This window comes from Asterias rubens, chromosome 21 (assembly GCF_902459465.1).
Source record: "Asterias rubens chromosome 21, eAstRub1.3, whole genome shotgun sequence".
In the NCBI taxonomy this organism is placed as follows: Eukaryota; Metazoa; Echinodermata; class Asteroidea; order Forcipulatida; family Asteriidae; genus Asterias; species Asterias rubens.
In genome coordinates, this window is record NC_047082.1 from 1,280,011 (window position 1) to 1,401,906 (window position 121,896).

A 121,896-nucleotide genomic window follows, 5' to 3' on the forward strand; every position below is an offset into this window, starting at 1 on the left:
AATATATTTTCTATTTACAGTGAGCTTCTTTTTAATTATTATTGTAAAATAGTCACACAAAATTAGCCCCTTTTCAACTATAAGTTGTCATTTGATTTCCTAAGCCTTGCCCCATTAGGGCGTATCAGCTGTGTTCTCTTTGACGCCATATCCACTGACATCCATGAGTTTTTCCCTTGTTCGTAAACCATGCTTAACATTGCGAGCAAACAACTACACATACCTTTTTACTTTAATTTTATTGCTCATTAATGAAACCTAGTGTATTATGCCCAAACCCAAAAGGCCCAAATTCTACAGCTCAATATTTGAAGGCTTATTGCTATGTTTCCTTCAACAAATGCCTCTATTGGCCTTAGATTGTACCACAGAGCATCTGGAAGACACAGTTTTCTGGGGCCCGCTCAAGGGCCCCTCACCTCACCTCGTTAAGGCTTTGTGTTCAACAACACATACCTTTTCATTTCAATTTTGAAATGTTCAAACAAAGCACTATAACTTTTAATGAAACTCAAAGTGTTGCCCAAATTAAAAAAGCTCAAACATGAAAGCTTTTTGTTATGTTTCCTTAACTTTTCATGAAAATAAAAGTTTTGCCAAAATCCCCCAAAAATCTCAAATTTTGAAAGCTTGTTGAAATGTATCCTTTATCAATGCTTCTAATTGGCCTTAGATTGTACCACAGAGCAAACATAATGCACAAATTGTATCATGTATCAAACATTCTAGTGTCCATGCATTAATTCTGCGCCACTTAAAACCTCGGTTGTTTTACATACACTCAATGTGTTTGATCACAAGTCAGACCAATGGGCTCGCTCCATTATTTATAAAGACAGACGACATGAGTAAAAACAGAGGCACACGCCTAGCTCACACAACCCTATAGACTCTATCTCTTAAAACAGCTCGGTTTCCATCTCACTAATGATTTAGATTCATTATTTAACTAACATCACACGACATTTGAGCGATTGGATCATTAAAACTCATACCCGGCCCACCCTTCTTGTGTGTAATACCAAGCCAGCCATCCTCAGTTCTTACCCGTTTAAACCCACAGGCGAGCACCCCCGGGCACACCGGTACAGATGCATTAGGTGGAGAGTGCCACATCTCTACAATTGTGACGTCAGTGCAACAGGAGTTCCACTCTTCAAATAACCGCGGGGGAAAGATGCGGAAATGAACTAGAGAGAGACACTTTTCTACTCTAGACTTTGTCTTTCTGCTTTTCTGACTGAAAAAAAAACACCTAAATTTGTATTTGGTTTTGGGTTGACCACGGAGGAAGTCTTGAGAAAGATCGAACGAGTTTTCATAGGAGTGTATTCCAGCGGTAACCTTATCAGATGTTGTCCGCTCGCACACATATCAATCCAACTTTAGGCCAGCTATTACAAAATAACATGTTTAGCGTCCTGCCTTTTTGAAAAGGGGAAGGAGGAGGTGTTTTTTTTAAATGGCCGCCCGAATCCTTTTTAAAGATAACTGATTGCGCTTTATCCTTCTTCATGGAAGAAGAAGAAGACACAACAAATCCATTAAAAAAAAAATAAACAAGGAGACGTTCGCTATAAAGAAAGCAGGCGGGGACGCTAAACATGTTTTTTTTTCTTGTTTGGCCTTACTTCTCATGAACACGATCAGTTACAGAATCAACTTTACCTTCTGACATGTGAATCTTTAAAACCATTAACAATATACATATAGAGAGAAAAGGTATTCCATATAGATCTTTATTACAGTGCAGCCATCTTGAATTTCTACTATTGATATCAATGTTACCAAACCGAGGTTGGAAGAACAGAATAGTCTGGTTCCTATTTTCAAAATTATTATTAGCATTCATTATTGTTATTCGATACGAGGAACATGACTAAGATGGAGGCAGTGTTAAAGGTCTATAGGTCTTCTCAGTCGAACCTCAAGACTGCACCCAAAACCCAAGACAATTTCTAGTGACAATTTCATTATAAGCAGACACTCAATTTGTGTTATACATGGATGAAAACAAAAACCATCTTAGCTTGCGTCTTCATTGAATCTTACCTAGCAAAGCAGTGATTTAAGATTAGGTTTTCAAAGAACCTTCTGCTCAAAGACGTCTGATGGACTTATCTCTCCAGGAGCTAATTCCATTCGGAAAAGAAACGCGAAATGTATTAAATTCTCATGTTGTTCGTTCAAGCTCAACCGAAAATTGATCCTACTGGCATAATGCATATTCCCAGACCTGACTCTCTCCTTAGATTATAGAGTTTTGTTAGTATACGCTGTAGTATTATTATTATACTATTATATTTCTGGTATATGAAACCAAGGATGTCTCTTAAGTGAACTTAATCACTATAGCTCGCAAGCCTGAGGAAATACAGTGATTGCTCTGTGAACTAGAAACTTAACCGCTACGCTTTTACGATAAGTGTTCAGGGTTCTGTGCACTAACCAATCCTAGTACACGGGACCTACGGGTTAATGTCCCATTCGAAGGACAAGGAAATGTTATTTAGAGCTATTTAGAATAAAGTTATCACAATGTGTGACTGGTGCCCTGCTTATTTTTGCTGAGCAAAAACTTTTTAATTATTAAAGCAATATGTTTTGCTAAGGTAACTCTGAAATTCGTCCCTGGGCTATCTGATCGAAAATCCAAAACTGAGTTCAGACTGGGGTTTCAAAAACTCTTGTTCAGGTTCAGGGCACTAGATACAGTCAGCATCAATGTGTCCGTGTGTGCATTAATATGATTATCACTTAATAATGAACAGAAACCCAGACCTTGGTTTGTCAGCCATTCTTTTGTTGCGTTGATTCTTAATGGAGGCTGGAACAGCTAGTGGCTGAACAGTGTTTTGTACTTGTCTTGGAAAGCATAGCCCCTTTACTAATATAAGCCCATGCAAGATGCATCCGATTGCCTTATCCCCACGTAGTATAGAACCCTTCTCACTAATCGTGTTTTGCGACTCGGTAGTCTATGGATGAGCCTTTTGCAATCAGTGTGTTTTTTTCGATGTTGTTCGCAACCGATCACATGATCACAAGGCCCTATCGCATAAAGCTGTTAAGCAGAAAAAACTGCTTGACAAATTTCTATGCCTAGTAAACATTGAGTGTGGCATCAGCCACAACAATGAAAACTTAATGTAATGTTGGCTGGTAACCTGTTTCTACTAAAAGCAGTACTATCTCGTGCTTAGAAAAATGTTGAGCTTATATGATTTATGAAATTGGGCCCAGGGGCTCAATTTCATGAAACTGTAAAGCAGAAAATACTGTTAGACAAATTTTGTTTCTAAGCAGAAATTGAGTGTGGCATCAGTCACAACAGTGTAAACCCAATGTAATTTTGGTAGATAATCTGTTTCTGTTAAGCAACACTTTTCTGTGCTTAACAAGTTTTTGTGCTTACAGTCTTTATGAAATTGTGTTCCGGGCTCTACTTCATAGAGTTGCTTCAGCACAACAAGTAGCTAAGCACAACAAAACTACGCTTACTAGAATAAGGTTACCAGTCAAACTACCATGTCGCATGTACAATTTGTGACTGGTATCCTGCTCATTGCTGCTAAGTTGAAAATTGCTAAGCAATATTTTCTGCTTAAGCAGCTCTATGAAAATGGGCCCAGATGCTATGGTCTCACTCAGAGAGAGAGCAGCTCTCATCTCACAGCCTGGGAAAAGTGAGTTGACTCCCAGGCACAGAGGATCATTTCTTCATTCTTGGTTGGGCAAGATGTAAAGCTACCTTTCTTTTATGTCAAGTGTCGTTGCCGACAAAGTAGAAGCCGTCATAATTATTGAGCCTATGGCTAGGGATGGGTGGAGTCCGAGATCGAGGGGGGGGGGTCGTTTTGAGTGTTCAAGTTGAGTTGCACTATTGTACTATAATAGAAAGGTTCTTTCTATGCTTAAAGGCACTGGACTACTTTGGTAATTGTCAAAGACTAGTCTTCTCACTTGGTGTATTTCAACATACGCACGCATAAAATAACAAACATGTGAACATTTGAGCTCAATATTGGTCATCGAAGTTGCAAGAGAATAAAGAAAAAAAAACACCTTATTTCATTACTTTGTGTGCTTTCAGATGCCGAATAAAACTTAAAAGGCTGAAGTATTTTATTTTGAGTGAGAAATTACCCCTTTCTAAAAAACTACGTTACTTCAGAGGGAGCCGTTTCTCCCAATGTTTTATACTATCAACAGCTCTATCTTGCTCATTACCGAGAACATTTTTATGCTAACAATTTACTATTAAAATAGTGCCTGTGACAGTTCAATAAAGGTTGTTCATTAGCTGTTCCATTATAGTAGCCGTTCCCTCCCATAAGGGTCGTACATTGTGAAACACTCAAACAGTTAATGCTCAACAAATAATTAATATACAAACTCATTAGCACTGCAGCTGTTGATTGTATAAACTATTTTGAGAAAGGATTTTCCTCGAAGTACATGGTTTTGGATTATTTTTAACCTCAAAACATGCATGAATCTTTTCACAGATTTCTGAGGGTTGGTGTCCGTTCCCAAATGTTATGGCCAGAGATGCAGTTGGTACCTGCTGTCACCTCACTAAACGTAGATGGGTTTGACGTTCTTGGGGAAATACCATGACAGTTTTTTGCTGTTTTCTCAGCAAGTAGAAACTGGATCCAGCTGAAATTTTCCACATGAAACTTTTACTGTATCTGTTTATTTAATGTACTTATATTAAAATCAGATTTACGTTACAATAAAAATATAAAAAACTCATTGCCTAGTAAAATCAAATTACCGGCCATGACTCCACTCAATTGTTATGCTAAGTAAACAACAGCTAAATACCAGTCACAAACAATGAATATGGCATGAAATTTTGGCCAGTAACATGAGTAAAATAAGCGAGCTATTTTCGTGCTTAAGCGGATTTGCAGCTCTATGAAATTGCCCCCTGACCTGTTTATGATTCGTTTTTGAAAGGGCAAGGGCACCAAGGCATTATCTCCTCGGTAAAGAACACCCTATGAGGAAAATTGTAAATTTCTACTGGTACTTTTTAAGGGCACCAAGGCAATGACTAGGGGCATGGAGGCAATCGCCTTCGTTGCCTCCGTGAAGTATTGGGCATGTATGACTATACCTTTAAGTAATTGTAAAAATCGAACATCACTGAATAGGACACAAGTCCGGTTAATTATGCAAATTGTGGCATAGCACCTGCGTACTATACTAGTCTGTGCCCCACTTTCCTTGCATCTGCATGCCACAATTTCATTTCCGAATTACCGGAATATTTTCGATCGGGGCAAAATTGCATAAATCCTGTAAGCACTCGTTAAACATAGAGTAGTGTTGCTTAGCAGAATCAGGTTACCAGCCCAAATTGCATTTAGTTTGAATTGATGTAGCTGGTGCCCGACTTAACCTTTGCTTGGCAAAGAAGTTTCCCAAATTGCATTTAGTTTGAATTGATGTAGCTGGTGCCCGACTTAACCTTTGCTTGGCAAAGAAGTTTGTCAAGCAGTATTTTGAAATTGTGTCAGACCGTCGATCAGGGCCAGATTTTATAGGAGCTGCTTTAAGCAAAATAAATGAGCTTAGCTCTACAAGATTATGCTTACCAGAACATGATTACAAGTCAAAATACCATAATTCATGTATCATCTGGACTGCTATTCTGCTGAATGCTGCTAAGCAGATTTACTGTTAATTAGCCACGGTGAAGTTGCTGTTTGCTGTTCTGTGTGTGTATTTATTTGCCTTTTCACAGAATGACTCATGTATGACATAGTTTTGATGAAATAAATTATAATGATATCAATCAATGATAGTAAGAAATTGCTTTATCATAACCCCTGTTCATCAGGCCCCGCCCTGAGTATTCATAACACTTTCTCAGCTCCTGTGAAGTATGCGGCAGCACCGACAGCCACATAATTCGTGTACATGTTGTTAATTGTTCATATCTATATTCGTTACCCTCACACGAACCCATTATATACTCCCAGGTGGAGAGAAGCAATTAATATAGCTAAGTGTGTGACAGTGTGTGTCACGACCAAGATTCGAACACACTACAATTGGCCTGTTGAAGTACGGTGGACACTAAGAGTAATGGTTTGGATTTGGGTGCATGAAGACAAGTTTACCCAAACCAACTATGCAGCAGTGATATGGCCACTATACCTCAAAATGGCTTATGACACTAAACCATAATTGCTTCTCACCACCTGATAGTATAACGTAAACACTGCTTCGGTTATTTTGTGTATAATAGGCCTCATGTGTGGTGTAGATTACTTTTAACAAGCGTGTTTTCAATAGACAAACATCTGTCAGCAGAATAACCCGGAGAAACACATGTTGTGTCCACACCTGTGAGATTAAGCAATTAACCGGCCTCCCTAAACATTGCACTGCATTCTTTACACCTGCGGGTAGAAATAGTCAATAAATAAATAAACTTACCTCTAAATGCCTCCGTTAATCACCGTTTCTTATTACAGAAATGTTCTTGAATTTGACGTCGAGTCAGTTTAATCATGGAGAAATTGGATCTTCACACTACTACCACAATAAATACTGGACGGTTCGAGGATCCAGCGATGACATGAAGCAGTTCAAGTGAATTATTTCTTCTTTTTCAATTCAACTTCATCGATGAAAGATTGAACTCGAAGATGGCGGCGGTTCCTTTGATTAATTTTGGCGTAACTGGTATCTTGTGATGACGTGGTTTACAGGCTGTCTTCCACTGATGCACAGATCATGGACGATGATATGACTTCAAAACTGGTAAGTTTGAGAGACAGAGGTTTGTTTCTCCTTTTTTTAGCAGAGACGATCTTACAAGAACATACCTTGGCGTTTTGGAGGCTTCGTTGAATTTCCCTTCAACTGTCACGTATATAGTCACTGAGAGCAGATTTCTATAACAAAACCATATGTCAGACTATTTTATCGCAGTTTACCAATACGTGAAGACCATTCTTAAAAGACTGAAACGTAAATACAAGGAGCAACAGATCAGATTTAATGAACAGAGGGGTTTAGGAAGTCCATTTCAAACGCCAGATTTTCAGTCTGTACAAACAATCTTGTTGGTATCCTCAAAAAACAACTCTTGTAGACAATGCATTGAGGCGTCACAGGTCAAGATCAAAACGTTTCAAAATCGAGATGTCATCTGAACCGGAGACATCCATAAAGATAAACTAAATATGACGGGTGCGATGATATGATTAATAGCAGAAAGAAGGAAAAATCGATGAAGGTTGGAGGTTGACATACAGGCGCTCAGTAGTGCTCCCTTCCCTCCGGTCGCTTATCAAAGCGAGTGTGCTGTGCCAAGAAAGTAATTGACAACGTTGCGCAGGTTTGTGAGTGATGCAAAATTGAACATGCCTTGGTCACTGCATGTGTGAAACTGACAACAACACAAGTTCAAGTCAGTATTGGAAATCAACGCGCTGGTTCTAGTTCTTTATTATTTATTATGAGTGATGCATTTTATTTTTTGGCTCGCAAGATCGGAGCAGCCGTGAGTTGGAATAAGGTATGGATGATGAAAATGACACGGACTCGGGTAAGACCGGAACATTGTTAGCGTACAACCTTGATTGAATTTTCTGTCCACATTTCTCGAGTGGAGCGCAGAGGAATTGTTTGGGGTTTGATGTCTGGCGCGAACGTGGGCGAAAGGGGTTGGTTTGCTACAACTTGTAGGTCAGGATGAATTAAGTATTTGGAATTCGGAGGACCTAGAAAATCTATTGAACTTCAACCCCCCCCCCCCGAACAGGCATTATAATCATAAATCTGCGAAAGTATCGAAATAAATATAAAGAAGGAGCATTCCCCAAGGCTACTAAACTTGGTTTAAACAAACAAACAAACAAACAAACAGAAAAACAAACATACAAACAAACAAACAAAGAAGCAAACAAACAAACATCAAACAAACAATCACAAAAACAAAAACAAACAAACAAACAAACAACAAACTTACAACCAACCAAACAAACAAACAAACAATTAAACAAACAAATAAACAAACAAACAAGCAAACATACCAACAAACAAACATTAATCAAACAAACAAACAAACAAGCAAACAAACCATCAAATAATAAACAAACAAACAAACACGAATGATTCAAACTTGTCATAATAAAGATGAATGAATTTTAAGATAGTGAGTGATTATAGTCTGGCTCTTTTGAATCTTAACACTGTCATCCTCACTGCGTATACAGGGAATATGACAGGTTGATGGAATCAGCCCTTTCGAAAGCACGGGTTTGGTTTATCAGGCTCCGTATCGTTGTTTTAAAAACATAAGGTTTGTTTGTTTGTTACGGGACTTCAATCAGACGGCACGAAGCCCTAAGCCAGAACCTGGATTTTCGAAAATGCATACTGTTCTAAAACGGCCTTGTAAAAGGAACAAAAGGGAAATTAATTCTTAATTGGCCGATAAGTTGATAAAACGGCGCTCTCTTTTTTGATCTTTCCTTTTCCTAAAAATCATCTCTCTTCTGGAGCGGGCAATCCTACGTAGCATTTACACAAACATCCACCATCTCTTTCCATCAGCTGCCAGGGTCAAATTAAAATGTTTAATTCAATAACGATCCGACGTCGTGATGTTATAGACAGTGGGAAATTTTGATTCTTCTTCTGCCTTCCCTAGGAATCGGTTATTTTCCTGTGGGGCTGTCTGCAATGCGGTATTTTCGTCGTGCCGATTGCTCTGACTTGATGTATGTTTCCTTAGGAGTAAAAACAACAATATATGTCAATGTTGTGCTGTGGGTTAATATTGTGGCAGGTTGTCAGTTTATTTGAATCTTGGGGAGGAATGAAAGAGGTGTGTGATGGACTCATTTAAAAGATATAAAATCACGTAGAAATATTCCTATTATAGTTAAAATTAGTATATTATTTCCACACAAAAAAGAAGAAGACGAAAACATATACTGACCAAGGCAAAAATTATACAAACAAACAAACAAGTTTGATATTCCGGGAAATTGTTTTTTTTTTCCAAATTTTTGTTAAATTATACACAAACAAAAGTTTGATATTCCGGAAAATTGTTGTTTTTTCTAAATTTTGTGTTATTTCTTTACACAAAAGCTTGGCTCTAGTATGACATGTATTGTTATAGCCTATCTGATTTTCGATTTTGTATCTTCGGAAAAATTAGCAAAATCTTGGACCAAGTCTGTCAAAGCCTTTGTCCAAATCTTATAGCGCTGCTTATGCAGCAAGTTGAGCTGAACAACTTTCTGCTTAGCAAAATAGGCAGGGGAGTGCAATCACAATCTATGTATGCGACATGGTAGTTTGGCTGGTAAACTTGTTCTGGTAAACATAATTTTGTTGTTCGTAGCCATTTTTTGTGCGTAGGCAGCTCTATAAAAATGGGCCACGGCCAACCATTATATTTCAAAAACAAAAATTACTAATGTTTTCCAAGGACTGAATATCATGCCGCGATTACACAATTTGAAGTGCATTACTGCAAGCTTCTGATTTGCCAAGGTAAGTTTAAAAATAATTATGCTAGTCCCAATCCTTTGGAAAACAGTCCTCTGAGAGTTCTTCTGAGAGTCATTGGCTTTGCAGCCAGAATTAACAAATTGGGGGGGGGGGGGCGTAAATTACAAACTAATGTCAAGTTTGTCTCTCTACCGCTCATTTTGTATTCCGTTCTCTTTTAAAGGCAGTGGACACCATTGGCAATATTGTCAAAGACTAGCCTTCACAGTTGGTACATCTCAACATTATGCATAAAATAACAAACCTGTGAAAATTTGAGCTCAATTGGTCATCTAACTTGCGAGATAATAATGAAAGAAAAAACACCCTTGTCACACGAAGTTGTGTGGGTTTAGATGGTTGATTTCGAGACCCCAAGTTCTAAATCTGAGGTCTCGAAATCAAATTCGTGGAAAATTACTTCTTTCTCAAAAACTATGGCACCTCTGAGGGAGCCGTTTCTCACAATGTTTTATACCATCAACCTCTCCCCATTACTCGTCACCAAGTAAGGTTTTATGCTAATTAGTATTTTGAGTGTCCGCTGCCTTTAACACTATATTATTTTTTCAACCATACACCACAGTTGTTGATTCATCATGTTTCCACATCAAGGCTAATATTAGAAATTTGATACAATGAAGGCATACACATTACTCTTATTTTGTGATCAGCAATGCTAACCCAAGGCACTTCGGTCAAAACTCAATACTGAGTTTATTTGCTTTCATCAAGTAGATGGGAAGACAAGCTTTTAAGACTTCAAATCACATTGATATAATTGATGTTATTTCGCTATGTTAATATTAGCGTTGGTTGTCAATGTAATGTCTATGGAGAATTAAACTTACGCTATTCGGTAGAGAGTGGTTTAAAATGCACCAATTATTGTGCTGTTTTCTTTGGTGGTTTTCCTGTGTTTCTCTTTTGCAATCAAACAGTTCACCGAAACAAAAAATAATGAACAATATTGAAACATTCTTTGACAACCTCAGACCCAAACTGATGGGTGTCATATTTCTGCAAAAAAAAAAAAGTGCTTTTTACGATAGCATTTTGAATAAATTAAGACTGTTATTGACAACATTCATCATCATTCTTTTATAATACCATGCCTCTGATCGCACTGAAAGAAACATTGACAATACACCACATGTTTTTGTTCAATAGACATCAGAAGGCGTTATACCTAGAACATGTGTAATACCACAGTGACATACCATTAACTTTGATTATTTATAGGTGTTGCTTTCATCGACTCGCAAACGAGGTTAAATCAATTAATTCCGCCAGAAAGGAGTTACGCGAAACCACTTTGAGAGTATTTTTTATATCACATTATAAAAGCCGAGAGCGACCTATTTCAATTCAGATTACATTAAAGAGTGACACAGTTTCTGTCGCCCACACACGTGTTTGAAAAACTTATAAAAGCGTACGTGGGTTTGCCATCAAGTACTAAAAATCAAAGAATCACTAGGTTTATTAAATCAATTTTGGCAAAGCTTTTCTCTGGTGAATCTTTCGAGGCGAAATTCATCGCACACTGGTTCAGAACCACTCCACTACAGTGTCCCAATTTAACAGGGGGTTGCTTTAAATTTCCTGCTAAGGAAAAAAAACAACAACAACAACAACAACAACAACAACAACAACAACAACAACAACAACAACAACAACAACAACAACAACAACAACAACAGCAACAGCAACAGCAACAGCAACAACAACAACAACAACAACAACAACAACAGCAACAACAACAACAACAACACTCAAACACAATCAGGATGGTACGTACTTGTTTTTTCAATTAAATTAAATTCAAATACACATTTATTTCCATACTTCCATGAAAAATATCGACAATTACATTTAACAAGGTATTTTGGCTGAAAACCTTATTCTGGAAAACATTAGTTTATGACTTAACTTTTAGGTGCTTAGCAGCGCAAGGAAATCGCGGGCCCAGGCCTGACTTTGATCCTAAGGGCAAGGCCGTAATAAAAATTCTGGCTACAAAAAAAAATGAAAAAAAAATGAGGGCGCTAATACAAACAAATCGTCTGAAATGTTTAAACGTTTAAACGTGAGGGCGCTATAATAAAGAAATGTTTGAAACCAAACTTCTTTTAAACTAGTGAGGAGAGCGCCATTACCAAAAGACCTGCGTCTTTTTCATCAGAGCATCACATTTAATTCCTCGCTGTTGCGATTTTTGTGTTTTCTTGAGTCTTTCAATGGTAATTGATACATACAAAAGTAACCAATTGAATGTTTTTAGTGTCGACTGTCCCCTACGGACAATTATTTCGGGTCTACTTCTATCTCGTTCTTGTTTATGGAAAATGAACAGCTTGTTGTCTTTTTATAAGTGGGTTTCGTACTTGCGAGTGCTAAAAATAGATTTCCAGTTTGCTAATTGCAAAAGTCCAACCTGGGGCAACCTTATTATTGTTCTTATAAACAAAATCAATTTATTGGCAAAGTTAGGACTCATTCACATTATAGCCAGTATTCGAAAGAACATGTTCATTGCAAGCGGTATGGATCTTACCGAGTGGCAGAGAGTGGAGGTATAAATATTGGCCGGGTACGTGAATTTGTGTTCGAACTTTATACTTACAGATCAAATTTAACACTTTTTCCAGTCTCTGTTTTTAACCCAAACAAATAATATTTCTATGAGAGATACTCTTAAATTAAATAATTACTTTGATGCTTTGAAAAACAAACTAATTATAACCTTAGACAGATTAAGAAAACAGTTGAATTTGTTGAGTACCCGCTGAATGCGATACCGAAAGTTCTTATCTGCTGATGCAGACGACTCTTTTTTGTAATAGCGCCCTCACTTGGTTAAAACATATTTCTACGATTTTTTTTAAACAGCGCCCTCGCGTGTTTGAAAATAGTTATTTTGACGGTTTCTATGAACAGCGCCCTCAACGCTTACGCAAAATAAAAACTTTTGGTGTAATAGCGCCCTCATTTCTTTACAAAAGTCAGGATTTTTTTGCCGGGCTTGTCTGAACTTGAGTTAAAAGTGAGTCATAACTTCCATATAAAATTGCTCTGTTTTTGATGCCTCACAGCAAAAAGATTCCCTTATCCGACAGACATGGACAGAATTCGTCGGAAAATAAAGGAGGTTGGTGATGCCAAGAATGTTGAAAAGGTCTACGTCGATGGAAAAGCAATGACAAAGTTCGGTCTTTCCGGTGAGTAATGTAACGTAAAAGTTGCCTTAACCAGTTGCAGTATTACATTTGACTCGATGTGTTTTACTAGCGTTGCTGTTGTTGGTTGTGAAAGATGCCGAGTCTGTCCGCAACTTTACAAAAAATTTAGTAATTAAGACTGAAAGTAGCTTCCTTTTTTGCCAAAGCAAGTTGGTTTTTTGTGTGTGTTTTTTTTGCCTTTGCTTTTCGTTTTCATTTTTTAGAGTCAGTCACTGGTGCGTGGTGGTCAGCATGGTCAGTCACACTAGAGTCAGACATTTGTGGTCAGCCCCCCCCCCCCTCTCCTCCTCATGCCAAACCACCAAACCGATCACCGTAGGATGCTATAATAGAAGTGCAGAAGAAACTCTCAATTCTCCTTGCAGCCTCTTCCAGTGTAGCCCCCCAAAAAGTGCTTAAAATACACTGGACTCCCTCCACTGAAGTCCAGCAGATTTGGCACTATATATGGGGCTTTCTCGGGTGTAGCTCGATTTATTTTTTATTGCTGGGAGTCACTGTCAGCCCTCTTGACCCGCAGGCCACATACATGGCATCAGGAAGTGTGAATTCCCCCCCCCCCACCCCCTTGCTATTTTTGTGAAGGGTACTTTGTGAAGGTTTACATAAAACAATTTTATTTGTGCATGCACGACTCGATATAATTGTGAAGAATTTCCAAGCCAGCAATCATTTGTTTAAACATTCTCGGCGCCGTGATCTTTACGGATGCGCAGAAATCCTGAGCCTCGATTCAATTTGCATTCCTACACTACAGATCTAGTCTTTTTCTTGGTTGCTGTAAGAATACCACCTTGACAAAAGACTCCTAATTAGAAGAATAGCAAAGTCATACAGTGTGTCATTCTTAGTCATTGCATATTGTGATCAGTAAACATTTATGTGGCAGTGTTGTGTTTTAAATCAAGTAAATTGTCAGCTTGGAGTTTCTTGAATTGTTAATTTATTTATTGGCCCTCAGTTTAAAAATTTTGATTTAGATCACATTCCAGACAAAAACTTAGGCCTAAGTGTTTAATTATAACTTGTTCTGTGTTCTCTTTCTATGCAGGAATAACGTACCGCCCATACCAGCTGGACGGTGTAAATTGGATGATACAGCGTTACCATAGAAACCATGGCTGCATCCTCGGCGATGAGATGGGATTAGGCAAAACGTGTCAGGTGGGTAAAAAGACCTTAGATAATTCTAACTCATAGTTGCGTTCCTGACTAAATGAGACTGCGCTTTGACATACTTCAATGGTGGAATCCTTATTCAGCTATCTATAGCTATACTAGGATGGTGCAGAAGTGACATCACAGGCAAAGTACATAAGAAATAAGGTGAAGTTAAGGTGTCGACAAGACAAAAAGACTGATAACAAAAGACGATAACTTAGGGTGCGTAAAAACTGACGGATGATTTAGAGGAGATGTGAGCCCACTGGTAGCCTCATCCCTCTAATAGCTGGTAGGGCAGTTTCCTTGAAGGCCAAAGGCGCAATAGTACCAAATCAGGACCATCATTTTTCAACTTAAATTTTTCAATATTTTCTTTGTACCTAATTGCACCATCATAAGTGTTATTATAAGGTTTGGAATCATACAGAGACCAAGGCACTTTCCAAAGTTCTATGAAAAAAAAAATCCACATGCAAAATGCTTGGGTTGAATTCAAACCCATGACCTTTGCATTGCAGGAGCAGATGTTTTGCCACAAGATCATCGAGCTAGCCCAATGGTTGGAGGCAGTTTGAATCCTTAGCAGCTGGTACCGCAATGATTTAATAGTATTGAATAAACAGTGCTTAGTACAAATCGGTGTAAAGGTTAAACAAAAATCATTCTTTAAAAAAAAAATAATAACTTTAAATAATTTTTTTCCCTGACAGACTATTGGCCTTTTGACGTACCTGTTTGGTTCGGGAGAAACTCAGGGGAAATATTTAGTCGTCAGCCCTCTGTCTGTGATGGGAAACTGGAGAGATGAGTTTGAAAGGTATAAACTTAAGTTTTTATTTCTACAATTGCTTCACAGCAAGGATAAAAAAAATGAAATAAAAAAATGGATTTAATGAAATCTCTTTTTCATGGCGTACTCTGGCTGTGAGCCAAATTCCATCCTTGTATTATTATTTTTCTGTGAAAATTTGAGCTCAATCGGTCATCGAAGTTGCGAGATAATAATGAAAGAAAAAACACCCTTGTCACACGAATTTGTGTACTTTTAGATGCTTGATTTCGAAACCTCAAGTTCTAAATCTGAGGTCTCGAAATCAAATTCGTGGAAAATTACTTCTTTCCCGAGAACTACGTCACTTCAGAGGGAGCCGTCTCTCACAATGTTTTATACCATCAACCTCTCCCCATTACTCGTTACCAAGTAAGGTTTTATGCTGATAATTATTTTGAGTAATTACCAATAGTGTCCACTGCCTTCAGGACAAACAGAAAAAAGGAAAACCGGTACTTAATCACAAAGTTTCAGATATCTGTAATAGTTTAGGCGCAATCATTGGAAAATGAAGAGCACTTTTATGGGACAGGCTATTCTGAAACCATTGGAGGCATGGTTTTGGACTTGAGAGAAAGGGAAGGGCGTTGGATGAGTGGTAGGGGGGTGGGGGAAGTGTGGTGAGGAACAGCATACATCTTCCATGAAGTTTACCACATGTAGGGTTTGTGTGGCCAAGCAGGTTTGAATCCCAGTCATGACACTTGCATCATTGAGCGAGACATTCGGTTCACCCAGGGGTAAATGAGAACCTGAGGGCTGAGATGGTTCTTGTGATTGCTTAAAAGCTTGGTGCGCTACATATTTGGCAGCACAGGCTGCATGAGCTGAGATGGTTAAGAAATTAAATATATGGCCCAGTGACCAGGAGTAATGCTGTTAGAAGGGCAGTGACCATTCTTTGGAATTGCGCTGTATAGAGAGTTGATATATCCGGAACTTGCGATGTTTACAAATTTTCACTCTTCTCTTTTGCTTGTTTTTCTTGTTTTTGACTGTCGAGATTTTCACCGAATCTGAAGTGTATCGTGTACATGGGCGATAAAGAAACCCGTGCAGCGATGCGGAGTGAAATCAAACATTCCAAATGGCAAGTTCTGATGACAACATACGAGGTAAATTGTTTCCTTTTAGCTTTTTTTTGTGGGCTGCCAACACTTACTGCTTTGAATAAACAGTATGTTTATAAAAAACTTTGCTCTGCCCAAGAAATTTGTGAGACGTATTCAAAAGTTCAAAGTCCACCATTGAGACGTAGCCTAATAGTAACACTGGGTTACAGCCTAAAGAATCACACACTTTAAACAGCGCTGTGCGCTTAGAATTATGTGGTAAGCAATGACATGACATTGGGCACTGCTTAAGAATGGTAGGGGGTCATGGGTTCAAATCCCACCAAGTTTATTATTCCTGCACATTTTCATAGGCAAAACCTCAGGGGTAAAACTCTGAGTACTAGAAAGTGCTTATCACAAAGCTATACTAACTAAACTCTTGGGGAGAGCATTCATTTCAAGTCGCAGCACCAAAGATATGGAATGGTCTTCCACATTACGTCCGGACAGCTGTCACAACTGATACATTCAAATCAGCACTCAAAACACATCTGTTCAACATGCACAATTAATCATTGCCTTTGACATTACTTTGATATGGACATGTGAATTTGACCACAAAGCATATTGACTATAACTTTTTATTAGATATCACGAGTGCACCTAGAGCTCAGCTGACTGTTGTGCAGATTCTTTTTGCAAGTGCCATGAGCGCCTGCATTGGCGGATATACAAGAATTTGATTATTAATGAGTAGTGTATGCTGTGAGCCCATAAGCCTTGTATAGTGACCTTTACTGTTCAGGTACCGTGTAAGGGTTGTTAGTCTCCATGTAGCAGTATTGTATCAATTGACTCGTTGCATGGGGTCTCCTAAATATATCACAGCTAACTTGCCTTGCAACGATTCTTTCTCTTCTTCAGCTTTGTATGAACGATGCATCATTCTTGCAGAGCTACGACTGGGAAATTCTCGTCGTAGATGAAGCACATCGTCTCAAGAACCACAACTCACTCCTTCATCAGACCCTCAAAGAAGTAAGAAAATTCCAACCTTAATCGTTTCGTTTACCTCAGTTATCATAAAAGATCTAGTTAGTCTTATTAAATTCCTCTTTCATAATCTCTTAGTTTACCATCGGCCACCATCTGCTCTTGACTGGCACGCCCGTGCAGAATAACCTGACGGAGCTGTACTCTCTTCTGTCCTTCGTTGCTCCTCGTGTCTTCAGGAGGACCCTCATAGAAGACTTCTTAGAGGAGTATGAAGACTTCACGGAAGATGAAGGTTAGCATTGAGAAGAGCTTAGGGAGCATTGCAAAAGTCGGGCACGCTCTAGGCGCAAAAATAACTTTCTCATAGCCACAAGCCTGTTATCATTTCATTTCATCTATTTTAATTACTGTGGAAACCAATGAACCAATGGAGAGAAGACAAGAAAGTTTCAGTTTTAGATGTGGGAGGAAAACCCAGAGAATTATTCCAGGGAAAACCCACGCAGTCAACAGGAACTGAAAACCCAATCCACATAGTGCCCTTAGTGGGATTCGAACCAGAGTGCTTTAGGTAAAAGGCAAGAAAAGGTACCACTACACCAACCTGACCACTGGACCGCAAGTTCCGCTGGTCCACCTCATTATGCCAAAATGCATGAGCAAACCCTACAGGAGTGTTCGCACATAAGCAAAGTGTTTTTAACTTTCTGGTGGTCCAATTGAATGGACTGGATAATTTATGTGAGAGAACTAAAACAGAATGTTTTTTTCTCCAACATTTAATAGTAAAAAATGACCTGCACTCTGTGCTGCTTCCCTTCTTGCTGCGAAGAACCAAGAATGAAGTGGTCCTGGACGTTCCCAAGAAGTCTGAGGTTGGTTGACATTTTCTTTTCTGGATGTGTGCAGATTTTTTTTTATTTCTCTCTACTTTATGACAGTATATGTAACAGCGTGGCTATTATTACATTCTTGCAGTAAGTGTGAGGACTTGGAGAGTTTCAAACTGTTGTGTTCTCTTATAATAATATAATAATAATGTAAGCGTTTATATAGCACCCATCAAAGATCAGAGCGCTTTACAATTTACATACAAACAAACAATGCAATGACAAATATACAAAAAACAGTACAAGCAAAAACTCTTGAGACGTCTCAATATAAGAACCTAGTATTATTATTATCTTCTGAGTGCATCTCAGTAGACACTCCTGCTGTGTGAAAAAGAAAGTGTGTCATTAAGATAATGTCACATGAAGTCAAATAAGTTTTTCATGCCAGACTGAAGACATTGTTGTTTCTTGTGTGTTTGTATTCAGGTGATTCTTTATCATGGCCTATCAGCTCTACAGAAGAATCTATACAAGGCAGTTTTGACTAAAGATTACGGTAAGTGTGACGTATATTTTAAATTGAGTGCTGTCTTGCGAGATAGAACATTTTTGTAAAGGTTTTTGTACTGTCGCACCTTTATCTTAATTGTTTATACGCTATAATATATCACTGTTTGTAACTTGATTTTGGGTTGAACAAAGACAAATATCCCTAGAATGAGATTTGAATCAACACCCTCCGAATTAATATGCTAGCACTCTACTAACTGAAGTATATCTAGCCCTATGTTGTCGGTCTCCCTGCTTATCAATATCTTTGTTCGGGGTGCCAGTCAGAAGCTATATAACCAACTCCAATATAGTCAGGGTCATGTTTACAAGCAGCCAGGGGATCACCTTACGGGGATGGGACTTTTTATTTTTCGGGTATAAAATGTATTATTAAAAAACAAATTATAACATTTCAGAAGCGTTTCGTCAGGCGGATCCGTGGAGTCAGAAACCAAAGACGAGACTCATGAATGTACTTGTTCAGCTCCGCAAAGTTGTCAACCACCCCTACCTCTTTGATGGTTAGTTATTAGTCGTCCTGCATATTTTACTTACCATTTATTTCATATTCTACATCATGGTTTGTTTAAGTTGAACTTTCTACTTAGCCAAACATTTTAAAACAATATTTTCTGCTGAAGTTGCTCTAAGAAAATTTGGCCCGGAACTTTGAGGCTGGTGTATTAGGCCTTGACATGCCATTAAAACGAGTGCAAAAAATCTTTCCTCAGGCGTTGAGCCGGAACCATTCGAGCTCGGCGAGCACCTCGTGGAGAGTAGCGGCAAGCTTCACCTCCTGGACCAGCTACTAGTGTTCCTGCATCAGCGCAATCACAAAGTCCTTCTTTTCTCTCAGATGACACGGGTACTAGACATCCTACAGGACTATCTTGGCTACAGAGGTCAGTCAGCCATCTTGATTCTTTACCATTCATCTCTATGGGTCCAAACCGAGCTGGAAAGATTAGTAGTCTGGTTCCTTACTGAAAAAAGTATGAGAATTAGAGCTAAGTAGGATTTGAAACTTTGCATGGTGGAAAAACGATATAGAAAGGTTTGCGGTAACACCATGTAATGACTATCTCTAATGAGTTGGGGTGGTTCTGAAAAGAACCGTTGGTTTCATCTCGACGTTTCGATCAGTATACTCTGATCGTCTTCTGGAGCTCTCAATTAGAGCTGTTATACTCATTGTGTGTACAGGGTACTTGACCATAATAGCCCTTACATTATAATGGTCCAAAGTTGTCAGCAGCTGTCCATTTCACTAAACTCAGAATTAATCTCAGAACTGGTATCCATAGACGTTAGGACGCATTAAACTTACTCGTCCTAACTCGAGACAGAATTAATCCTAGCGTTTCATGAGATCAGCTGTTGGAGAACTGCATTTCAGCAAGTAAAACCATGATCTGACAGAAATACAATCTGACACCCAGAAATCCAACATAAATTTGACATCGGAGAATTGTTATCCGACTACCTGTCCTAGATAAGTTTTGAAAAGACGCCTTATGGCACTGGACACCTTTGGTAATTGTCAAAGACAAGTATTCTCACTTGGTGTATCCTAAGATATGCATAAAATAACAAAACTGTGAACATTTTGGCTTGATAGGTCATCAAAGTTGCATGGAAGAAATAAAAGACTTTGTGTGCTTTCAGATATCTGAGAAAAGCTAAACCAACCTGATCCCCAGGAGTCTGGTGCCTAAGCCATAATCTATACTTATCCCCATTGATTCTTCAGGGTACTCTTATGAACGTTTGGATGGCTCCGTCCGAAGCGAGGAACGATTCTCAGCCATTAGGAACTTCAACGAGCACGACGAGACGTTTGCCTTCCTCCTGAGTACCAAGGCTGGAGGTCAAGGGTTAAACCTCGTGGCTGCTGATACGGTCATCTTCGTGGACAGTGACTTCAATCCTCAGAATGACCTCCAGGCTGCAGCTAGAGCACACAGGATAGGTCAAACAAGGTCAGTGACCCCTGCAAGTGACCTTTCTTTGTAGGGAAGTTAGTGACTCACTAGGACTTTCTTTCTGCTCTTTAGCATTTTGGTATTTGACACCAGCAATAGGCTTTGGGGTTAGGATCATTTGCCTTGGGGAAGTAGGTTCCAGGGTGAATATTTATGGGTGCGTTCAATTAGCTTCCCTGGGTCAACCCCTGTCTACCCCCAGTACATCATTCCAGGGGCTCAGGTGAGCCCCAAAGTGCCCTGCTTTTTGAGTGGGTCACTTGGGGCATGACGTCACCATGAGAGGGTGATTTGTCATTCGATTAGATATTGTCAGGGGCTTACTCGAATGAGCACCACGGGGTCGACACGGGAAGCTAATCGAATGCACCCTATATAACAACTACTTAACTGATAGCTGATAAGAGTCACATTGAAACCAGTGATTAGAATTCAGAGATTTTTGTTTATGGAAAATTCACCTAATGCTGTGAAAAACACCTGACACAGCAGGATTTGCCAACATTACCTTTTATCTGTCAAATATTCTTTCTGTTTCAGGCCAGTCAAGATAATTCGTCTGGTTGGGCGAGACTCAGTCGAGGAGGTAATCCTAAAGAGAGCGGACGCTAAACTGAAGCTGACTAACACGGTGATAGAGGGCGGCAAATTCTCACTGGGTGGAGTCGGTCCTGCTGAAAATGCAACTCAGGTATTTACCAAATTTATAGAGTCTGTAAGCACAGAAACTTTGCTAAGCACAGACAAATATTGCTTAGCAGAAACTGTTTATGTTTACAGCCACAATCATTTGTAATTTTGTTTAACAAAGACACCAAATGAACAACAGATAAATATTGAGTAACTCTTTGCAGGTATTGTGTTCGACAAACTCAAGCACTTTTTGTTCATCATTGACGCAGCGATTGTTAATTGATATTACTTTTAACATTGAGATAACTGCTACATCAGTGGTTTTCTGTTGTTGATAAAAGGGACACTAAACAAAATGTTTACCTGTCATTGTGGTTGTGTACAAATGCTATAGAACCCTTGCATAATGCGAATCAAAAGAACAGCTATCGTCCAATGATTTGCCTCTTTTGGGCTCAGTGAGGGCGTTTTTTGCCCTGAGTGATTCTGCTTTATTGTTGTTGCACTGACAAAAAAAAAAAAAAATTAGTTACACACATTTTTTTTTCTGCAGCTTTCGGAGATGCTCAAGTTTGGATTGGATAAGCTCCTCCAATCAGAAGACAGCAGCATCGGTGACGTGGACTTGGAGGGCATGCTGGGTAATAGTGTCAGAGGAGAGTGGGTCGAGGAAGAGGTGACCTCTACCCAGCATGCATTGGAAGAGGAAGGGACAGAGGATACTGCGGGGACTTCTGAAGGCGGTGAGATACTTTGATAAATTTGTTTAGTTTTTGTTCATCATTTGCGTTGAAGAGAGTTTTGATGCGGTTATCAAGTCTGTAATGACTAACAACAAAACTACTGGCCGCGGGCCTGTGATCCAGTGTAAAGTTCAAGCTTTGTTTTGTGCTTAAGCAATTCTATGAAATTTCTTTCAACCATCCAGGTCACATGTATATGTTTGAAGGAAAGGATTACTCCAAAGAACCAGCAGCAACGGATAAAGACAAGGAGGCGTTTGACAATCTTATCTCAGGTGGGTGTTTGTAGTTGTCCATGTAGACTTTGGTTCCATGTTGCACCTCTGCTTCATTTATTTCATTTCATTTATTAATTTTTGTTGTGAAGCGGAGGACTCTCAGAAAAGTGAACTTAATCACTGTACTAGCCAAGAACCCAATGGAGAGAAGACAATGAAGGAAGTTTCAGTTTTAGAAGTGGGAGGAAAACCCAGAGAATTATTCACGGGAAAACCCATGCAGTCAAAAAGAGACTGAAAGCCCAATCCACATAGTTCCCCAGGTATGATTTGAACCAGGGTCCTAGAGGTGGAAGGTCAGGAAAGATACCACTACGCCAACCTGACCACCTGTAGGCATTTACCAGGCGTTTTTAAACCCACTTATCAAAGCGCCTTCAAAAACTAGAGGATGAGATTAATTTTAGTTTTACAAAGACCGATAATGTACTTTCTTGGTTTTTAAAAAACCAAAACTAATATTCTTAAACCCAGATGCAAGTTTAACATCTATGTAATCGTTGCGGTACCTGCTGCCGAAACATAGGATTCGAACTGCCTCTAGCCACCGGGCAATCTCGGTGGTCTAGTTGGTATGACACTGCTCTAGAATTGCAAAGGTCATGGGGTCGAATCCCACCTGAGTAATATGCCTGTGATTTTTTTCACAGGACTCCGGAAGGTACTGAGTATACAGTGCTAACACACATCGGTGTATGGGTAAAAACCATCATAAATAGTTATACCTTCTCTTTAAAGATAACTTGTCTAGAAGTTTCCTCCTTGTTTATTCTCTATTTCCGTTTAATTATTATTTCCTACAGTTGAGGTAGTCGAACAAGAAGATGATCTGCAGTTGCCCCGAGCACTACGGAAGAACCGAGGCGTAAGAGACATGCCCGAGATTTCACTCCCTGAACGAAAGAAGAAAGATTACACACCACAGGAACTGGAAGAAAGGAAAAGAAAGGTGGGTTATGAACCATGGACGCCTGAATTAGAATCACTTAGAGTACTTTACCTTCTCTTTGACTTCGATAGTCCCAGGTTAGAATCCTAGCCAGTAGTTTTAAGTGGGGCGGAGCGTGGTAGTGCATCATACTGAGTTGTCAGGTTGTGGGTTTGAATGCCGGTCGTGACTCTTGTGTTCTCCAAGCAAGACACTTTACTATAATTGCTTCTCATCACCTATGGGTAAATGGGTAACTCTAAGGGCAGAGATGGTTCTTGTGACTGGTGACCACAGGTAATGATGTTTGAAATGTCATCATAATTATTTTTTGAATTGTGCTCTTTAAGAGTTGCTATTAACATTACTCTATTTAGCCTTATTCTATTGACCACTTTGCAAATGATGTGCAACTTTATAAGTCCCCAAAAGCGCCTCCCATAAAAACTTTGTGTACCTTTTCTATGAAGAGTTTTTTTTATTCAATTGTGGTCCAGAGAGAAGAGGCTGCATCTAAGAGGGCAGAGGCGGCCGCCAAGAGGGCTAAACTAATGGAAGAGGCAGAGGTTCGAAGAGCCCAAGAAAGACGACAGAAACTGTAAGAAACAAATTCAAGGAGTATCTGTATGTTAGCGTACTAATTGTTGTAGCTTAAGATGACAATAAATATTGATGTCAACGTTTGCATCTACTTTAGCACTAAGTCCTGCGTCATATTTCATGCCAATGCTATTGTGAAGAAAATTTTTAACAAATTGGCAATGAGCCAATCGTTTCTTGTCATCTTGCCACAATTTGGGACAATTACATGTTGCCCAGAACTTTCGTCCACTCGTCCCTGAACTGACTACTTTATAAACAAAAAAAGACCTGGGTATTTTAACCGCGATTTCTAATTTTCTAACAGGGAGGCATTATGGGCATCCAATGATTACGAGTCGGTTAACATCGCCATGGAAACAGATGATGAAGATGAGGATGAGGAAGATGACACTATGACGCTTGAAGATGACAATGACGTCACTGCAATCCAGTATGTCAGTGGGGATGTCACTCAACCGATTAATACTGGGGACAATGACGCCATTGTTGTACATTGTGTGGGTAAGTTGATCAAGATCCAAACTGAAATATAGTCAGTAAATAAATTCCAGCGGGTACTGCAACAATTTAATAAATAATGTTAAATTTTCATCAGGAATGAAGAATATTTGGTGTCTGCCCTTACACACTGATGTGTATAAAGCATTGTAAACGGGGTATTTTTCAGGCATATAACTTGTGCCGAACAGAGCAGTGATTGACTCTACACTGAAACCTCTGAACCGCTATAAATAGGTCAACATTTCTCACACTCTTTAGCCTCCTGACGATGACTAGAGCAACCTAGTCAAAACATTGAGACCAATTATTAGTAACTCACTTCTCGATAGTGAAGTTTTAACCAGAAGTCGCCTCGATCCACTAAGCAAAAGTAGTAGTCCTGGCTGATACCCTAGCTTCCAGGTAGTAGTTTAAATAAGCAGGACAGTTCTTTTTAGAACCAAGAAGACCCAAGAATTCTGAAAAATCTACTTCATGGCAGTAGAACATTTAGCAAGACAAGTTCTCTAAAGAGACAACCTTAGGGCCCTGTCACACGAGGCAACTTTTACAGGCAACTTGGAGGTAACCAATTTCAGTGCACGCTACAGGATCACTTTAGTAGCACATGAATAATTTTACAAACAGTGTCTTACAATCCCCAAGAAAGATATGTGAAAAATCATATGAGAAAGCTCCTTCTTCTTTGAGATTGCCTGGAACTGGTTGCCTGTAGATTGCGTCGTGTGACATGGGCCTAAGTCGCATTAGGGATAAAGGAGATAATATGTCCGATGTTTTGACACTCTTGACTACTTTTCTGTATGGACCTAGTGTTTGATTTATGATTTGTAAGAAATTCACAGCTCATATGGGCTCGCTCCTAACTTGTCTTCTTTTGCTTCAATAGATGACAGTGGTTCTTGGGGTACAGGGGGCCTTTTCACTGCCTTGCACAGGAGGTCAGACCAGCCTGAGACGCAGTACGAGCTGGCAGGCAAAATGAAAGGTAAGATGTAGTGGCAGGCAATACAGACATGATCCTTCACAAAGAGCATTCGGCGTTTGCTTCAACTAGTTGTCACAATCTTTTTAGTTTTCAAGATCAAGTTCAGCTCAGAATATGATGAATAGGTTGTTGATAATTTCCTCTGTTGGAGTAGAGACGTGTATGCAAATACTTTCCGTAGCGAGGAAGTCAACTTTTGCTGTGAGCATAGCCAGAGGGGTGTCTGTGTGTCTTTTGAACACCTTGTTTTAAATGTTGACACCCTGTTTTATCTATCATTTACATGTAAATGTATTGTAAGTTTGGAGGAAACGTAACGGATTTGAATGTTCATGTAAGTTAGACTTACACAGTCTACTGCAAAACCATTGATTTCTGGTTTTGTTTTTCTCTTTTAAATTTTAGATTTAGCTCTTGGGGATGCACACTTAATCAGCATTGATGATAAGATGAGTCGCAGCAATGGTAGCGATAAGGTAAGAACTATTAAAGTAAGTGTCCTTAAAGGCACTGGACACTATTGGTAATTACTCAAAATAATTATTAGCATAAAACCTTTTTTGGTAACGAGTAATGGGGAGAGGTTGATGGTATAAAACATTGTGAGAAATGGCTCCGTCTGAAGTGCCATAGTTTTCGAGAACAAAGTAATTTTCCACGAATTTGATTTTGAGACCTCAGATTTAGAACTTGAGGTCTCGAAATCAACCATCTAAGCGCACACAACTTCGTGTGACAAGGATTTTTTTTCTAACAGGTTTGTTATTTTATGCATATTTTGAAATACACCAACTGTGAAGGCTAGTCTTTGACAATTACCAATAGTGTCCACTGCCTTTAAAGGAAGGTATACGTTTGGTAACCACTGAATCGTATCGCGTCACAACTGAACTCATATAACAAGTTACAACAACTGAATAGCGTGTGCGAGTCTTAAAGTGGCAGACGTGACTTAAAGTGACACCCCTACAATAATATACATCAGTATTTTTCATTTGTTTATATCTTTGTTGGTGTAGGTTGCATTGATCGTAGCTCACCACAGAGACAGACGTAACAATCTATCTGGTATCAAATTGTCTGCTCTGGACCAAGGTCTTCAGAGGGTGTACAGAGCTGCTAAGAAATGCAATGGTACGTCAGTAAATCATTACAAGCCTGTGTTGAACTTTTTCAGTCACAGACATTTGTATTTGTGTACCCAAACCCTTGAAAAGACTTAGGTAATTAGGCCCTACTTTTATACAGATGTAGTTGCCAGGGACATCATGGTGCTTCCAGCTGATCTTCCCAACTTAATGAGAGATCGACAGGGATGGGCAAAACTTTGCATGATTCCGACCCCGGTCGACTAGAGAGAGAGAGAGAGGTAATTGGTATCCAACTGAAAACCAAGCTTCCCGACTGTTCATATGTCTTTCCCGTTCATGGGGGCCAGATCTTTGGGGAGCCCCATGGAAGTCACTGGGTTACTCTGTGCTTCAACTCGTATGGACTTTTACATTCAGCTCGACTGTGCCCCTGTAGCTTGTTGGTTATGTCCATAGACCTTATGCATTGATGTCATCCAGCCACCATCTTAGAGGACGCACAGATTCGTACGCGCAGCGCATAGTATTGGCCAATGAATAACCTCCTTTTGACCTCTAGGGGAGGGCGCCCTACTGAAATGACGTCATGTGCATAAGGTCTATTACAGTTGAGAGCTACTATAGACTGTCAACCCGTAAACCATGTGATACTTGTATGTTATTAAAGGGTGTCACCACAAATCTTAGTTCAGGATTGTTTGCAAAGTTTCAAATCCTACCAACAATGACATTATATGAAACATTGTATTGCTAAGTTGTGCTGACTTGTTCATTCTCTTTTGGTTGATAGGAAGTGTTCATCTGCCACGTATTGGTTACGCAACGGCAGGCTTCAATTGGTATGGTACTGAACGACTCATACGAAAGCTGCTAGCATCTAAAGGCATTCCAACATACGTGTATCCTTTTTAACGCTTTTGGAACCTTCACAAAATTTGTTAGTGTGATTTCCTATAAGATTTTGTTGTTGTAAACATATTTCAGTAATTTTAAACTCGTTTAAACAAAGTATAGGCTCGATTTCGTAGAGTGGCTTCAGCACAAAAAATATCGCAAACAATTTTCTGCTAAGCAATTTTCTGCTATAGCGAAAACCAGTCACAGAAGGAATATGTGACAAGGAGTTTTGGCTGGTAACCTTATTCTAGCTAGCATCATTTTGTTGTGTTTAGCTACCGTTTGCAGATCAGTGAACTGCGCCCAGCATGACTGCAAAATATTATCTAATTTTCAAAAGTTGACCTTTCCTTAACAGACTACTCTACAGATATTATTTTCCAAGACGAAGAGGAAAGCATCGCCCAACCACCAGCCCACCCACGCACCCTAAGCCTTCATCGACTACCCCCTCGCTTGACGCATCAGCTCCTTCAACCTCGAGGGTATCTACATCATCATCATCATCCACCCAAGGAGAGGACGGGACAGGACTGCCCAGTTTCTTCCGAGGGGTGACAGTGAGCTTCAGTGATGTTGACGATGGGGATTTAAAGAAACTCACACGCTATGTTGTGGCATATCCTTTTAACCATGCTAAGTTGTTATCTCTCTCATACTAACAATGGTTTAACATATATGATTATGAATTGCACAAATCAAGAAGTTGTGATTCAGTTACTATACTGTTTTCAGTCATTGTGAATTCAGTGGTTAGTTTGGTAGGATTTGAACCCACAACCTTATGATTGCAAGTCATGTGTGACATGTCGTGGCCTAGCAGATAAGAACAGAAAACTCAGCTCTGGCATTTCTGTTCAGTTGAGTGTGGGTTGGAGTCCTATCGTGACAAGTGTCCTTAAGCACGACGCTCAACCATTATTGCCATGTCCTTTGGATGGGATGTAAAGCCTTTGGTCCTGTGTGTTGTGTAATGTGCGTTAAGAACCCAGCGCACTTAGCGAAAAGAGAAGGGGTTTGCCCCGGTGTTCCTGGTTTGATTTGCTGCATTTTACGCCACAGCACAGGTTTTGTTTGTGATTTATGATTCAAGATTCCTTAACTGAAATTCACGTATGACGGTGATGTCTCTGAGACTGTTGATGAATCAACAACCCACATTGTGGCCAAGGAAAACACGTCAGAGGTAAATAATCAATAACTCCATTCACGTCTGAACATAAAAGGGAGGGTATTAGTTTGGTAGTCAACCTTAAAATTAATGCCAATGAAAACATTGTGTTAGAAGGCTACAGCAGCGGTTGATTGTATAAAGCATTTTTGGAAACATTTCACTTTGAAGTGTGTATTATGAAAAAGATTTAAGTTTATATGGCCCAAAATTTTTATCGAAGAAGTGGTACTGTCAGTTACACTAATCAGATTTTTGTTTCCTATTAGTTAAATCTCATCACTTTCACAGTTCTGTTTGACCTACCTCCTGTCTTTATATGGTCTTCTACATATATGTAGATATATTGATGTTCTTCCTCTTTGTTCTGCTGACAAATCCCTGCTGACACAAACTACTCCATTAAACTCTATGGTCAGAGAGCCTTCCACTTCATTGCACCTTCGATATGAAATAACTCAGATGAATACGTCTTTCTTTGTTGAATTATTTTCTGCAGGTTCAGACTCTGCTGGATATGAAGGCATCCAATCCTGACGCTGTGGTCGTGTCAACGAGATGGCTTCAAGACTGTATCGCAAAACAGAGTCACATCGATGAAGAGAAATATAAACTTTGATCTTACAAATGCAAGACTTACTCGCATAAGATGAGTGGGAATTTGTTAATGTTCAAAACATCATTTGGACTTGATTGAGTTTGATTCTCATTGTTGATGTTTGATAAATTTCTTTCTTGCCAAAAACAGTTCTTGCAAATAAATTGTGTAGGGGATCCAAGTTTGCCCTCAGTGCTCAAGTGTCTGATTCAACCTAACCTATGAATATGGAGACGTGCAAAGTAGGGTTAGATAGTTCAGTTTGTAGAGCGCCGGCACATTAATCTGGAGTTCGTTGGTTCAAATCTTGCTCTAGTAAATTTATCTGTATATTTTTCAGTCACCATCATAGTTCTTTCTTCTAGTGTATAACATAGTTTTTGTTCATAAAGATGTATATACTTTTCTTTGTAAGGTGAAGTAAGACTTCTTTCAAGTAAATCACTGGGTTGTACATAGTTTTTCAATTGCGATTCTCTCCTGACTCTAGAATGGATCAGTTGGGAGACAAAAGTAGATTTTGGATAGTAGATAGTGGAAGTAAATAGTCAGCAAAAATGTGAATAATTCGCTGCCATTGTTGAGCGATCTAGTGCATCTAACTTAAATTCTGACAAGAATCATTGGAGTGTGGGTTTGTCTGGTCATGATACTTATGTCTTTGAGCAAGGTACTGTCCATAATTGCTTCTCTTAACCCAGGTGTATAAATGGGAACCTGGGAGGGCTGGGACGATATTATGATGTGTTTCTGGTTAGGGCAAATAAATAAGCAGGCTGGGGTTGAACACTTCCCAATGAGTTGAGAAAGTTTGAGGAATGGTCTTAGAGTGTCTGACAATTGTATCGAGATAATAATGTTGTAAAGTGCCTTGACCTAGCTACTAGGGTAAGTGCACTATATGAGAACCAAATATTATTATTAATATTCAATTTCAAAAATCCTACATAAACTTCACACAAGAAGAACTCTATTGGTCTGAAAAATAGCAGAAGCATTTGCAATGTAATTAATGTTTTGTCAGAGTGCCTTTACACATATTATTTGTTTTTATAGATTATGCATTAAAATTATTTTTGACTGAATGTTCGACTAAGCTGAGAAAATAGCATTTGAAGGCCCCAGATGCCCAATTGCTTATTTTAATTGCCATAAGCAAAGTCATCAACCAAGATACACATTGTGTTCATGTTTCACTTAGCATGATAAACCATTTACAAAATGTATACATTAAAACTACTTTTCTATTCATGCAATAATGTGTTTATCTTGAAGATACAATATTGTATTATAATCCCTTCAGTGGCATTTCACCTGTACACCAATTGTTGAAAGATTCTTGTTATTTAACAAAAAATATGTAGGTTCTTATTCTTTGATAAAAACTTCATGCCTGCTGCATCTCTCTTTAACTAATGTTTTAAATAAAGATGTGCAAATTACTTAATGTTTGTATGAAATCAAGAGTGTAATTTATAATATAGAGTATAATTATATTAATTATATATAATTATATATCTATTTTTAGAATGTTGTGGAAATAAAGTCATATTCAAGTTAAAAAATATGTTTGGCTTGTTCATTTTGTGCACATTTTGTATGGCTTTAAAAATTTATTTGTCCCTATCACGAAATGTTCTTTCACGTGAAAAAGTTTTCTTTAGAAGCAGAGCCCAAAACGCATGCATTTTAATTGACTTAAGACAGCACCCCCCCCCCCCCCCAGTTCGTCCCGTCCCCTCTTTACTCTGCCAGCCTCGCCCACATGTTCACACGTATTATTTTCCTAAAGACCCGGTTGTTCACAGATGTAAGGTACGGAAAAATTAAAACCTTGTAGATTAGTTCAATACATGCAATGATAAACAATTGCCAAGTATACCTCCCAACATGTTGTTTGCTAAAATCTACTACTGCCCGCCCCCTGGATACAGGACCGAAATGGCTTGCACTTTCCATTATTCAATGGGGGTTTTCATTTAGGGTTGAAACATCTCGAAGCTCCTTCTTCCCTAACACTTGCTCAACAACTCTTCAACAACTTCCAAAAATCCACTGTAAGCTAAACTCAAATATTATAATGTATAACATTTTTTTTTTAAATTCTATATGAAGAAAATGAATGTTCTTCCATAACGTCTTTGCTTTGGTATCACCGATACCATTTATATGGCTTGTCCCAGGGACGTTCGTGATATGCAAATTACACTTGTGGTGTGCGTGGGTGTGCGCGCGCACGTGACCTATGACCTCTTGCAAGACAAAATGGCTGAAGCGACACGAATTTTCTCTCCTGTTCTTCCACAATTTACATGTTATTAAGTCGACACAATAACTACAACAATGAAACAGGTGAGTAGAGTATGCTTTATAGCATTCGTAGAATACTTCTTTCGTTTCATTATGAGTTTCTGAAAGGGTAAAAATGACGCAAACAACAGACCTTGCCGTTCGACACGGCGGCAGTTTCAAAATACACACGTGGACGACATGTCACATGTACATGCTGTATATTATAAGGACATGTCATGATAGCTACAGGAAATTCCTTGTTTCAATGAAACTTTCATATTGTTGTATTAGTTACAATACATAGGGATTGCAAACAGGTTTAGAAGCTTGGGAAAATGTCTGTACCCTGCCACCACTCATTTAATTTACCCCAAATGAGATATATGTTTTTAGGATACTGAAATTAACTCTTTACAATTTCATTTGTTGTACTTAGGGTTGCTATGGCTTCATTGACTTGTTTAGTGTTTAAAGGTTTTTCTTCTCGATTTTCTAAAATTTCTTTGAAGCCAGTCTTGTGCCCCCATCCAACATGATAGCACCATAACAAATGCCAAGTGTGCAGAGGGAGTCTAACATATTTTGCACTATTTATGGAGCACTAGTATGACAGCTTTGAAAGGGCTATAGTTGAACTGAAGAGGGTGGTTTTACGCTTTATTAAAAACAGACGATATTGCAAATACTATGATAATTAACAGGGTGCCTATACCATGCCTTTAGGGCACTCCTTGATGTGTTGTTAAGTGTGCTATAATGCCCATTTTTAGATTCACCCACTATTGTACGTAGCAATAAAAATACAAAAGCAGCATGGTTAAGTCCTCTAATGTAAAATCAAAAAGAGTCAACTCGATGTACACCAACTAACTCATACTCACAGACCTGTAACCAGGAATTATTGATTTAATATCTTTTATGGATTTTTTGTTTGTAATAAGGCAGATTGTATTTTAAATTGTTTGTAGGTTTTGTTTGAGGGGGCAGCCTTTTTTTCATTTGAACAAAAATTGGGGTTTCTTTTTTTGGGGGGTGGACTTACCTTTGAGGGGGGGGGGGCGTACTTCTTTTTTCTTTTTTTCAGGGGGCGGACTTTTTGGGGGGAGGAATTTGGGTTCTGGTTACGGGCCTGTATACTCATAGCGTCTACACCAACCAACATTTAAAGACAGACAACTTATATCTTGAGGTGGAAGATAAACTTACCATATTTATTTCTTGCTTGTTTGTGTTTTATAGTGAGGAGAACTGTGCTACAGAACACCTGCATTTCCACTAAGCATGTTACTGAGGATCCGCAATCAACCCTTAACATGGTCAGGAAGTTATGAAAAAGAAAAGGTCTAAAAGAAAAGGTAAACACATAGAGTTTTCTATGATAGGGAATATTGTTTCTCACATTGTTTTATACTATACAGCTCTCCATTGCTTGTTAATACCAAGGAAGTTTTCATGCTAACAATTATTTGGGGTAATTACCGATAGTGTCCAGTGCATTTAAGGGAACACAATTTTGTTGAAATAAACTTTAACTAATGAACTTGTTTTATTCCTCTCAGATAGTGTGAACCACGTATGCAGACAGCTCCAATCATTCCATTTATCAAGAAGACCGCTCTGGCACCAACAGCTCGATGTGTCCATCATGTACTATACAGGTGAGTTATACAACCGTAAGAGGGAAAAGGCAAATTTAGAAATTTAGCTGTGAGCCTGTAAGGGCCGGGATATTAAGTCCCTCATAGCATTCTAATGTATATTTAACATTACTGACATTGTGTAATTAAGTTTAGTACTAGGAGCCAACTCTTGCCTAAACCCTTTCTCCCACCCTCTTGCCCCGAATGAGGTTGAAAAATGCATAATGTGAGGTTTGATACATTGAAAGCCCCCCCCCCCCCCCCGGAATTTTTTTTGCCCCTTTGTATTCAAGCCCCCCCCCCCCCGGAAATGTCTTTGCCCCTTTGTATTCAAGCCCCCCCCCCCCCCGGAAATGTCTTTGCCCCTTTGTATTCAAGCCCCCCCCCCCATAAAAAAAAATGTATTTTTACACCATTCCAAAAGAGATACAGTTTCTTGACAATCATGAACACCATTGACTATGGTTTGTTTATTCTTTCCTCGTGTAGTTTGTGATGAACCAACTGCAAGGTGGTATTAACAACTGCATCTCCTGAAGGACTGATTGTCACCCACGAAGTAGCACCAAAGTTAACAGTGTCAGTTCGTAAGTAAGGCCTGAATGAACGAAGCAAGGACTGAATGAACGAACCCATGGAGATTCAAGCTCTACTTAATGGAGCGCTGAAAATGTGTGCTTATGGTTTTATCAAAATTTGCCTAAAAATGTGTAAAAGGCTTTAGCTTTATGGGTGTTTTTTTCTATTTTTTTCTCTAAAATTTGGGCAAGGCCCTTATGGTTTATCAAATTCTGGCTGAAAATGTGTGCAAGCCTTATGGTTTTATCAAATTTTGCCTGAAAACGTGGTTTTATCAAATTTTGCCTGAAAATGTGGCTTCATCAAATTTTGCCTGAAAATGTGGCTTTATCAAATTTTGGCTGAAAATGTGTGCCAGGCCTTATGATTTTATCAAATTTTGCCTGAAAATGTGGCTTTATTAAATTTGCCTGAAAATGTGGGCAAGGCTATATATATAGCCTTGTGGTTTATCAAATTTGCCTGAAAATGTTTGCAAGGCTATATATAGCCTTATGGTTTTATCAAATTTTGCCTAAAAATGTGGCTTTATCAAATTTGCCTGAAAATGTGGGCAAGGCTATATTATGATTTTATCAAACTTTGCCTAAAAATGTGGCTTTATCAAATTTGCCTGAAAATGTTTGCAAGGCTTTAGCCTTGTGGTTTTATCAAATTTTGGCTGAAAATGTGGTTTTTGCCTGAAATGTAGGCAAGGCTATAGCCTTATGGTTTTATCAAATTTTGCTTGAAAATGCTTGCAAGGCTATATATATAGCCTTTTGATTTTATCAAATTTTGCCTAAAAATGTGGCTTTATCAAATTTGCCTGAAAATGTTTGCAAGGCTATAGCCTTATGGTTTTATCAAATTTTGCTTGAAAATGGTTGCAAGGCTATAGCCTTATGGTTTTATCAAATTTTGCTTGAAAATGGTTGCAAGGCTATAGCATTATGGTTTTATCAAATTTGCCTGAAAATGTTTGCAAGGCTATAGCCTTATGGTTTTATCAAATTTTGCTTGAAAATGGTTGCAATGGTTTTTGCCTGAAAATGTAGGCAAGGCTATAGCCTTATGGTTTTATCAAACTTTGCTTGAAAATGGTTGCAAGGCTATAATAGCCTTATGGTTTTATCAAATTTTGCCTCAAAATGGTTGCAAGGCTATAGCCTTATGGTTTTTGCCTGAAAATGTAGGCAAGGCTATAGCCTTATGGTTTTATCAAATTTTGCTTGAAAATGGTTGCAAGGCTATAGCCTTATGGTTTTTGCCTGAAAATGTAGGCAAGGCTATAGCCTTATGGTTTTATCAAATTTTGCTTGAAAATGGTTGCAAGGCTATAGCCTTATGATTTTATCAAACTTTGCCTAAAAATGTGGCTTTATCAAATTTGCCTGAAAATGTTTGCAAGGCTATAGCCTTATGGTTTTATCAAATTTTGCTTGAAAATGGTTGCAAGGCTATAGCCTTATGGTTTTATCAAATTTTGCTTGAAAATGGTTGCAAGGCTATAGCATTATGGTTTTATCAAATTTGCCTGAAAATGTTTGCAAGGCCTTATGGTTTTATCAAATTTTGCTTGAAAATGGTTGCAATGGTTTTTGCCTGAAAATGTAGGCAAGGCTATAGCCTTATGGTTTTATCAAACTTTGCTTGAAAATGGTTGCAAGGCTATAATAGCCTTATGGTTTTATCAAATTTTGCCTCAAAATGGTTGCAAGGCTATAGCCTTATGGTTTTTGCCTGAAAATGTAGGCAAGGCTATAGCCTTATGGTTTTATCGAATTTTGCTTGAAAATGGTTGCAAGGCTATAGCCTTATGGTTTTTGCCTGAAAATGTAGGCAAGGCTATAGCCTTATGATTTTATCAAACTTTGCCTAAAAATGTGGCTTTATCAAATTTGCCTGAAAATGTTGGCAAGGCTATAGCCTTATGGTTTTATCAAATTGTGCTTGAAAATGGTTGCAAGGCTATAGCCTTATGGTTTTATCAAATTTTGCTTGAAAATGGTTGCAAGGCGCATAGCCTTATGGTTTTATCAAATTTTGCTTGAAAATGGTTGCAAGGCTTTAGCCTTATGGTTTTATCAAATTTTGCTTGAAAATGGTTGCAAGGCTATAGCCTTATGGTTTTATCAAATTTTGCTTGAAAATGGTTGCAAGGCTATAGCCTTATGGTTTTATCAAATTTTGCTTGAAAATGGTTGCAAGGCTTTAGCCTTATGGTTTTATCAAATTTTGCTTGAAAATGGTTGCAAGGCTATAGCCTTATGGTTTTATCAAATTTTGCTTGAAAATGGTTGCAAGGCTATAATAGCCTTATGGTTTTATCAAATTTTGCTTGAAAATGGTTGCAAGGCTATATAGCCTTATGGTTTTATCAAATTTTGCTTGAAAATGGTTGCAAGGCTTTAGCCTTATGGTTTTATCAAATTTTGCTTGAAAATGGTTGCAAGGGTTATAGCCTTATGGTTTTATCAAATTTTGCTTGAAAATGGTTGCAAGGCTATAGCCTTATGGTTTTATCAAATTTTGCTTGAAAATGGTTGCAAGGCTATAGCCTTATGGTTTTATCAAATTTTGCTTGAAAATGGTTGCAAGGCTATATAATAGCCTTATGGTTTTTGCCTGAAAATGTAGGCAAGGCTATAGTCTTATGGTTTTATCAAATTTTGCTTGAAAATGGTTGCAAGGCCTTATGGTTTTATCAAATTTTGCTTGAAAATGGTTGCAAGGCTATAGCCTTATGATTTTATCAAACTCTGCCTAAAAATGTGGCTTTATCAAATTTGCCTGAAAATGTTTGCAAGGCTTATAGCCTTATGGGTTTTGCTTGAAAATGGTTGCAAGGCTATAGCCTTATGGTTTTATCAAATTTTGCTTGAAAATGGTTGCAAGGCTATAGCCTTGTGGTTTTATCAAATTTTGCTTGAAAATTGTTGCAAGGCTATATTAGCCTTATGGTTTTATCAAACTTTGCTTCAAAATGGTTGCAAGGCTATAGCCTTGAGGGTTTAAATATTTTAAGTTTGGTATTGTGTGTACGAAAATAAAGGCTACTTTTAGGGGTGAATCAATTTAAATTTTGGTTGCCCTAAAGTTGCAGACTAATATCTCATTATTACTCGAGTCGTCTACTTGGCCGCCATATTTGAACACAGTGCAGCAATGGGTGTGTATTATTTTTACACCTAATTTCATATGCGCACAAAAATACTTAGCTAAAAGCGACATTATACATACCCAATTGCATTGTAGTTAAACATGGTGGCCTGAGGGTCCATCTTAACCCGATGGAACCCACCTCCACACTGTAGGGGGGGCTAACATTGGTCCTTATAGTGTGAGGGTGGGTTCCATCGGGATAAGATGGGCCTTCCATATTTGAATTGGGGGGGGGGGGGGGAGGTTGATGCAAATAAAACGCAAGTTACAAGGAGAGTTCTGTTCAATTTTTTATTGAAAATTTTGGCCAAAAAAAAAGCAGAGTCGTGCAAACACCTGTGCCTGTCGGTGGACCCCCTCGGCCACCTGGAACTTATGATGATCTACAGGTCTAAAGTGCAATGGTTGATATGTTCTCTGTTCAGTGAAGTTCAATTGGATGCGCTACTAGTGGTTTGTAACATCGATGTACTGTCTTACAAATCTAACAAGCTAGACGCAATTTAGCGCTTTGTTTTAGACGCAGGAGTGCTGAGCAGAAAGTAGTTGTTGCTTGCTTAAATGAAATGGTGCCCTCAAGAGTGCTTAGGATTTCACCGATTGTGGTTTCGCAACCAAGCTGCACTGGTGGTGCCAAGAGGTGTCGACGCTTGTTCCAATGGGATCCTAACTCGACGGATGTTGACAACTTCTATCCAGATGATGGTGTGCTGGTCGGAGAAACGGGTTCTTTAATGGGCAGTAATTTTGTTACCAATTGTGTGTAAAGCAAGTTGCAAAAATTCTTCAGAAAAGCGCTGACGTATTATCACAAACGTCACAAATTTGTTCAAAACTTTGAGCATGATAAGTAGTGATGTTTTCTCACTGCATGTTTGCCAATAAATGATACTGGAGATGACATTGGATCAATATTGAGTCTACCATCCTTAAACAAAACTGACATTTACCAAATGTTTCAACAGGGCTAAGATTAATCGTGATAAATACACCACTTCAAGACAGTATTCAAAACACAGTTGAAAGTGTTGAGAATACACAAGACCAGGGTAACTATGGGTAAATTCAAAACACAATGAAAGTGTTGAGAATACGCAAGACAAGGGTAACTATGGGTAAATTCAAAACACAATGAAAGTGTTGAGAATACGCAAGACCAGGGTAACTATGGGTAAATTCAAAACACAATGAAAGTGTTGAGAATACGCAAGACCAGGGGAACTATGGGTAAATTCAAAACACAATGAAAGTGTTGAGAATACGCAAGACAAGGGTAACTATGGGTAAATTCAAAACACAATGAAAGTGTTGAGAATACACAAGACCAGGGGAACTATGGGTAAATTCAAAACACAATAAAAGTGTTGAGAATACGCAAGACCAGGGGAACTATGGGTAAATTCAAAACACAATGAAAGTGTTGAGAATACGCAAGACAAGGGTAACTATGGGTAAATTCAAAACACAATGAAAGTGTTGAGAATACACAAGACCAGGGGAACTATGGGTAAATTCAAAACACAATAAAAGTGTTGAGAATACGCAAGACCAGGGGAACTATGGGTAAATTCAAAACACAATGAAAGTGTTGAGAATACGCAAGACCAGGGTAACTATGGGTAAATTCAAAACACAATGAAAGTGTTGAGAATACGCAAGACCAGGGGAACTATGGGTAAATTCAAAACACAATGAAAGTGTTGAGAATACGCAAGACAAGGGTAACTATGGGTAAATTCAAAACACAATGAAAGTGTTGAGAATACACAAGACCAGGGGAACTATGGGTAAATTCAAAACACAATAAAAGTGTTGAGAATACGCAAGACCAGGGGAACTATGGGTAAATTCAAAACACAATGAAAGTGTTGAGAATACGCAAGACAAGGGTAACTATGGGTAAATTCAAAACACAATGAAAGTGTTGAGAATACACAAGACCAGGGGAACTATGGGTAAATTCAAAACACAATAAAAGTGTTGAGAATACGCAAGACCAGGGGAACTATGGGTAAATTCAAAACACAATGAAAGTGTTGAGAATACGCAAGACCAGGGTAACTATGGGTAAATTCAAAACACAATAAAAGTGTTGAGAATACGCAAGACCAGGGGAACTATGGGTAAATTCAAAACACAATGAAAGTGTTGAGAATACGCAAGACCAGGGGAACTATGGGTAAATTCAAAACACAATGAAAGTGTTGAGAATACACAAGACCAGGGTAACTATGGGTAAATTCAAAACACAATGAAAGTGTTGAGAATACGCAAGACCAGGGTAACTATGGGTAAATTTAAAACACAATGAAAGTGTTAAGAATACGCAAGACCAGGGGAACTATGGGTAAATTCAAAACACAATGAAAGTGTTGAGAATACGCAAGACCAAGGGAACTATGGGTAAATTCAAAACACAATGAAAGTGTTGAGAATACGCAAGACCAGGGGCAACTATGGGTAAATTCAAAACACAATGAAAGTGTTGAGAATACGCAAGACAAGGGTAACTATGGGTAAATTCAAAACACAATGAAAGTGTTGAGAATACGCAAGACCAGGGGCAACTATTTGTAAATTCAAAACACAATGAAAGTGTTGAGAATACGCAAGACCAAGGGAACTATGGGTAAATTCAAAACACAATGAAAGTGTTGAGAATACGCAAGACCAGGGGCAACTATTTGTAAATTCAAAACACAATGAAAGTGTTGAGAATACGCAAGACCAGGGGCAACTATGGGTAAATTCAAAACACAATAAAAGTGTTGAGAATACGCAAGACCAGGGGAACTATGGGTAAATTCAAAACACAATGAAAGTGTTGAGAATACGCAAGACCAGGGGAACTTTGGGTAAATTCAAAACACAATGAAAGTGTTGAGAATTTGCAAGACCAGGGGAACTATGGGTAAATTCAAAACACAATGAAAGTGTTGAGAATACGCAAGACCAAGGGAACTATGGGTAAATTCAAAACACAATGAAAGTGTTGAGAATACGCAAGACCAGGGGCAACTATTTGTAAATTCAAAACACAATGAAAGTGTTGAGAATACGCAAGACCAGGGGCAACTATGGGTAAATTCAAAACACAATAAAAGTGTTGAGAATACGCAAGACCAAGGGAACTATGGGTCAATTCAAAACACAATGAAAGTGTTGAGAATACGCAAGACCAGGGGCAACTATTTGTAAATTCAAAACACAATGAAAGTGTTGAGAATACGCAAGACCAGGGGCAACTATGGGTAAATTCAAAACACAATAAAAGTGTTGAGAATACGCAAGACCAGGGGAACTATGGGTAAATTCAAAACACAATGAAAGTGTTGAGAATACGCAAGACCAGGGGAACTTTGGGTAAATTCAAAACACAATGAAAGTGTTGAGAATTTGCAAGACCAGGGGAACTATGGGTAAATTCAAAACACAATGAAAGTGTTGAGAATACAGACCAGGTTAACTCTTGGTAAATTCAAAACACAATGAAAGTGTTGAGAATACGCAACCCTTGACCTCTTCTTAAAACCAAGCAATCCAAAACATCTACAAATTATAGGAATCCAATGTCATCTTTGGTATCAAAAGGCAATAGAATGAGTGTTCTTACTCGATATTTTTTATGTTAAGTGGCATGACCAAGCAGAACATGTTTCTCCAGCCATCATATCATCAACTGAATAGAAGTCCTCATCATCCACCAAGTCCAGATTCCATTGGCTCAAGCCAAGACATCTTTTGGCACCTTTGTTGATCTCAAAAGATCCCCAGCACAAACCTGTTTACTAGAGAACAAAAGAGTGACGTGACCAACAAAAGGCTAAATAATAAGGGGCCCTCATCCCGACGTCTTGAGAGATCTTGCCGAACCAAACGTTTTAGGGACCAACCACTACTTTCCAGCTCGAAATGCGCTAGTATGTATGCATCCAAAAATAGCCACGCTCTAGCTCATCAAATTTGTAAGGCGGTACACCAGTGAAACAAAACACTAGTGGTGCATCTAATTGAACTTCAGTGAACAGAGAACATACCTTCCATTGCACCCAGACCAACAAGACCAACACTTGTTCCAGGCAGCCGAGGGGGTCCACCAACAGGCACAGGTGTTTGCACAACTCTGCGAGTTTTTCATGGGTTTGGATGAGGCCCTAACATACATGAAATACTCATCCAAATGAGCTGCTCCTACACAATAATTCCAAAAGATATTTCTGTGGTTTTACCTTGAACTCTGAAAAATATTCTCAATATCTTTCAGAGCTAAAACCCTAATGAAAAAAATACAACAAGTAAGGGAATTTTATCATTGTATTTGATAGAAATTTCCATATCTCTGCAAGATACTGAGATTTCCATAATTTTGCTCAATTTCTGACAAACGTCCGAAAATAACTTGCCTGGTAAGAAATATCATACTTTTTAAAATATTTATTTTGATTTATAAAAAAATATAAAAATTATCGACCCCTTTTTTTGATAGAAAAGTCCATATCTCTGCAAGATACTGAGATTTCTATTATTTTGTGTTTACGTTTGCCCAACTTCTGAAATGATGAATTTGCTTGTGAGAAAAATCATTATTTTAATTAAAACAACTCTTTATCATGGTCTCATTATTTGGTAGGAGCAACTCATGTTTAAACTAACTACATTAAAAAAACTACACAAAGACATATGATTCAGTAATAAGGGCGATAAGGGTTTTCTCTCAATTCTTAGCAGTTAAAATTTCTGCAAAGAAAAATTAAAATTTCTCTGAACAGTTTCAATCAAGAGTGCTCTCTGACTGGGAAAACTGTTTCCCAAGAAGACAATCAGAGTGCCCTGATTATCTGCAAGGGAAAATTTGTCTTTGATTTTCTAAGAATTTTGATCAACTTAGTAAGTATTGGAATCTGAATCATACATCTTTGTGCGGATAAGGGATGGATCTTGGGACATAAGGGGAATGTCTTAGTGATTCACCACACAGGGGTAAGTGTGGATAAATCTAAACATAAGTCAAAGTGGTTATTTTCACCATACAAGGGGTAGTATGGATAGTTCACCACACAGATAAAGTATGAGTAGTTCACAACACAAGGAGAAGTGTCATTTACCACAGTGTAAAGAATAGGTTGACCACCACACAAAGGAAAGTGTGAGTAGTTAACCACACAAGATTATTGGCACACCCCTGAAACATTAACTATAACTAACTAGACTAATTGTTACTTTGACTCCTAAGAATAAATACTTTCATAGACACTTACTTATTCAGGCACTCTGATACAAAAAGAGGACACTTCAAAGCACAGCAAGACTTTGAAGTATGGGTAAATCATCACACAGAGGAAGTATGAGTGATTCGCTACACCAGGGGGGTGTTTAGATGATTCAAAGGAAGTTTGAGTGTAAACATTTTATCACAATCAAGGGAAATATGAGTAGATGCCCATTCAGAAGGGATCAAGAATATATAACACAAGTGGAAGTGTTGGTGACTTTACTGTGAAGGAATTATGGGTAGTTCACCACACAGAAGTGTTGATAACTCACCATAGAAGGGAAGCATTGATAATTTATCACACATGTGAAAGTGTTGATAACTCATCATAAAAGGAAAGCATTGATGTTTTATCACACATGTGAAAGTGTTGATAACTCACCATAAAAGGAGGCATAGATAATTTATCACACATGTGAAAGTGTTGATAACTCACCATAAAAGGAAAGCATTGATGTTTTATCACACTTGTGAAAGTGTTGATAACTCACCATAAAAGGAGGCATAGATAATTTATCACACTTGTGAAAGTGTTGATAACTCACCATAAAAGGTAATACTGATAATTTATCACACATGTAAAAGTGTTGATAACTCATCACAAAAGGTAATACTGATAATTTATCACACATGTGAAAGTGTTGATAACTCACCATAAAAGGAGGCATTGATAATTTATCACACATGTAAAAGTGTTGATAACTCATCACAAAAGGTAATACTGATAATTTATCACACATGTGAAAGTGTTGATAACTCACCATAAAAGGAAAGCATTGATAATTTATCACACATGTAAAAGTGTTGATAACTCATCACAAAAGGTAATACTGATAATTTATCACATTTGTGAAAGTGTTGATAACTCACCATAAAAGGTAATACTGATAATTTATCACACATGTCAAAGTGTTGATAACTCATCACAAAAGGTAATACTGATAATTTATCACACATGTGAAAGTGTTGATAACTCATCATAAACGGAAAGCAATGGTGATTCATCACATGAGCGAAGTATTGTGAATCACCAGGTATTGGCATACACCTGAAATGTTATGAACAACTAAATACACCTTAGATGAAATGTCAAATTTTCTTTGACACCTAACAAACCTATTTAGACAATAAAGTGTCACCTATTTCAGTCTTGCGACTCTTTATTTCGGCAAAAAAAAAAAAAAAAGTATTTCCAGAAACAGGCACAGCAAGATTTTGTACTGTTTTTTTTTCTTCTTTGACACCAAATGCAACTATTTAGACACTAAAGTGTCACCTACTTCACACATGCAACTCTGTATTTTGACAAGTTTGGTATTTCCAGAAACAGGCACAGCAAGTTTTTGTACTGTGTTCTTCAATTTTTAATGGCTGGGGAAACCAAAACCCCAAAAGTCAGCTGATCAGCTGAAAAGTTGCATGGCTGCTAATTGCTGATATATGAGATGGGCGAAAACCTCCCTAAAAGGAGGGAAAATTCCCATGCCGGCTCCACTATATGGCAACCAAGTTTGTCAACTCCATACATCAGCACACCTAAATTGAATAACCTAAATGAATAGTGAGAGAAATATAACTACATACAACTATCAATTCATATCAATTTGGAATTTTGATTTGAATGATTCACCACACAAGGAAAGTATAAGTGATTCACCATGGATAAATATAGGTAGATCACCACACAAGGAAAGTATGAATGATTCACCATCGGTAAATATAGGTAGATCACCACACAAGGAAAGTATGAATGATTCACCATCGGTAAATATAGGTAGATCACCACACAAGGAAAGTATGAATGATTCACCATCGGTAAATATAGGTAGATCACCACACAAGGAAAGTATGAATGATTCACCATGGGTAAATATAGGTAAATCACCACACAAGGAAAGTATGAATGAATCACCACTCAGGATGTGCACGTATTAATCTTGCAGACAATGATGCTCGTTAAGAAAAGCCTTCATTGTCTTGTTAAAAATACATTAAACCTTCAGATCCATCCCAGATACAAGTAGTTACAAACTCAAAGCTACAAACACTAAATTACGTAAAAAGGCATCTCCACTGGTGATGGGCTGGAACTCGAATGAAGATCCGACACTCTCTGTCTCAGTAAGTTGACCTGTAGAGGATAAACGAAAGATAACAAGAAAGAAATTAAACATTTACATCAATTTGTTTTCTCCCTTTGATGAACGGTTTCCTCTTTTTACAACATTTTGGTGAGGCTTTGAGAAAATCCTGAAATAAAGAAAAGCCCTGAGAAATCACATGCCTGTCTTCAGTAAAATATCATCAGAATTCATCATACCTTTGGTACATCCATGGAGTCTACTCCTCAAGTTGTAGTTTGGGTCTCTGTCTTTAGGTAGAGGTGTCTCTGGAGAAGGCTGGAGCAAGACGGTTGATGGACTCTTGAGGGTTCTCTTCTCCAAGGGGTTCACCTGCAAAGGATGACCCAGTGGTTGGAGTTCATCATGGTGCCTCTTAGCATCATCTCAGTATGACGTTTTGTCATGGATGGATCCTGTTCGACAGAAACAAAATAAATACATGCAGGGTTACAGTCTTTGCCACACAATGAGTTTGGATGCCATAACCACAAACTGTTTTGGTCATTGGCCAGTGATCAAGCAAGTTCAACCAAAACAGTTTTTTTGTAAATGCCCGCAAAAATGCACTCGTACAGTTGAACGCATTCTCAATCTCAGTTTGTGGCAAAAGGTTTAATCATAGTTTGTATTTACAGTGAACAAAGGGGCATGTCGTGGTCGAGCAGTTGAGAGCACTGGACTCATATCTCGGGTGTTTTTGATCATCAGAGAGTGGTTTAAAGTCCCAGCTGTCGCACTTGATCATCAGTTAGTGTTTTTCTTGGTTGTAATGAACTGAGTAAGGTGGTATACCACTCAAACTGGTAATAAATTGCAGCAAAAAACATTTACGCATTGTGCAATTACATCCATACACATGCTCAATTGATACATGCTCAATTGCCCCTAAAAGAGGTCGCTGGCCAAAATTTACCACGAAAGGCAAATTTTTACTGTTTGGTGGTGGGTTGAAAAAATATGAGTAAGCGGGTTGCCGGCAGTAGCGACATGGGACATCTTATGTTTGAATGGAAAGGGGAAAACATTAGTTATCATACCTTCAGATTGCCAACGTTCATGCTTTGGGCTTGGGCGGAGGGTCGGTTAACTGTTTGGCGGAGAGTCAATTAACTCTTGGGCGGAGTAGGGGTGTATCTGGAGAAGGCATGAGCAAGACGGTTGGTTGACTCTTGAGGGTTTGCTTCTCCGAGGGGTTCACCTGCAAAGGATGACCCAGATGGTTTGAGTTCCTCTTAGCATCATCTCATAGTTACGTTTTGACACACATGGATCCTGTTTGGACAGAAAATTAATAGAACAGTAAATACATGCAGGGTTAAGCCCGGTTCATACTTCCTGTGAAAGCGATTGCGAATGCAAAGCGAAATTTTGCGTCACATGGCTGTTTAGGGAGTTGAGCGCAAGGCAACTGATGTGAATTATTCGTTGCGAATTTCTGACTTCAAAATTCTTATCATTCTCATTTGCATACAGTTGTAAGCATAAATCTCAGTTGGAAATTTTAATCATAATTTGTGATGACAGTGATCAAGGGGGCATGCTGTGGTAAGGCAGTTTAAGAGCACTGGGCACAACTTCATGGCTATGCTTACCGCCGCCAAAATTCCCTGCTAACCTTGGCGCAGAATTACGGCAAGCAAAGCCATGAAACTGGGCCCTGGACTCATTAATGGCTCTGGCGTTTCTGATCATCAAGAGTGTGGGTTCGAAGGCCAGCTAAGGAACTTGTGTCCTTGGAGATACTTGGTGGTGATTGCCAGAATATGAGAGAGTGGATCGCCGGCAGTAGTGACATGGGACGTCTTATGTTTGAATGGAAAGAGGGAAACAATCTTTATCCTTACCTTCGGATCCTTGAGATTGCCAACGTTCATGCTTTGGACTTGGGCGGAGGAACAGTTGACCCTTCCGAGGAGTAGGGGTGTCTCTCCAGAAGGCTTGAGCAAGACGGTTGGTGGACTCTTGAGGGTTTGATTCTCCAAGGGGTTCACCTGCAAAGGATGACCCAGTGGTTGGAGTTCATCAGGGTGCCTCTTAGTATCATCTCAGGGTTGGTTACGTTTTGTCACACATCGATCCTGTTTGACAAAAAAAAGAAATAAATACATGCAGGGTTATAGTCTTTGCCACACAATAATACAGTTGTAAGAATTCTTAATCTCAATTTGTGGGAAAGTTTTGATCATAATTTGTATTGCAGTGTGATCAAAGTGGGGTGTTGTGGTTGAGCCATTAAGAGCACCACACTCATGGCTCAGGGATTTCTGATCATCAGTAGTGTATTTCGAGTTCTAGCTGTTTCACATGTGCCCTTGACACAGATACTTTAGAGTAAGTGCTTCGTCAAAAATATTAGTGCGCGTGTCGCCGCCAATAGCGACATAAACAATGTTTATCATACCTTTGAATCGTTGATATTGCCAACGTTCATGCTTGGGGCTTGGATGGCGGGTCGGTTGGCTCTTTGGCAGATGATGATTCAGATGTTCTACAGAAGGTGACACAGCTCCACGATTACAGAGGGGTGCCCTCTAAGGAACAGCTCAGGTTCCTGTTTCATTGCTGATGGATTTATCTGTTGAGCAGAAAAGAAATGAAAATTAGAAAAACAAGTTTCCAGAATTTGTTTCACAGATCTGTCTTGTGAGTAAATAAAATAAGCAGCTTTTTGTAGTGCAGTGCACCTATACACCCCCCCCCAAAAAAAAAAAAAAAATTAGAATAATAATAATAATAAATAAATAATAATAAAAAAACTAAAAAAAACTAAAAAACAATTAATAATAATAAAAATAATAATATTAATAACATGTTGTCAATAAAAATAAAAATGAAACAAAGTTCGGCCGAGAAAAGTAAGTCAGTAAAAAACAACTATTTTACCCATATTGAAAACATTTGTTTGGAAAAAGGCTCAGGCCAAAAATTATGCTCTGCAAAAACACAAGAATTCAATAAAAAAATATTCAACTGAATAAAAAAAAAGAAAAAACGCAACAGGAAAAAAACAAAAACAACAAATGAAACATAGATTAGAACACAATATAAAAATACCATTTTAGCGGAAATTAGTGCAATCTTAAGTGACTGTCAAGTCATTTTCATCTGTGTTATTTTTGCTATTATTAAGCAATCCATGTTATTTGTTATTGTTATGACATATTGTTTGACACTATATTATTATACACTACAGTGTTGGTCGTCCATCCTATCCAAATCCAACCAAAACAAAAATATACAAACAGAAATTTTGCGTCACATGGCTGTTTAGGGAGTTGAGCGCAAGGCAACTGATGTGAATTATTCGTTGCGAATTTCTGACTTCAAAATTCTTATCATTCTCATTTGCATACAGTTGTAAGCATAAATCTCAGTTGGAAATTTTAATCATAATTTGTGATGACAGTGATCAAGGGGGCATGCTGTGGTAAGGCAGTTTAAGAGCACTGGGCACAACTTCATGGCTATGCTTACCGCCGCCAAAATTCCCTGCTAACCTTGGCGCAGAATTACGGTAAGCAAAGCCATGAAACTGGGCCCTGGACTCATTAATGGCTCTGGCGTTTCTGATCATCAAGAGTGTGGGTTCGAAGGCCAGCTAAGGAACTTGTGTCCTTGGAGATACTTGGTGGTGATTGCCAGAATATGAGAGAGTGGATCGCCGGCAGTAGTGACATGGGACGTCTTATGTTTGAATGGAAAGAGGGAAACAATCTTTATCCTTACCTTCGGATCCTTGAGATTGCCAACGTTCATGCTTTGGACTTGGGCGGAGGAACAGTTGACCCTTCCGAGGAGTAGGGGTGTCTCTCCAGAAGGCTTGAGCAAGATGGTTGATGGACTCTTGAGGGTTCTCTTCTCCAAGGGGTTCACCTGCAAAGGATGACCCAGTGGTTGGAGTTCATCAGGGTGCCTCTTAGTATCATCTCAGGGTTGGTTACGTTTTGTCACACATCGATCCTGTTTGACAAAAAAAAGAAATAAATACATGCAGGGTTATAGTCTTTGCCACACAATAATACAGTTGTAAGAATTCTTAATCTCAATTTGTGGGAAAGTTTTGATCATAATTTGTATTGCAGTGTGATCAAAGTGGGGTGTTGTGGTTGAGCCATTAAGAGCACCACACTCATGGCTCAGGGATTTCTGATCATCAGTAGTGTATTTCGAGTTCTAGCTGTTTCACATGTGCCCTTGACACAGATACTTTAGAGTAAGTGCTTCGTCAAAAATATTAGTGCGCGTGTCGCCGCCAATAGCGACATAAACAATGTTTATCATACCTTTGAATCGTTGATATTGCCAACGTTCATGCTTGGGGCTTGGATGGCGGGTCGGTTGGCTCTTTGGCAGATGATGATTCAGATGTTCTACAGAAGGTGACACAGCTCCACGATTACAGAGGGGTGCCCTCTAAGGAACAGCTCAGGTTCCTGTTTCATTGCTGATGGATTTATCTGTTGAGCAGAAAAGAAATGAAAATTAGAAAAACAAGTTTCCAGAATTTGTTTCACAGATCTGTCTTGTGAGTAAATAAAATAAGCAGCTTTTTGTAGTGCAGTGCACCTATACACCCCCCCCAAAAAAAAAAAAAAAATTAGAATAATAATAATAATAAATAAATAATAATAAAAAAACTAAAAAAAACTAAAAAAACAATTAATAATAATAAAAATAATAATATTAATAACATGTTGTCAATAAAAATAAAAATGAAACAAAGTTCGGCCGAGAAAAGTAAGTCAGTAAAAAACAACTATTTTACCCATATTGAAAACATTTGTTTGGAAAAAGGCTCAGGCCAAAAATTATGCTCTGCAAAAACACAAGAATTCAATAAAAAAATATTCAACTGAATAAAAAAAAAGAAAAAACGCAACAGGAAAAAAACAAAAACAACAAATGAAACATAGATTAGAACACAATATAAAAATACCATTTTAGCGGAAATTAGTGCAATCTTAAGTGACTGTCAAGTCATTTTCATCTGTGTTATTTTTGCTATTATTAAGCAATCCATGTTATTTGTTATTGTTATGACATATTGTTTGACACTATATTATTATACACTACAGTGTTGGTCGTCCATCCTATCCAAATCCAACCAAAACAAAAATATACAAACAGAAAGAAAAAAGAAGAAGAAATTTAGCCTTCGAGAAAGACTCTGCTAGGGTTGAAACGTCAAGCCATTAACTATTTTTTTGCATTTATACCATCGGTCCATTTGGTTGGTAAGTTGTTTGCAACATCAGCTAATCTTTTTATTTTCTCAAAAAATCACTTGTTAGTTTTATCCTCCTTTTCTACTTTTTCACAATTTCCAATTTTGTCCATACCACATGAAAGGTTCAGCTAAAATTTACAATCACTAAACACTTACGTTTTACTCAACAATAAGCGGTGGAAAACAACCAAAACAAGTGTTCGTCGTGCATTATAAACACTGCACATTTCGTTCGACGGCTCGTAAAAATAAAATGGCCACCGCTCTCCAGCAACCCAGAATGCAATGCGAATCGTGGGGTAAAACATGTGTCTTTTAATTTTGGAAGAAAAAAAATAGGCCAAAGAAAAACATAATTAATATCAAAAATAACGATTAAAAAAACAAGCAAAAACTTACCAGAATGTTCTGTGATACTTGTAGTATGTGCCGACTTGTCATTTAGATTGAAAAGTGTACTTTTTGTATGTTTTTTCCCGTCAACCGGGCACGACAATTTGCCACACGTGTGTTTATTATTAGCGCCATCTTTTGGAAACGACCGCATAACACCTCAGCGAGGCCCCCCAAAACAAACGCCTACGCCGAGATCTACAAGTTCCTACACATTTTTATATTTCTAAGGTTTATTCAAAACTGTTTTTACATTACAAACATGCATTTCTGTTAAATAACTTAACCATGATTGCTGATTCACAAATTTAATGGATTTTTTTTCAACACTGCAATCTGGCAGGCGGAGGAATATTTCCCGAATAACTATTGGGACCTAGTACTTTTCATCTGGGGGTGTTTCCCTCTGTTTCCAACATTTGCTCTGACCTCTGATAATAGAGAGCAGTAGCACTAAGTTACTTAGATCCCTGGGTGCTTTATTTCTCATCTCATGTAATTTACATTGTATGTATTTTCCGCTATTCCTTCAATACAAAACTACAATTAATCCCAATTATCAAGTTGCAGGGAGGCTAATTACGATGGTTCCCCCCCCCCCCGATCCCCTTACCTCCCCCCCATTGCTATACACAACGGGATATGGTGGTATAGCAGCAGCAAAAGCAAGCATAGAAAGTTCTGTGAAGTGGGGGGGGGGGGGGGGGGGGCTGAGGTTACTTAAAAAGGCCTTATTTAATGTAGGCTTGGTTTACCCCCCCCCCCCCCGTATTGTTTACATATCACCTCCCCCGGCTTTTGCCACCCATAACCCCACCCCTCCCACATGTTGATAAAATGAACTAGGACTACAGCCCCCCTCCAAAATGTCTTGTCATTATCTCCTCCCCGATTTCATCATTTTGACCTTCGCCCCCATAATTTTGATAATAAATTCTTAATTAACGCCAAGTGCAATACAGCCCCCCCCCCCCACTCGATCATTTGTTTGGTTAAATATCTCTCTATTATTTGTCTTCTCCCCGATCCCATAATCACCTTTTCCTAAAAAAAAAACTTCTTTAAAAATGAAAACAAACAAAAGCCAAACAAAAATGACAATAACAACCATTTCATCAAATATGAAAGTTATTTTATTAAAACAACATAACATATCAACATAACATAGCAGGTAAAATTGTGCGTTTACTGTTTTAGAGATTTGGCTCTATTTGTGAACCATGTAGTCTAAAATATATTTTTTAATATATTATTTTTAAAACTTCATGATTGAAAATAACCACATGTTTTTAAACCAAAGTACATTTTTTTGCTGGGTGACCTTCGACCTTGGCTTAATATTAAGCCATCAAGTTTTCTCTGTTAAATGTATAGATTTTTTCTCTAGGACTAGGGTTCTCCCAAGATTCCAAAACTGTGGACCCAATTCTTTAACTTTGGCCGAAGTGCGGTGATTTGAAAAGAGGTCCTTGGAATGTTTTTTAACTTGGTGCATTTGTTTGGTTTAAAAGCAATACTGTTTAATCTGGAGCATTGGTTAATTGAATGACTTTTGAAAGTTTAACAAGAAGTCAAAATAATTTATATATCTTTATATTTATATAATGAGTAGGGTAGAAGGCCTTAGCTTTCGTTCCAAACTGGACCTTCTTTAGAGGCATAACACGAACAGGTACAAACAAAAATCCATTAATAGCGAACAGAGGAGCAATGGATTAATGCTTTGAAAAGAACAGGTGGGGAGTGGGAAAACATGAAATGGATATGGTAGGAACAAATAAAAATGTAGTTATGCGAACCCTGAATGATAGACAACACATCACGGCATTTTCGATTTTGTTAAACCAAGCTATCTTATTTTTCCCCTTATTTGGGGATGGGCCATAAATTTGGCAAATTTTGTGGGAAAGAGGCCTATCCTAGCCAAACACAACACAATAATCAGCCAGGAACCAGCAGCCCCAGACAATATATAGATATATCACATTACTTGCTGTCTGGTATCCTGCTTCAGTTGAGCGATCAGCAAACTCATATACATACACCTAAATAAATTTTGGCTCTGGGCTTAAAATGGTTCGCTCTTATAGCCTGTCTTCCAGTCACTCTGGTACTGAGTTCATAACGCTCCATCCTTAGCCTCTCTTCCAGTGACTAAGGCACTTAGTTCATAACGGTCAATCTCTAGCCTGTCTTCCAGTCACTATGGCACTTAGTTCATAACGGTCAATCCCTAGTCTGTCTTCCAGTCACTCTGGTACTGAGTTCCTAACAATCCATTCCTAGCCTGTCTTTCAGTCACTCTGGTACTGAGTTCATAACGATCCACCCCTAGCCTGTCTTCCAGTCACTCTGGTACTGAGTTCATTTATGACAATCCATCCCTAGCCTGTCTTCCAGTCACTATGGCACTGAGTTCATAACAATCCATCCCTAGCCTGTCTTCCAGTCACTCTGGTACTGAATGCATGACAATCCATCCCAAGCCTGTCTACCAGTCAGGCTGGCACTGAGTTCATAACGGTCAATCCCTAGCCTGTATTCCAGTCACACTGGTACTGAGTTCATAACAATCCATCCCTAACCTGTCTACCAGTCATACTGGTACTGATCAAGTTCACAACAATCCATCCCTAGCCTGGGCTACCAGTCACACTGGTACTGAGTCCATAACGGTCCATCCCTAGCCTGTCTTCCATTCAGACTGGTACCGAGTTCATAATGATCCATCCTTAACTTGTCTTCCAGTCACTCTGGCACTGCTTTCATACTCCCTAGCCTGTCTACCAGTCAGCTTGATCATGCTCTTCTTCTGTTGTGATCAGGTCGATGATAGCCTGCATAATGCGTCCTTCCTTACAATCCTGACCCCACTGGATCATTCCAGGCTTGTTGATCTTCTGCCTCAGCAGTCTGTCAAGCTCTTGACGAAGATCCTGATCAATGCAAAAAATAAAGTAAAAAATATTCAATTTAATTTGTCACAAAAATGTTTAACCTAAATTACATTTAACGTAACCAAGTTTTATATTGAGCAGAAACACCACCAGTATATTCTACTTTGCTGGGGCTACTCCACTCGCAGATTGAGGGAACTTCTCGTTAACACAATACTGCAGTTGAGTAAGATCTTTATTTGTCTCAATGATTCAAATAACTTGCTCTAGTCATGCTCAGGAGACTGAGAAAGGGTTTGAGATGATGATTTCTTTACAGGGATTCAGAGATTTCCTTGTAAAGTTAGTAACTGCTCTGATTGGTTCTTCTGAAATATACTATAAGTCCTGAACGAGAACTGTGGCTGGTGAGCTAAGAGTTATTGTGTGGGTTGCCCATTATGTGGGAGTTCTACTCGAATGTACCCAATTAGATTTTAATAAAGATTGGAAGACACAAAGCAATACACTCTACCTTGACAAGATTTGCGATTGTTGCTGGTGCATGGAACTTGATGTGATCATCGACGGTGATCGTTTCATGGCCGTCCTCCGTTGTGACTCCGATCTTCCCGCCGAAAAACAACAAGGGGTAGGGCTCTACAGCACTGGTATCATGTAGGAATACCTAGAGTGGGGAAAAGGGATTAAAAATCGGGATAATAATCTAGAAATAAGTTAAGCTTAAAATAATTAACTTATTGATTTCTAAGGTGATTCCTCTGCTGCTCCTTCCAAAGTTGTATCGTATTAGCTGGAATATACAGCAGATTTTACAAGTCAATAGCTTCTGACTGACACCTCAGGACAAAGATAATATTTACAAAATAGGGAGATTGCCTAGGACTAGATAAATCAGTTTGAAAGGTGCAGGTAACTTAATCTGGAATTCCGGCTGAAATAAATATATTTTTTGAAGACAGATGAACAATTTCCTAGAACTGAAAACAAGAAAACAGAAAAACGGTAAAAAACATGGAATATAGCTAAAATACCACCCAAGGCTGTGACTCAGTAGCAATGAACAAACAAAAGATCAGTACATCTATAAACTTGTAACCCAGTACTTTTTCTTTCAAACTGCTTTTCTGATCAAGTTTTTTTTAGATCTGGATATACATATTCTCACGCAGTCAAATGGAGACTAAAACACAGTCAAGTAAAAACCCAATCCACATAGTGCCCCAGCATCATTCGAACCAAGGTCCGTAAAGGTGGAAGGCGAAGCAAGACACCACTATACCATACTGACCGAGTTTGTATACTACTATTTATACACGGAGATATGAAAATCTAAACACAAAGTTCTTACAAAACTTTTAATCAACCTCCCCACTTACACTGGTTGATTTCATCTTGAGGTGGTAGAGGATCCAGTTTGACGGGAATTGACTCTCGTCGCAGTTGACTGACTTGGGATGGATCTTCACTTGGCCGTCTTGTGGAGTCATAATCTTGGCTGGCCTACGGGGGTCAAAAACAAACATAATATAGTGAAGGTTCTCAGCAAAAAAAATCTGAAACTAGTTTTTATTGAGAGGTTTTTAACAGAAGGTGAAGTTTTCCAATCTGAAGGAAACAAAGTTTCTGAAGGTGCACCAGGTGAATATTGAACCCACCGCCTTCAGTATTTTTGTAGTAGAAATCAACAAATGGAAACCCAACATGAGAATGGAATCCTCAGGAATCAGAGGTTTTGGTTCACATCCTACCCATTACATTCAGTAACTATATTGAAAGTAGTGGGTTGAAGTCAACATAGAAGATTGACACCTAAAATAGGAATCAATGGTTACTGGTTCACATCCTACCTGTGTTTTCCGGCTCGTCTGTTGAATGAGTTCCCCCTGACCTGAGCCACATTTGGGTACAGCCCAGAGCATAGGACGGCTTTGATCAGCTCCCGATTCCCTGTGCGGAGAAAGTGTAAAAGTTTTACTTCAAAGTGCTCTCTCAAACACGCTTTCAGTCACATAGACGGTCAGTTGATTTATTGGAGTTGTAAATGATGGAACCTAAATCTATTCACGAGCATTCAATTTTTGAAGCGTGTTTTTTATAGCATAAAAAATTGCTAAGCACAAAAATATATTGCTCAGCAGAAATAAGTTAACAGTTTAAATACCATACAGTTGACATTGCTGCGACTGGTACCCCACTCAGTTCTTGCTTAGCAAAGATTTGTTTGCAGTAATTTGAAAGTTCATCTCTGTACCTGAGTTCCTATTTGCAGCAGGCTGCTTGCAGGACTTGTGTTGAACAAAACCAAGCGATGCCAGCAGCTCACAGAACTGTGTCTTCATGTTATCAAGCATCTGGGAATTCAAAAACAAACACACCACAAAATAAACAATGTATACAAATACTGAATGCATATGAGTGCAATGTCACAGAATTAAAATCAAGAGGTGAAATCTGGATTTATTCATTTCCTGAGATGATGTAAAGTGAAATGGAGTGACTAAATTCTGCGACTAAATTCTGCGACAAAGTACTCAATATTTATTAACTAACACAACGATCTATGTCCTTTGAATTTTGTTCACTAAAAACACCGAAATAGACACGGAAACTTGCCCACCCCACACTCTGGAAATTCAAAAATCTTTTCTAAACACTGGGTCGACTCCATACAGACAGTTTGGGGGTGTGGGTGTGGTTGGTGGTGAAATGTTTACCTTTAATGTTGTAGCCGCCATGAAGTTTCTCCAGCAGAAATCATTCTCTGCTTGGCGACCATGCTCTCTCGCATCTTCCCAGCCGTCGAATGCATTGACCAGCATTAGATGGTCACTGAATGTTTCTTCAGATAGTAGCTTCCTCCGAGCGTCAGCCATTTTCTCTTTGCCCTGAAACGAAGAAGTAAAAAGTAATGCACAATCCCGTTTGTACGTCACGTTGCACGTTAGTTCCATGCATGGTTGTTTAACCATACACAGGACAGGAACAACCAAATGGTAAAACTCGTGGGCAAATATAGGAGACATGAATGGTTGTTTAACCATACACAGGACAGGAACAACCAAATGGTAATTTAACTCGTGGGCAAATATAGGAGACATGGATGGTTGGATGATGTAGTTTTCAGCCAAACTTTTCCAAACTGAAAATCGGAGAATCTTCTTTTGATTGCAGTCGGTTGAGCAGTTCACAGATATCCCCCCCCCCCCCGCCAATCCATTTACTTTGTTTACTCAGGGTATTTTTTGTGACAACTATATGTATGTACAAAGAAAACAATTTGCTTTGGAAGGTCTGAGTATTACACCGCAAAGAGATGCAGCAATACAAGTATACATTACACTGCCTCACCAATGGAATGACAAACGGGTCTTTGAAGCTCAGGCTAGCTGCGATGGTCAATACGGGGTCCAGACAGCAGAACATCGCACCGAATAGAATCATCCTGCCGATAGAGGGCGCTACAGGGAGCCGGGCAAGGTGGTAACCGAGAGGGGTGAGTTGCTCGTTCTCATCTAGGGCATTCTATAATCAGCAAATAAACATCAAGGAATTAACTACATAAGCAACTAATTCTGAGAAGACCTTGAGTCTTTAAAGAACGTATGTAAAAAAACAACTCCAGTTATTAATCTTTTCTGGCGTAAATCTTCATACAAAAACTAGCTCAATGTAATTCCTATGGGCTTCTGCTAAATGTTGGAGCTAGTTTGTGTGAAGTGAGCATGAGTTACACTGAAATTATTTCACACTAATGTATGGTGCATTGAGAGACTTTTGAATGTTAGGTGGCAGCAGACTTACCATGTAAGTTTCAATTGTTTACGTTGTTCTGAGTACTTGCATATAACCAAGGACAACGGATTTAGCCTGGTAAGTCAAAAATCACCGCTTGCAAGATATATTTGTAGGTTACTCACCATTCTGGTGAGGCTCTCCAAGGCTAGGTTTACTGCACGTGGGTCTGGATGCTGAAGGGCCTTCTGTATGAAGTCATGAACCCGTCCAAGCTTCAAGGACTGAGAGAGGGAAGACAGGTGGAGACAGGGGTGAGAATCAATGCTAACAAAAAGGTCTGAAACTGGAATACAAATTCTAAGGTATATTGAAATGACGGCCGTTCCACCGTTTGGTGACCCCTGTACGTAGCTAGAGATTCCAAGGGGCTTTTGGGAACAGTGTCCGCAGCTCTAGAAAAGTTGATCAAAGAGTAGGATTTCTTAATATGTGGAAAACATAACTGCTGATTTTCCTCACCAGGCCAACATAAAAAACATGAATTCAGATAGAAGTCTGAAAAATCTCATCCCTGGGCGGCGAACATGTCAAAACAAAAACACAACACTGTCATGCATCATTTGTGGAATGAATGCAACCAGTCCTGGAGACTGAGGGACAAACATCGCTACATGACAGATAGAAACCTTGATTTGTAGACAGAGTTCATCCAATGGTGTTCTTAACATCTCCGGCAACTGATAGTCTATCAGCAAGGAGGACTGCAACTGACTGTACAGGTGGTAACATTCACCGGGTTGGACTCTGGCCAAATAAAACGCAAGGAAAAAAAATGTTCACTCATCGAGGTAGACAAATGTTTTAAAAGTTGCCGAACCCAAGACGTAAAACAAAAACAGTCACATCCAAGGAAATTAAATATATATAGTCTTATAGAGCGCATGTATACCAATAAGATACTCAAGATAGCCGACAAAGAGAAACATTATAAGACAGGTTTTTCAACGTTGTATAATAATGAGACTAAACACCTAATAAGGGTTATAATCATGTAGTAAGCACTGGAAGGTAAGCATGCCTTATTTGGTGCTTATGGTGAGCAACGCTATGAAACAGAAACACATTCTGTAAGCACAAAATCAACCGCTAAGCAGCTCTAAGAAATTGGCCCCCGGCCCCAATTTCATAAAGCATTTTAGCAGAAACAAAAGTTGGTTAAGGCACCAGCCACAACAATGCAAACTTAAGGTAACTTTGGCTGGTAACTTTATAGAAAAACTATCCTGTGCTTAGCAAATTTGTATGCTTAAGATGACGCTCACCTTCCAGCTCTACCCCTTCTCTGGTGAGCCGCTGCCGTGCTAACCCATTCTGGTTTCAGTGTGCTCAGGTTGTTTGCCACGTCAAAGTTTCTCTCCTTGACCCTGCCGAGGTCGACCACGTACACGACGTCCTCGATGGTGATGCTCGTCTCCGCTATGTTGGTTGCGATGATGATCTTACGCACGCCCGCTGGAGGTCGCTCAAACACCTGTTTGTATTTACAGTTTTCATTAGTTAAGTTGAAGATTCTCAGAGCGTAAAAAAATAAGTAACTATGTGTCGTTCCCAGTGTGAGAATTTTACACAGAGCGCGATTTTTATAGAGCATTTTACACAGAGAGCGATTTTTATAAAAGCAGAAAATACTGCTTAGCATACTCTTTGCCAAGCAAAAAATTAATGGGGCACCAGTTTAAACAGTGTAAACTTTATGGAACTTTGGCTGGTACCTAATTTCTACTAAGCAACATTTTTCTGTACTTAACACATTTTGTGCTTACAGGCTTTTTGAAATTGCGCCCAGCATATTAACCCTTACAGACTACGCAGCTTGGCCAGTGTGCTGCAAAGACCAAGCCAGAGACGGAGCCTAAGCCAGGATTTCTCACCATTACGACCCCATTTATTGTCTTGTATCCAAGCTTGCCACACATACCTGTCTTTGGCTAGCGGTCGGCATCATAGAGTGTAGTGGGATGATGCGGAATCTATCACTCTTAAACATCTGCTGCTGGGTCAAAAGGTCATTCAACTTGGAGATCTGCTCCCATCCTGGTAAGAATACCAACACAGCTCCGTCCTGTTGAACAACGAGGACAAAATTACTTCAACCTCTATTTCATGACCGGCAAAGTTCTTTGTCAGGATATCACACCAAGACATAATGTGTGCGACCATTACCAGTGAAGGGTTGTGGAGTTATTAATATACATTTGGTTTGATCCCCATTCTTGACATTTGTGTCCTTAAGCAAGACACTTAACCACTATTGCTTCATCCTTCAGATGGGATGTAAAACCGTAGGTCCTGTGTGTTGTGTAAGGCATGTTAAAGAACACAGCTACACTTCTCACTAAGCTGCTAAGAGAAAGGGTTTGGCTCAGTTGTTTCTGGCAGCAGTGGCTGCTGAATTGCACCTTGTAAATCCTGTGTTAAAACATAATTCAAAAACTTCAAGAAACTGTCTGGAAATTAATGATGACAAATGCTTTGAGATGCCCAGAGATAAAACGCTACATAAAAAACAGTTATTATCATTATTGTTAAATGAAACACTGAAACACTGACACATTTGAAAGAACTTACCGGTTTATTGAGACTGATAAACCTGACGAGTGAAGACACAAGTTCCAAGTCCATCGCTTCATGGTCCATGTTCTCAAGGTAATAAACAACCTCGTCAGGGTAACTATAATAATAATAATAATAATAATAGTAATCATTTCTATGGCGCTCTACAATGAACAAAGGGCCTCACAAGAAAAAACAAAATAACATATAATATAATAATAATAAGACTTGTAATGCGCATGTATCCACCCTGTTGGGTGTTTAAAATAATCAGTAATGCAAAACAAACACTGTCACATTCACAACTGCGGTCATGGCACTTGATATCAATTGGTGATCACTCTTATAATTAACGGTATTAAAAACTTTTTATCCCCCCAAAATTTGAATCTTAGAAGCGTTAATTGTCAGTATAATTCCTCAGATTGTGTATTCCTAATAGGGATACTTTCTAGCATGAACAGTTTTGTGTCCGACCTAATTCCTCCTATTAGGGTGTTTGAGCATAAGACCAGACTTTCTGCTTCTTCTCACCCATACACTCTTGATTTGTTGAGATGTAGAACAACACCATTCCAACAGCTTTATTCCCTGCACTGCATCTCTTTGGAACTCCTTGCCTGGTGGATGTTTCCCCCATCCTACAATCTGGACTGTTTTAAGAGGAATATCAATTCCTGCCTCCAGCTCTCCTGAGTTATTTTCATGTTTAATCATTTTCTTCTTGTAGCCCCTTACCTAGAGTGGCTTTTATTTTAGCGTTGTTTGGGGCAACTTGCATAATAAATTTTTTTTTTCAAAACATCTCCAACCCAAGGACTCACCTCGGTCTTATCTCCTTGATATACTCGCTGAACTTCTCCTGAAACTCTTCCTCTTTCTTCAATTCTTCTTGACGGTATCGTTTTCCGCGTTTGAACTTCACCCACTTGGGCTCGCGTCGATCTCGTTTCTCTTGTGGCTGGTACCTGTTAAGACAACAGAAACATTGAAATAATACCGCAAATATGAAAGGTTTTGTACCTTCCAAAATGCCCTGTTATAATTTACCTGTAGAGACCTCCTGAAGACGAGCAGAGTATACTGTTCGAAACGTCGAGACCCAACCGGCTCTTTTCAGAGCCACCACTCCTTCAAAAGAGATTTTACTCATGGTTGTACCCGCAAGTTTACTGTTCATATTTATTTTTATAGTAAATCTTATCTGTAGAAAGTTCAGCCTCATTAGTCATCAAGTTTTTAGAGAAAAGAAGTGAAAATCACAGAGCAATGTTTTCCAGAGAGTCGGGTATAGCCATTTTACTCGCAAAATAACTTTCGTGAGACGAAAACTGTTTTTGGAAATTTTTTGAGTCATTTCTCAAAAACTACAGCACTTCAGCTAGTAATATTTTTAAAGGGAAGCTTTCTTCCATCATCATCTTTGAACCATGTAAGTTTAATCTGTGGACTTTTGTGTTTTGTGTCAGACAAAAAGTATGTAAACCCTTTGACCAAGGAAAGAGTCGAACTTTGAGAAACAAAGAACTCAGCACTCTCAGTCCTCAAATCCAATACAAATGTGTAGTTACTCACCTAGTCATGGTGAGTACGTCTTCCAGCCAGAACTCAACCACAGGGAACGTAAAGCCAGGGATGTTGGTCATCGGACAGCCGCCAAAATACTCTGAGAATAACTCGGCATTCAACGTCGCACTCATGAGGATGATTTTCAGTTTCGGTCTAAAAATTTGGAAATAAAAATAGATTGTATAACTTTGATTTGCAAGTTTTTAAAATGACAATAACAAATACAGAAACACATCAAACATTTTTGAACTCAGAATTTTATTACCAGTTTGAAAACCTTGCACGATGGTTCTTTCGCAGCGCAAGAGAATCAAGGTTGACTTGAGGGCAGTTTAAGGTGTTAACTGACAACCTTCTTCCATCACAAGTGACCATATTTGAAGGTATACCTAAGGTGAATTGGGCTTTCAGAAATAATTTGCTTAATTATTAATAGGTCAAAATTATAACACGTACACCAGCAGAGAGAACAAATTCTAACTGCTTTGTGGCACATGCACATGCAATTGGTTACCAGGGGGGCCGATTTCATAAAGACCTCAAATTGATCTTAACTGCAAATCAATCGTAGTTGCTAAGTAAAGTGTGATGTCACAATGTAAATCACTATGGTGATAATGACAATTTGTCTTGCGATGAATTTTATTGCTTTGTGAAATCGGCTCCAGGGTCCAGTGGTTGGACTCCAGGACTTGCAATAACAAGGTTGTGGGTTTGAATCCTGAAACTTGTAGGATAAAATGGCTCCAAGGAAAGAATTGAAGACTGGTTTATTCATCTCTTACCTTTTTGGCAGGACGTCTTTGAGAATGACGAGAAGGAAATCCGACATGATGTCTCGCTCATGCACCTCATCAAGGACCACATGGCTCACACTTTGCAGAAGTCTGTAAACAATTGACATAAAATGTATTACAATCAATCCAATATAGAAACATGTACATCTTTTCTTTTAATGCAAGTTCGCCCCAAAAGAAGCCAAAAGCCACTCTTTGTAAAAAAGAATACATTTAAGATGAAGATAACCCAGAAGAACTGAGGGTAGGAATAGGGCTGAGGGTAGGAAATGATAGGTTAGGTCGGTGGAGTGGTATCTAGCCTCGCCTTCCAACTTTAGGACTGGTTTTGAATCCCACCGGGGGCACCATGTGGATTGGGTTTTCAGTCCCCGCTTGACTGCGTAGGTTTTCCTTAAATAATTCTTTGGGGGTTTCCTTCCACATCAAAAAACGGAAACCTTCTTTAATTTTCTTCTTTCCATTGAGTTATTGGCTAGAACATTGATTCTGAGAGTCCTTCACTTCACAACCAGAATTTATGAAACAAATGAAATGAAAAACAGTCTAGATTGACGCCACTTAAATCGACGCCCATTTCACAGTAAAAATAATCAAAACCCACAATTTCTTACGGGTCTGAGTCCAGCCACTTGAGTAGTATTCCATTTGTACAGTAGAGAATACAACCCTGTTGTCTTGGTAGTCTGGCCTCCAGTCTAATCTGGTACCCTGTGCTACTTCCATTGCCACATGGCTCTGCTCTCTCAGACGCCACCCTCTCTGCTACCTTGAGGAAATATACGAGAAGATTTTTTTTTACAAACAATTTTTAACAGCAGCTAAGGTTTGTCTAGAGTTTTCAACTATAAAGCCAATTTTGTTGGTCAACGTTTTTTTTCCTGCCTTTCACCTCTGTGGCCCTTGTTCACATCCTGGACCGGAACATTGCATGTGGATTTCGTTTCAGTTCCCACCCGATTGCAGAGGTTTCGCCAATTTAGGATTTTCAATATATCTTAACTGGCAGTTGTTCATCATCTTCTTTAAACGGGTATCTTCAGGCCTATGGGTCATAGTACTAGTCAATCAATCAATCAAAAGTAATTTATAGAGTTTATAAAGAGCCTAAATCAAAAGTTAGCTCTAAGGCGCTGAGGCACAATTGAATGGTTATAATAAGCCTACTGGCACAAGTGAGCTTTAAGGAGTGTCTTGAATGAGGTATTTGAGCTGGCATTTCTGATTTGTATCTTATTCCACATTTTTGGGCCAGATATGGAGATTGATCTCTCTGCAAAAGTTAAATAGTTATTTTTGATGGTTTCGAAAATTTACTCTGTGGTAGTAGAGACGTCTCTCGAATTCGGGAAACTCTATTTCACGATAGTAAAACATATAGCAAGACAATTTCTCAAAATTGAAGAAATTTTCTTCTTAAAGAGGAAATTTTCTTCTTGGCAGAAGTTCTGAAACTGTGAAGAACGTAGAAACTTACTGTTATAGCAGATATCCTGCGTGGCTGCGTGCAGATTACACGACACATTGATCCAGTCCCATTCTCCAAGTGGTGGTCTAGGATGAATTGAGGGACTTGTGTCGTCTTACCACACCCAGTCTCACCACTTATCACTACTACCTGGTTATCATGTATCAGCTGAAGAAGCTCCTGATCATGTCAAAAAAAAATAATAATAATTCTAATAATCCAAGCACTGATACAGCATAATGTAAAACGGAATCACAATGCTTTACAAACAAGGAATATTGTTCCAAAGGTTTTGGGCAGCTGAATAAAAACCTTTTGCAGATGACGAGTATCTTGTTTGTTTGATGTTTTCTGAGAAATTTTGATTGAATGGAGTGTGATGGTTTTAACCATCACACTCCATTCAAAACAACTTGACGATGGTACATTCTTCAATAGGAAGCAAGTGGAGCTGTTAAAGGATCGGAGGGTTGAGAAGTAGTTAAATTTGTTTGCCATGTATGTAACAGGTTTAACACTCGATTAAACCACAATCAAGTCGTCCCCTACAATGACTACAGACAGTAGAGACTGACTTTTTAGGAAGATGCTGTCGTTGAACTCAGGGAACATATCAGTCAGTGAATTATTACTAGGTCAAAATAACAATATATACACCAGAGAAAACAAATTCTAAGTATATTTAGCCACACACCACATGCAATTCCTTAGGGTCTGATGAATTTTTGGTCATCGAGTGAAAGTGCATGAAAAGTTAACGTTAGTACCTGTCTCATTTTATATGATGGGAGCTTCTTGCGGAATGTCTGCATGTTCTTGTAGCGTTCGTTATCAGTCTGTTTGGAAACATGCTGCTGCTGCAGCCTGGAGTCTAATGCTTCATCCGGAGTCAGAGGATGACGGTAGAAAGAACGAGAACTCTCCTCTAGTGGATTCAACTCTTCAAAAAAAGATATTTATATTTTATATGTATTTCATTTCTCGCGGAGTAAAATGTACAATAATGCACATTGGTTAAAACATAAGAAGATACATGTAAAGTACAATTAAAGTACAGCATCGGGGCCAGTAAACTCACGATTCGACAGGTCCGATAATCAAACCCTTAGTTATTTTAAAAACCAATTTTATAAACAAAACCTACTTACTTTTTGCATCTTTGAATTCCAGTTTGTCCTCTGTATCTTCATGTTTGACGTCATCCAATAAGGTACGGATGTGCTTCTCATGGCTGGGTCTCATGTCAACAACTGATCTCTGCGTCAAGATTAATAATAAGAATTATTACACCATGCCAGGCCTCGGGTCGATTTCACAAAGCAATAAAATTCATGGCAAGACAAACTGTCAGTAGTATCATAGTGATTTGTATTGTTACATCACACTATACTTAGCAACTACAATTGATTTCAGGGAAAGATTTTGGCCTGCAATTTGGCATGGCAAAATATTTAGCCTTAACCTATTTTGTGCACATGGAATATTACTCTCGAGTAACAAATAGCTTTTTTGAGAAGCAATTGATACATTTTGTGTAGCAATTTTTCTCTGCTATTCAAGGATTAGTCGTTCACTGGATTTGCAGTTCAGATCAATCTAAGCTCTTTTATGTGAATTCGACCTCTGAACACACGGAACACAACTTGTAAAAAAGATTAAGAGAAATAAAGAGCTCACATTCTCACATTTTTAATTTCGTCATCTCGTTTCTTGGCTTGACTTCGTGCCGCATACCACATGCCGAGATCCCGACCCTTAAGGCCACTAGGGGGCCTTCCTCCTCCTCCCCCTCTTCCTTGTCCCCGCCCCCTCCCTCCGCTGTTCCCATCCCATCCACTAGCTCCTCCTTCTTCTTCGTCTTCCCATCTAGGTCGGCGGTTGCCATGGTAGGAGCCTCCTCTGCGGTTGTTGTATCGGCCGCGGCGTCCCCTGTAACTCATAATGGCACCAGATCTACTGTAAAGTGTAGGGTAGGAAAATAATACAACCAATTATGTAGAATGCTGAGCCATTTCTTGGCTTACACTATAACAGTAACACACGGGTAGAGCTAGACCACCGCTAGACCCCACTGCACTGGCACTGCTGCCACGGCACTGCAATGGCTGTAATTTAAAAACATTTTCAAAGCGTTTTTTTTTTTTTTTTTTTTATAATATACATAATTACATGTAGTTTTAAATTAAACTCATCAGGTTATAACTTATATTTTCATAAAAACATGTATAATAAAATCATTTAATCATTTAATCAGTTTTTTGGGCAACTTTCCGTTTGGCACCACCACTTTTTTACTAATTTTTACAAAAAGGGATATCTCATTGAGGTTAATTAAATACAATATTATTTCATATCGAATGAAAAAGTGGTGGCGCCATACGGAAACTTTTCCAGTTTTTTTATTTAGCTTTAAACTAAAGCCTTAAATTAATGAAACAAAAACACTGACTGACTGAGCTGAGTGAGCTGAGGCATGTGATTGTGAGGTAGAAATATACATAAATAATTTACCTGATTGATATATCCCTTTTTGGAAAAATGGGTGAAAAAGTGGTGGCGCCATACGGAAAGTTATCAAAAAGACAATATTATTTAATTATATTATTATTTCATTTGTTATTATTATTTGTTTAATTCACATTAATAATAAGATGTTAAACTTTCAAAACTTATCCATGAATAAGTCTCACTCACCAGCAGGTCACGAGTAGCACCAAGCAGTAGAAGCCAGATGTTTGACAGTTCGTGTGTTTTTTGAGACTTGACTTCACACTCGATATCTAGCTCTCAACGTTGACGTTCCTGCATGCCATGCTGCGCACGGCGATGTACGCGGACGACTAAAAAATAAATAAAGCAACTTGCGCCCTCAAGTGTTAGAAAATTGTTGAAGGTCAGATAAGGTCAAGTTCTCGACGAATGACAAAAGAGCTGAAAGTGGTTGACATTCCTTGGCAATTTCCCCCTTTTTCTCTCATTTTTGAAGTAAGTGGTACCGTTTTATTTGTTTTGTTTAAATCTAATATATTTACAGTTTTTTATGTGACGTTTCAGGGATAATTTTTCCACGATCTCACATGTTTTCGAGCGAAAATAGAGCATTTCGTAATCGGCCGTACTTTCCACGCAGAAGAGTTGCGTTGTTAAGACAAGTCGACCTGTGTAGCAAGGGTACCAAGTAAGTACAAGTACATGTGTGATCTGAATGCGGCAAGTCGGTTTAAGTAGTGAATGCATGGCCATGGCATGGCGACAACATGAGAAATACAGCTTTCCCTCCCTCCCTCCCATGGCCTATCTGAATTTCGGGGAAAGATGTTTTTAATCTGGATTGACACTTTCACATCAATAAATATTCAAACAATTTATAATAATTTATATTATTATTAAACCAGATTTACATTACACATTTTACATACATTGTTGTGAAATTTTTGAATTATTGACAAGCAATAAACACTAACAAAAAATGAAGTAATTTCACAACATCATGCCTCATGGTGCATTGTTTGAATTATTTGAACTGAATGAGTTTTTGTCCAAGTCCAACTTACGTTTTTGTTGTTCAATGAATCAAGTCAAATCAAATCAAAGATAGTCATTTTAAAACTGAGATAAGTCGTACCTCCCCTCAATTCAATAGTGGATTTAAAGTTATTGGGCCCTACATTCTTTTGTTTGAATTTGTGTATTTTGAATTTATCTTTGTTTCTTTAATCCCAGAAATGTTGCTGTTTTAATCAAGTCGTACAACGTGATTGTGTGGGATTCAAATCACCGGTCACCACTCACCCCATCATGGATTCATTCCTGATGGTTGCTGGTGCCCTGTACTTCCTCGCAATAGCTCTCTGCGGTATGAGCTTAGCCCTACCCCTGTGGGTCGTCTCAAACGTCCAACGCTCCGACCTGAATCTGGGGCTTCTGGTCCATTGCCAGCAGATCTACGGTCGGTCGTGGGAGTGCCAGTATGCGGATGGACCCCTAGAGTGGATCCTGGCCGCAGTGTTGATCATCCTCGGGATTATTGCCCTTGCTGTCGGGAACCTAATGATAATGTTCTCCGATAAGCGTCCACGATTCAGACGGTACCCCAAGTACATGGGTTTGACAGCATGGACTCTGTTCTGCCTGGCCATTATGATGTTCCCTGCTGGCTTTGATCTCCCACTGATAGGAGGAGACCCTTATCTTCTGCCAAACAGCGTCAAGACTGGAATCTCGTATGGGTTATTTTTCACTGGGATCATCTGTACTTTCTTTGGATCTGCCTTGGCGCTCGGCAAGATGTACTTTGATATTATTGTGTTGCGATAAACCCTACTAACTGCACAACATCAGAAAGATAGTGCATCCATTGGTCAACCAGTCAGGGCCCAATTTCATAGAAAATACTGCTTAACACTTTTCCTTTACTGGAAACCAGTCACAGATGGTACAATCAGCCATGGTGTTAGGCTGGTAACCTTAATCTTGTAAGCAGAATTCCTTTGTGCTAAACAGCTTTAATGGGCCCTGCAGCAAGTGCTTGCATTTATCGATGCTCGTCCCTGACATCTTTCTGTACATTGATTGGTTAACTTTGGATTTGGAACCACACAACTTTGCTTTGTATATTCGGTGTTTTTCACAATGCTCTGTAAATTCCCCCTTCTGCTTCCATGCCGGTTCTTCATCTACAACAAAGTTACGTTCCTTGAGATGTCAGGATATTTTAACAAAACTTCAATTCACACATTGGACTTTCCTTCGTTGGTTCAAAATAACTTTTCCATTTTGAGATTTTTATTGTAAATAGTGTAATATATACAGAGGACAAAATTATATAACTATTTAAATATGTTGGGTAATAATTTGTAAAGAGTAACAAAAACCCAAAATTATGATTTGTCAACTAAACTTATTGTCAAAATATTTTATCGGCCTTGTATGAAAATGTTCATGTGAGTCCATGCACAAATTACAAAGTAAAACAATTAAACAATTAAACAAAATCACAAACAAAATCATACTCAGTTCAGAAGAATAACATAAGGCTGTTTTGGTGAGTCTGTGTGCGTCGGTCTTGAAAAACAAATTGTACAAACAACGCCAGGCTCAAACCTTGACTAAATTTGAGTACAGTAACTGTTCTTTCTGAAAAACAAATTGGTGTCAAGCAATTAAGAAATGCAAGAACATTTGGATACAATCGGTCTTCTCGCAAAACAAAAGATTATTTTAGGTAAAATTAAATGGAATTTTGTAACTAAAATCATGATTGTGTAATGATGACGATTATAATTGTGTATACATTTTGTTTGTTGGGGGGGGGGGGGAATAATGCCGGAGTAACTTTTTCTGAAAAAGAGCCTGATTTTGGCATGGGTTGTGGGTGTCACAAAATGATACAACTCTAACTGAATTTAACTGAAAGTATGCTTTTGTCTATGTAGTAGTTTGTTCCGTACATATTTTTGTTAAGTCATGTAAGTGGTGGGGAAAAGAGTACAATTTTTGTGACAAAATTTTGGATAAATGTATGGACCCGAGAATGAGTGTACCAATTGCTGTACTTTATTAACAGCTTGTTTCACCACAAATGTTGCCATTTTTTACTGTGTATTTTTTGTGTCATAACTTTGTGTCAAAATAGTAAAAAAGTTATCAATTTTTGTTCATGTTGGATAAGTATTGAATCGATGTAATCTGAAATAAAGAGTAAAATAAAGTGAAGGTACAGATAGTGATTCTAAAGTCTTTTTCTTATAGTCAAAAAGTGTGTCATGGTTTAGTGCATGAAGTTCAGGGCCCAATTTCATAGAGCTGCTAAGCACAACAATTTGCTTAGCATGAAATTTTTGCCTTGATAAAAACAGGATGACCAACCAAATTTTCAAGTGATTTTCAGGATAAACAAACAACAGCTGAATGCCAGTAACAAGCAATATGCAACAAATGGAAGTTTGGTTGGTAATCCTGTTTTTATCAAGGAAGAAATTCCATGCTAAGCAAACTTTCGTGCTTAGCAGCTCTATGAAATGTGGCCCTGCTGGCCAAGTCATCAGGGTGTGGGTTCAAATCCTGGTCGTGACACTCGTGCCATCAAGTAACAGACTATCTGTATAATGACTTCTCTCCACCCAGGGGTAAATGGGTACCTGTGAGGGCAGAGATGCTTCATGTGAGCAAATTAGCTTAGTGCGCTACATATTTGGCAGTGCGCTACATATTTTGGCAGCACTGGCTGTATACATAATTTATGTTAATAAATGGCACAGTGACCACGGTGTTCGATGCACAACGATTATTTCTTTGAAATTGCGCTATGTACATGTAAGAGCTGTTTGCTGGCCAAAAATTATCAAAAAATATTCAAAATATATGCTTAAAAAGGTGATTTTGTACATGTATCATCAAGCGATGGATGAATACAATGCAACACCAATTACTCAGATTTGACTTATGCGAATCCAACTTTAGGTAACGACTCCCAGATAAGCAAACCGATACTGCACCGTCTTAGTGTCCCTGACAAGGACTAAGGCTCTTTGACCTGGAGGGTGCTCTTCCAACAGCACCATCAATCCCAGCATGCAGCAGTAACCAACTCCTCGGCCACTGCCTGAGACAAACGTATGAGCGCCGTCGGTGACGAAACCGATAATCCGACGAATGCTTGAATCCAAGAGTTTTTTCTTAGGGAAAATCTCCAAAGGTTCTTGCAGCTCATCTTTCGACTTGTTCTTCCGTTTCTTTATCTTCTCTTTTTTCGTGGTCCTTGGTAGTATGCACTCTTTGTAGATAGGTTCGATTGGGCAGTGTTTGGGGTCGAATGAGAACGCTGCGAGGTCGCTTGCGCTCGGGAGGCAAATCATTGCGTATGGGGTCGGCACTCCTCTGTTGACCATGCACAACTTCACACCAACGAGGGTCTTATCCGAGTTCTCCTGCAACCCACTCATGAATTCGCTTAGCGAACTTTCTGGATGGCCTCGTGGAGATTCCTTAATCTTTTCAGCATGTCCATTAGAGGCCACCATACTAGCGTCAAAGACTGCAACTCCAGCAGGTTGGAAGATCTGATTGGTTGACTTGGCATCTTTTGAAACTCTTGGAGGCCATTGATTTGCTACCAAGAACTTATTTAAACTTTCTAACTTGAATTTCTCACGTAGAACAAAAAATGGGAGTTCTGTGTTACTTACAAGTTCCTTGGCCTCATCCATTCCTTTGAGGGGGGGTTTTACCTCAATTTCTTGCTCCTCTTCGGCTTCTGTTACTCTCAGCTTTGCATCCCTCCACTCATTCAAAAGCTCCGTCCAGGGACACTGGAAAGGAGATACCACTCCTAGCTTTCCATAGTTGGGTCTCTTTGCCGGCGGCCATCTTTTGAATTTCTTCGTCAACTCTTTGGCTTCTGCCTCCTCGTGCTCCCGCCCTGCCATTGTGTCAGGATACCCCTGCGGGAAATGGTGGAATCCCTGCTGGAGAGCGCAGCTGCGAGACTGCAGAAGCCCAGAGGCTCTGGCTCCACGGTAGATCAGCGCCACCCAGAAGGCCATCCCCCAACCGCTGGGTAAGATCAGATCCCATCCACTGCCTAACTCGGATACCCCCTGCTGTTTTGAGGACGTGGTGGTTGCCATTCCGGCAGAGTGAGTAACCCCTGGGTACTGCAGTAGCAGAACTGGGATGCGAGATTCCTCACGCCCCAGGCTGAGTTCCGTGCCGGGTACCAGGAGCTCTGCCCTCATCTTGTTCAGCTTGTGTACTGGTACCTGGGTTGATTTCACAGCCTTCTGCACCGATTCATCCCAGATGGGTGATACTGACACTGATGCAGGGAAGCCATGCAGGGTATTGACTGGTAGGCAATCTGAAGAGAAAAATATTTCATCAACACATTTATTTTATAGTTTATTGGAATCAAATAATTTTCTTGACTATAAAACCATGCAGTATAAAACCATACAAGATATACTCTTACAAGACAATAAAACAAATACAGATTTGCACACCATGTACATGATATAATATAGCAAGTTCCCTCCAAAATATTTTTGCTTGAAATGCAACAGTTTTTTAGAAATGAGGAAAAAATTTGTTTTGATCTTGCAAGTCCGAAACTTAATATTTGAAAACAGTGAAAACATTAACCCTCTAGTCCCTGCACCGCCCGAGTTTGCCGAAATAATTTTGTTTTTCTTTTCAAGATTCTTGCAGTAACTTTACTGAAATCGTAGTTCAAAGTTTTTAAAGATAGCCAAGGCTTATTATTTATAATTAAACACACAATTTTTGACCCTTTCGGTAATATTTGTACAAGTCCTCATTGGGGAACAATAAAAAAACCTACGATAATATTTATGGCGATTATTTTTGTATAATGATAAAATGGATACAATAGCTTTTCAAGGCTTTTATCTGGCTCAATGCTGATTATAAGCGTTTTGTTGGGTAAGTGCTAAATTATTTCATCATCATTAGCTTCGTCAAGTCAACTGTGAAGAGACAAATTAATAATGATCTATAAATAACGAGACGGATTCACCAATGCGTAGGCATACTATTAACTACCTAGTTTTATTTTGATGTTTCTTATTTGCTACAAACAAAAGCTATAGCGAGGTTTCCTAATACAGTGTATCGCTTTAGGTGGCTGGGCGGTCCAGTGGCTAAATGGTTAAAGGTTTTTTCCCCACTTTTTTCCTGCGACTCAAATGACTGATTGTGCTTAACTTTTTACAGGTGTGTGTTTTCTTTTTGTTGTTGGGTCCCACCAAGTACTGCCGCTTCCCATGTTGAATTGTAAACTTGGGTGTGATCCCTGGCTAATAGGGCAGTCCCAGTTTGCTGACTCAACCCAAAATGAAATAAAGGGGTTCGCCCCGGTGTTCCTGGCTGGATTGGCAGCATATTGCACCACAGCACCTTGTCCCAATCCTTGCAGTAATACTACCTGGCGCTTTGTATCCTTTGGCAAAAGGCGCGTTATAAATAGAGTTATTATTATTATTATTATTATTATTATTATTAATATTAATAGTTATCTTCACACCGAGTCATTAAACTCACCAGTAGCAACAAATTCTTCTGGGTCTGGCATAACTTTTCGCTTCTTGATGGGTAGGAGATTTCGAGGGTCTCTGACAGTCAAGGCGAGGACACAGCGAGGTGGTAGGACAGCGGTCTTCTGGATTCCATGAAGAGTGTTCCAGGTAGAAGACTGCTCCGACTGGATGTGAACCTTATCTGGATTCTATGAGAAATTAGTATCAAAAATAAACAGTTCATGCTTAATAAGGATATAAGTACATTTATTGCAGAGCTGCCAACATATGCATCTTGCAATCAGGCAGATTTTGTACAACAATCAGGGGGATAATTATAATTACACTCAACATAATAGGGACAAAGTTTTGGGAGTCGGTTTCACCCATTTGTTACTCCTGTACAGTGCACATTACTAAGGCAATAAGTGTGTGGTTAGATGCACACCATAACCTGTGTGGCATCAGCACACATGGGGTCAAAAAAACCCCAGTTCAAATATTAACTGTAGAAACAGTTTCCAACTAAAATACCTATAATGTATGCATCAGGTACTGGGTGCAACCTGCAGAGAGCGTATCTCACAAAAGCCACCTCTGGGATTCGAACCCAGACCCTCCGTACCAATGCATACATCACTCTATAACCAAATTTAAACAAAAACTTGAATGGGCGGAAGAGATCGATTGAATAACCCCTTGTTGCTATGAAAAGTCGCCATCTTGTAGGGCAAACCGTATTGCGCGTCCAAACGCGTACATCATCGACGCACGCAGCATTCCCAGTTCGATTTCTAGGTCAGATATTTCAACGGTGACGTCATATTCAATACGGTCTATACAAAGTAAAACTTTGATTTGTGTCACTATCCCAAATCAATTAAGTTTAGCCCTCACCTCGAAGTGGCCGTACTGCCTTGTAAGGTGTATTAAAAAAACAAAGGATATGGGCTACTTACTGAGTAGTAGGTTTCCCACCATTTCTTAGGCTGGTTACTACTAGTGGAGTCTGGCGTGCCTGATGTGTCTGCTATTTTCAGGGTATCTAGGAGAACTGGATGACACAGTGGTCCCTGGAGTCGGAACCGTAGTGGGGAATCCTCAAGCAGCTTCACCGTGATGCTGTTACATTTATCATCTGGAATAATGAGAGAAAGATTCAAACGTTGGTAAATCAAGAAAAACATTTTAAATTAATTAATTAAAGGCAGTGGACACTATTGGTAATTACTCAAAATAATTGTTAGCATAAAAACTTACTTGGTAACAAGCAATGGGGAGCTGTTGATAGTATAAAACATTGTGAAAAACAGCTCCCTCTGAAGTAACGCAGTTTTGGAGAGAGAAGTAGTTTTACACAAATTGGATTTTGAGACCTCAGAATGAGATTTTGAGGTCTCGAAATCAAGCATTTGAAAGCACACAACTTCGTGTGTCAAGGGTGTTTTTCTTCCATTATTATCTCGCAACTTCGACGACCAATTAAGTTCAAATTTTCACAGGTTCGTATTTTTGTGCATATGTTGAGATACACCAAGTGAGAAGACTGGTCAATTACCAAAAGTGTCTTTAACTTTTTCAGTGCCTGCTTTTCTTTGCGTTTTGAACCTAAAATTACCATTGTTCTGAGTTTTGTTAATTCTGTATATAAACAAAAAGTCTTTCTCAACAAAAAAATCCCAAAGTCAATAGTATTTCTTGAGTAATAGTACCCTATAAGATGTATACAATGGGTCATACATGTACAATTGATGAAACTTTTTGAGTGCAAAAACAAAATTGTACCTGAACGACATTGGAACTGAAAGTATTAATAGACTTTTATAGCGGTTGATCATACCCCTAGCGTCGATAAGATCACTCATTATTTGTTTTTCAACAGGATAAGCAGAGCGATGTTTTGAATTCTGAGACCCATTTATATCGTACCTTACAAGGGTTTACAAGGTGCAGCAACGCATTCAGCAGCCACTGCCAGAAACACCAGGAATTTAAGGAGTAACCTGCGACTAGTTCAGTCATTGTACCAAACATTATATAAAGTTAATTCACAAAATGGCTCATAACAAGTCCTGTTCACTGTCTCCAACAGCTGACACTTACCAGCATTCTTGTTCTCGTTCTCACACGCAGTTTGGAGTTCCTTGACCAAAACCTCAGTACAAGCTGGATGGGCCCACACCCACAGCTGCCTCACTGAGCTATCCTCCAACTTATTCGCTTTCCTCACTGACAACATTCCCTCCTGATCTACAGTCGTAGTCTCCTCCGGTTTTGAAGAGCTCTTAAAGCCACCCTCGGCTCTCCAGAGAAAGTTGACAGGACCTAGAGCACCCTCTGGAAACTGATCGTATTTGTAGAGAACAGTGTCTCCGTGGCGCTGGCCACTGAGATAGGATGCGGCTGCGCAGGTTAAACCTGAAATTGAAGTCAACATTAAGTACATATGGCACGCATTACTAAAGAACTTTTGTTACTTTGTGGAATCACTGCAAATGAAATGGGGATGATTCCACGAAGTGGTAAAAATCACTGAAAAGGGGAGAATAAAAAATGACCAAGCCAGACACTCGGCCTTTGATGAATAACAATGTGCCATACCTGTTGATGGGCTTGTAAGGTGAGATAGCGCTTTAAGGGTGTGTCCCTGTTGGCCAGAAACTTCAATCACTTTCATGTAGGATATATCCTGGATCAGGCAGTGTTTCACCAAAGCTCTGCGAACAAAATAAAAAAGGTACATTGAACAAGTTGAACAAGCCAAGAACACCATGAAGAGAAGACAAAGAGGAAAGTTTCACTTTATAAGATGTGGGAGGAAGCCCATGAGAAAACCCAAGCAGTCACGGAAGACGAAGAAAGATACCACAACACCAACTCAAATGCACATCACTCTAACAAATTCTAAGGCCATCAACACCCAATCTGCTATGGTGGCATGCCTGATTCCATGGTTAAAGCAAAATCAGATTACAAGGGCAATCCTCAGTTCAACAGAATCAAACCGAATGTTACCACACATACCTGTATGTTGCTCTAACACTTTTATCCGACGGATGCAAGGGTAACCTATGACCCCAAAGCTCCGCCATCTTGAATCGTTTCGCGTGCCAGATGTGCGTCTCTAGCCAGGTGTTGCTGCGTTGTCTTCGCTGGTACTCGTCTCTGAGATTGCTTGGTCGGCGACGATGGCGTCGGGATCTTTTGGCCGGGGCAGACGTCTCTCCATCACCTTCTTTCCCTCGACCGGTCTTTTTGTTTGCTCCCTTGTTCATCTGTATGCGGATAAAAATCCAAGTTAATTTGGGGGGGTGTTTATGGTAGCTTTATTGGACTATGTTAAGAGTGGTATGCCTGGCTCCCTGTTAGGTGACGATAAGGACTTATTGTTTAGTCCTGCAGTACAATATATCAACAAAGTCATAATTGTAGACTGTGCAAGTCCCGCTTGTATCAACAAAACGAAGAAACAACTCCAACGGAGCCTTAAAGGGAAGGTACACGTTTGGGAATTGTCAAAGACCAGTCTTCTCAATTGGTGTAACCCATCATAAGCATAAAATAACAAGCCTGTGAAAATTTGGGCTCAATCTGTCATCGAAGTTGCGAGAAAATGATGAAAAAAAACACACCCTTGTTGGACGAATTTGTGTGCTTTCAGATAGGGTTAAAAGACTTCTAGCTAGAAGTCTTTTACTGTTTTAGTGAGAAATAACCTCTTTCTCAAAAACTACGTTACTTCAGAGGGAGTTTCCCACAATGTTTTATACTATCAACAGCTCTCCAATGCTTGTTACCGAGTCAGTTTTTAGGTTAATATTTGTTTTGAGTAACTACCAAAGTGTACCTTCCCTTTAACTTTTTAAAATTGGATTAATTACTATTGTTATTTATACTGTTTATCACTAAATGCTTCTGGTTGTAAAACCAAGGACGCCTCATAACTGAACTTAAGCCTGAAGAAGCCTGTAAACAAGATTGCTCACTATGTGAACCAAAAACACCAGGGTTTCAAGATACCAACAGTCCAATGTCCCATCTCATGACCAGGATTCGAACTTACGTCAGAGTATTTCACAGACTGTGAGTGTGTATTCTCCAGTTTACTCTGCATTCTTCACTTACACAGCTTTTCCTGTAAGCGGAATGGTCATCACAGAATTCCGCAGTGAGCTGGTGAGCAAAGTCATGAAATTGGACCTCTGATAGAGTATGTATGCCTAAATGAAGCCATAGCCTTAAGACAGATTTTTCAATCAACATTTAAACAACACTTACAGCTCTTTCCTCAGATTCTCTCAGCCGTTTGGGGAGTCGTCGTAGATCATGGCTCATGGCACGCCGACGGAGATGGCGAGGCAGCTTCTGGAATGTTCTCCTCATCCCTCCCATCATCATGACGGCTTCTGTCATGGTCTTGAGCTCGGCAGCTCTTGCCCCCGCAAATTCAGCAACATTGATTGCTGAGCAGTAAATGAAATCAAATGTGGTGATAAACAAGCAACATTAAAACAGTCATTAGACAGATTCTATGTTGGATCAAAGTCACTCTCCAAAGACGGCAAGAAATCGCCGATAGAATCTCCAGAAATTAAGCGAGTCCGTTCATCCCTGCCAACATTTCTCTCAGAAGAGGTTTAAACATGATTGTACTCGCAAGTTTACTCATTAGAGTTGCAAGTCTTTTGTGATCATATGTACAATGCAAAGCTTCAAACATCACTTATAATAAAATCAGTCACTTCATAAATTCTTTTTAGACGAACGACTTTGGAAGTGGTTTTGGATAAGAGTGCTGAATCTTCAACATTGTCCATGTTGTCACAGCCATAGATGTAGCTCAAGTCTGATTCCGACAGGACCAGGCCTGATACTTCACGGAGGCATTGTCATTGCCTTGGTGCCCTTGAAATGCTCCAGTAGAAATTTACAATTTCCTCATAGGGTGCCCTTTGCCAAAGAGAAAATGCCTTGGTGCCCTTGCCCTTTCAAAAACGAAGCATACAGCCCTGCAGGACCTTACCTCTTGGGTTATGAGCCAAGATGTCCCCCTCATCTTTATTCTCATCTTTCTCTTTCTCCATGGTCGGAATCCGCTCTGGTTTCAAATCACCGATCAAAATCTAAATCTTCAATCTGTCAGAAATCAAACACAGAAGTGGTTCAAAAAGAGGGTACATTATTTAATGCATTCAACTAACTTACAAATACAAGGCAGATCAAATAATACTGGAGTCCTATAGTATCCAGTATTCACAAATGAAGTATTTAGGCTTGGGGTTACATGGATGCCATGGCCCCTCTGTTGTACCTGGGCCCAATTTCATGGCTCTGCTTACCGTAAGCACAGAATCAGCACTTATGGAAGCAGGGAATTCTGCGCGTGCGTACCCCACATTACTAGGCATTCTACGCTTACAAAGCTAGCGCAGAAATTTGGCGCTTGTGACGTAAGCGGAGAATTTCTGAGCTCGTAAGCTTAAAATTCGGCAGTAAGCAGAGCCATGAAATTAGGCCTTGGTCTTTGTGCCTCTCCAACAACTTTCCATAAGACCTTCTAAGATGTTCCAATAAAAGTGCCCTTTTGTAAAATGAAAATGGATTGCCCTATCAAAGATGAAATTCAAGGCATGAAATTCAAGTGGAACAAGTATTTTTGTAATGATGTCAAATACACACACAGTTTACATTTATTTTCATAATAAAAAAAAACCAATCAACAATAACCCCATAATCCTGCTGATTTTGTAGAATGTCATTACATGTACATGTTGTGTCTAGGCCCCCTATATTACGAAAACTGCAACAGTTGAACAGTGAAATCCTACCCCCCCCCCCCCCCCCCCCCCGAACAAAATTTGATTAAAAAAATAAAGTGCTGTTATTTCAGCCTTGCCGGGTCTGTTTTGTGTGACCATGCAACTCTAAAATAATTCACTAGTCACTGCCACACAATACCATTATCTTGTTATACTGTTTTAATATGTGATGGAAAAACACTTAACATGCATATTTTAACCAGTATCAGGCAAGAGACTTGCACAGTCCGTTATTGATCTGTTTTTTTTTCTCATTCCCAAGGACAACCAACTCATTGTCTTTTTGGCTCAATAATGATGTGCCCCAAATTGTCATTTTTAAGGAAATAATTGAATGGAAATTCCCTTTCAATGAAACTAATAAGGGTAGAGGTTTACAATGTATATTGTGTTTTTAAATGACTCTCGAACGCCAGGGCTGTATATTCCCCAGGGAGCTGAGGAAGATAACAGTTGGCCCATTGCTTCGAACACCGTGAGTAACCAGCAAGTTAGCAACAAAAGGCCATGGCAACAAAAGACCAATTTGGATCCTTTTTATTAATAATTTACTCTCAAGCCAGCGCTTACATTGTTAGGCCTTTAATAATGAAGGAAAAAAAACAAGTCAACTTTTACTTCAAGTAAAAACACTCAACAGCCTATCACAATAAAGAGCCCATAAATGTTACTAGGCAACCCGAGTCAGTCACAGCCCATTAAAGATTTCATAGCTTAACTAATTGCAATACGTTTTATATGCAGCCACCGTTTATCTAAACGACAGATAAACACTGTCAAATCCGACTCCCAACAACTACGTAATGCAAGTTCTTTCATGTTGTCTGAACCTCAAAAACAACTTCTTCATTCTTATTGACTTCATCACTCTGTCTCTCTTCAAGGGGTTTGTTGGTCATCTGTGATGACCGTTTTATTCCCATCCATCATTTGACAAAGACATCTCAGGCCTACAGTGTAAAATCCGAAAACTTTATTCATACTGTACACGATTGGATACAGCCAAGCAAACCAGGCATGCCCAGCCTCCAACATAATTGCCTCATCCTCATGCCCTCCGACTTGGAAACAGTCCGGGGGCAACTGCTACAAAACTACCAAGCCCTTAACGTGGTTTCAAGCCAAAGAGGAGTGTGCACAAATGGGAGGCTTCATGACTGCACCGCATTCTAAGAGCGATCTACAGTTTCTGCAGACTTTTGAATGGTACTTCTGGATCAACTGTAATGATCTCCAAAAAGAAGGTAACTCTTGCTTTTAAAACTCAACAATTTATTGCTACTTTTTAACTTTAAAATGAGAGAGAACTAGGCCTGGGCAACTAGTGAAATTTACCACTCGCCTAGTCCGCTTCAATTAATGCAACAGAGCTAAACTCTCCAACACCCAAAAAATTTCTTTGGTTTTTAATATGTCATTTCTGCTGGCTTCCTAATGGCGCATGACCCCTCCGTCAATGCTCTGTGCTTTACTTATTAATGTTAACAAAAGTAACACCGTTTACACAGCGCTTTTTCGTAAGGTTTCAAAGCGCTCAGAGAATGACAAGAAAATACAACAACAATGGGAATGAAATCAGAGACCAAGAAGGAAACTACAACCAAGGAAGCTACAACCAAGCAAAGGCTGCAGCATTGGGGCAAAGAAAGTCAAGCAAAAGCTGGTTTTCTTGTGACGAGAATTTGCAGGCCATGCCGGGCGAGAATTACTGATTCAAAAAGTATGTTTTCAGCGACCTTTTAAACATGGTAACGGACTACAACCTTTGATGGAGTGTGGAATGGAAATCCACCTCCTAGGGCTTGCAACAGAAATGCTCTGTCCCCTGATTTTCTGCAGGAAAAATGAAAAATATTGTGGCCGATCTACATTATAAATTGTAAATTTTTCTTCATTTCCAGGCGAGTGGGAATGTAAGGATGGAACGACTGTCGTTAACTACCTGGAGTGGGGAGAGGGTCAGCCATCAAATTACCGTGGCAGTGAACACTGCGCAGAGGCTCGACCTAGTACTCAAGGATGGAATGACATATCCTGCTATGTTTCAAAACCTGCAATTTGTAAGTCTGAAATGCCAACATTGCACTTGTAAAAAGACGAGCAAAGCTACTCGATGATCGGGCTTGGATTGGTCTGTTTATAGCTGAATTGAGGAGTTGACTAAAAACTGAGCTGCATGTAAGATTAATGGTAGAGAGTTCTAGATGCGTGGCCAGGGCACAGCTGAAAAGAAAGACCTGTTTTGTCACTCATGGGTGTCGAAACTCAATGGCAATTTTTACATTTTCACTGCTTCATTTAAATTTTCTTCATTGTATGATTTTTCATCTGCCCTTGGCAAGCTTAACACTCGAGTTGTTCTTCTGCGAATGGGAGTCTTTTTGAAAGCTCTGCCACAAGAGGGCAGCAGACCTACCAGGTAAGGGTGCAAAACTCCTATAGCAAACAATGGTAAATGCTAAAAATTCAAAAATACTCCAAAAATATTTAGAAGTCTCTCAGCCTCTTGAAAATTAAGTCAGACACATTGTCATACAACTAAACTTCAGATTTCTTCTCAATTGTTGGTAGGTCACCATTTTGGAATTTTTGCTAATTACCCTAGAAGAAACACTCCCCAAAACTCATGCACACCGCTTGTTATCCTTGGGGAACTTGTGTCCAGTACGTCCTGTTTCAGAACAGTTTGGTTTATGCTGGCAATGTGTTATGAAAAACAAAATACAGTTTGGCTAAATCTAAATTACAAAATCAAAAACATGCAAAACACAAGGTATTTGCTGTCAGTGACCATCACTCATGCTTCTCCTATTTCTAAGTTGTTGACATTACCTGGTGAAGAGCGCCCTCTCTTGGTGATTGGCAGATAGTCTAAAGTTTCCCATTAGGCCTACATGTATTGTATTGGTCTTTCATCAATAGCCTAATAATATATGCAAAAAAGCAAAATACTGCGTGGTGAAAGAACAAAGACGTGTCAGCTGACCCATTTTGCCCGGTTAGTTATGTTTGGCCATTGTTATCTAAAATAAAATTAGCTTAGAACACTGCCTTTCTAAGAAATTAACTATTCATTAAGCTGATGTTCTACCGTTGCAATGTGACACTTGAGCTGTTTCTCTGCATATTTATATTATGTTTGTTCGGCCAACTCTATCTAAAAATAAGCTTCACTGCCTAAAAGCAATTAATTAATTAGCTTTGTTGTTATCTGCCATTGCAACGTGACACTTCAGTTGATTCTCTGCGTATTTATATTATGTTTGTTTGGCCAACTGGAACTCTATCTTAAAATAAGCTTCACTGCCTAAAAGCAATTAATTACTTTTATTGTTATTTTGCCGTTGCGATGTAACACTTCAGTTGATTCTCTGTGTATTTTTAGACAAAGCAAGTCTCATGCTTTTTGAAAAACTCTGTAGGGTTTTGCTCAAAGTTTCTTAAGTGGCGGAATTGGGTTCCCTAGACCTTAAAATGATACTCAACCAAACCATTTTTTTGTTTCAGAGCCAAAACTCACTCAAATGAGATTTTCACATGGTTTTATTTACCAGCAAGTTAACTTTATATAAATAGTTTCCTCTCATATTTTGTTTTGTTCAGACATGATTAAACAGTCCTAGCTGCATTTTCTTCTTTAATTAATATTAAACAAAACCTTAAGACCGTCAGACTTGTCCGGTTGAAAGTTTGAGCCCTGCAATTTAATTGTTTTACTTATATTTTATATATAATCATTACCCATTTTTACCCTCCATCCTCTTAATAGTTTCCATATCCATTCGCCACTTTTTCATTCAATAAGTTTAAGATTTTATCTTTATTTAGCTTTTAGGTAGGCTAGTCTGTACTTACTAAAAGATATATATACTCAACAAATAGATGGAAATGTAATTTTGTTTTTCAGCAACAATGTCATTGACCAGTTGACTCAATGAGTCAAACAGAATAAAGTGGCAATAGCAGTGGGATGGGGGTTAGTTCAGTTTACTAAGTTGTAGTACTTGGTACTTAATAGTTCTTAATAGTACTTTAATCTAATAATAGTTCTGAGAAGACGACGGAAAAGTTTCCGTATGGCGCCACCACTTTTTCATTCAATATGAAATAATATAGTATCTAATTTACCTCAATGAGATATCCCTTTTTGTAAAAATGATTGAAAAGGTGGTGGCGCCATACGGAAAGTTATCCAAGGCGACAACAAAATTGGGGTTTGGGTACTAGTACTAGTAGAGTTCTACATGTACTGTACGTAGTAGTAGTACCCAAACCCAAATTTTTGTTTTAAAAATTAACGTAAATAATGTAAACTATAATTTTATAAACAATTTGATTTAATATCTGATTTTCCTCATGTCGTCTTCTCAGAACTTTTAAAGCCATTGGACCCTTTCGGTAAACAGAGTTGTCCAAAGGCCCACACTTCGTGTATCACAACTTATATATAAAATAACAAACCTGTGAACATTTAGGCTCAATCGGTCATCGGAGTCGGGAGAAAATAACGGGGAAACCCACCCTTGTTTTCGCACGTTTCGCAGTGTCATGACATGTGTTTAAAATAAGTCCGTAATTCTCTACAATGAGAATTTATAATTGTTTTGATGTTTTCTCGAAAAGTAAAGCATTTCGTGGAATAATATTTCAAGACTCAAGAGAAATCTTTCAAGAGAAGTCTTTCACCATTACCTTCAGTAAACCCTATAAACTATATAAGTAAGTTATTTGTAAATCTGTGAACTTTTCCTTTTCTTCTGTGCCGAAAGTGTATAATGGCTTTAATTACTATAATAGTGGCAATTTCATACATGCATACATAATGCATTATTATACCCCAAAAATAGATCAAATTCAAAATCAAAAATAAATGTTTGATTTTTGTTTAGATTGAGAAAATGATTCTTTCTTTTTTTGCAAAATGAGTCCTGGTTGAGCTTAATAATATTTAACATTTGTGTGGCAAGGATGTCCATATCTGACTGCCAGTTTATCAACTTCATTTAGGTCAACGAAATCCACGAAAATAATAACAAAACTTACTTGGTTTGTGTCCAAACGAGAGAGAGTGAATGAAGAATTCCAAGCAGACAAAATTGACCATGTGGATAATAGCGCCCTCTGTAGTCGAAAACAGCTATTAATTAGACTTGCACAGTCGAATTCCGTTTTACTGCGGCTCAGACATGTTGTTGAAAACACACATCTAAGCCAAAGCCATACATTGAACAACGGTGTCGCATGCAATAATGTCCTCTATGCAATACCATCCAGAGGACAGTATTGCATATGCAACAATGTCCGCCGGACGTTTTTGCATATGCAGTCATGTCCGCCCGGACACTTTTGCATATGCAGTTGTGTCCACAAGCTAAGTGGGTATTCGCTGCAATCATAAAATAGGTGAATACTCATGCTGCATACTATAGGTTCAGTGCATGCACGCTCGCTTCCGCTCACACATACATGACAGTCATGTACATGTCCGCCGGACGGTTTTTGCATAGCCCCGGACACGATTGCATATGCAAAAGTGTCCGGAGCGGACAGTATTGCATGGCCAGACACAATTGCATCTGACAACGGTCGTTAATTCTGTAAAAAAAAAAAAAAAACATTACATAGAACTCTAGAATTGTTGATTGCATTATTAAACTATTATGAACTATAACATACCTTTAGTGGACCATACAGATATGGGATCAGACTTTGGTATCAAAGCAAGTTGGATCTCCATAACACAACTCAATGATAGTTTTTGGGATTCAAATCTCACTGGTGTCCAATTGCTTTCACTGCGGTCAGAGTTGTAGTTGGTACCCATCACCTTGCTAAATAATGAGGATCGGTTTGATTAAGTTCTGGGAAGAAATACTTGTAGACATTGTATTGTATTCAGCTGAAACTTTCAGAATGTGACTCTAAAACATCTTCATTAACAATGTTGCCCTATAACTCAGCTTTACTATGACAAAACACTGCAATCTAACTAATTCTACCTCCATGGTTAAACTAGTCTCCCGAACACCCGAACATTCTACTCGGCGGTAGTAGAATTAAGCAAGACAGTTCTCTAAGAACAAACTCTACCTGGCAAGTAGATACACACATGGTGTTATCGCAAACCAATAAGATAAACTACACATCCAATCATTTTGATAAATATAAAGCCATCGACAACATACAAAGGCTGTGACGAAATCGTTCATTAAAGATCACCTGGTTTATTTGTCACTTTATACGATGTATTTCACAATACACTTACAGTTTGGGAGAAAATATTACATTGTTTTACAGATTCAAAGTAAAAATAGACAGATAAAAATAAAGTTCATGATGTAGGTAGCCAATTAAAGGTCAGTCATTATACAAATGAATTTATTTTGCCAAAAATGCTTTATTACCAGTTTAGTACTTCTCACAGAAATGAATTCAATTATGCAAGTTTTAAAAACTCAGTTATTTCATGTCCATGCAAGTCATTGCGTCACACGCCCACTCTGCAGAAGTGAAATTTGCTTTGAATTGAATTTGCTGCAGCTCCAAAGCTGGCATACATTTGTGTGCAGTTTTACACAAAAACTCAACAACTACAAAATTCAAAGGAGTTTCTTATAACAGAAACTTATATTCTGAGAAGACCTTCGAGCCTTTGAAGATTGTATGTAAAAGCCAATTCAGTATCAAACTTTTCTTACATCTGAACATAAATCTTCATACAAAAACTAGGTCAATGCTTCCTCCAAAGTCAATGCAACCCAATAGGTGTTATCTGGTAATGTTTTGTCATTATATCCAAACTCCTCAAGTTATTAATTTCTTCATATTTAAAGTCTCTCACTGAATTGATTTTGCTTTTAAAATAGTGAACTTTTCCATGATAATTTCATCTGAAGTAGTTTTATGTATCATAAAAAACACTCGTTGAGGTAAAAATTTGACTATTGCCTGGTACATTGACTTGCTATTTAACAATGTTCACAAAAGTGACAGCTAAAATTTTGAATCCTCAGACTAAAGACAGTTGCTGTGTCACATGGTTTTAAACACCAATACACAATGAGCAAGTTCGAGTGAGGCACTATAGTCGACTATAGTCGACCATCGGGTGAATTTGCATGGTACCCAGAATGTATTCAATGCATAGGTAACCATGGAACATTGACCAGTGGTTGACAACTTGCTCAATGCTGAATGAATGTGTATTGAACAATGGTACCAGGGTTTGCTCATCTCAAGGTTGCTAGGCAAAAGCTTGCTCGAAGAGAAATCATTTGTTTCTGAGAGTCGCTTTAGCTACACCGTCTTTAGTCTGGCGAGTATGGCTTGGGTGCTCACTTGTGGCCAATCAAATCATTGAACCAGACATTATTCAAAGTATAATTTGCAAAATAGTCAGGGATTGATTATTTTAAACATTTGGCACTTAAATTAAATATGAAAATCACAATATATCTTTGCATGGAAGTAGCTACTTGTGTGGCCTCATGATTAGACACTTTTTTTTTGTTTTCTTAACAAATTTAATAGATTCAACTTCTTAAAAGTGTAATATAGGCCTACTTTGATTCTTGGAATTGTTCAGGTTTTCTGTGAAAAAAATAGTCATTTTTAGATAGAGTTTCTCACCAGTTATGATTCATTCCGAGAAGACTTTTAATGACAATTTGCGCCAAACTTTTCAGTCAAACTTTAAAAGTCAAGTACAAACTGGGCCCAGTTTCATGGAGCTGCTTAAGCACAAACAAATTATGCTTACAAGAATAAGGTTACCAGCCAAACTACCATGCCATATGTACAATAGCCCACCCCCTATGTGACTGGTATCCTGCTCATTTCTGCTTAGCAGAATTATGTGTCAGGCAAAATAGGCAGGTCTATGAAATTGGGCCTTGGTGTGTCGTGTCCCATGAACATTCTTTCTTTAATGTATACAGACAAGTTTGAGCTGACTACTCAAAACATAAAATGGACCACTTCTCAACGACACATCAGAAAAGTTCCTACTCACACTTACAATCTCACGTCACCCAAACAAGACAACAAATTGGTCATGACTGGACAAGACAATGGGAACTTAGTGGACAGAAACTTTGTACAGAAAAATCAATGTATTTATTCCCAGCATGTCCATCACAGGCCTGGAATTTCATCTGTGAGAGGGCAATTAGGCCATTTTAATTTTGAAAAGGGCACTCCCATTAGAAAATCTTAAGTCTATTGGGAAACTTTTGAAGGGGCACCAAAGCCAAGACCAGGACAACACAGGCCATGGCCTCTGTGACCTCCGTGAAATTCCATGCCTACAATCACAATAAACACAACACTGGTGCAATCATGCTGCAGGTTTTTTTGTGTATTACTGACATGAACCAGTTTGTATCACTGTCCTGCAGTAGCAGTTAAATCCATGCATCACACAACGCTTCGGAGAAAACCCCCAATCATTTAACAGTTAAGGTGGATGTAGAGTTGATGATAGCATCAATTCTGTAGCAGCAGGCCTGATACTTCACAGAGGCATCGATGGCAATTGCCTCCATGTCCTCTGGTGATTGCCTTGGTGCCCTTAAATTGCTCCAGTAGAAATTTACAATTTCCTCATAGGGTGCCCAAAGGAGAAAATGCCTTGGTGTCCTTGCCCATTAAAAAACGCATCATACAGGCCTGGAGGAGTGCTGTTTTGATGGGCGTTTCTAGTGAATCAAACGGAGCCTGGAGCTGGAGCCTAAGCCAAGGTTAGTAAAAAACACCCAGCTGTATTTGCAGGATTGAGAAATACAACAAGAATAGTTCACCGAACAAATGGTTGCTGGTTCGATTCCCGGCCAAATCCTCCATGATCGCAGCATTTACAAAGATGCTACCCGATACACGTACCATGTTCACAGGAGAATCGCAAAGCAATTTAATTACACAGGATTAACATACACAAGATGGTTCCAACAAATAAATTGCACAGGGTACCAGACTTGTTACAAACAAGGGTGCTATATTACATGTACGTGTTGCGCATTCCGCTCCAATGAAATAGTGTTGTGATTGCACATGACGTCACCCCAGTAGAATTCAAGGACAGAAAGTAAATGGCCATACTTTGTGTGTCGTGCATTCAACTCCATTACTACTATTACACTGTAGTGTTAAATTAACGTGGACAGCAGAGTTAAACATTACATCACACTGGTAGATGCTAAAAATCAATCGCTAGATCGATGCATGTCACACATAAGGCTCTTTCATACATCCTCGCAAAGTGCCGAGCTGGCTCTGTCATTTATCCTCGCGAAGTGCCGAGCTAAGATCCAACGGCCTTAAACACGACTTCACATAAGAAGGGCCTGCTGAAGTGGGTCGCTCCTTTTGCTAAAAGCTACACATGTATGTCATGCAATTCCACGCCATTGTTCACATGTCGCATACGAAGTCCAGATATGGTCCAGCAGAGGTATAACACATGACATCAACAGCGAGATCACAGATGGCACATTTGTTTGGCATTTTGTTCCGCTCCACTGTTTACCCGCAATGCTGATCACCGCGTATGCTTAGCTGTCCCATTTGACCTTCGAACTTTAACCAGAGGTCATATTTTTAGCAACTGCTCACTATGGGTGCGTTCGTTTAGCTTCCCTAGGTCGACCCCGGTGTGTGGCGTGTTTTTTTCCCCGGACAAACGTGGGTAATTATCTGCACACGTTCGTCCTGGAAAAAGAACATGCCACACACCGGGGTCGACCCGGGGAAGCTAAATGAACGCACCCTATATAATCAGTTGTCTCTGAATGTGTACCACTTCTCGCTGACCATGTACACACGCCAGAACGCCAGTCAGTGTTTCAAACCGCGCAACCCTAATAATCCCCTGCAGCACATTTCTGCCCGATTTGAAACTTAACCTCAATGTATTTCAGATGTATAACCTACTAGTGGTAAACACAATAAATTATGCTGTCATTACGCTAGCACTCCTCACAGACAACGACAGTTTTGTTTTTAAAATCACACTCACATTCCGTCCATGATGTCCATCGATATAAAAAGAAAACTCGGCGTCAGTCAATGCCAGCAGTGGGTCTGAAACAGTTCAATCAGTTTTTTTAAAACAACGTCGGTGTGTCTCTCTATTTTTCATACCTCCTCTGCGCTTTTCATGATGAGAATTGCATTATAGATCTTGAGCGCCGGTCCGAGTTTGATCGTCATGATTTTCACTATGTCTGTTTGCGTCAGGAGGAGGAAGGCCTCACCGTCAATTTGCTACACAGAAACAAGGAAGAATATACAAAGTTATAATGAAACCACAGAAAATGTTTAAATACATTGCCGCCATTTTTATTTGATTCCCTGTATAACGGATAGTTATGGCAGTTCTTATTCAAAGTTTGTAAAAAGGGACCAGCCCTATTTCCCTTCCAGCCGTGTTTTTTTGTTTTTTCTTTTTTAGAAAAAATATTATACACATTTCAAGCCAAGTCAGACCATTCAAGGCACAGTAACTATCACCCCAAGCATTTCCTGGGCCAATTTCATAGAGCTGCCCAAGCACAAACAAAGCTAAGCAGAACAAAATAATGCTTAGCAGAATAAGGTTACAAGCCAAAATACTATTTCATCTGCACCAGTTACTTGTGCTTGGAGGTTTGCCTCAATTAAATTTTTATGTTTTCCGGGGTTCAACCTCGAGTTACTACTCGTTTTAATCTTGCGTTTTGGACTTACCTCATCAGCAAACTTAGAGGCATGCTCCCCACACCCTGGTAGTTTCTTGACAAAATTGGCAACCTCCTCCGTGGACCACTTGGCCACAGTGCTACAGGAGAGGTCAGAAAGACCTGGCAAGAGTTTGGTGTGTTGCTCCCAGCACAGGGGCAGGTCCTTAGCTGGGTTGGGGGACATTGCCGACATGAAGACAGACTGATGCAGCTGGTGGTGGAGATTGTTCTTGGAGGATTCTGAAAATGTTTGTAAAAAAGGAGGAAAATAAAATTAGGTGTTGCAAACTGCTTACCAACCAAAAGGAACTATGGTATAAATGCAAAACAAATAGTGGCCTGACGTTTCGACCCTAGAGTCTTCCATGAAAGGCTAAAAAAGAAGAAGAAAAAGTGTTATATTCAATATTGAATAAATCCTGAAAAATTTGTACATCTAAGAAAGGGAGCATCTCAAAAGTCGGATCGATAGGAACGATCTCCTTCGATTGGATAAGTATGACTGGTGTGTCAAATTTCCAGAAGATTTGAAGACTTACTTTCATCTTTATCCGAGTGTGATTTCTTTTTCCTCTTTTGAGGTAGTAGAAGCCCTGTGCCTTTATGTCTGAAAAGGAAGGTCAAATAAATATAAGAACTTGTCATAACAGTCTAATTAGAGTCCAAACATCACTGCAGTTTGTTTACGAATAAGATTAAGGCCAGCTGGTAAAAAAATCAGCCGAGTTCACTCAGTCCTATTTGAGAAATGAGTAAAACCAGAGAGGTTACAAAGCTTACCAGAGAACAAACATGTGCTGACTTGAAAGAATGTTTTATAAATCAGTTTCCCCTGTGGTTTATTACTTGGTATCTGAGTCGCATCGCCTCCAAGGTGATCCCTCTGCAACCACTTCCGAGGTTGCATTATAAAATTGGATGTGATCCCTTGCCATATATGATACATGGCTGTTACAGATTCAATGGCTTCTTAACAGGCATCCCCCGAACAAGTGCCTTTCGCTATGGCTAACCCTTTGCTATAGCAACAACACTGCTGGATAGGCATTTTTAGTTATGCAGCCATAGCCAATGCCTAACCAATCATATTCAGTAACACTGCTATATCTACTGCCAGTTAAAAGAATAGATTCAAGTCTCCTCTACCATAACATAAAAATAAACCTACTGTCTTTTTCCTCTTCCCAATGCCAGGCTCTTAGGTGGCGTAGCCAGTGGAGGGCGACCAGGACCCCTGGGGATGGGTGAAGGGGACGGACTGGATGATTTATCACTGGTCCCATTCTGTAGATTCAGGTTCTTCTCATAGAGCGGACAGCCCGACAGCCGATGGTGCCCCGTGTATTTACCGGTCACATGACCCGAGCCATCACAGCCTGGGGTCGGACATTTTCTAAGAAATAAAAAACCAAACTGAAATTGAATTTGATTTCAACAATTTGAAACAATCAATGCTGATGATGAAAAGGTCTGACACTACACATGGGGTCAGAATTTAAGGAGGTATGTCGATGATGGCATTTCCAACTTTTGGTAACCCCTTTGGTAATTCCAAGGAACATGAATTTGATGTTCTAAACCACTCGGCAATGAAACCCTATACTTGTACATGCAAGTTTACTTGTTATGGTTACTTCTTATTTTTATAGGTGGATTTTTAAAAATTTTGGATTGGGACTGTTTAGGATGAACGGACTCACTTGATTTCTGGAGATTCAATCGGTGATTTCTTGCCGTCTTTGGAGAGTGACTTTGATCCGACATAGAGTCTGTCTATGATGGGTGACTCCTTAGCCATATTACACAGCGAGTACGGACAGCCAAATGCACTGCACGGTTTAGCAAAAATCATTGGGTTAATATCGCAAAAAAAATAAAAATAAAAAAATAAAAATTTACCGACATTTATCACTAACATATCAGTCGTCGCTCCAAGAAAAAATTTCATAGAGCTGCTTAAGCACAAAAAGTAGCTAACCAAAACAAAATTATGCTTACCAGAATATAGCTAGCTACCAGCCAAATTACTATGTCATATGTACAGTCTGTGACTGGTATCCTGCTTTTGTTTGCTTAGCAGTCAAACTTTTAAGCACTCTTTTGTGCTTAAGCAACTCTATGAAAGTAGGCCCTTGTGTCAAAGTTTTTTCAAGGATGATTTTCTGAAAATTTACAGTCACGTTATTGCCATCGTTTAAAATGACATCCTCCTGAATAAAACCATCCCATACCCAACAGAGGGCCTTTTGCATCCCCTAACCTAGTGCTACAGTCCACAATCCAACTACTTACCTATGATGCCCAGTATACTTGGCCCCTTTGATGTGGCCTATTCCATTACACCCTGAGGTAGGGCAGCCTGCTTGCCTGAAGACAGAAACAGCCAATACATGACATGTATAATTGTGTAATGTTTCAATAAAGTTTTTTGCCACATGTGAACGTAGGAAAGACCAAATTTATACTGGTTATTTAATACAGAGTGCAGGAAGTGGATGTCACTGTTGGCAACAAATCAAGGCCATATGTCAAACAGTAGTTTCAGCAGTCAATTTTATGGCAATTTTAGTCCACTATTTTATTTGATTACAAATCCAAGAGCACTATTAGTGCCATTATAGGATGAATAGGAACCAAGAAGAAATGTTCAGTTTTAGATGTACGCATTGTAGGAGGAAATCCCAATGGGGGAAACCCATGCAATCAGGTAGGGACTGAAAACCCAATCCACATAAGACTCCTGTCTTGAGGTTGGATTCAAACTGGGGTCAACAGAGGTTAAAGGCAGGGAAAGAAATCACCGAGCCAACCTTTACCCTGTATTTTTGATTATTTATTATAGTCTCAAATGAATTCTCCAAGGTAATAATAGAGTTTGTAAAATTGACCTTTGAACACAAGCTTCCTGCTCTGTGAGAATGTGTGCTTCCCGCTTAAGTGGTCAATCAAAGTGGGCACCAGTTGTTGTTTATGTCAAAAGAATTCAGGATAGAGAGAGTAAAGCCCGGTTCATATTTCCAGTAAATGTGAAGCGAATTTTGGTAACGCAACAATCAGTACGCGCTCCATTTCCCTTTGTAAACCGGGCTTTGTGAACCGGAAATCTAGCTTTCTTCTCAGAAAGCAGTAGTTGTATGAATGTCAAAATAAGCAATGCCATGAATTTGGTCTCCTCTGCTTATTAATCTGGGAACAGACTGTCAGTCATGTTGGACTTACCCTGGGGTTTCAAGGAGTTGTGAGGGTTTAATGGGCGGCACCAGGGAGTACCCTGTCTTATTACACCATCCGACAGGGTGTATGTCAGGGGAATCGTCATCCACCCAGAAGTCATATACCTCCATCCAGCCATCAAAGTGGATCTTGATCTTGTGGCCTGTGACGTCGCCGACCGTTGCTACCCGGATGAGGGAGGGGTTGCGTTGGTCAACGATCTCGAGCTTCATGCCCGTGTCGAAACCTGCTGGTTGTCTCTGAATGAGAATTGGAATGATTAAGTATAAAGTATGGTGTGACACATTAAACTCTGCTTACCGTCGCATGTAAGCGGAGATCACTACTAACGTGAAGTACACAGGAGCAAAAAGTCCCTGGAACCCATAAGATTCTTTGCTTACCATAAGCAGAAAGTGACATTGGACAGGATACCAGCCGCCACTGGTACGTGTTTATTGTATTTTGGCTGGTAACTTTATTCTGGTAAGGGCGATTTAATTGTACTTAGAGCTTCATTTTGTGCTTAAGCAGCTCTATGAAATTTAGGCCCGAGTTCCAATTTCATAGAGCTGCTTAATAAGCAAGACAAATAGCTAAGCCCAACAAAATTTTCCCTACCAGAAAAGGGTTACCCGCAAAAATACCATGTCACTTGTACAATTTCTGACTAGCATCCTGCTCATTTATGCTAAGCAGAAAATTATTAAGCAATACTTTCTGCTATTATATTAGGCCCAGGTGATCCCCCCACTCCAATCTAAACCTTGCATCTCTCCAGAGGTCCCTGGATCATGAATTCCCTGTATGAAATCAGCCATTTGCTGCTAACTTACCGGTTTAAACGCTCTAGTTGGTACAGCAACAGCCTTGGTTTTGGCTAAGTAGTCAGCCCAGGTAAAATTAGCGATATCTTCATAATCTGTATGAAACAGTAACAAGGAAGACAAGAACTGTTTACTTTCACAACTTTGGTTAATTTTGGTTTTACCCTTATATACACCGATGTGTTAGCACATTCCCGTATTCTGTGAAAAGAATCACAGGCATATTGCTCCGGCGGGATTCAAACCCACTACCTACATGTATTAATAAGGGTATAAAAGGGTAGCGACGACTTCTTAAACCGACTACTCCTTTATTCCCATTCATAAATGCCCTTATGTTCCAAAACATTAAACAAAATACAATTATAGACACTTTGACAATTGAAAATTCAAGGTTTGAAATATTTTGTTCAAAAACTTTGTGAAGAATCTGTTTGATGCGCAAGGGTTGTGTGTTTTCGCTCGCGTGCTTAGAAATAGATTACACGCGCTGACATATATTACGCGCTATTACTAATAGCTATGAATTGCGTCTCGCGTGATAATCTTGCGCGCGCGTGCCCGACATGCGGAAGCCAGCCGGTCTAAAACAGCTTCAGCTGTGTCTTTATCAACCGTTTAAACACCCCCACGTGAGGCGCTCTCCACCAATAGGAGTAGAGAAACTGTCTGGGGTATTTATGAATAACAGTTATAATAAGGTTAAAGACAGCAACCCACCATTTGGAGGAGACAGGATATTCCCATTCTCTTCACACCATCCGACGGGATGGATGTAAGGCGAGGAGGAATCGCACCAGTAATCGTACATGTCCTCCCAAGCATCGAAATGAATCAAGAATCGGCTCTCCATGATGTTGGCCACTGTGGCAACGCAGATCAACGATGGGTTCTTCTTATCGATGGCTTCTAGTTTCATGCCTTTTCGGAAGCCGTGAGGAGTCAGACAATCCTATGTGGGATACAAAAATGGAAAAGTGGAAATTGTGACCGCTTGGCTGTTTTATGTAACTTTTAGTGTCCACAGCATGGAATTTCATCTTTGATAGGGCAAGGCCATTTTCATTTTGTAAAGGGCACTTCCATTGGAAAATCCGACAGTCTATGGGAAACTTTTGAAAGGGGACCAAGAGACTAGACCAGGGGCAACAGATGCCATGGCCTCTGTGTTATTCCAGGCTTGTATGTCATATGTTTACTTAAAGCCATTATACACTTTCGGAACTTTTTGAGACTTTTTGAGAAAACATTAAAACAATTACCTTCTCGACATCGAGAATTACGGATAATAGTAAACACATGTCATGACACGGCAAAACGTGCGAAAACAAGGGTGGGTTTCCCGTTATTTTCTCCCGACTCCGATGACCGATTGAGTCTAAATTTTCACAGGTTTGTAATTTATATATAAGTTGTGATACACGAAGTGTGGGCTTTTGGACAATACTGTTTACCGAAAGTGTCCAATGGCTTTAACACACAGTGTGAACAGTCAACACTTGTGATCATCTTAAGCCCTTTACACAAGAGCAGTTTAACAAGAATCCCTTGATACATAAATTAACTATAATTGCTTCTCTCCACCCAGGGGTAAATGGGTACCTGTGAGGGCAGAGATGGTTCTTGTGATTGATTTAGCCGAGTAGCGCATATTAATGTTGCACAGGCTGCATACTCCCCACCAGGGAGTTGAGATGGTTTAAGGAGTGAATTAAGGCCCAGTGACCGGGGGTAATAATGTGAAGCGCTTTGGGACGCCCTCCGGGTGTGAAAAGCGCTATATAAAAACGGGTTATTATTATTATTATTATTATACATCTTTAACATGGTTGCACAATGTTACAAAATGCACCTCAATTTTCCTACTGTCCATGGTCCCTTATGCACAATGTTACAAAATGCACCTCAATTTTCCTACTGTCCATGGTCCCTTGTGCACAATGTTACAAAATGCACCTCAATTTTCCTACTGTCCATGGTCCCTTGTGCACAATGTTACAAAATGCACCTCAATTTTCCTACTGTCCATGGTCCCTTGTAAAATCGTCTCAATCGGACTCTCAATTCTAAATTCTCAATCTTAATTTTGTCAGAGGTACAGATCCCCAAAAAAAATCTTCCACTCACAGTGATTTTGACTGTGGATGTGTCCAAATCATTGTCTGATGGGGAACATTATACCAGTCTGAGTGACAAGGATGTATACTTACGTTCTCATAGCTTTTGAATAGAGTCTTAGGGGCTGCTTGAGACTTTGTCATCTTGAGGTATGAGCTCCAACTGAAGTTATCAGCAGTGAATCCTAAATAAATAACAAACATGTTAAATTCCTTTGACTACACGGCCACATATTGAAAAATCATTGAACGGTCATTTGTAAGCACAAACTATTGTCAAATTTGCTTATAATATAGCTTTCCTTCAAGGAAATAAAGCATTTACATAACATGTAATACAGAGCATTGATATGCCACTCTATATCACAGAGCTGTATGCTTCGTTTTTGAAAGGGCAAGGGCACCAAGGCATTTCCGTCTTGGTAAAGGGCACCCTATGATGAAATTGCAAATTTGTACTGGAGCATTTCAAGGGCATCAAGGCAATGACCAGGGGACACGGAGGCAATCACCTTTGTTGCCTCCGTGAAGTATCAGACCTGATACCAAGAACATAGCCTCTCACATTCAGCAACAGAATTAAACAAAATGAAAAGGGGAAAAAAAAACATAAAAACAAACAGATCATGATAAGCCGGGAGATAGGTGAGCTTTAGATTGGATGTTTTTTCTGCGCGTTTCAGTTTGCAATGAGTAGTGATTGGTGTCTTGACCACAAACACCTTGGGATCTTATCTTTGACTTATATCACTCTGTCCTACTGCACAATTAACAATCAGCAACTCATTAAAGCTCAGCACCAAGCAAAGGCTTGTGCATGTTATTTACAACAACAAGAAATAGAAGTTCTGCCAGCCAACTACGAAAACCAAAAACACAAACTCAAAATACATGCTCAAAGATTCATGCCACGAGCAATCACATACCATTGACCTTGAAAAGGAAATTAACTGCAAGGCGACACAACAAGAGACAATCATTCACAGAAATAATTATGGCACATAGAGACTGATCTTGATTATTAGGCTATAGATGTAATTTTTTGCAACGCAGCATATGGGATACCACTATATTCAGTTCGATATGCAAACTTACGCATTGGGGAGAACACTGAAATTTGGTTTTTCAAAGGCAAGTCAATATAAGTGTCTGAATTAAGATACAAATTTGAGAGTCGATGGCAACCTTTTAATAGTCATACATGTAGATTCAAAGGAGCTTTTGGAAACAGTAACATCAAAATTAAATTCAAGAACATAATAACAATAATAATAATAACAATAATAATAAAGGATTGTAATACGCACATATCCACCCTGCGGGGTGTTCAAGGCGTAGTAAAACAAAAACAAAACGAAAGAAAAACAGAAACAACAAAATTAGTCCTTGAAAACATGATTTCTTTTATCTGGAGAAATCAACCTAATACCAATTTATTTTAAACCAGACAGACATAAAAAAAGTCCAAAGCGACCTTTAAATTACAATTTTCCTTTGACAACCAGCGACAAAACAAAACACGTGCAGCAGGCAGGCGGGTAGAAATGAGCAATAAAATTCAGCGAAGGACTTACCTCTGCCTAGTGTTGTTAAGACAATAACAGATATGAATGGTGAAAGGGAGATGAAAGGTGAAATTGCAAAACTTTATTTTACAGAATAGAATGAATTAGTTATCTACGTTAAATTTTTGCAGATGGCTCAATTTCAAAGGCATGTGTGGTTAGCATTTATTTGTTATTATTGTTTTAATGTTTTGAGCGTTTTCATACATTTAGACGATGCTTTTTCTACAGGTTTTCTCAAAACAGGACAGGGGTGAGATTTGATAAATGGGAAATTGCTGAAAAAATTGCCTTGGGCATGGATACCCACTTATTCTACATCTAGAACTTCCCAGATGTTACAATTCAGGGAAGGTTTACAGACTCTGTGCATCAGGGGAAACATAAAACTACAGGTTTCGACACAATGTGGACAACATGTATGGCTTTGGGCAGGCTACATTCCCCTTTATTCTAGACCCAGAACCTCACAGATGTTACAATTCAGGAGGTTCACAGACTCTGTGCATCACCGGAAATAGAAAACTACAGGTTTATGGACACAATGTGGACTATTTCTTTCTCCCTTTTGGCATGTTTGGTGACTGCTCTAATTACATCTTCTGAAATGAGGACAAAGCCTGAGAAATCCCATGCATGAAGGGGTGACATTGCTGACAAAAAAGGTCTGAAATATTAGGACCCAAAGGTTAGGAGTATGTTGAAATGATGGCATTTCCAACTTTAGGTAACACCTGGAGTTGTAGATTTCAAGGAGTCTTTGGAAAAAGTCTCTCTAAAAAAAGGACTACTTTTTTTCACCCAGCAGACTGAGTTTTGATAAAAGTCTTAAAAGAAGTGACATACCTTTGGGGTATTGCAGTTTATGGTTTGTCTTCTCACACCATCCGGCCGGCTGGATGTCCAGAGAGTCAGCATTGGTCCAGAAGTCGTAGCACTCCGAGTAGCCATCAAAGTGAAGCCGGAGGCGGTACCCGCGCACCTCAGCCACGGTCAGCACACAGAAGAGGGACGGGTGCTTAGGGTCGATGCCTTCAAGTTTCATACCGGTTTTAAAGCCGTTTTTGCCGATGGGGAAGGCCTGTATAGTTGTAAACATCACAAATATTAGTATAGTCTTAAGTACTAATGTCAAACAAATTTCCCCATCTCCATCCCTCACCCAGAGACCAGGGGTCAATTTCATAAAGCCTGTAAGCACAACAACTAAGCACAACAAAATTTGCTAAGCAAAACCAACATTTGGTTTAGCAAAAATAGATAACTTGTACAGTTACCATTGCTGCGATCGGTACCTCAGTCATTTCTTGATCGGCCAAGAAATTTGCTCAGCAGAATTTTCTGCTTAACAGCTTTAAGAAACTGGGCCCTAGAGTTACACAGAGGCCTCTGTTGCCCCAAGTCTTTGCCTTGGTGCCCCATTAAAAGTTTCCAAGTTTGAAAATGACCTGCATCTCTCAACAAGTGATGACATCTTTTGCAAAAGATTTCAAAGAAACTCTTACGAATCTCCATACTTACATCTTTGAAGAATTTGGCTGGGGCAGCCATCGCACGTTCCTGCTGAAGATACGCAGCCCAGGTGAATCCTTTCTTCTTACCTAGGTAGAGGGCACAACACAAGTTGATTAACACAACACCATAGAAGAAGAACAAATTGGCAGTATATGTATGTTTATGAAAGGTTTTTGAAATGCGGATGGATCAGTGTTTATCACTCCAAACTTTCTTTTCTAGATATATTTTTATAACAACAAACAAGAAGAGCGTAAGTCGGGGATTGTAGTGTGACCAGAGTCAGCGGGTCAATCGGGTCTACTAACCTTCTAACAATAATAACAGCATTTGTAGAGCCCTATCATTCCTTGGACGCATTCTTTTGAATGTTTTTGCTGTAATGCCAAAAAGAAAAAAGCTTGACATGTACATTTTGTTGTTGCTTACCTGGTTTTCCCACCGGTGATTTTTCGATCCCTTTGATGTTGATGATCATCTTCAGATCCCCATGAAGATGGGCCTGGTAAAAAAAAGAAACAAACAAAAACTTTTTAAAGAACACCTCGAAATATTACAGGTAAAACTTTAAATTTGTAATAAAGTAGGAATATTTTACAGAGTACAAGGACTAACCTACATGTACAGATGGTGTAGGCTCTAATAGACATTTCAGGCTATTTAATCACAATTTTTCTAAGTTTTCCCAAGGGCAAAACAATCAACAGACAAACAATCAAATGGAAAATGGAAATTGTTAGACCTCCTTCACCTTGCCCTCTGGTCCGGGGCTTTTAGGTTTGCGTCCGACTTTCTTCTTCAGCATCATATGGGTGCTCTTCTTCTTCTCAGAGTCCTTGCGGATGCAACCTTGCCTACGAGGAGACGGAGAAAGGAAAGGAGAAATCGAACTTTGATTTTGATCCGTGCACCTAGTTCTAAGATTCCCTGGACAAAATAGGGAAGACACTTCAAAGGAAGGTGAGGGGTCAGAGAACTGTCAATGGAAGTCTTTTGAGGATACTTAGGTGGCAAGGGCCCAAATTCATAAAGCCTGTAAGCACAAAAACTTGATGAGAACAGAATACCATCACTTAGCAGAAACAGGCTACCTGCAAAATACATTAAGTTTTCATTGATGTTGCTAGTGCCCAGAAATTTGTCAAGCAGTATTTTCTGCTAAAGAGCTTTATGAAATTGGGCCCAGATAGGTAAATCCATTGTTCACAAAATATGCCGTGCATGATCAGACGTGTACAAACTAGTACGGATATAGAAGGCTCCCATGTAAACAGCTTGGCCCAATTTCATAGCGCTGCTAACATGGTAGTCTTGGTTCAAGACTCTCCTGGATTTATCACAAAAGGGCGCGCTATCACCCCCAACGCGCTATCAACCACGAACCGCTATCACCCGAGAACCGCTATCACAGGAGAGTCTTGGAACATTCGTTAAATCTCCCCCCAAAATCGGGGGGAAACATAATGCGCGTGCGTACGTTTCCCATAGAGCCCGCCCCTTAATTTGGGGGGATATTTAACGAATGTGCCAAGACTCTCCTGTGATAGCAGTTCTCGGGTGATAGCGGTTCGTGGTTGATAGCGCGTTGGGGGTGATAGCGCGACGCGACCTCATGTGACAAATCCAGGAGAGTCTTGAACCAAGACTACTAACATGGCTAAGCACAAAAATTTGCTTAGCATGAAATTTCTACCTTGATAATGCCAACCAAATTTCCCCGAGATTTTCAGGACAAGCAAAAGACAGCTGAATACCAGTAAGAAAGCAACATGCAACAAATGGCAATTTGGATGGTAATCCTGTTTTTAACAAGGAAGAAATTTCATGCTAAGCAAATTTTTGTGCTTAGCAGCTCTATGAAATTGGGCCCTGGTGGATTCAATAATAACCAATTCAAGTGACATTTTGGGTCCTCTGATAAAGAGATGCACTTACTTGCTAGCATAAGTGCCCACACATGACTGGCTGCAGAATCGACCAGACTTGCAGAACTGTGAGATGGGTCCCTGTTTGCCGCACTGTTCACAAATACAGATCTTGCTACTTGGTTCCTCTGTGCATGAAAAACAAAAATAAATAATTTTAAAAACAACCACTGCAGAGTTTTCCCTTAACTTGTTCAGTGAGTAGACCTATACTGGGACCAGTTGCTTGCATAAGGACACAGTGTCATGAAAGGGACTTGAACTCACACTCTGCCGATTAGGTACACCAGAGCTTCATTTCGGTGCTCTTAACCTCTCGGCCACGACACCACACCACGTTTTTTTGGTTTTTTTTAAAACAAAGTTTAGGGTTGAACTGACGAACGGAATTCCCTCCCCACAACTTACCCATGGCACCTGCTTCTCCCAGGTACTGGAAGGCGCTTTCGCCCATCATGGGGGCCATCTTGTCATTGGATAAGTCACTACCTGCCTCGCTGGCAGGGGTGGGCGGTGTCAGGCTAGGGGTGGGCTCGCCAGAGGAGAATTCATTATCGGCCTCATCTGTGATCAGCTCCAGAACTCCAAACTCATTCATCTTGAACTACATTCATAATGAAAACATTTGTAAATATCCGGTTTAAAATAAAATGCGTACTTTGATAATGGTGTTTAAATGTGTACTTTTTAAAGTTGACATCCCTCATGTTGTGAACAAAAAAACCAGAGTAAGTTATGTGAAATTGTAGGAGAATTGTTGGTAACTAAAGATAGAGACGAGATTTGTTGCCTACTGTTAAGGGATCCCTGTTGCATGTCTAGACCCGGAACCTCTCAGATGTTACATTCAGGGCCCAATTTCATAGAGCTGCTAAAGCAGAAAATATTGCCCAACAATTTTCTGCTTAGCAGAAAATATTGTTCTGCTTAGCAGAAATGAGCAGGTTACCAGTCACAAATTGTACATAAGACATAGTAGCTTAGCTGGTAACCTTACTCGTATCAGCATAATTTTGTTAGTGCTGAGCTACTTTTTGAAATTGGGCCCCAAGAGGTTTACAAACACTGTGCATCGCCAGAAACACAAGGTAGACTATTTCTTTCTCCATTTGGTGACTGCTTACTTCTTTCAAGAAAATTTTTATTTAGAGAAAATCTACCATCAAATTTCTGTGATCAAGAGCGTTCCAGGGGCTAGTAATGTTTTACTCATATGTTTAATTAATTAATTTTAAGTAACTGTTCTCCTCCCTATAGGAGTGTACAGTACTTCTCCCTCTCAGTTTTCTGTGTAAGATTTAGGCAATTTTAAATAGTAATGTAATGTTTTACTCCAAATTATTTAACTATGTAACTGTTCATGTAATTCTGCTGCTGGCAGCGAATTGAATAGAATTTTAATAAACCATTGATTATTATTATTATTAGTAAATATTAACCTTCATGTCACTCCCGGGAAGAATCCCGATGCCATCCTCGTTCCATTCAATCAGCTCATCCATTCCTCCCTCACTCCCGCCTCCATCTTCAAGCTTGACCCCCTCGCTGTCACCATTGTCCCCTTCCTCTGGAGGCTGGGTGTCTTCTTCCTTGACCTCTTCCTTGACCTCTTGTGACTCATCGGAGATTGGCTGCGACGTGGTTGGCGTGGAGGGCGCTATGTCGATGTTGGACTTCTCGAGGGTGGGCATTTCTTGGGGAGGTGAGATGGGCAGGGTGGAGTTGGTCGATGGTTTTGTTGCATTATTGGCAATTATTGGAGGATCTAAAAACAAAACAAAAAATATATTTTTATATTTCAGAAGTAACTTCCTATATGTAAAATAAAAAAATAATTGCTGACAAACAAGGTCTGAAACTAGGATCTGAGGGGGGGGGGGGGGGGGTTAAAATAATGAAATTTCTACCTTTCGGTCCATGAGAGGATGTAAATTTCAACAAGCTTTTGGGAAGTGTCCCAAGAGCTGGAGTAGCTGACTGTAAAGGATAACATTTCTTTGACTGGAAAATAAACAGGTCTGAGTTCAGGTAAATGAGAGGAAGAAAAGTAACCAACACTAAATTTGTATGATATAGACTGCCCTCACTCAGTCTAAACTATAGAATGGTGTAATTTTCATGATGTATTTATTTACACCATGTACAAAATGTTCAAACTACAACTGTTTTTCGCTGTAGGCCTACATGTACTATAAACAAACCTGTGCCTTAACCTTGTTCCTAGTGTTCATATGTTGGAAGTGAAGTTATGATCACAACGAGGTATACATAATAAATGCAAATAATTAGCCTAATTAGGATATACATGTACAATGCCAGTTAATGCCACACATTGCAGCAAGTATGCTACATTTTTTACTATTCTAGCAATTTGCAAAAATGATAACTACGTTACAACCATCTGCAGCTTTTCTTCATTGAACTTTTCCCCCCATGTTTGAGAACATTTGGGACAGCTGACCTTTGACCTTCTATGAGTCACATCACAGAGAGAAGCTACATAAAATGTTGCAACGTAAGGGAAAGGAAGTTTTTCCTAATAAACAGTCAGTTCATACATGCCATAAAAGAGAATTGTTGTAATCTCTACTCGAACATTTCAAGGGCCACCAAGGCAAGGAACAAAACTCATGGAGGTTTTTTGATCTGTATCGTGAACTGAATGCCTGTGTGAAACTTATGGACCTTATCGCTACAAACTTTGTACAAAATGTTTATATTATACATGAATGAATTGAAACAAAAGCCAATCAGCTGATAAAGGCAGTACCACCATATCCTTATTTGTACAAGATCTACATTTTAATGTATGTTTTGGTTGCCAATATTATCACTCATCCTGTCTGCAGGGAATTAAATAGACAGGAACTTTCACTTTAATTCAAACAAATAGACAGGAAAGTTCACTTTAAAAAGCATGCAATATTAAAACCAAAAACTTAAAAATAAATTACACAAACATCCATCAACTCACACCATCAATTTCTTCAGGTAAAACCTAACCTGAGTTAAATTTCAGGATCAACATCGCACTTCAATAAAAAGCAATTCAAAAAATAACTTCTAAAAGCAATGGATCTTATTTTGTTAAATTGAATTTCCTCTGACAGTTACAAAAGATCTTGCCCTTTGAGACAGAGGGTTCAAATCTTGGCCATTTTGTGTATTCCAAGTACACAATTCATGGTTATGCTCTAGAACTATATGTTCAACAAGACACTATGGAGGAAAATAAGAGTCTTTTAATTTCCAACAAGACCAGACAGGATGTTGGCCAGGGCTGTATGCTTCGTTTTTTAAAGGGCACCAAGGCATTTTCTCTTTGGCAAAGGGCACCCTATGAGGAAATTGTAAATTTCTACTGGAGCATTTCAAGGGCACCAAGGCAATGACAAGGGGCAACGGAGGCAATTGCCTCCGTTGCCTCCGTGAAGTATCAGGCCTGATGTTGGCCCTTCTTGTTCAATGTGCTTGTTATGACACAAAGTATTGGTCAGGCTTTGTTTGGTCACAGTACTTCACTGTGTATACATTACGAATCATGTTGATTCCAACTGGGTCCATTTCATGCACAAAGTATATGGGCCCTTTACTTACTGCAGAATTCTACACTTACGAAAAGCTATTAATAAAGCAAGTACATGTATAAGAGACGTTTTATTATAATTATAAGCACAAAATTCTGCTGTTAGATTAGATCAATGAAATTAAGCACTGCACTTCAACCTAGAGGAACCAATTACGTAGAGCTGCTTTTAAAGCAGAAAATATTGTTCCACAATTTCTGCTTAGCAGAAATGATTGAACAGCACCAGTGAACCTTGTACAAGGCATGGTATTTGGGATGGTATCCCTGTTCTGGTGAGCATAATGTTGTTGTGCTTAACAACTTTTTGTTTATCTATTATGAAAGTGGCCCACCTGCTCTATGCAATCGGGCCCTGCTCTATGCAATCGGGCCCTGCTCTATGAAATTGGGCCCTGCTCTATGCAATTGGGTACTGCCCTATGCAATTAGGCCCCTCGCTATGAAATTGGGTCCCACCCTATGCAATTTGGGCCCTGCTCTTTGCAATTAGGCCACGCGCTATGAAATTGGGCCCCACACTATTGAAATTGGGCCATGCTCTAAGCAATTGGGCCAGGCGCTACGAAATTGGGCCCTGCTCTATGCAATTGGGCCAGTGCAATTGGGCCACGCGCTACGAAATTGGGCCCTTTGAACACTGAAACCCAAGGAAGATCCCTTGGGGGTTAATTCCATGACTTGTACCTTCTTCATCATCCAAGCGATCGCTGTCTGGGACCGATAGATCGATATCATTGCAATCAGTGACTTCCTGGACGTTCTTCTGTTTCACAGACTCAGCTACCTCCTCACTACCAGCATCCGTAGTCTCTGATTCATCCATTATCGGCTTCTTTTTAGCTGGCTGGTCCATTGTTAGTGTATGCTCTCTGTGTAGATTCCACTGTTGAGTAGCCTGGTGATGGAGACTAGCATTTACAAGATTGGGATCGCCAGACTAAAGTTCTACATGTATTCAAACATGTGTTATCTGCAAGCAATAGGAAAATGTTTGTTGATCATGTACAAAATATTGATTAAATTGATAGAGCAGTTCTTATTGGTTTTCAGTAAACTAACTGAAAAACTAGAATAACAATATTGTATTTTTATGTCAAATCCAGCTATGACTTCCGAGGACATTGGTGGCAGCAGATATTGTTCACAGAATTATGCACATGCTCAGAATTACATAAAGTTACCTTGGTAATTGTCTGCTGCTAACTAGGGTCTAATAAATGTCCCATAAAAAGGTTCTATGGGATGCTTAACTTAAGACATGTAAACCAGAAACAGGGGTAATACCCTTAATTTTTCAGAACATAAGGGGTTTCCCAGGAAGAATTTGACTTTTGTAACGTCGCTTAACGTTCTTTCCAAAGGACAAAGTAATAACCAGATAACTATACAGGGTGAAGTGTCTTGTTTGGAAACACTTGTTTGGAGACACAAGTGCCGTAACCGCAAAAATCATTTGAAAAAGAAAATATCGCGAGACTAAATTGGTCCAAGTAGTCATTATTGAAATTTGAACATGTGTTGGTGTGTAAGTGTACAGAATTTATCTTAAAAGAAAAAAATGTAATAACATCCAAACGTCTACAAAACATCTCTTTTTCTAGAACAGCGTTTCAGAAGGAAACACTGTATGACATTGGTTTTAGCATTAACTTCATACCAAAAAATATAACAACCTTCTTTTTATAAAATTGTTTTTACCGGCCTTTTTCCACAAAAACGCATTAAATTTAATGCTTGGCTCATTCAATTTGGTATGAAAATGAGTCTCCCATCCATTGCATCAGTGCAAAAGGAATTAATACAGTTTGACAGTTAAGCATTCACCGGTCAAATAAGATCATTTAAATTTTATTAGGTCGGAAATATTATTCGATTTCGAAAAAGCCAAAAGCAAGAGGCAAGTCAACCATTGAATTTCATTAATTAATGGGCAGTAGAAAATCTGAAGAATGGTGAAAACAGTGTTCAAATAAAATAGTCATGGATGCCCAGTTGTTTTACGGCTTCATTTGCCAACTGAAGCTAAAAATGCTGATGTGACATATCTTTGGCTGGGGGGAGGGGATTGTTAATTATTAAGTCCATATATGTCCATATTCTGACACCCCTCCCTCCATAAATATAATGAGAATTTGTATTTTTTATTCTCATCAGAAAAACGAAGGGGATATGACCCCAAAAATGGAAAAGCATCATCACTGTCTATAAAAAAGGGTTCTGGACAAAAAAGGAAAAATTAACAGGATAAAAATATTTCTGAGAGAAATACTTGAATTAACATGCTAGTTAAAAAAAAAAAAACATTCAGAATTTATATAAATTATATTGTACAATATTTTCGCAACCCAATATTTTCACAACCCAATTCAACAAAGTGCTCATTGTAGAACTATCGTGTCCTTGATAAATAAATGTTGATTATACATTCTTCACATCAGTTGCACGATCCTGTTCTTCGCTTCAATGCTTAATAAAGCAGTGCTGGGAGAAGGGACTATTTCTTGTAACTTGCTAATGCCATTTTACCATGAGTATCTACTTCATCTTAGAGCCTTATTTTTCCTATTCTGTAAGGATGTCCCCTGATCTTTCAAAGCCATTCTACAGATTCCATCTGGGAAAACGCCAACACTGAATCCAGAAAAACAGAACTCTGAACTCAATAATATGTCAAAAATGATTTGAAATAAGTAAGCATGTACAAATACAATTTAATAAAAAAACTAATAATACACAGTTCTCATACATACAGCTCTTCTTTACACCTGATGGGCATCTCAAAGCGCTCTGTATTTTATTATGCAAGGTATTGGGAGCTACATGCGTTTTTTGAAGTATTAAAGGCAGTGGATACTATTGGTAATTACTCAAAATAATTTTTGGCATAAAACCTTTCTTGGTGACGAGTAATGGGAGTTGATGGTATAAAACATTGTGAGAAACGGCTCCCTCTGAAGTGCCATAGTTTTCGAGAAAGGTTTCGAGACTTCAAGTTTAGAACTTGAGGTCTCGAAATCAACCATCTAAACGCACACAACTTCGTGTGACAAGGGTTTTATTTATTTCATTACTATCTCGCAAGTACGATAATCGATTGAGCTCAAATTCTCACAGGTTTGTTATTTTATGCATATGTTGAGATACACCAACTGTGAAGGCTAGACTTTGACAATTACCAATAGTGTACATTGTCTTTAAACCTATTCCTTTTCATAGCACGATTAATTTACAAGGTGCTGTGGGGCAACATGCTGCCAATCAAACCATCAACACCAATTTATCCAACAGTTCAAATTTATCTTCTCATCATTAATTGTATCACAAGTAATTAACATTTCTTTCCCCCATACTTATAATTGTAGTCCCTTATCATGTCTCAAGGTATGTACTCCGCTTGCATACCTTTTAATTTATTAATGAAATGGAAAGAATCATTGAATGCAATAATGTGGTGTGCATTACTCCTTCAAACACGGTTTTACTTTTGGCAATTGGCAAACCTGAATGAATTCATTGCATTAGACACGATCGACAAGATTTCTGCAATTTGTACGCAAATGTTAATTTACAAACAATTTGCTGATTTAAGTGTGTGGCTTTACTGTCTACAGTGCTCACTGTGTTTAAGCTACCCCTCAAATTAACCCACACTCGACATGGCATTCCACCACAATGCCATTCTTAATGCATTTGTCTTAACTGATTTTTGTTTTCTTTTTCAGGGGGTTTCTTAAATATAAATGAACAAATATTTGCAAGGTTGTTTAAATTGGACATGAAGGGGAGACCGTTTTGTAATTTTTGATACAAATTTCAAAATTTCATGATTTTTTCTAAAGATCACAATAAGAACACAGCTGTGTGATGATCTTACGTATGACAGACTGTCACTTTAAACATACTGGTGGCAAATAGCAGAGCACGCATACAGACCCCCTGAGCACTAAACCTCAGATGTGTGCATTACATGTATACTTCGCTTTCGTATTTATTCTCCCTTGCGCTCCTTAAATCTCCCTTCCAAGGTACCGTGCATGATCATTAACCGTCTCCACCATGAATGGACAATTGATGGTAAACATATGATTGAGTAACTGAATAACATTTCTTTCCATTGAAGGTCATTTAAAAATAGTAATTTAATGTATTCTTTCCCAGATACATTTGAAGAGAAAATGCACAATGTATGGAAACAACAGCCCTAAACTCAATGACATTTCTGCAGGATGGTTTTTCGACATGTTTCTTAAACATATTGACATTTTTTTAATCGACTAAATTTCATGTTATAACCTTGCTGTCATAAGCATTGTGACCTGTAGGCCTGATGAAGATAACTGTGAAGAGAGGGTAGTGAAGAAATGTTCAGTTTTAGATGTGGGAGGAAATCACAAAATTGGGAAACCCAATTAGGAAGTAGGAACAGTAATAAATCCAATAAATATGCAAGCCAGTAGGAACTGAAAAAAACCAATAAATATTGGTCCCTGAAGTTGGAGGAAAACTCAAACTTGGGAAACCCATGCAAGCAAAGCAAGTACATGTAGGAACTGAAAAACCTAATAAACATTCATGAATGTTGTCCGGGGTGGGACTAGAACCCAGACCCAACAGGTGGAGACGCAGGAAAAGAAATCACTAGGCCAACCTGCCGTCGATTTCACAAATAGTTAGGACTCGTCTTATCTCGAGTTAGGACGAGTAACTCGTCTTAACTTAGGATTAATCTTAAGGTCTGCATGCTACAGTGCATGGTTGGGACTCGTCCTAAGTCCTAAGATTAGTCTTAAGTTAGGAAGAGTTTTGTGAAATCGACGGCAGATTCAGCTTCAAGTTGTATTTTGAAGACTTTTTAACCATTGACTTCTGTTATAATCATATTGTAAATTTAAGCAGCTCCCATCTTTGAACGTTTCACCATTTAAAATCCAGGATAACTCGTACTTAGCATAATAATAGCACAAGCTATAACAAAAAAACCAATATTTGCAAAACTTAGGCCTATTCTTTTCAACAGAGTTAAAATACAAAAAGCAGTTTGCACTTTCTTTAATAAAAACAGAAAAAAGAGAAAATGAAAGTTTTTACGTTTAACTTTGTCTTATCATAGGGTCTGGCAAGGTCATTTGGGGTTTTAATCTTTACCTCAAAAACCCCATAACAAACAACCAAGGTCAGAATATAGTGGTCAATGTTTCTAAATGGCTCGGTTCGACAAATCGCTATGCTGTGATTCGAGCTTGATACGTCAGGTAAATCACAACAAAAGAGAAGGATATAGTATAATTTCTCTTATCCAACAGACAGAAATAAACCAAAACCATGCATTTAAAACCCCCTACAAAACCCACATAAAACAAATAAAGACATTACACCAAAAAAGCCTTTTGTGAACACAATGACAGTTGTTGACAGGTTTTCCTGGTCAATCGTTTTTCGTTACAAAGGTGACAGTGTAGACTCTTTTCTGTCCACACTTGTCCTCTTCCCAACCCAAACAAGATCCCCACACACTGCACACTATGAATAGGGACATCACACATGAAATACTTCAGTGAGCGCATACATTGATGACAGACAGAGTCATTCTTCAATAGGGCAAATCAGGACACTACTGGAAGGACTTACACAAGTCTAATTATGATGATGGGCATTTTCATTCAGTGCACAATCCATCTAGTGGCCGATATGGGACAACTACACACACACTTTGAGCTGTTCATTGTATTTTTTAGAGTGTGCTCAACTGATTTGCAAATCAAGTAATAATTTGTGTCACGATATGCCCTAGTAATAAAAGGAAACATTTACACATCGTAAAACATTTTCTGAAAGCCAACAAAGTCGCATGAAAAATGTTCGTCTTTTCTTCGCTTCTTTTGTGGCCATTCAAATAAATAATGAAAACAAATCATTAACAAATGTTGCTTATCTCACAAAGTGTTGGGGGGGGAGGTAGGTAGCAAATTGGTAAGTTCTCAATATAAGCTAATCAGTATGCCCATATGAAATGCTTTTGCCATTTTTAAAAGACACTTATTATAAATTTACTTTTCTAATTAGCGCAGGGATTAATGTACATATGGAACAAGGTTTACATTTGGCCGTCATACATTTGAACGAGACGAACCAAGTTGGGGGGTGGGGGCCGGTTCAATCTTTTTCAGCACAACTCAAAAGTTTTCTTGATTTTAATTAAACATGCAATATGGTACAAAATTTGAAGGGCCTACAGAAATCTCAGAATCAACAATAGTGTGATTTAATATTTTCTTTCATGTTTTGCACCTGTCACCGTGGATGAATGAAATCCCCTTTTGTGGGGGGGGGGGGGGGAGGGGGCAGCAAACGTTCAAATCGTACAATAATCAAAATACATGAAAATTGTGAAACGTTTTAAATGCAACTTTCGTGGCGCTTGTCGTGACAACACTCAACAGAATGATTTGCACTTTTTTATACGATAGAAAGCGACATGACATTTTTTCTGTTTAAAAAACAATTAATTACTAGCTTGGATATTGAAAAATGCAACCAACCAAATAAAAAGAAAGCAATATTGAAAACCAAGGAAATTTGGTTTTACTTGCTCTAAGGTTTTACTTACAACGGGGCGAAAACAATTGAATAGCAAATTCAACCAAAAAATACTTATTGACAAAGGCACCACAAATGCATAGTTTTAATTTTTTTAATTTTAATATTATGAAACAAAAAATCACTTTAGGAAATGACCATGAATACTACACATTTTTTCCTATAAGATGAAGGGCAGCTCCATCTTCAAAAAATATCTAAGTAAATCAAAAACAAACCAAAATGTCTATCTACTTTCGAAAAATTTCGAAATTTGCTTTCCCATAACGCATGTACACACAGGGAGATTTGGTCATCAAGCCCTATGCATGCGTGCACTTTGCTCTCATGCCAAAACAAAACACGAATTTTTGCACACAATTTCTTTTATTTTCCAGCCCACAAAACGCCGATATTTTCCAATTTACACCGAACTAAAATGTCTGCATTACAGCACAGGATGGGAAAAACAACAAAGTTTCCGAAGCTGTTACTTTGAAAGCCTGAAACCCACAAAATAAAACAATTCCCAAGCGATAAGGAATGAAACTCCAACTTTTTAATGGCACAATTTTGACGAAGTCGAAGAAAATAATTTGTCAACTCCGAACTCTACGTTTTTTTACACCCGCTATTTTAGAAACTTCCGTTACGTAAATTACACTTTTCTCTCGAAATATAATTCACCCAAGCATAAAAAACATACAGGAACGGACAGAAAAAACTATGTAGATGCTGTAACTGGTGTACTTTTATCGTAGAATATTGAAATAAGTAAGTAAAACGAGGAAGAAACATGACTTCACCAAATTAAAAACTAAGGTCATTTCGTGTTTTCCCCCATATAACTAAACTTCCGTAACGCGCAATAGGAAAACCTACACATTTCTAAATACGAACGTAGTATAGGTCAACATTCTTTGCGTTTTATGACAAGTAAATAAATAGAACGAGCCCTAAAAAATGATATAAAAGTGAATAACAATCATTTCTACATCTAAACCCGGCCACTAGAAACCACCAAAACAATTTTAAAGTTGTTAAATTTGCGAAAAATTCTCACCATTCTACGCTCGTTTTGGAAGGGCTATGCCATGCTTTCGTCAGCGACCGAATGGCGGCTCCTCATTTGCATAACAAAATTGGCTCTTCCCGTAATAGCGTTGCACCCCCGCAATCCTTTGAGTGAATAGCCAAAACATATTTTTAGAAATTGTTCCTCTACGTTTGCTCAAAATATATTTTCCAGGTCATTTCAAAATATACACTTGTTCATAAGATTAAGTTTTATTTCAATTTAACAATTGAAAACTTAACTAAATGTGTGCATTTTGGGCTTCAACGCACGACACCGCAGTGAGCAAAAAGCACAGCAGACTAGCGCTGGCGCACGCAATGGTTGAACTGCACACTATATACACAGAAAGTGAGTGCAACCGCATTTTTGTAACACAATCAAATGAAACATTTTGCGGACAAATTATTAAAAGTACTGAGCAATTGTGTGTAGCAGGACAAGGAAGACAATCATTACAACACAGCAAAATAAATTTAACATTCGAAAGCTTTCTTCTGATGGTGACCCTTTTTGTCTTAGACACTCATCCTAAAGTTGCTGCTGATGAAAAAACGGGGAAAATCGGGCAAAAAAAACCCCGGTGGCCTTGCAGTGGCCACGGAGGTAGAATGGGCCTACTACAGTTTCGTCACAAATTGGTTAAGTGGGAACTTCTATTTCTACCTCCATGTTCTATCTAACATATAGTGCATGGTACATTTTCAAACAAACAAATGACTAACTCAAATGCCGAAGCCACATGTCTCCGGATGGTTTGCTACCGCGGCCCCACAGTTACAACGTTACTAGGCCCCCCCCCCCCCCTGCGGGGCAAGTGCCCCCTTTGGTTGTCCCCCTTCCCCACTTACCCATCTACGCCATATTAGGTGTATATAGGTCAACAGTGGATCTTTCTTTATCCTTGGGCTGTCGACCCTAGCGTGGATGTCATGAATGAATACAGATATATCATGGTGTTTTTTACTGGATACTCATTTATACAAGACCTTGATTGATATAGTGAAACCATAGGAAGATTTATATTTACAGCCTAAGCCCCTCCCTGATCCTTTTGTTTTCCCACTTTTTTCCCAAAAAGACAACTGTGTATTTCTCATAAAGTTACTAATCTGTTAAGAACTTGTAACTAATTAAAAGCAAGTGGTGACTTTAAACAGAAGAATTAGGGCCAGTTTGAATTAAAATGCTTGGCGGCCACTTTTTGGAAAACTCGGACGATCAACTGGTATTTGTTCTACTTGGCCTAGCTAAGCCCAAATACAAATTGTTATCGCATTTGTATAACTGTCATTAACCTGTTGATAATGAATACCAAGCCCATCACTTGTGAACTGTTTGTAATAGTGTGACATAGAAGTCACTAGGCTCGAGTTGTTTTAATGGCGGATAATGAACTTTAGGATATTTCCCAGAGTAAAACAAAATATTAAAACGAGCTAATACAACAATCATTTAAACAAACATTTACCAATGTAGATTGTGTTCTCATATATTTACTATAATTATAAACTTTCATTTTGCGTTGTTAACCGTGGAAGAAAAAAACGATAGAGAATCACGGACTGCAAAAAAAAATAAAAAAATAAAATAAAAATGGAAATGCAGCAGAGACAATGACGTCAGTAAACGTAATTTCGGTTTTGTCCAATGAGAACTCAATGTTTGGATTATCTCATTCATTCATTGGTGGGAAAAGACAGATGACGTCAGTAAACGTAATTTCGGTTTTGTCCAATGAGAACTCAATGTTTGGATACTCATTTCATTCATTGGTGAAAAATACTATGAAAGCAAAGATCACGACTGCGCGATGTTTTTTTGCACTCTGAAATAATATTATAAGGGAAATTTTTTATTCACTGCTAGTTGTGGTAATGATACGACTTCTTAATTTATTTCTATAGAAAACTAAACGGAACTCGTCTTGGATTAATTTTGTTCCCTTATTTATTAATGTGTGTGGAATGACAACATTCCGCATTTATTTATTATAAACGTCCGTTTATGACAAATGGCTAATTTTTATGTCAGACCGTGTAATAAGATCAGATTAAATTGTAGACAGGCGAATGTTGTTCAAGGGCGCTCAATAAAAAGACTCACCACAGCCTTCAGAAACATTTGACACTTGCAAATCGGTAGCCAACATTTGTTTGTAAAAGTATGTATTGAGCTTTCAAATCAAAATTTGCATCTCTTTCCCCATATAGATTAATAACTATCGCTGCTGTCATTCTGTGTTTAATACTAACATGTATTTTCTTCAATTAACTTGATGTATACCTTTTATTACAATTTTACGTTTAACAGAAATGTAATTAATTAATTTCATTTCAATTTTTTTTTTCACAAAACAAATGTAGGCCTGCAACACAGAATGGGTTCATAATCAAATATTTAGGAGAGACAATTCTTAAGTTCTTTAGACAGCATCGGGACTTTTCTCAAACCTTTTAAGAAATATAAAAATGTGGGGAAAGGGAAAACAGGATGAGGCCAATATAGTGTTTCACAATTTCTGAAACAAAATTGTCAATGTGAACTTTCCCCAGCTGAACAGAAATGTATAGAAATAAAGGAAAAACCAGCTCATAATAAAACCAGCTTAGCTTTATAATCAGTTTTCTTTGCAGTTTTAAAGCAAGATTCACAATTGATTCAGAAAATAAATTCAGTTTCTATATTTACAAAGGATTGACAACATAAAATAAAAAATTTCTATGCATGATTCACAAAACAAAGCAGTTTTCTATATACAGGATTAAGATTAAAAATGCAGTTTTCTATTCAGTTTTCACAAATTAAACACTCTGTCAATAAATTATTCACAAAAGAAACTCAGTTTTCTATGCAGGATTCATAAAACAAAAGATAGCTTTATTGTTAAAGAAGCCTACAGACTTGCAATCTTGCAACTAAAATAGGAAAGAAAAGGACATGACCATACCCACAAGACTTTGTACAGTAATAATATTGTGCAGTCTGATGTGTCACTTACAGTTTTAATGAAGAAAAAACAGACAAGTTTAACTGATTAGCTGGAAAGTTGGCTATATATGAAATAATCACTCCCATTGACACCAGGAACCTTTGTTATGACAACTTGTTAATCCATACAAAATGAGCTTTTTATATCAGCATTTCATCCCATTTTGGTAAGGTCTAAACCCTCAAACAATTCTTTTAAGAATTAAAATCTCCTTTTTCAAAAATCTTTGTTTTTAGTCTTCCTTGTAATTTTTAGGATGTCGGTCCTACTTTCCTTTTTTGTTTTTGTTGTACATGTATAAACAATTACTGACTTGATGTATTAATAAGACTCATTTCAGGCTCTATTGTGATTTCTTTTCAAGACTTTAATTTGTTGATTCTGAAAATAATTTTACAGAAAGGTTCCTGAGGGAAGAGCCCTAGTTTTGTCATTATTCACAATTTAACCTTTACCGATATATTATTATACTATTATTGTTATTATTATTTATTCGTCCAAGTGAAGTATGCAATAATCATACAGACATGAGAGCGAACGGATAATTCAATGACAGGCAGAACAGGATGTCTAGTTTATGAATGAACAGACTGAAATAAAATAAATGGATTTAAAAAGCAGGATTAAGGGGCCTGGATGTGAAAGCAGAGAATTGGTATGTTTGTAGAGAGCAAGAATTAAAAGTCCAAGTAACAAAATCACAAATCAGTTACAAGATATTAAAGCAACAATGGAACACTGGCTAATAATTAAATGCAACATTAATCGTCAAGGCAATAAAGAACACGACAAACAATCAATTCATTATGAGATGGTCAGGAATTAAACAAAAGTGAACCTAATCAATGTGTATGCCTTTAAAGACACTGGACACTATTGGTAGTTGTCAAAGACCAGTCTTCTCACTTGGTGTATCTCAATGTATGCATAAAATAACCAACCTGTGAAAACTTGAGCTTGATTGGTCATCTGAGTTGCGAGATAACCATGAAAGAAAAAAACACCCTTGTCACACGAAGTTGTGTGCTTTCAGATGCTTGATTTCGAGACCTAAAATTCTAAACTTGAGGTCTCGAAATCAAATTCGTGGAAAATTATCTTTCTCAAAAACTACGTCACTTCAGAGGGAGCCGTTTCTCACAATGTTTTATACTATCAACCTCTCCCCATTACTCGTTACCAAGTAAGATTTTATGGTAATATGTATTTTGAGTTATTACCAAAAGTGTCCACTGCCTTTAACTTGAAATTGAATCTCTCTTTCTGTTCAATTTAAACAAAATTGTACATAATACATGAATTGAACCAATGCCATCACACACAATCAACATAGACACTGCGTACATAGATGCCATTCAATAAAATGTTTGAACACTAAAAATTCATGAATGGCATGATTTTACAGGGGATGATTAATTTCCCACAAGAACAGTGGAAATAAATAATTGCTTTAAAATCTAAGCATATGATGGCTGGCTGAAACTCGGTCAGTGCCGTGAAAATCTGATGCTAATAACCAAGCCATAATTTATTTGCAATGAAAGGAAATGTTAAAGGTAGATTGATGCATTAATGACATTTGAATGGGTGGGTACAAAACCCAATGCAACGAAATACAACGATTGATTCAGTTTAGAGTTTAGTCAAATGTACAATTAGGGTTAGGGTTTGGGTTAGAGTTAGGGCAAGTGTGGGATTAGAGTTAGGGTTATGAAGATCATAATGAAATCAGTAACTCCATGGAAGCATTACAAATTAGATTAAAAGAGAAAACAAAAACTGGCTCATTAAATAGCATTCAGAAATACCCCAGACAGTTTCTCTACTCCTCTTGGTGGAAAGCGCGTCACGTGGGGGTGTTTAAATGGTCGATAATCACCAGTGTTTATGACCGGCTGGCTTCTGCGTGTCTGTGCGCAAGACTATCACGCGGAGTGCGCCATTCATAGCTATGTAACAGGCGTAATCTATTTCTAAGCGCGGGCGTGTGTACACACAACCACCGCGCAACCATTATATTACTCTTCACAAAGTTTTGGGGAAAAAATATTTAAAACCTTGAATTTTCAACTCAAGTGTCTGTAATTGTATTTTTTTAACGTTTTTTTAAACAAAAGAACAGGGTCGTTATCACACGACAATTCAACCCTGCCGGTTTTAAACGGCCATGTAAGAACTCGTCGCTGCCCTTTTATTCCCTTGTAGTATTTGTGTGTAAAGATGGGTCTTGAATATATTGTTGTAATTGTGAAGGACTCTTTTTAGCCTTCAAAATTATTTTGTGCATTTGTTGTTATTTCACCACACATTTTTGTTTTATACCAGGATAACCATCATAGGTCTGAAAAACCATAAATTTAGCGTAAAGTGAACGATGAAAATAATCTTCTGTAGCTGGTTCTCAAAATAAACCTAATTAGAGAGCAAAACAAGCGTAGATGCTGCTCTCTTTATGCACAGGTTTGTTTTCTTTCTTCGCCAATTTGTCCTCAATGCCCTGTACTAATAATTAGCACCAGTACACAAGGATAAAAATTGCTGTCAACTTTGGATATGCGTGTACTACACATGCCTCATCCTAATAATGCGTATTTGCATCATCGGGGAATAGACTTGTGCAGTGCACATGGTGAACTGAAAGAAGGAAGTGTGCTGTACTACTCTCATTGCACAGTGTGTACTTATTGTGTTTTCTTAAGAACAGTGTGCAAAGTACATTGGCAATACTTGAAGGTTGGATGAGATCAGTTTAGGTCAATATCTTCTCACAAGGACTTGTTCTGGTATCATTACTTTATTTATCATAGCTTATTTATTTATTTATTTATTTATTTATTTATTTATTTACTTAAACCATCAAGGACCTTTGTGCTTATTTAACATCCTTTCCAATCTGCCAGTTTTGCAAGATATAATTTCATCACAATATATGGAGGTGCAGTAATGATGATGTTAAAAATGAGCATAAAATCTGAGTGGTTGTAGAGTTAGTCAAAATCATTGGGTTTGTTGAGAGAACTGAGTACAATTGACCATGTGAGGGCGCTTTGAAAGGCTGAGTTCCTTGCATCGCATTACAGTTTAATCGCGCATTTTGACTGCCTGTATATTGTTTTCTTGTATCCATGGCCGAAACAGGACTGGAACTTCATCTTTGAAAGGGCAAGGCCATTTTCATTTTGTAAAGGGTACTTTCATTGGAAAATCTTAAAGTCAATGGGAAACTTTTGAAGGGGCACAAGGCAAAGACCAGGGGCAACACATGCCATGGCCATGGCAAGCATGTGAGTTCCCAGGTCTGATTAATTAATATAAATAGTAACAGTTTGAGTAACTCACTGGCATCACAGATTTAAGTTTTAAACAAATGATGATAAGCAATTTTCCAAATGGCTGCCATACCTAGATGTTTTTGTTCAAAGGACAAATCTGTGACCGATGGCAATGTAGATGCGGGAGGAAAACCCCAAACTGGAAGTGCCAGTTGAAAGAGATGTAGATGTGGATGGTAAACCCCAAACTATGAATGAGGTAGGACTGAAAACCCAATCCACACATTGAAGAACTGCCAGTCTAGATGTGGCGGAAAACCCCAAAGTGTAACAAATCTGTACACGCATCATCTGGAAAAGCAAATTTATTTCCATCCTGTCCTGATTAACCCTCCAAAAAACTAATAAAACAGCAATTCGGGGGCCAAGTGGTCCAGAGCATCAAACTGAATGTTCTGTTGGCCAAGTTGTGAGAGTGTGGGTTCAAATCCTGGTCTCGGACACTTGAGTGCTTGAGACACTCAAACAACACTTGTCAGCACCCAGAAATATCAAGTAAGAGTGCTGTTATTGAAGTGAATGGTTAGCAACATTTGTGACCATTTTTGGCGGTGTTGCATACTCCAAAGGAGTTGAGCTGGTTTCAGGAGTGCTACAATCTACGAACCTTTCACTGAACGACGGTTTCAATTAAACTTTCACTGGTTGAATCATGCCTGGAAAATCATGGAGGTCAGGGGGTATAGAGGCCATTGCCTCTGGTGCCTTGGTCTTAGCCTTGATGCCCCTAAAAGTTACTAAACTACCTTCGTAAAAAGAAAATGGCCTCGCCCTCTCAGTCAAAGATGAACTTCCAATTCTTTGGTTGACATGTGGATTGACTGGGAATATGAAATTACACACTTACAAAAAATAGATTGTAGTAAAATTGTAATTCTGCAATTGTAACAGCACTATTCCATTCAAAAAATGCTTGTAAATGCAATTTTGGAGACCGCAAAATCTTTAAAGCATTTACCATACATAAAATGGAAATCGTCGAGGTATATCGAAGTTTAAAAGCCACAGCCCCAATATTTGACATTTATAATAAATAAATCATGTCTGAACAAAGGTTTTAAATCAGGTTTTTAGTACACAATGGGCCTGGGGCAATCCAATAAAGGTTGTGCACAAGGGCATTTGTGGTGAGGAGGGGGGGGGGGAGATCAAAGAAAGAAACCCCTTGGCTCTACCACAAACCTCAATTTGACAAAATATACTTTTAGATCGAGAAACCATGTATCTGTTCACCCAGCTGGTGAATCATAAATCTTTTTTACAAAAAGCCATATCAGTCAAACGTCAACAATCATTTTTAATTTTAAAATGTCTTACTAAACTAAATTTCTTCAGAGTTTATACCGTCGTAGTACGTGCCACACTTGTACAAAAGACCTAAATTTAATCAATTTCACTTAATAACTCAATAACTGCTAAACTATTTACTCTCCGACTGTAATAATAGCCGAGGTACAACAACAAAAAACACTGACAAAAATGATCTTTGCACTGCCAATGTATCCATGCAGAACACCCCTCTGGGTTCGGTAACTGGAACAGCCATTTTTTTCTTCAGTGAGAAATTTTAAGCAATAATCAGACATGGTGAGCTCATGGTGTGCTCATGTATACGTACATGTGTGTGATTGTGGTAAAGAAAAGCACTATGGGCAGATAATGAGGAAATGCACAATTTATGAAAGTCTACATCTTGGGTTAGTTTACAGAAAACTTGACCAAAGATACTTCACATTTTTAATGTAAATTCATTTAATACTCGATCAGTTTCGTTACATTGTAACATATACGATCCGGTCAAAAAGTAAAATTATCACAGCGTAGCGTATGCAAATTTCATAACTGCTTCCCCCCCCCCCCCACAGTAGGTATTGGTTAAAACACAAATCCTGCTACAGTTTTGTCTTGAAAAAAACAGTGGCAAGTGTTGAATAAAAAAAGAATATCAAATCATGACCATTGTACAAAACTCTGTTTCAATGCATGCAAGTAAACTGTATAGCCTGTGTATGGCCTACAAGATTTGAGCCTTCACGTGGAACACTTATGTGAAGAAGTACGTTCTGTTATAGGGGCACTTTGGGACACTTTATGTAGTGATGACAACTGCGCTTTCAGGATACATGTAATTATATCTGGGGTACATGTAAGTCAATTCATCACGCGCACGCGCGTGTATGCATTTGCTTTGCACGTGCGCAATTTTTGCTATAACACCGATCTCAAAGTAGCTAAAAATTGTTGCTGTGTAAATTTTTTAACCAAACTCACTGGCATTATAGTCTATGATAGGATCTGCTACGCGTTGAAGCCAGAGCGTGAGTGTGTGCATGGGGGAGGGGGGGGGGGGCAGGGGGTTTGTCATTATAGGCTGACGCTAGGATAGGTTAATGAGGGGACTGACCACACTTGTTGAAAACAACTTTGCAAATTTGTATGAAGACCATGTATAAATGCATGTACACATCCTGAAACCACATAGGGCTCTATATCATGCATTGTACATTAGACCATGATTAGACTCAATACATTTCATCAGCAGGAGTGCTACGTATGTTAACTACATGTAACCTATCACTGCCCAGTGTGTGACTACTTGGATCCATGCAAGATAAAACAAAATTGCCAGTTCTAAATAGCTGGGGGTGGATGGAGGTGGGGTGGGGTGGGTTGATGAGGCCGGGGGGGGGGGGGGGTTAGTGGGATGGAGGGAGGTGGGGGTTCATTTTGGTGGTGGGGGCGGCTTGGTACAGATTTTACAAATATAGGACTGTTTTTTTTATTACAAAGTCACAAATCATATGAGTGCTAGAAAAGTGCTAGCCTACCCCCACCCCCTCCCCAACCACCTAACTACAATGCCCCCCCCCCCAATAACTGCAGAACTGTTACAAGGAAACAGATAATATGCCAAGCATCAGTTATAAAGCACTCTCTTGGAAAGGTAAAAAGGTCAAAGTTCAAGGACAAGATCATTGTACCAGATTAGTAGTGTGTAGCACAGCTAATTTAAAGATAAAAGTCCTAAAAAACTAGAACATACAACAAGAAATAGTTGGTCCAGAAAACCAATAAAGGATCACTAATTAATTAGTAAAAACAAAAATTGAAAAAAATCTTTAAACTGACACGTCACCTTCAGAAACTGGATTAAGTTCCAAGAAAAGAGATTAATTTAAGAAAATATATTTCTTTTGTGAAAGAGTTATTGAAGTGTACTATGTAAAGTTTAAGTGCGTGACCCTACTTTCAATTTAGCGTGTCTCTACTAAACTATACATCCAGAATATGCCCCAAGTTTTTGATTTTTTTTTTCACAGTTTAATCTTTCGCAAGAATTTACTTGACTATAATGATAAGATTCTCTTCAGATTATTAGTAAAATTATGGTGTTCTTTAATTCCTGTAAAAAAAGTTTATAGGTGTAGGATACAAGACGCTATCGGCATTAAAGGCAGTGGACACTATTGGTAATTGTCAAAGACTAGCCTTCACAGTTGGTGTATCTCAACATATGCATAAAATAACAAACCTGTGAAAATTTGAGCTCATTCGGTCATCGAACTTGCGAGATAATAATGTAAGAAAAAAACACCCTTGTCACACGAAGTTGTGTGCGTTTAGATGGTTGATTTCGAGACCTCAAGTTCTAAACTTGAGGTCTCGAAATCAAGTTCCTGGAAAATTACTTCTTTCTCGAAAACCATGGCACTTCAGAGGGAGCCGTTTCCCACAATGTTTTATACCATCAACCTCTCCCCATTACTCGTCACTAAGAAAGGTTTGATGCTAATAATTATTTTGAGTAATTACCAATAGTGTCCACTGCCTTTAAAGCCATTGGACCCTTTTGGTAAACAGTATTTTCCAAGTCCAACACTTCGTGTATCACAACTTCTATATAAAATAACAAACCTGTGAAAATTTAGGCTCAAGCAGTCATCGGAGTCGGGAGAAAATAAAAGGAACCCTCCCTTGTTTCCGCACGTTTCGCCGTGTCATGACATGTGTTTAAAATAAATCCGTAATTCTCGAATATAGAGAATTGATATTGTTTTACTGTATTCTCAAAAAGTAAAGCATTTCATGGAATAATATTTCAAGAGAAGATTTTCACCACTACCTTCTGTAAACCCTGTGAATCTGTAAATCTGTAAATATTTGTAAATCTGTGAACTTTTTTTCTTTTTTTTCTGTACCGAAAGGGTCCAATGGCTTTAAGTCCTGTAGGAAAAAACCTTACAGGAAATTAATTGTTGATGAAGGTAGCTATCTATCTAGGCTAATTAATGTAAATTTACATTTGTTCATGTTTAGATCGTTCATGTCAGACCATGCGAAATAAAGAGTGCAGGTTCATGTACAGGCCTGAAGGACTTTAGCACAGGGAGTTAAATTAATCAAATGCCAGGTTAAATTATGTGTGTTCCAATTCTTTATTGAATGTATACATTTCGTATATTTTGTTATATTTAATTCCATTGTTTTATGTTTTGTTGCACATAGATGCGTTATATTTAATGTCTCGAATCATATAGATTATTCAATTTAAGGCTATCTTTGCCAATAATTCCTTTATGTGTCATTTTGTTGTTTACAATGCTGGCCTGACCTGATGTCTTCATTCTGGTCTATATTGCACATTTGTTGACTGTCCTGTGTACCGTCAGACAGTAGTGTTACTAAACCTATTAACTTGTGCTTCAGAGCCATTTTACTACCAAGTGTCTTGCACACATGTAACTTACACACTCATGGACAGCCCCCCCCCCCCTTTAATACAAGCTTTGTTCTTTTTTTGGGGGGGGGGGGGAACAGAACAGTTTCATTAATTTTCCATACTTATTTCTTTAGCCTTTTAAACGCAGTGTACCCTTTTGGTAATTTATCTATGACCATAAAAACTTACTTGATGCCCGAGCACTCAAGAGCTTGATATTATAAACATTGTGAAAAATGACTCCCTCCGTAGTTTAAGAGAGAGGGGTAATTTTTCACACACAAATTTGAATCTGAGAATAAGCCTTTAGCCTTTCTCAAGAAAAACACTCTTGTTGCACGTAATTTAATAAGCACACAAATTTGTGCAACAATGAGTGTTTTTCTTTTATTATTTTCTTGCAACTTCAATGACCAATTCAGCCCATCAAATTTTCACAGATTTGTTATTTTATGTAGGCCTATGTTGGGAACACCAAGTGAGAATACTGGTCTCCATCTGACAATATTACTAAACA

At 38.7% G+C, this 121,896-nt stretch overlaps 7 protein-coding genes and 3 long non-coding RNA genes across 14 annotated transcripts in view; 4 read left to right on the forward strand and 6 right to left on the reverse strand.

Annotated features, from left to right (window-relative positions):
• Positions 1–7,426, reverse strand: part of LOC117304364 (monocarboxylate transporter 13-like) — a 28,028-nt gene extending 20,602 nt beyond the window's left edge. The window contains exon 1 of the mRNA XM_033788771.1: positions 6,454–7,426. The gene's annotated coding sequence lies outside the window, so the exon portion shown is untranslated. The remainder of the gene's footprint in view (positions 1–6,453) is intronic.
• A 5,127-nt stretch (positions 7,427–12,553) lies between these two features.
• LOC117304365 (chromodomain-helicase-DNA-binding protein 1-like) lies at positions 12,554–30,148 on the forward strand. The gene is made up of 24 exons (XM_033788772.1): positions 12,554–12,749; positions 13,822–13,934; positions 14,645–14,751; positions 15,770–15,881; positions 16,746–16,859; positions 16,953–17,109; positions 17,604–17,692; positions 18,137–18,206; positions 18,619–18,723; positions 18,934–19,104; positions 19,953–20,181; positions 20,725–20,875; positions 21,371–21,560; positions 21,746–21,835; positions 22,642–22,787; positions 23,264–23,364; positions 23,674–23,870; positions 24,760–24,858; positions 25,264–25,334; positions 25,878–25,992; positions 26,740–26,848; positions 27,217–27,465; positions 27,960–28,032; positions 28,517–30,148. The coding sequence occupies exons 1-24, from the start codon at positions 12,650–12,652 to the stop codon at positions 28,634–28,636; spliced, it is 3,078 nt and encodes a 1,025-aa protein (XP_033644663.1). The 5' UTR covers positions 12,554–12,649; the 3' UTR covers positions 28,637–30,148.
• Positions 30,149–30,880: 732 nt separating this feature from the next.
• Positions 30,881–33,353, forward strand: LOC117304319. The gene is made up of 4 exons (XR_004520587.1): positions 30,881–30,967; positions 32,147–32,262; positions 32,467–32,565; positions 33,037–33,353. It is a non-coding gene; the product is annotated as an uncharacterized LOC117304319 (long non-coding RNA).
• A 10,045-nt stretch (positions 33,354–43,398) lies between these two features.
• LOC117304848 lies at positions 43,399–46,236 on the reverse strand. The gene is made up of 5 exons (XR_004520621.1): positions 46,067–46,236; positions 45,510–45,743; positions 44,703–44,937; positions 43,863–44,078; positions 43,399–43,673 (listed from the first exon to the last, which is right to left on the reverse strand). It is a non-coding gene; the product is annotated as an uncharacterized LOC117304848 (long non-coding RNA).
• Positions 46,237–47,535: 1,299 nt separating this feature from the next.
• LOC117304849 lies at positions 47,536–49,407 on the reverse strand. Its single transcript, XR_004520622.1, has 3 exons — positions 49,292–49,407; positions 47,949–48,122; positions 47,536–47,625 (listed from the first exon to the last, which is right to left on the reverse strand). It is a non-coding gene; the product is annotated as an uncharacterized LOC117304849 (long non-coding RNA).
• Positions 49,408–50,400: 993 nt separating this feature from the next.
• Positions 50,401–65,194, reverse strand: LOC117304562 (ATP-dependent DNA/RNA helicase DHX36-like). The gene is made up of 21 exons (XM_033789088.1): positions 65,062–65,194; positions 64,053–64,323; positions 63,516–63,624; positions 63,135–63,307; positions 62,377–62,547; positions 61,514–61,668; positions 60,888–60,989; positions 60,109–60,255; positions 59,358–59,501; positions 58,549–58,651; positions 57,899–58,042; positions 57,243–57,451; positions 56,607–56,724; positions 56,103–56,201; positions 55,534–55,707; positions 54,900–55,070; positions 54,437–54,536; positions 54,033–54,132; positions 53,562–53,685; positions 52,697–52,849; positions 50,401–52,221 (listed from the first exon to the last, which is right to left on the reverse strand). The coding sequence occupies exons 2-21, from the start codon at positions 64,305–64,307 to the stop codon at positions 52,069–52,071; spliced, it is 2,904 nt and encodes a 967-aa protein (XP_033644979.1). The 5' UTR covers positions 64,308–64,323; positions 65,062–65,194; the 3' UTR covers positions 50,401–52,068.
• Positions 65,195–65,269: 75 nt separating this feature from the next.
• LOC117304891 (modulator of smoothened protein-like) lies at positions 65,270–68,092 on the forward strand. Of its 2 annotated transcripts, none has more exons than XM_033789534.1 (2): positions 65,270–65,352; positions 66,091–68,092. In XM_033789534.1, exons 1-2 carry the CDS (start codon positions 65,287–65,289, stop codon positions 66,682–66,684), a joined length of 660 nt encoding a protein of 219 aa, XP_033645425.1. In that variant the 5' UTR covers positions 65,270–65,286; the 3' UTR covers positions 66,685–68,092. The 2 variants fall into 2 exon arrangements, with proteins under 2 accessions (XP_033645425.1, XP_033645426.1); XM_033789535.1 differs by lacking the exon at positions 65,270–65,352 and adding an exon at positions 65,360–65,545.
• A 309-nt stretch (positions 68,093–68,401) lies between these two features.
• LOC117304837 (ribonucleases P/MRP protein subunit POP1-like) lies at positions 68,402–82,338 on the reverse strand. Its single transcript, XM_033789453.1, has 9 exons — positions 82,262–82,338; positions 76,423–76,535; positions 75,678–75,862; positions 74,424–74,674; positions 74,001–74,116; positions 73,503–73,817; positions 72,359–72,537; positions 71,425–71,608; positions 68,402–70,225 (listed from the first exon to the last, which is right to left on the reverse strand). Exons 2-9 carry the CDS (start codon positions 76,481–76,483, stop codon positions 68,826–68,828), a joined length of 2,691 nt encoding a protein of 896 aa, XP_033645344.1. The 5' UTR covers positions 76,484–76,535; positions 82,262–82,338; the 3' UTR covers positions 68,402–68,825.
• Positions 78,192–79,637, forward strand: LOC117304741 (galactose-specific lectin nattectin-like; the record flags this gene model as incomplete). The annotated part of the gene is made up of 2 exons (XM_033789342.1): positions 78,192–78,462; positions 79,120–79,637. Coding segments are annotated over 2 exons (462 nt in total), but the record flags the coding sequence as incomplete, so codon positions are not given.
• A 4,581-nt stretch (positions 82,339–86,919) lies between the features above and the next one.
• Positions 86,920–110,424, reverse strand: LOC117304424 (lethal(3)malignant brain tumor-like protein 4). 4 transcript variants are annotated; one of them, XM_033788873.1, is made up of 20 exons: positions 110,324–110,424; positions 103,369–103,654; positions 100,535–100,860; positions 99,504–99,699; positions 99,106–99,223; positions 97,922–98,024; positions 97,600–97,672; positions 97,177–97,256; positions 96,502–96,736; positions 95,665–95,670; positions 94,184–94,275; positions 92,694–92,925; positions 91,983–92,068; positions 91,153–91,406; positions 90,226–90,300; positions 89,634–89,762; positions 89,102–89,326; positions 88,473–88,540; positions 87,941–88,173; positions 86,920–87,478 (listed from the first exon to the last, which is right to left on the reverse strand). In XM_033788873.1, the coding sequence occupies exons 2-20, from the start codon at positions 103,535–103,537 to the stop codon at positions 87,350–87,352; spliced, it is 2,829 nt and encodes a 942-aa protein (XP_033644764.1). In that variant the 5' UTR covers positions 103,538–103,654; positions 110,324–110,424; the 3' UTR covers positions 86,920–87,349. The 4 variants fall into 4 exon arrangements, with proteins under 4 accessions (XP_033644764.1, XP_033644761.1, XP_033644762.1 ...); XM_033788870.1 differs by having other exon boundaries at positions 97,913–98,024; XM_033788871.1 differs by lacking the exon at positions 110,324–110,424 and having other exon boundaries at positions 97,913–98,024; positions 103,369–103,604; positions 103,635–103,656.
• Positions 110,425–121,896: the final 11,472 nt, after the last annotated feature.

Bases quoted from the DNA above. Each gene is read 5' to 3' on its own strand.
- LOC117304365 (XM_033788772.1), top strand. From the start codon at position 12,650: ATGGACAGAATTCGTCGGAAAATAAAGGAGGTTGGTGATGCCAAGAAT. The intron at 19,105-19,952 runs GTCAGTCAGCCA...TTGATTCTTCAG, and splicing joins GGACTATCTTGGCTACAGAG to GGTACTCTTATGAACGTTTG. The intron at 25,335-25,877 runs GTAAGAACTATT...TTGTTGGTGTAG, and splicing joins GCAGCAATGGTAGCGATAAG to GTTGCATTGATCGTAGCTCA.
- LOC117304562 (XM_033789088.1), bottom strand. From the start codon at position 64,307: ATGAGTTACAGGGGACGCCGCGGCCGATACAACAACCGCAGAGGAGGC. The intron at 56,202-56,606 runs GTTTCTATCTGT...TCCCTCTCTCAG, and splicing joins AACTCTGTCTACAAATCAAG to TCCTTGAAGCTTGGACGGGT. The intron at 55,708-56,102 runs GTGAGTAACCTA...TGCTGATTATAG, and splicing joins TGGAGAGCCTCACCAGAATG to AATGCCCTAGATGAGAACGA.
- LOC117304891 (XM_033789534.1), top strand. From the start codon at position 65,287: ATGACAAAAGAGCTGAAAGTGGTTGACATTCCTTGGCAATTTCCCCCT. The intron at 65,353-66,090 runs GTAAGTGGTACC...CTTTAATCCCAG, and splicing joins CTTTTTCTCTCATTTTTGAA to AAATGTTGCTGTTTTAATCA.
- LOC117304837 (XM_033789453.1), bottom strand. From the start codon at position 76,483: ATGGAGAAAGAGAAAGATGAGAATAAAGATGAGGGGGACATCTTGGCT. The intron at 75,863-76,422 runs GTAAGGTCCTGC...TTTACTGCTCAG, and splicing joins CTTGGCTCATAACCCAAGAG to CAATCAATGTTGCTGAATTT. The intron at 74,117-74,423 runs GTATGTGTGGTA...TTTTGTTCGCAG, and splicing joins AGTGTTAGAGCAACATACAG to AGCTTTGGTGAAACACTGCC.
- LOC117304424 (XM_033788870.1), bottom strand. From the start codon at position 103,537: ATGGACCAGCCAGCTAAAAAGAAGCCGATAATGGATGAATCAGAGACT. The intron at 92,926-94,183 runs GTAAGTATACAT...TATCCCACATAG, and splicing joins TATTCAAAAGCTATGAGAAC to GATTGTCTGACTCCTCACGG. The intron at 92,069-92,693 runs GTGGGTTGCTGT...TGTTTCATACAG, and splicing joins TATCCTGTCTCCTCCAAATG to ATTATGAAGATATCGCTAAT.